This window comes from Ovis canadensis, chromosome 25 (genome assembly GCF_042477335.2).
Source record: "Ovis canadensis isolate MfBH-ARS-UI-01 breed Bighorn chromosome 25, ARS-UI_OviCan_v2, whole genome shotgun sequence".
NCBI classification, from domain to species: domain Eukaryota; kingdom Metazoa; phylum Chordata; class Mammalia; order Artiodactyla; family Bovidae; genus Ovis; species Ovis canadensis.
In genome coordinates, this window is record NC_091269.1 from 30,478,567 (window position 1) to 30,622,745 (window position 144,179).

Sequence of the window (144,179 nt, forward strand, 5' to 3'; positions counted from 1 at the left end):
TTTCTCTAATTTCTTTTAACATCTTTTTTCCATTATACAGGTCTTTCACTTCCTTGCTTAATTCTTATGTTTACTATTGATTATATTGTAAATGGGGTAGTTTTCTTTATTTTTTTTTCAGATGTTGCCTTAATAGTACATAGAAATATAGCTGATTTCTGTATATTGATTTTTATGTCTTGCAATCTTTGCTGAATTTGTTTCAGTCTCACTGTTGTTTGGTTGATTCTTTGGAATTTCTTACATATAAGATCATATTATCCGCAAATAATGACAGTTTTGATGAACCTAGATAGCATATTCAAAAGCAGAGACATTACTTTGCCGACTAAGGTCCATCTAGTCAAGGCTATGGTTTTTCCAGCAGTCATGTATGGATGTGAGAGTTGGACTGTGAAGAAGGCTGAGCACCAAAGAATTGATGCTTTTGAACTGTCGTGTTGGAGAAGACTCCTCAGAGTCCCTTGGACTGCAAGGAGATCCAACCAGTCCATTCTGAAGGAGATCAGCCCTGGGATTTCTTTGGAAGGAATGATGCTGAAGCTGAAGCTCCAGTACTTTGGCCACCTCATGGGAAGAGTTGACTCATTGGAAAAGACTCTGATGCTGGGAGGGATGGGGGGCAGGAGGAGAAGGGGATGACAGAGGATGAGATGGCTGGATGGCATCACCAACTAGATGGACGTGAGTCTGAGTGAACTCTGGGAGTTGGTGATGGACAGGGAGGCCTGGCGTGCTGCAATTCATGGGGTCGCAAAGAGTTGGACACGACTAAGCGCCTGAACTGAACTGAACTGAATGACAGTTTCTTTGTTTCCATTTTGGGTGCCTTTTATTTATTTCATTCTTTTGGTCTTGCCCAATTGCTCTAGTTAGGATTTCCATTTCTATGTTGAATAAGAGTGCTGAGCAGGCACCCGTGGCCTGTTCCTGATCATAGAAGAAAAACTTTCAGTTTTTCACCAGTGAGTGTGATGATGGCTTCCCTGGTGGCTTAAATGGTAAAAAAAAATCCATCTGCAATATGGGAGCCCTGGGTTTGATCCCTGGGTTGGGAAGATCCCCTGGAGGAGGGCATGGCAATCCACTCCAGTATTCTTGCCTGCAGAATCCCCATGGACAGAGGAGCCTGGCGGGCTACAGTCCATGGGTCAGTCGCAAAGAGTTGGACACAACTGAGTGGCTAAGCATAGCACATGGGCTTGTTATATTTGTCCCCTATGTTGCGAGACACATTCCTTCAGTATCCAATTTGTTTAGGTTTTGTTGCTGTTTTTAGATAAAAGACAGGATTTTTATTCATGTACATACAGGAATGTTCACAGAAAAATGTGATTCAAAGAAGTAGAATTTGGGGCATATATACCATATTAATACGAGGAAAGAAGAAAAGACCACTTATGAGAAAAAAATGAATTTAGGAAAGAGAAATATGGGCCTTTAGAAGATTAGATGTAAGATATGATAGTTTTCTGATGTCTTTTTAGACAGTTTCTTATGCTGGTGCCAACTTTTTTTTTTTTTTTTTTTTTTGGCTGTTCTGGATCTTTGCACACAGGCTTTAGTAGTTGTGGCACACCTGCTTAGTTGCTCTGAGGTGTGTGGAATCTTCCCAGCCTAGGGATTGAACCCATTTCCCCTGCATTGGCAGGTGGATTCTTAACCACTGGACCACCGGGGAAGTCCAGTGTGCCAACATCTTGTCTGCTGTCAGAGGAGCCAATCTTCCCTGGTAATTTCTCCCAGAGGGAAGCATTTATGATGGATGAATTTAGGCAGATCAGGGGATCTTAGAAAAAAAATAAAAACAAAAACTTTTCACAGTGATATATTCTTTATCCCTTCACTTCTAAAAAACACTGCTCTCTGGAAGAGAAGTTCTAGGCAGACCTGGGTAGACCCCTTGACATTGCAAAGTTTGTGGGTTAGAAAGGGCCTCAGGGATGTATTTCTCCAGGTTTTAGTCAAATCTGATAGTTCAACACACCCTTCTTGGCTAGTTGTGGTGGTGTATCCTCTGATAAAATTCCCAAAGCACAGAGTTGACATTTCTGATCTTTTCACACCCTCTGATTCTCTTCTCCAATACCACACAAACCTTCAGGATTAGGTAGTTCCTGATATCTTATTCAGATTTTTTTTTAATCATGAAAAGGTATCATATTTTATGAAATTTTTTTCTGCATCTATTGAGATAATCTTGTGATATTTATCTTTCATCCTATTAATATGGTATCTCACTTTGATTGACTTATGTTTGTTGAACCATTCTTGCATCTCAGGGGTGAGTACCACTTGGTCCTGGTGTATAATCTTTTTGTGTTGTGATTTGGTTTGCTAATGTTCTGTTGGGAGTTTTTTGCATCTATATTCATCAAGGATTTTATTCTACCCTTTTCCTTTTTGTGGTGTCCGTATCTAGCTTTGGTATCAGGGTATCATGGTATTTAATAACACCAGACTCATAGGATGAGTTTGGAAGTGTTCTGTCCCCTTCAATTTGGGGAGAGTTTGAGAAGGACTGGCTTTAACTCTTTAAATGTTTGGTAGAATTCACCTATGAAACCATTTGGTCCTGGGGTTATCTGTGTTGAGAGGGTTTTGATTCTGATTCACTTTACTTACTTGTTATTGATCTTCTCAGATTTTCTATTTCTTCATGATTCACCTCTTGGTAGGTTTTAGGTGTCTAGGACTTTATACATTTCTTCTAGGTTTTCCAATAAATTCACATATAACTGTTCATAGTAGTTTCTTATGATTCTGTGTATCCCTGTAGTGTCGGTTATTTCATTTTTTACTTCATTTATATGAGTCCTCTCTCTTTTCCTTAGTGAGTCTAACTAAAGATTAGTCAATTTTCTCATTTTTCTTTTTATAAAAATCTAGACTTTAGAAATCTAAGATTTGTTGATATTCTTCTATTGTTTTTTGTGGTCTCATTTGTGTCAGCTCTAATTTTTGTTATTTCTTGTGCTAACTTTGGGCTTAGTTTCTTCCTCTTCCTTTTAGTTCTTCAATATGTAAAGTTAGGTGGTTTGCTTGAGTGCTTTTTAAATTCTTAATATATGCATTTATTGCTGTAAAATTCCCTCTCAAAACTAGTTTTATGGTATCTCAGAGGTTTTGTTTATTGTGTTTCCATTTCATTTGTTTCAATATATTTTTTAATTTCCTTCCTGTTGAATGGAATGTTCTATAAATATGTTAAGTCCATTTGGCCTAACTTATGGTTCAAGTCCAACTTTTATTTTCTGTCTAGATGATCTATCCTTGTTGAAAATAGGCTATTTTCAGCAATAGCCTATATTAGAAGTCCCCTACTATTATTGCCTTGTTATATATTTTTCCCTTTAGATCTATTCAGTTCAGTTCAGTTCAGTCGCTCAGTCGTATCTGACTCTTTGTAACCCCGTGAATCGCAGCACGCCAGGCCTCCCTGTCCATCACCAACTCCCGGAGTTCACCCAGACTCATGTCCATCGAGTCAGTGATGCCATCCAGCCATCTCATCCTCTGTCGTCCCCTTCTCCTCGTGCCCCCAGCATCAGGGTCTTTTCCAATGAGTCAACTCATCGCATGAGGTGGCCAAAGTATTGGAGTTTCAGCCTCAGCATCAGTCCTTCCAATGAATACCCAGGCCTGATCTCCTTTAGGATGGACTGGTTGGATCTCCTTGCAGTCCAAGGGACTCTCAGGAGTCTTCTCCAACACCACAGTTCAAAAGCATCAATTCTTCAGCACTCTGCTTTCTTAGATCTATTAGTATTTGCTGAATATGTTTAGGTGTTCTGATATTGGGTGAATATATATTTACAATTGTATCTTCATCATGAATTGACCCCTTTATCATTATATAGTGACATTGTTTGTCTTGTTACCATTTTTGGCGTACAGTCTATTGTCTTTGATAAAGTATAGCTATCCCTGCTTTCTTCTGATGTCAGCCTGCATATGATTTGCCTTTCCATTCCTTCACTTAGAGACTGTAGGTCCTTAAAGCTGATATGAGTCTTTTGTAGACTGCATATAACTTGAGCCTTGTTTTTCTTATCAGTGTAGCCACTCAACCTTTTGATTGGTGAAATCAGTTCATATACTAGTCATCTTAATTGCTTTCTGCTTATTTTCTATCTCCACGTATTCTTTTCCCCTCTGTTCTTGCCTTCCTTTGTAAATTTGTGATTTTTTGTGGTGGTATCCTGTGTCTCATTTCTTCTTTGGTGAATTTATTCTAGGTTTTTTACATTGTGGTTAATGTGAGGTTTACATGAGACATCTCATAGCTAATAAAGTCCACTTAAAGCTGGTAGCAACTTAACTTTGATAGCCTACAAATGTTTCATACTATTACTCCGTCTTTTATATTTTTGATATCACTTTTTACCTTTGTATATTATATATTCATTAGCACATAATAACTATAATTATTTCAATACTCTTTTCCTTTAGCCATTATAGTTTAGGTAAATGGTTTAACATACCATTTTATTATAGAATTAAAGTTCTCGAAGTCTGATTGTATATTTATTTTTACCAATGTGTTGTAAACTTTATGTTTTCATGTTTCTCATTAGTATGTTTTCATTTCAGCTTGAAGAACTTCTTTCAGCATTTCTTCAAGGTGTGTTGAATGGTAATGAAACCCCTCAGCTTTTGTTTGTCTGGGAAAGTATTTTTCCTTCATATGTGAATGATAACTTCGCAGGCATATGTTTTCTTTCAGTCTTGGGAATATGACATTTCATTCTCTCCTGGTCTATAGAATTTCCACTGAGAAATTTTGTTGTTGTTCACTTGCTCAGTCGTGTCCAGCTCTTTGCGACCCCATGGACCACAGCACGCCAGACTTCCCTGTCCTTCACGATCTCCCAGACAAATAAAAAATTTTCCCTCATTATATTTTGTAGTTTCTGTAAAGATTTTCATATTTTCATGCTATAATTTGTTGTACTGAAACTGTTAGGTGGTATTTCAGAGAGCTCTAAAGAGCCTGGTCCTTTATGATTCAGCACAGAAAAGAATTCAGCAAGAGGAAAAGAGAGAGATAAGTGATGTATTAGAATAAGTCACTTGTGAGGCTTAGAAGCAGGTGGGCGAGGGGGTATTGCACCCCAAGAACTTACTAAGATACAGTTTTTTAATCAGAGAAAAAGTGGAGATGGGGAAATGACCACTTCCTTCCTCATTCTTGATTAGATGTCATGTTTCCATCATCAGCTCTTCCTCCAGATTAAGCAGGGCAGTATTTTTGTCCTTACATTGTCAAGCCAGGATCGTCATCAGTTCAGTTCAGTCACTCAGTCATGTCCAACTCTTTCTGACCCAGTGGACCGCAGCACGCAAGGCTTCCCTGTCCATCACCAACACACAGAGCTTGCTCAAACTCATGTCCGTTGAGTTGGTGATGCCATCCAACCATCTCATCCTCTGTCATCCCCTTCTCCTCCTCCTACCTTCAATCTTTCCCAGCATCAGGGTCTTTTCCAATGAGTCAGTTCTTCACATCAGATGGCCAAAGTATTGGAGCTTCAGCTTCAGCATCAGTCCTTCCAGTGAATATTCAGAACTGATTTCCTTTAGGATGGACTAGTTTGCTCTTCTTGCAGTCCAAGGGACTCTCAAGTGTCTTCTCCAACACCACAGTTCAAAAGCATCAGTTTTTTAGTGCTCAACTTTCTTTATGGTTCAACTCTCATATCCATACATGACTGCTAGAAAAACCATAGCTTTGACTAGACAGATCTTTGTTGGCAAAGTAATGTCTCTGCTTTTAAATATGCTGTCTAGGTTTGTCATAGCTTTTCTTCCAAGGAGCAAGCATCTTTTAATTTCATGGCTGCAGTCACTGTCCACAGTGATTTTGGAGCCTAAGAAAATAAAGTCTGTCACTGTTTCCATTGTTTTCCCATTTATTTGCCATGAAATGATGGGACCGGATGCCATGATCTTAGGTTTTGAATGTTGAATTTAAAGCCAGCTTTTACAGTCTCCTCTCTCACTTTCATCAAGAGGTTCTTCAGTTCCTCTTCACTTTCTGCCATAAGGGTGGTATCATCTGCATATCTGAGGTTATTGATATTTCTCTCAGCAATCTTGATTCCAGCTTGTGCTTTATCCAGTCTGGCACTTCGCATGATGTACTATGATGTACTCTGCATATAAGTTCAATAAGTAAGGTGAGAATAGACAACCTTGACCAGTTTGGAACCAGTCCATTGTTCCATGTCCAGTTCTAACTGTTGCTTCTTGACCTGTGTACAGATTTCTCAGGAGGCAGGTCAGGTGGTCTAGTCTGGTATCCCATCTCTTTAAGAATTTTCCAGTTTGTTGTCACACAGTTAAAGGCTTTAGCATAGTCAGTGAAGCAGAAGTAGATGTTTTTCTGGAACTCTCTTGCTGTTTCTGTGATCCAGTGGACATTGGCAATTTGATCTCTGGTTCCTTTGCCTTTTCTAAATCCAGCTTGAACATCTGGAAGTTCTCAGTTCATGTACTTTGGAAGCCTGGCTTGGAGAATTTTGAGCATTACTTTGCTAGCATGTGAGATGAGTGCAATTGAGCAGTAGTTTGAACATTCTTTGGAGTTGCCTTTCTTTGGGATTGGAATGAAACTGACCTTTTCCAGTCCTGTGGCCGTTGCTGAGTTTTCCAAATTTGTTGGAATATTGAGTGCAGGACTTTAACAGCATCATCTTGTAGGATTTGAAACAGCTCAACTGGAATTGCATCACCTCCACTAGCTTTGTTCGTAGTGATGCTTCTTAAGGCCCACGTGACTTCACATTCCAGGATGTCTGGCTCTAGGTGAGTGATCACACCATGGTGGTTATCTGGGTCACTAAGATCTTTTTGTATAGTTCTGTGTATTCTTGCCACCTCTTCTTAATATCTTCTGCTTCTATTAGGTTCTTACCGTTTCTGTCCTTCATTGTGCGCATCTTTGCATGAAATGTTCCCTTTGTATCTCTCATTATCTTGATGAGATCTCTAGTCTTTCACATGCTGTTGATTTCCTCTACTTTTTTGCATTGTTCACTTGGGAAGGCTTTCTTATATTTCCCTGCTACTCTTTGGAACTCTGCATTCAGATGGGTATATATTTCCTTTTCTCCTTTGCCTTTAACTTCTCTTTTTTCCTCAGCTATTTGTAAGGCCTACTCCGACAACCATTTTGCCTTTTCGCATTTCTTCTTTTGGGGATGGTTTTGATCACCACCTCCTGTACAATGTTATGAATTTCTGTCCATAGTCCTTCAAGGTCATGGCACTATGGAAAAATTATTTCAGGTCTCAGTACAATAAGGAACTTTACTTTGAAAAGTCAGTTCAGTTCAGTACAGTTGAGTCGTGTCTGACTCTCTGTGATCCCATGAATTGCAGCACGCCAGGCCTCCCTGTCCATCACCAACTCCCAGAGTTCACTCAAACTCACGTCCATTGAGTCAGTGATGCCATCCAGCCATCTCATCCTCTGTTATCCCCTTCTCCTCCTGTCACCAATCCTTCCCAGCATCAGAGTCTTTTCCACTGAGTCAACACTTTGCATGAGGTGGCCAAAGTACTGGAGATTCAGCTTTAGCGTCATTCCTTCCAAAGAACATCCAGGGCTGATCTCCTCTAGAATGGACTGGTTGGATCTCCTTGCAGTCCAAGGGACTCTGAGGAGTCTTCTCCAACACCACAGTTCAAAGGCATCAATCCTTCGGCGCTCAGCTTTCTTCACAGTCCAACTCTCACATCCATACATGACCACTGGAAAAACCATAACCTTGACTAGACGGACCTTGGGTGGCAAAGTAATGTCTCTGCTTTTGAATATGCTGTCTAGGTGGTCATAACTTTCCATCCAAGGAGTAAGCATCTTTTAGTTTCATGGCTGCAGTCACCATCTGCAGTGATTTTTGAGCCCCAAAAAATAAAGTCTGACACTGTTTCCGCTGTTTCCCCATCTATTTCCCACAAAGTGATGGGACCAGATGCCATGATCTTGGTTTTCTGAATGTTGAGCTTTAAGCCAACTTTTTCACTTTCCTCTTTCACTTTCATCAAGAGGCTTTTTAGTTCCTCTTCACTGTCTGCCATAAGGATGGTGTCATGCATATCTGAAGTTACTGATATTTCTCTGACAATCTTGATTCCAGGTGAACTTCCTCCAGCCCAGTGTTTCTCATGATGTACTCTGCATATAAGTTAAATAAGCAGGGTGACAATATACAGCCTTGATGTACTCCTTTTCCTATTTGGAACCAGTCTGTTGTTCCATGTCCAGTTCTAACTGTGGCTTCCTGACCTGCATACAGATTTCTCAAGAGGCAGGTTAGGTGGTCTGGTATTCCCATCTCTTTCAGAATTTTCCACAGTTTATTGGGATCCACACAGTCAAAGGCTTTGGCATAGTCAAGAAAGCAGAAATAGATGTTTTTCTGGAACTCTCTTGCTTTTTCTATGATCCAGCGGATGTTGGCAATTTGATCTCTGGTTCCTCTGCCTTTTCTAAAACCAGCTTGAACATCTGGAAGTTCACAGTTCACGTATTGGTGAAGCCTGGCTTGGAGAATTTTGAGCATTACTTTACTAGCATGTGAGATGAGTGCAATTGTGTGGTAGTTTGAGCATTCTTTGGCATTGCCTTTCTTTGGGATTGGAATAAAACTGACCTTTTCCAGTCCTGTGGCCACTGCTGAGTTTTCCAAATTTGCTGGCATATTGAGTGCAGCACTTTTGCAGCATCATCTTTCAGGATTTGAAATAGCTCAACTGGAATTCCATCACCTCCACTAGCTTTGTTCATAGTGATGCTTTCTAAGGCCCACGTGACTTCACATTCCAGGATGTCTGGCTCTAGGTGAGTGATCATACCATCGTGATCATCTTGGTCATGAAGATCTTTTTTGTACAGTTCTTCTGTGTATTCTTGCCACCTCTTCTTAATATCATCTGCTCTGTTAGGTCCATACCATTTCTGTCCTTTATCGAGCCCATCTTTGCATGAAATGTTCCCTTGGTATCTCTGATTTTCTTGAAGAGATCTCTAGTCTTTCCCATTCTGTTGTTTTCCTCTATTTCTTTGCATTAATCACTGAGGGAGGCTTTCTTATCTCTTCTTGCTGTTCTTTGGAACTCTGCATTCAGATGCTTATATCTTTCCTTTTCTCCTTTGCTTTTCACTTCCCTTCTTTTCACAGCTATTTGTAAGGCCTCCCCAGACAGCCATTTTGCTTTTTTGCGTTTCTTTTCCAAGGGAATGGTCTTGATCCCTGTCTCCTGTACAATGTCAGGCACCTCAGTCCATAGTTCATCAGGCACTCTATCTATCAGATCTAGTCCCTTCAATCTATTTCTCACTTCTACTGTATAATCATAAGGGATTTGATTTAGGTCATACCTGAATGGTCTAGTGGTTTTCCCTACTTTCTTTAGTTTACCTTCCCATAAATTATTGTTTTGTGTGTGTGCAGAAAAAATGTCCTGGGGGTCACTAACTTAGCGCACTGGGCAGGATGTGGGTCTCACACCACCATTGTGTTATTCTTTGAGGGCACGTCTCATGCTGTGCTGCATGGTTTATTAGCAGGCTCAGAAGCCTGCTCGGTTTTGTGGTTAAGCAAAGCTGCTTTCTAAGTGATCATTAACTTACAGAGATCTACTGTATTTTTTTTTTTCTACTTACAATCTCCTATTGGTATTAACTATTTAATCACCTACTTTGTTTCTTTATTCTGTCCCTATCAGTATCTTTAAAATTAATTTTCTGAAATTTTTTATATTGAACGTATCAAATTTATAAAACTTTTATTTTGGATACTTTCATTTGAATATTCTGTGTACATGATTATTTTGCTATTTTACTCTAAGAACTTCGGAAAAAATGCCAAATAAAGTTGCAGATAGCATGCATCCTAATCTTTGTCTAACCTTTCATTTGAACACTTTCCATATTTCACCATTAAGTATAATATTTGTTGTATGTGTTTGTAAAAATACTTTTTAGCAAACAAACATATAAGCATGAAGAATACGTAGTGGCTGCCAGAAGTTTAGAGTGGTGAGAAGTTTTTATTTCAAAAGGGTAGTAGGAAGTAATTTGAGGGGCAGCAGTTCTGTATTTTGATTGGAGTGGTGGTTACACAAATCTACGCACTTTTCAAAACTCATGAAAGTGGACAAAATGAAGTGAACTTTTGTGTGTGTGTATATGTATAGAGAGAGAGTAAAAATTTAAATCTCAGTAAATGGTATCTTGCATGTTTTTACTTAAACATTTGCATTTCTTTTGATTCTCCTAATCAACTTTTTCAGACGTGTTCATTTGAATTTTTTCTTTTTTATTACACTGCTGCTCAGTTCTGTAGCCCATTTTAAGTTTTTTCCTTTTATTGCTTTAAAGATCTTATTAATTCTTCTTTTCTTTCAAATAGTAAAAATATAATTTCCTGGTTATTTGCTTTTAACATATTTTAAAAACTAGAGCTGAGTTGTTTGCTATATTTTTATTATAAAATGTTTCATATTAAATGTGTGGGTTTCTTGATGTCACAACTTCTCATCTCTATTTTCCTGTACTAACTTAGTGGTTTACTTTATAAGCATTTCCAACCTTGAATCCATATGAACCTGTATCACATGTGATCTTTGTTGGTAATGACTTGCTGTTAAGAATATTCCTTTCCTTCCCTCATTGTTTTGAAATGCTACATTTACTATACTACATTTTAAAAATACTCTTAATCATGGTTATTGTATTACCATGAAGCAGATGCCAAACTATTTTAAATAACTGAGCAGTATTATGCATATTGAGATTTCTCTTGGACAGTTTTCTCCTTTTTGAAATGATTTCTGGCTGTTTGTTGTTCAGTTGCTCGGTCATGTCCGACTCTTTGTGACCCATGGACTAGAGCATGACAGATTCCTCTGTTCTTCACTGTATTCCAGAATTTGCTCAGATTCATGTCCATTGAGTCGGTGATGCTGTGTAACCACTTCATCCTCTGCCACTCCCTTCTCCTTTTGCTTTAGTCTTCCCAATATCAGGGTTTTTTCCCAGTGAGTTGGCTGTTTGCATCATGTGGCCAATGTATTGAAGCTTCAGCTTCAATCCTTCCAATGAATATTTAGGGTTGATCTCCTTTAGGATTAACTGGTTTGATCTTCTTGCTGTCCAAGGGACTCAAGAATCTTCTCCAGCACCAGAGTTCAAAAGCATCAATTCTTTGGTGCTCAGCCTGCTTTATGGTCCACCTCTCACATCTGTGTATGATTACTGGAAAAACCATAGCTTTGACTATATGGACCATGGTCGGCAAAGTGATGTCTCTGCGTTTTAATATGGTGTCTAGGTTTGTCATCACTCTCCTTCCAAGGAGCAAATATCTTAATTTCATGGCTGCAGTCACCATCTGCAGTGATTTTGGAGCCCAAGAAAATAAAATCTGGCACTGCTTTCACTTTTCCCCTCCTATTTGCCATGAAGTGTTGGGACCAACCACCATAATCTTAGTTTTTTTTTAAATATTGAGTTTTAAGCCAGCTTTTTCACTCTATTCTTTCACCTTTATCATGAGGCTCTTTAGTTCTGCTTCACTTTCTGGCATTAGAGTGGTATCATCTACATATCTGAGGTTGTTGATATTTCTCCTGGCAATCTTGATTCCAGCTTGTGATTCATCCTGCCTGGCATTTCACATGATGTACTCTGCATAGAAGTTAAACAAGCAGAGTGACAATATATAGCCTTGACGTACTCCTTTCCCAGTTTTGAACCAGTCTGTCATTCCATGTCAAGTTCTAACTGTTGCTTCTTGACTGGCATACAGGTTTCTCAGGAGACAGGTAAGGTGGTCTGGTATTCCCATCACTTGAAGAATTTTCCACAGTTTGTTGTGATGTTCCACATAGTCAAAGACTTTAGCATAGTCAGTGAAACAGAAGTAGATGTTTTTCTGGAATTCCCTTGCTTTCTCTTTGATTCAACAAATGTTGGCAATTTGATCTCTGGTTCTTTTGCCTTTTCTAAACCCAAGTTATACGTCTGGAAGTTCTTGGTTCACATAACTGCCGAAGTCTTGCTTGAAGGATTTTAAGCATAACCTTACTAGCATGTGAGATGAGCACAGTTATACAGTAATTTCAGCATTCTTTGGAACTGCCCTTCTTTGGAATTGGAATGAAAACTGACCTTTTCCTGTCCAGTGGTCACTGCTGAGTTTTCCAAATTTGCTGACATATTGAATGCAGCACTTTAAGAACATCTGGCTGTTTAATTTAGATTTAATTTTATTCCAGATGAAGTTGAGAATGCTTTTGTAATGTACACAATACTTTAAAAATCAAAGAGAAAAGGAGTACATGCAAAAATTAGTTGAGATTCTTATTGGAATTTTGTCAAAAATATTGAATCTATGAAAGGATTTATCTTCCTTTTTCTGAAGTAATTTCAGTGTCACAAATGAAAGAATATATATATGCATGCTATGTCTCTTCAGTCGCCTCTGACTCTTTGTGACCCTGTGGATTGTAGCCCGCCAAGTTCTTCTATCTATGGGATTCTCCAGGCAAGAACACTGGAGTGGGTTGCCAGGCCAGAACACTGGAGTGGGTTGCCAGGCCCTTCTCCAAGATGTTTATATATAGAGGAAGACTATTTTCTTTGGATTGTGTCTACTTAATTTATCTACTATTTTCATTTATTGCTTCATGATTTTAATGAACTTGCTTTCTTGTGTGCCACCCCCCTCCGATGATATAACTCTTTTATTGTATTAATGGGATCTATTTCCTAGTATTTATTTATTTATTTCATTTGACTGTGCTGGGTTGCCGCATCTTCGATCTTCCTTTTGGCAGCTGGATCTTTAGTTGTGGCATGGGAACTCAGTAGTGGCATGTGGGATCCAGCTCCCTGACCAGGGATTGAACCAGGCTCCCTGTTGGAAGTGTGTAATCTTAACCACTGAACCACCAACTAAGTCCCCATTTCCCAGTATTTAAAAAAAAAAAAAAAAGTGAAATTGACGACCAGTTTTCCTTTACTTGACTTTATGTAAATCTGCATTCTGGCTGCACAGAGAACTCGTCTGTAATCCATAACTTTGGAGAAAGTCCCTGACCGGCTCTAGCTGCTTAAATTACCTCAGGTCCAAATCTTCCACTGCCAGGTGGGCTGGACTCTCAGCCAATCCCAACCCGCTGGTCGGGGAGACTAAAGGGAAACAAAAGTTCTAGTGGTCCGCGTAGACTGTCTGGCCCTGCGTGCGGGCCATCTGCGCATGCCTAGTTCCACCTTTTCACTCTGTGCATTTCCGCCTTTGCTTCTGTTTTTCCCCAGCCGTGCTTGGGAAGCGGTTCCGGGGCTGATAAGTCTATGCACTCTTCTGGGCTCAGTGCCCCTCGGAGACGGAGAGGCGAGTGAGCTCGGGATGGCTGGTTGAGGACCGTAGAGGTTCCGTACACTTTAGGGAGTAGGAGGGAAAAGGTCAGTATCCGTGGTGGGGAGGAGCTCCGTAGACCCCTGGGATGGCGAGAAGGGGGCGTCTCCCTCCATTGGGAAGAGTGGGCCGAAGTCCCTGACAGACTAGTCCCAGCCCTGAGCTGGCGCTGCTCTGCGAGAGGCCCTGTTTCTAAGGGCTCAGGAGGAGGGACTTAATATACAGGCAAGATGCAGACAGCGATCTGACGGGGCGGGGCGGGGCTGCTGAGCGAATGCTTGCTGGGAGGGGCGAGTGGTGCGGGGCGTGTCGTCTTGGAAGAAGAGCCGCCAGTCGGGGCTCATCAGTTAGCTTAGCTTTGTACACAGGCTCCGTTCCTTTGGTTCTCCATTTATCCTTTTTGGATTCCAGACTGCCCTCCAGTCATGCCCATTACTTCATGTTTGTGTATGTTGTTTCTCTTCTGCTTGCCTTAGCATTCAGGAAAGATATTCAAGTATTATCTGGTTGGTTTTTTTTTTGTCTCTTCGGATAGTATTTCTTTCTCTTTGTTTCTGAAGATTAGTGCCTTGGTTCAGATCAGTTAGTGGCGAAGACTAAAAGATCTGACTCATAAGGCAGTATTATTTATACTTTTCCATACAACTAAAAGCAAGTGTTTTATAGAAGAGTCTTCTGTGAAATGGCAACAATGATAAAACATGGGTCTTTGCTTAAAGCACTGCTTTTTATAGCTTTCTATGGAGTCACTAAGCAAAGGTTTAGTAACGTTAGTAGGGAAGTTAAACAGCCTAGTCCTGAGTTTCTTCTTTTTCTTTCTTTAGTCCTAAGTATTTTGTTTTAACAACAGTTTTGGTGTAATTAATATTCCTTCATTGTGTGTATTTTTGTTTTAATCAATTTTATAATGTAAAAAATTTTATGAACACGAAGGGAGACTTAAACTGTTATAAAATATCCGTAGGCAGTAAATACTTAACTCTGAAAAAATGTACACCCAAGAGCTACATGGTAATATTAGAGTTGTATCAGGTAGGTGGTCATCAACAATATATATCCCTGTCTTTGAAGGTCAAAGGGACATTGACATTTTTTTCCTTATCTGGTGGTGTGTTTAGCTTTAATAGGAAAGGAGAATTCAGGAGCTGCCACGCAGGCCAGATCTTTCATGACTCCAGTCCTCTTCTTCTAACCCAGTGTATCTTCAGAGTTGTCTACATTTTTCCAAGAACAGCCAAAAATGAATAAATCCCAGGTGAGTTTGTTCGTTCATTCCTTTGTTTAACAGTGGACTTTGTGAGATTTCTAAGAGTCCATACATTAAGATGGGAAATCAGTAATAGATAAAAATTGAACTTCATAGAAACAAAGATAGCAAATCAAGAGCACAACCAAGTTGGCTTGTATATACACTGATCATTTATATAACAGTTTCTAAGTTAACCTGCAAATAGGTTCATGATGTTTCTAATAACCATGGCAGAAAGGGAGACACTGTATTTTGGATACAAAAAGATTCCTTTCAAGAGGCAACAAAGTCTTACTGGAAGATACCCTTTTTGCTCTTAACCTAGGGACGCATAGTAAGTAATTTCCAGGGACAGCCCTGAAGTGAGTGCCTCAAACCGTTCCTTACTGAGAGTAAAAAGGTTGAAGAGATGGTTCAAATAATGAATTTTATGATAGTCTTACTTATTTTTAGAGTATGTTTAGAGGAATAAATGGCCTGCATACCTGTTACAAAGCTGTTTTATCTTTGCTGAGCTGTGTGTAGAAGTCCTGAAGCAGATGGTTCAAAGTTAAATTCTCTGGTAAATGTTTCTGAGTTCTTCAGTCAGATTTCATCCCGTAGCATTCTGTCTTGGTTCTTCTCCACTTTAGAATCTATTCAGGTAAAAGTCACCAGTGACTTAATTGTAGTTGTCTTCCTTGAACAACTGCTGCCTTACTGACTGCTCTCTCCTGGAAAGTCTCCTCTGTTCACGTCTGAAACCACTCTTCTGATGGCTTTTTCTTGGGGTACTCCTCGTTGTGCCCCAGAGTTTAGTTCTGAGTTTAGTTCCAGCTTCTACTAGGCTTCTCATTTTACCCCCACATTGGAAAAATATGTAGATAGTTGAACAATACTATATATTGTTTGGGGTGCTTTTTAAAAATACATAAACTATTTTAATGTGTCTGTGATACAGTTTTCTCCTGGTTCACTGATAATTTAAAATCTATTGATATGTAGTTTTATTCCTTTTAATGCCATATTTTTCCATTCTCAGTATTCTATTGGTAGACATTTAGGTAATTTCTATTTTTAGTGATATAAACAGTGCTACTGTGAATATTCTTGTCACTCTACACAAATTACAGGTGTGTCTCAGACTCTAGAGCAGTGCTTCTCAAAGTGAGGTTCTTTGGCTGGAAGCAGCAGCATCACCCGGAAACTTGTGTGAAATTGCAGATGCTCATGGCCTATCTCAAACCTGCTGGCAGAGAAATGGAGGGGTGGGCTCAGCAGTCTGTTTTAACAGGGTATTCATGTGATGCAGATACTTTCTAAGTTTAAGAATCACTGCTCTAGAGTTCTGTGATTAATTGGTTTGAATTATAGGATATGAAAATCAAGACTATTTTCCCTCCCATCTCTCCAGATATAAAAAATACTTCCTCCATAATAGGTGAAAAACTTAACTTTAATCTTCTGACTGATCGTGGTTGTGCAGCTTTCATAAGCGTATGGCTTTTCAGGTTTTGCACTGGGTTTTTATGCATTCCCAATGTATTTTAACTGGTGATCTTTTATTATAACTGTTATTAATTATCTCTTCTCAGTACGCTTTATGTCTTTTCATTTAATAGTGTATTTCCTGAAACTTCTATATTGTGATACAATCCTTTTGTGCTTTCTGTTTTTTATTCTTGTTTTCCTTACACCAGGGGTCTAATGAAATTTTTTATTTTGTCTAAAAATGCCAAGCATTTTTTTAATAGTACCTTAAGCCATCTTGAATTAAAAAAAAATATATATATATGTATATAATGTGATTCAGTTCAGTTCAGTTCAGTCGCTCAGTCATGTCCGACTCTTTGCGACCCCATGAATCGCAGCACGCCAGGCCTCCCTGTCCATCACCAACTCCCAGAGTTCACTCAGACTCGCGTCCATTGAGTCAGTGATGCCATCCAGCCATCTCATCCTCTGTCGTCCCCTTCTCCTCCTTCCCTCAATCCCTCCCAGCATCAAAGTCTTTTTCCAATGAGTCAATTCTTCTCATGATGTGGCCAACGTACTGGAGTTTCAGCTTTAGCACCATTCCTTCCAAAGGAATCCCAGGGTTGATCTCCTTCAGAATGGACTGTTTGGATCTCCTTGCAGTCCAAGGGACTCTCAAGAGAATTCTCCAACACCACATTTCAAAAGCATCAATTCTTTAGCACTCAGCCTTCTTCACAGTCCAACTCTCAAATCCATACATGACTGCTGGAAAAACCATAGCCTTGACTAGAAGGACCTTAGTCGGCAAAATAATGATTAAAGGACCTAATTTTGTTATCCATCTGTAAAAAATAGAACAATAAAAGGATAATATTTCCTGACCAAGCACTAGCAAAACAGATCTGAGTGGGAATACCTGCCACATGTCTTCATTATACCTGCTGGCTTAGACTGGGTAGATTTTGTCATGTTCACAAAGTATCCATTGAGAGGCATGTGGGTTTTATTTACATTCCCACCAACAGTGCAAGAGGGTTCCCTTTTCTCCACCCCCTTTCCAGCATTTATTGTTCGTAGGTTTTTTGATGATGGCCATTCTGACTGACTGGTGTGAGGTGATACTTCATTGTAGTTTTGATTTGCATTTCTCTATTAGTTAGTGACGTTGAGCATCTTTTCATGTGCCTCTTCGCCATCTGTCTTCTTTAGAGAAATGTCTGTTTAGATCTTCTGCCCATTTTTTGATTGGGTTTGTTTTTTTGATATTGGAGAATGCTTAAGGTCTACTACTCTCACCAAGTTTCAGGTATATAATACTGTACAGTTAACAGTCAACATACTGTATATTAAGATCCTCCTAAATTATTCTTTTTTATCTTTTTTATTGGAGTATAATTGCATTACAGTTCATTTTACCATGAAGTGAACCAGTTTTATATATACATAATATCCCCTCCCTCTTACACCTCCTTCCCACCCCACCCCCACCCCACCCATCCAGGTCATCACAGAGCACTGAGCTGAGCTTCCTGTGCTTTATAGCAGATTCCCACTAGCTGTCTGTTACACACGTGGTGGTGTATGTATATGTCAGTCCTTATCTCCCAGTTCATCCCACCCTCCCCTTCCTCCCGTGCCCATCTGTCTGTCTCCTACATCTGCTTCTCTATTTTTGCACTGGAAATAAGGTTCATCTGTACCATTTTTCTAGATTCCATACATATGCGTTAATATGTGATGTCTATTTTTCTCTTTCTGACTTACTTCACTCTGTATGACAGACTCTGGGTCCGTCCACATTTCTACAAATGACCCGATTTCATTCCTTTTTATGGCTGAGCAAAATTATTCTTATAATGACTAAACATTTATACCTTTTGATTTACATCATTCTATTTCCCCTTTCTCTTAGCCCTTGGCAACCCCCATTTCATTCTCTTTCTGTGAAATTGGCTTTTATTAGTGGTGGTGGTGGTGGTGGTGGTGTTTTTAGATTCCATATGTAAGTGATACCAATAGTATACCTTTCATTGTGTGACTTATTTCACTTAGCATAATGCTCTCAAGGTCCATTAACATTTTCCCCAACGTCAGGATTTCCTTCTTTTTATAGCCAAATAGTATTTGATTGTATATATCCATTACATTTTCATTATTCATTTTTCTTGAACATTCATTCATCCTTGAATGTTACTATCCCTTGGCGATTGCAGGTAATGCTACAATGAACATGAGGGTGCAGATATCTCTTTAGGATAGTGGTTTTGTTTCTTTGGGGTTTATACCCAAGAGTGGAATTGCTGGATCATAAAATAGTTCTATTTTAAATTTTTTCAGGAGCCTCCATAGTATTTCCATAATTGCTACACCAGTTTACATTCCCACCAACAGTGCACAAGGCCTCCCTTTTCTCTGAATCCTTGACAACATTTGTTATCTCCTGTCCTTTTGATAATAGCCATTTTAACAGGTGTGAGATAATAGCTCATTGTGATTTTGTTTACATTTGATTAGTGATTTTGAGCACCTTTGGCCATTTGTATGTCTTTGGAAAAATGTTTATTGACACTCTTTGACCATTTTTAAATTGGATTATTTGCTTTCTTGCTTTTGAGTTATATGAGTTCTTTATGTATTTTGTATATTATCAGAAACATGTCTTGGGAATATTTTCCTGTAGGTTGTCTTTTCAAATTTGTCGATTGTTTCCTTGGCTGTGCAGAAGCTCTAATGTTTGTTTTGGCCACACCATGTGGCATTGTGGGATCCTAGTTCCCAGACCAGGGGACTGAACCTGTGTCTCCTACAGTGGTAGCTTAGAGTCTTAACCACTGGACCACCAGGGAAGTCCCCAGAAGCTCTTACATTTGATGTAGCCCTGTTTGTTTATTTTAGGTTTTTTTGCCTGTGCTTTTGGTATCTTATCCAAGAATCATTGCCAGGAATAATGTCAAGGAGCTCCTTCCCTGTGTTTTCTTTTAGGGTCTTATGTTTAAGTCTTTGATCTATTTCAAGTTAATTGTTCTGAGTGATGTAAGATTAGGGTCCAGTTTTATTCTTTTGCAGGTAGATACCCAGTTTCTTCAACTCCAGTTACTAAAGAGATTATCCTTTTCACATTGTGTGTTATTGGCACCCCCTCAAAAGTCAATTAACTGTGTTAAGTGTGGTGTGAGTTTATGTTTAGGCTCTCTTTTCCACTTTTCTGCAACTGTTTTTATCACACATGAGTCTCCCTTTCACTGTAATTAGTATTCACTTAATGTAACTGAATTGGTTCTTAATTCATCCATTCAGCAACCATTTATGAATATTTATTATGTGTCCTAGAATGAGATATATATAGTTTTTATAAATAGAAATTGTTAGAATTATGTAGGATGTTTAGTTTTTATATTTTTACAAGTCTTAGAATAGACACTTGTATCCCTATCAAGGGAGGCTTCCCAGTAGCTCAAATGGTAATGAATCTGCCTGCAATGCAGGAGACCTGGGTTCGATCCCTGAGTTGGAAAGACCTCCTGGAGAAGGGCATGGCAACCAACTCCAGTATTCTTGCCTGGAGAATTCCATGGACAGAGGGGCGAGCTACAGTCCATGAAGTCACAAAGAGTCAGACACAACTGAGTGACTAACACTTTCACTGTGATAGAGATATAAACAAATCCCTGTTTTGTTTTGCTTAGGATTGTTTTTTCTAGTCAAAAATTAAGAAGTGGACCTTTTAAGTTTAAGATTACTGTTTTTATGTTGGGTGATTTAATCTGTTTTCATTTATTGTTGTTTGGTTTTAGGCCCTCTGTCCCACAATGTATTTACTTGCTGTGCTTTCTTATTGATTGTTCACACATATTTTATTGATTTATTTTATTTTGCTTTGTTTTTCTGACACTGAGTCAGCTTACAATGCAATATTCTATTTTAACATCGGATCCCTAAGTGATGCTGTGTTTCTCCACCTTACCTTACTTCTCCACCTTACCACCTTATTTTACTTCTCAATCAGTGTACTCTCCCTCTTCAGATATTTAAGCAGTCTCAGCCTTGGTACTCATAATACATAGCTACAGCAACAGATACAAAGATTTTTATCAACATATTCTCTATTAGCAACTTAAGAAAATATCATTTTCAAACCTTTCCTTTCAGAAGCTATAAATTATCTTGTTGCAAACCCCTGTAGCTACTGGCTGTCAACTTACTGGCAGATATTTATTGCTGATTTTATAAATTCATTCACTATTTCATATATTCCACTTTCCCCTTTTTTGAATTCTGATTTTTAAATTTTGTTTTGTGCTATATCATGATACAATAAAATGTGTAAGATGCATTCAATATAAGTGTATACAGCCTTTTTTTAAGACACATATGTAAATCCTAGTAACTACCAACTAGGTCAACATATTTAATATTTCTGCCACCCCTTAAGGTTCCTTCATGACTTTTCCAGTCTTTAAGAACAACTTTCCTTCCCCTTTGTGGTGCTTGTCTATCATTTTTTATTAATTTTGCCTGTTATTGAAACTTCGATATATAGAATTTATGTGTACATTTTTACATGAGGCTTTTTTCATTCAATATATGTTTGATTCATCCATGTTGCATGTACCAGTAGTTTTATTTCTTGTATTACTGCATAGTATTCCACTACATAAAAAGGCTACAATTTACTTATCCATTCTCTTTTTTTTTCCTCTTCTTGCCATTTTTATTCAACATATTATTGAAAGTCTTAGTCACAGCATCATCTGTCATCCCTTTCTCCTCCTGCCTTCAGTCTTTCCCAGCATCAGAGTCTTTTCCAGTGAGTCAGTTCTTTGCATCAGGTGGCCAGAGTATTAGAGTTTCAGCTTCAGCATCAGTCCTTCCAATGAATTAGTCAGGACTTCAGGATGGACTGGTTGGACTTCCTTGCAGTCCAAGGGACTCTCAAGAGTCTTCTCCAACACCTTGGTTCAGAAGCATCAATTCTTTGGTTCTTAGCCTTCTTTATGGTCCAGTTGTCACATCCATACATGACTACTGGAAAAACCATAGCTTTGACTAGACAGACCTTTGTCGGCAAACGAATGTCTCTGCTTTCATTTTTTTTTTTTTTTGGTCTTTTTTTCCTTTTTCAATTGAAGGATAATTGCTTTACAGAATTTTGTGGTTTTCTGTCATACGCCAACATGAGTTTGTGTTTTCAAGTCCTTGGAGTATCTTTACTATCATTATTCCGAATTCTCTTTCGGGGAGATTACTAGTTACTCTTTGTGTATTTGGTCTTGTGAGTTTCTACCTTGCTGTTTCATTTGTGCTGTATTTCTCTATCTTTTCATCTTTTTTTTTTTTTCCTTCTAACTTGCTCCACTTGAGGTCTCGTTTTCCCAGGCTTTGGGATTGTATTACTTCTTTCTTTTGATTTTTGCCCTCAGAGGGAAATGTGGGTTGGGTGGTTGGTGTTGACTTCTTGTTAGGGATGACTTGTGCTTGTGTTCTAGTAGGAGGGGATCAAGCAGATAATTATAGAAATACTGGGAACATATACACACACACTTCCACACACACAGTTATAACCAAAGTATTCTAAAGAAGAGTACAGGAGATTGACTTGGTGAGGAAGAGAACCCAGAGGTGATTTCAAGCAGTTGAAAGCAGAATTAGCTAATGCTCAATCTGGAAATCTGAGCATGAGCAGAGGGCTACCTGGGGAATATAGCATAGAGAGCTCAACAGTGTAACTTACTTGGTGAAAGACAAGAGAGTGAAGGAAAAAAGGGGAAGAATAAGAAAAACAGAGAGGAAAAAAAAGAGAAGGGAGGGAAAAGAGAAGAAAGGGGTGGAGACTATTGAAAAAGAAAAGAAAAATAGAAAGATGAATAGATGTATGTGGAAAAGATTTATATATATTCAGGAATAGTTACAGCTGGTAATGAACTATAGGAAAAGCAGTGGAATATATATAAAAAAAAACTCATCAAGAAAAAAGAAAAAAGGTAAAAGAGGAGAAAATGGAAAAAAAAATCTTAAAATGAATTTTTTTCTTTCTTTTTTTTTCTTTTTGACAAACACAAAGAGGAAAACTCCAAACCACCCAACCAACATTTATCTTTTGGAGGTAGAAATATGTAGGGGGAATAAACCGTGTGATTTATAAGAGAAAAATCTTTAAATGGAATTTTTTCTTTAACAAGGAAAACAGAGAAAAACTCCACAGCACCGCGAAAGGCTAATGTGAAGGTGGAAATACAAGGGGGAATAAACACTGTGGTTTATTAAAAGACAGAATCTTAAAATGAATTTTTTTTATTTTTATAACAAGAAAAAGAAAGGAAAACTCCACAGCACTGCTAAAGGCTAGTGTGATGGTGGAGATACGTTGGGAGAATAAACAGTGTGATTTATAAGAGGAAAAGAAAAAAGAAAAAATATTAAAAAAAAAGGTTCTCAAGGTCGTCGTTCTTGGTTGTGGAGTCTGCCCTTGTGGAGGAGGATAGGGTTGGATTAGTGTCCTGTGATGTTTCCTGGTTAGGAGAGCTTGTGCTATTGTTAACAGTTGATGGAGCTGGATCTTGCCTCTCTGAAGGGCAGTGCAGTGTCCAGTAGTAGGTTTTGGAGTGTCTGTGGGTTCAGTATGCCTTTGGGCAGTCATTCTAGCTTTCATGGTGTTAGGTGCATGTATTTCTGCAGCTGCTTCAAAGTGACCTTCTCAGCATATATACAGTGTCACCAGCCCCCTACTTGTCCCTGGGATCCTGAAATGGTGCTTCTGTTCCCCTGTCCTGCCCTGTGTTGCTCGTTGAAGCTTGCTAGGTAGGTGCTTGTGTGGACGTTTCCTTGTGCCTTCTCCATCACAGTGACTTGTGCGGGCTTCCCTGTGGCGCCTGAGCTTACCCTCTGTGTCACGGGGCTTGTGTGCACTTGTTTTGGCTCCCCAGGCCTGCCCTTTGCTTCCTTGTGTGCACTTGTCTTAGCTCCCATGCATGCACTCTGTTGCGGGGTTTATGTGCACTTGTTTCATCTCAACCCCTTGCCTTCTTTGTCATGAGTGTTATGTGTTCTTTTGGCTTGCCAGGAGGGTTGTGTGCACTGCCTGTTTGTATTCCTCCTGTCTATTGGTGCCCTGGTCCCACTCTGTGCTGGCTGTGTTTGTCTGCTGTGTCACACTAGGCCACCTGGGCCCGCCCTCTGTGCTTCAGGGGTTGTACGCACTGGCTGGGTTTGTCGGTGGCATCATACTCAGCTACCTGGGCCAGCCCTCTGTGCTGCGAGGGCTGTGTGCTGGCTGGGCTTGTATGCTGCACCACCCTTGGTTCCCCAAGCTTGCCATCTGTTTGGGGCCACAGTCAGTGAGCTGTTAACAGGCTGAGAAGAGCAGTTTTCTCTGTTTACTGCCTTTAAGTCCCTGCTTTGCCTAGTTTTCCGATAAAGTTCCCCCTTGGGTTCGCCTATGAGGGAAGTTTCCCTGTACATGGGGACTCCTGCTGTTTCAGGGCTCCCTCCCTCCCTTGGGGCATAAGCTCTTGCCCAGAAGTTCTCCATCTTTTCCCTTAGAAAAAAATTTATTATTATTATTTATTTGGCTGCTCGAGGGATATTTTAATTGCAGCATGTGGGATCTAGTTCCTGGACCAGGGATTGAACCCAGGCCCCCTGCATTGGGAGCGCAGCATCTTAGCCACTGGGCCACCATGGCGGTCCCCATCTTTTCCCTTTTTGTGTCTCCATCCTCTCTCCTGTCTCATTTCAGGGAGCTTAGCCTGTCTGCCTGGAGGCTGGGGTCTTCTGCTGTCGCCTAGAGGATGCTTTGTAGGAGTTGTTCCATATCTTGATGAGTTTTTGATGTATTTGTGGGGAGGCTGGTGATGTCCCCATCTTACTCCTCTGCCATCTTCCCCATTCTCCTTTTGTTTTTTTTGTTTGTTTGTTTTTAACTTAATTTTTTTTTAATTTTACTTTATTTTACTTTACAATACTGTATTGGTTTTGCCATACATTGACATGAATCCACCACGGGTGTACATGAGTTCCCAAACATGAACCCCCCTCCCACCCCATATCATCTCTCTGGATCATCCCCGTGCATCAGCCCCAAGCACCCTTTCTCCTTTTGATAGGCATTTTCTTTTTGTATCTAGTAGCTTTTAAGTTATATAGTTTCATATTTTTTTAGTTTTTCCTCTAGATACTACAATTTGCATTTGTGATATTGTTATTATAATAAATGTGTATGTTGATTTTCCTGCAGGGTTTCTTAACTTACCTCCCTAAAAGTAATAATATCTTAAGTGATAAAAGCTATAGGGAAATCTGTTGTTATAAAATTGAGTATTTTTTCCTAGTTCCTGAAATAGCTCCAGAACAATTAAGATGGTATTTTTTGTTTCAACCATACCTGAGTTTATGTTAATGAAGTGACTTTTGAAATGTCTCTTAAGAATGAGTTACTGAGTACCAGGAGAACCAACCGTATGATTAGAGGGTTGTAATTCTCAGCCCCACCTCCCAACCTCTGAGGAGGAGTGAGTGGCTGGAGGCTGAATTAGCCACTGTTGACCAGTGATTTGATCAGTCTTGCATATGTAATGTAATCTCCATAAAAATCTGTGAACTTACGGGATTCTGAAAACTTCCAGGTTGTTGAACATGGAGGTATTATTGGGAAGGTAGTGAGCTCTGAGAGAGCATGGACGTTTTGTACCATTTTACCCATCCTTGCTTTGTGTATCTCTTGCATCTGGATGTTTCTGAGTTGTATCCTTTTATATTAACCCGTTAATTTAGTAAGTAAATTATTTTTCAGTGTTTTGTGAGCCACTCTGTCATTATTGAACTGAACAAAGAGGGTGTGGGAGCCTTGATTTTTATCCAGTGGTTAGATACACTGGGTTTACAGTTGGTGTCTGAAGTAGGAATGGTGTCACATGGAACTGAGCCTGGAATCTGATGCTGTAATGTCAGAATTTAGTTAATTGCTTGGGATGGGAAAAGTTCCCATTAATTTGGTGACCTGAGTAGAGTAAAACAGAGGAATTTAGCTTTTCCTTTACAGAATTCTTGCTTTCATTTACCTTAAGTTAGTGCTTTACCTCTTCACAGACAGTACTAGAATCTTTAATCAGTTTAACCTTAATTATCCTATTCCTAGTGTTTTGATATATTTTACTTTCAGTGTTTTTCATGGATTCCAAAAGACATTATATTTATTGCCTTAAATTCCATTTTCAGTTTTCTTTATATCATTTTCCTTAACTGTAGTATTTCTTGACTTGTGTATATTATTGATAACTTTTTCAAACTTTATGTGGAAAATATATTCATTTTAGAAGAATATTATTTCTGGATTTAGAATTTTCTGGTGACATTTTTCCTAGCTCTTTTAAAATGACATTCCATTTTCATTTTCTCATTTGCAAGTTGCCCATTCAAATTTTTGCCCAGTGTCTTCTCACTTTCATAGTTTCTGTTGAGAGATTTGCTGTCAAGTTTGTTACCAAGATGGCCTGCATTTTTGTCCTCGTTAATTAAAAAAAAAGTCTTTCTATATTAGAGATAGGACTTCTTTGTCAGATATATGTGTTCCAAATGTCTCTTTCCACTTTGTGTTGTACTTTTATTTTCTTTCTGTCTTTTGGTAAAGATAGGATCTTAATACTGTAGAATTATTAGTGTAATTTGCATCCTATTTAAGAAGTCTTTGCTTATTCTTAGTGTCATGAAGGTATTTCTTATGGTATTTGCTAAAATTTTTACTGTTTTACTTTTAAAATTTAGATCTGTATACTGTCTAAAATGGATTTCTGTTTACAGTTAAAGTAGCAGTAAATGCTCACTATAATTAAACACACTATTTATTGAAATGGTTGTCCTTCTGTTATCCTTGTCAAAAATCAAGTGACATACATACATTTTGGATTCTTCCACTCTGTTGATGCATTTGAAAATTCTTGTGCCTGTATCACAATATTTTAATTATGATACATTGATAATATGTTATACTTGATATATGGTACTTCTTATGGCTTAATTTTTCTTTAAGATTGTTTTGTGTATTTTTACCCTTTGCATTTTCACATATTTTAGAATTAGCTTGTCTCGGATTTTTTTTGCAATTGGTATGAATTTTTATACCAGCATGGAGAGAATTGATATTTTTATAATACTGAGCCTGTCTATCCAGGAATTTCTTACATCCTTCTATTTATTTGGGTCTTCTTATTTTCCTTCATTATATTTTTTGTAAAGACTTTTATATTTTTTACACCTGCTGTTTGTTATACCTTTAAAAATTTTAATATTCTGATATTTGTTATATTGAACTTGTATCTAATTTCTAAACCTTTTGAGCTTCCCTGGTGGCTCAGATGGTAAAGAATCTGCCTGCAATTCAGGAGACACAGGAGACCTGCCTTCAGTCCCTGAGTTGGGAAGATCCCCTGGAGAAGGGAAAGGCTACTCACTCCAGTATTCTGGCCTGGAGAATTCCGTGGACTGTACAGTCCATGGGGTTGCAAAGAGTTGGACACAACTGAGAGGCTTGCACTTCACTATTTGCATCCAAGATTCAAGTTTATATAAGTGGGTTCTTTTGTCCTTTTGCTTTCCATTTCCTTTTTAAAAACAGAGAATTGGTCTGAAATAAAAACTTGGTCATGTATTTTCGGTATACTGTTGAATCTCTCGTTCAGCAGCTCTGTCTCTGCAACAGTGATGCCTGAAGTAGAGGCATGCACTCTGGTGTTGTGTTAGTTGCTCAGTCGTCTCTAACTCTTTGCAATCCCATGAACTGTAGCCTTCTAGGCTTCTCTGACAACAGGATTCTCCAGGCAAGAATGGTGGAGTAGGTTAACATGCCCTTCTTTTTTTCCCCCACTCTGGATGACATTGAAAACAGTTTAGTTGAATATCTTCTCCTGTATCATCTGCTGCACATCCTAATTATTGTCTCTGAATGGAAGAATTAGGACCTAAGATATGTACTGTAGTGAAATAGCATACTAGATTTTACCTACATTCTTAAGTCTAAATAAGAATAAAGTTTGTAATAAATTTCTTGTTAGTTTATTTCTGTGGTTTATAGACAAACTTCTGTAGTGTTCAAAAGTATTCTTTAAGATGGAAAGTGATCACATACTTTGGAGTCTACTGGTCTAAAGTTACTCTGTAGTGCATTCCTTGAGTACCTCTGTGGCTCTTTTTCTCATCTCAACTCCTGTTTACCTAGTTGCTCATTTCCTGAGGATGTTAGAGGGCGCTAGCCTTTGCTTGTGCAGTGGCCTTATGTTCACGAAGAACACAGTGTCACTCTTTGTTCAATAGCTGTTCTTCCGCAGTGAAGCGCAAAACAGAAGTTGTTTTGCTTCTTATTTACATTAATCTATTGAGTGTGTACTTTAACCACAGTGCTTGTAACATATTACTCCATGTTTTTGGCCGTGGAGTACAGAATGAAGCAGGGCAAAGGCTGATAAAGTTCTGCCAAGAGAACGCACTGGTCATAGGAAACACCCTCTTCCAACAACAAAAGAGAAGACTCTACACATGGACATCACCAGATGCTCAACACCAAAATCAGACTGATTATATTCTTTGCAGCCAAAGATGGAGAAGCTCTATACAGTCAGCAAAAACAAGACCGGGAGCTGACTGGCTCAGATCATGATCTCCTTATTGCCAAATTCAGACTTAAATTGAAGAAAGTAGGGAAAACCACTAGACAATTCAGGTATGACCTAAGTCAAATCCCTTATGACTGTACAGTGGAAGTGAGAAATAGATTGAAGGGACAAGATCTGATAGACAGCATGCCTGATGAACTATAGGTCGCGGTTTGTGACACTGTACAGGAGATAGGAATCAAGACCATCTGCAAGAAAAAGAAATGCAAAAAAGCAAAATGGCTGTCTGAGGAGGCCTTACAAATAGCTGTGAAAAGAAGGGAAGTGAAAAGCAAAGGAGAAAAGGAAAGATATACTCATTTGAATGCAGAGTTCCAAAGAATAGCAAGGAGGGATAAGAAAGCCTTCCTCAGTGATCAATGCAAAGAAATAGAGAAAAAGAACAGAATGGGGAAGACTAGAGATCTCTTCAGGAAAATTAGAGAGACCAAGGGAACGTTTCATGCAAAGATGGGCTCAGTAAAGGACAGAAATGGTATGGACCTAACAGAAGCAGAAGATATTAAGAAGAGGTGGCAAGAATACACAGAACTATACAAAAAAGATCTTCACAACCCAGATAATCATGATGGTGTGATCACTTACACTCACCTAGAGCCAAACATCCTGGAATGTGAAGTCAAGTGGGCCTCAGGAAGCATCACCATGAACAAAGCTAGTGGAGGTGATGGAATTCCAGTTGAGCTATTTCAAATCCTGAAAGATGATGCTGTGAAAGTGCTGCACTCAATATGTCAGCAAATTTGGAAAACTCAGCAATAGCTTGACTAAAAAAGGTCAGTTTTCATTCGAATCCCAAAGAAAGGCAATGCCAAAGAATGCTCAAACTACTGCACAGTTGTACTCATCTCACAAGCTAGCAAAGTAATGCTCAAAATTCTCCAAGCCAGGCTTCAGCAATATGTGAAATGTGAACTTACAGATGTCCTCAAGCTGGTTTTAGAAAAGGCAGAGGAACCAGAGATCACATTGCCAACATCTGCTGGATCATCAAAAAAGCAAGAGAGTTCCAGTAAAACATCTATTTCTGCTTTATTGACTATGCCAAAGCCTTTGACTCTGTGGATAACAGTAAACTGTGGAAAATTCTGAAACAAACGGGAATACCAGACCACCTTACCTGCCTCTTGAGAAACCTGTATGCAGGTCAGGAAGCAACAGTTAGAACTGGACATGGAACAACAGACTGGTTCCAAATAGGAAAAGGAGTATGTCAAGGCTGTATATTGTCACCCTGCTTATTTAACTTATATGCAGAGTACATCATGAGAAACGCTGGGCTGGAAGAAGCACAAGCTGGAATCAAGATTGCCAGGAGAAATATCAATAACTTCAGATATGCAGATGACACCACCATTATGGCAGAAAGTGAAGAAGAACTAAAGAGCCTCTTGATGAAAGAGGAGAGTGAACAAGTTGGCTTAAAGCTCAACATTCAGAAAACTAAGATCATGGCATCCGGTCCCATCACTTCATGGCAAACAGATGGGGAAACAGTGGAAACAGTGGCTGACTTTATTTTTCTGGGCTTCAAAATCAGATGGTGATTGCAGCCATGAAATTAAAAGACGCTTCCTCCTTGGAAGGAAAGTTATGACCAACCTAGACAGCATATTCAAAAGCAGAGACATTACTTTGTCAACAAAGGTCCGTCTAGTCAAGGCTATGGTTTTTCCAGTGGTCATGTATGGATGTGAGAGTTGGACTATAAAAAAAAGCTGAGCGCCGAAGAATTGATGCTTTTGAACTGTGGTGTTGGAGAAGACTCTTGAGAGTCCCTTGGACTGCAAGGAAATCCAACCAGTCCACCCTAAAGGAGATCAGTCCTGGGTGTTCATTGGTAGAACTGATGTTGAAGATGAAACTCCAATATTTGGCCACCTGATGTGAAGAGCTGACTCATTTGAAAAGACCCTGATGCTGGGAAAGATTGAGTGGAGTAGGAGGAGGGGACGACAGAGGATGAGATAGTTGGATAGCATCACCGACTTGATGGACATGGGTTTGGGTAGATTCTGGCAGTTGGTGATGGCCAGGGAGGCCTGGCAGGCTGTGGTCCATGGGTCACAAAGAGTCGGACACAACTGAGCGACTGATCTGAACTGAACTGCATGTTTTCTTACCAGATTATATGCTTCTTGGCTACAGGATGGTATTTGCTAAGCTTAATATTTCCAAGAACTAGAATAGTTCCAGATCCATTGTGGAGACTTGAGAATTAATAATTAATGCAAATTGGTTTACAGAATATTTCTGCTATGATTTCTCTTGTTGTCTCAGAGTATAAAGCAAAAGGAACATTCTGAAACCTAGTTTGGTAATCTGTAAACAATAATTATGGTAGGGATTTGGTTCCATACATCTTCTCCATGTCATCTTAATTCTGAATATTTCCGATTGAACAGAAATTCCAGGGATCAGTATCCTTTAAGGATGTGACTGTGGGCTTCACCCAGGAGGAGTGGCAGCACCTGGACTCAACTCAAAGGTCCTTGTATAGAGATGTGATGCTGGAGAACTACAGGAACCTTGTCTCAGTGGGTAAGGTTGGTTTATTATGCAATTCTAAATGGCATTTAAAAATTCTTTTAAACCCCAATCCTCAAATATGGTTAGATTGAATTATTAGATCCTCATGGTGGGATTAATGCATTTACAAAAATAGGAGAAGAAAAGGGATCTTTTGGTGTTCTCCACCTTGTGAGGACACAGCAAAAGGGTAATTATCTGCAAACCAGGAAGAGAGGCCACACCAGATTCTGACCATGCTGGCACCTTGATCTCCGAGTTTCCAGCCTCCAGACTGTGAGATGTAAATTTCTGTTTTTAAAGCCACCTGGTCTATGATATTCTGTTGCAACAGCCCAAACAGACTAAAGCATAAAGTAATAATACATGCATATGAGTATTAAATCAGATCCTCTTTGTAACACTCATCTTGGCCACAAAGTTGTAACAAAAAAATTCTTTTAATTAAGAATATGGACATCATGTGAAGTTTAATGATATTTAAGATTGGAATTCAAGACTCAGTGTTTATAGGTCACTTTGGGGCACCAGAAAGATACTTGTGTTTGCTTCTCCAGTGAAATGTTCAATGGCACCTTCATTGGGCAACTCTAGAAGCTTCCTCCTCTTTCAGAGGCCCTGAAAACTAGGCCACCTGGTCCATATCATAAATTATTTCACTTTAACAGGGTATTGTATTACCAAACCAGAGGTGATCTTCAGGCTGGAGCAAGGAGAGGAGCCATGGATATTGGAGGAAGAATTCCCAAGCCAAAGCTTCTCAGGTGAGTTAATGTGTATTGAACAAGTGAACATTAGGGAATTTACTATCTTCCTCTGATTAGTCCAGAGGTTGACAACTTTCAGTTTTGTTTTTTTTTTTTTTTTAAAGAATATCACTTTAAAGGTCCTAATACTTAGAAGTAACTTAGAAGTCTCCAGATACCACTCTTAGTAAAAATGTTCTCCTTTTGATTCACTTTTTGAATATTTATCATTCTTACATTTGCCAGTAATCAAATTTTTGCCCACCTCATTTTATTGTTGTTTTCCTTGGTTACTCTGTGATTCTCAAAGCAGTTTCAGTTGCTCACCTTAAAACCCCCATTGCTCTGTATTCATGCTGTTATTAGCTATTCTTTCATACACTCATTTTTTGACTCATAATTTTTGAGTACCTGCTGTACTCTTAAGAGCTGAGAGTATAGTAATGGAAAATTAATGCATCTTAATGAGTTATAGAAATAGTATTTTTAATGCCCACAGGTACCTGAAAAGATAGCATCACTAATCATCAGGGAAATGCAAATCAAAAGCACAGTGAGATATCAGGTCACACCAGTTGGCATGGCTGGCATCAAGAAAATAAGAGATAATAATGTGTTGGCAAGAATGTGGAGAAAAGGGAACCCTTGTACACCATTGGTTAAGATGTAAATTTTTCAACCACTATGGAAAACAGTATGCAGGTTCCACTAAAAAGTTAGAACTAGAACACATTATCCCCCTGCACATTGAACATGTCATCCCACCTCCTGGACTCTGTTGTTTTAGATGAGAAGTCAAGTGTCGCTTTTAAAGTTTTCTCTTTGTTTCTTAAATATTTTTGCTCTGATGCATCTCTGTGTTTATCCCACTTGGAGTTCATCTTGTTGAATTTGCAGATTAATGTTTTTCTTTACATTTGCCAAATTTTTGCCATCATTTCATGAATACTTTTTTTGCTCCTTGGTCTTTTTCCTTTCCTTCTGGTACTTCCATTGTGAATGTTAATGTACTTATAATGGTATCCTTCACTTATTTGAGGCTTTATTCTTTACTTTTTCTCTCTCTGTTCCTTAGATTGCCTTTTGTTGGTTGAGCTTTCACTAATTCTTCCTGTAAGCATCAATCTGCTATTGAATCCTTCCAGTGAATTTCTGTTGCAGTTATTATAATTTTCAAATCTAGAATTTTTATTTGTCTCTTTATTCTTACTCTCTATGTGATGATCTGCCTTCATACTAATATTTACTTCCTTAAGCTTGGTAGTTTTTGAACATATTTATAACAGCTGCTGTAAGGTCTGCTAAGTCCCATATCTGGATCCTCTCACAAACAGTTTCTATTGTTGGCTGTTTGCCCAGTATAGGTGGAATTTTCCTGTTTCTTTGTATGTCTTATAATTTCAAAACAAATACTTTAGATAATATTTTGTACCTACCATAATGAAATTGAATCAGTATTTTTTTTTTAAATCATGAAAAGCAAAAGTCCAGGACCAGATGACTTCAAAGGTAAATACTACAAAATGTTTAGAGAAGAGTTAACACTTACCCTTCTCAAACTGTTGCAAAACATTATATAGAAATGTTTATTTCATTTGGTGCAGAATGCTTTTTACAAAATTCTACATCCATTTACAATAAAACTCTTAGCAGAGTGTGTACAGAGGGTCATATATGATAAAGCAACAGCTAACATCATTATTCAGTGGTAAGAAGCTAAAAGCATTTCCTCTAATGTTAGGAACAAGACAGGGATGCTCACTCTCTCACCACTTTTATTCAACATAGTATTAGAAGTCCTAGCCATAGCAGTCAAACAAAGAAAAAGAAATACAAAGAATATAAACTGGAAAGGAAGAAGCAAAACTATCACTGTTTGCAGACGACATAATACTATACATAGAAACTTCTAAAGGTGCCACCAAAAAGCTATTAGAGCTCGTCAATGAATTTGGTAAAGTTGCAGAATACAAAATTAATATCTAGAAATCTGTTGCATTTCTGTACACTAACAACAGGCTATCAAAAAGAGAAATTATGGAAGCAATCTCGGTGGCTGCTGGTCACCGCTGCCACCATCACCTCCCACCCTGTTCTCTTTCTGGTCAGGTCAGGCCCAACTAGCACCATGTGTGCCTGGCAGATACTGAGGGGGAGAGAAAGAGGAGGGGAGGAGGAGGAAGAGGATTCAGGGAGTAGGAGCTGGGGAGCCCTCCTGTGCCACAGGTGTTTATAGCTGTAAATATTCATCTCAGCACTGCCTTCACTGTATCCTAAAATTTCCAGATACTTGGTGAAGATAGGAAAGCTTATCAAAGAGACCATAGGACTATTGTACTGTATTTGCTGTTTATCCTGAAGCTCAGGTGAGGCAGAATTCAGCTGATCTCTATTTTTTGATTGTCTACTTCCTATTCGCCAAGCAAGACTTTTATTTGGAGAATTCTGTTGTACAGAGCCTGACATCATCTGGAAGTCATAACAGGAGCATGCATTTTCAAGTGTCCATTATTTGTGGATCAGTAAAGTTTTCCTGAAAGAGATCAAGCCCTGAGCCTTTGGAGTGGGAGCTGACTCCCAAGACCCTAGACTACCAGAGAACTAACCGTAGGGAGTATCAAATAGTAAGAACTCACAGGAAGGAAACCACTTGAATACAAGACCCAGCATCACCCAACCACCAGTAGCACCCTGTGCAAGACACCTCATCTAAACAACAAACAAACAAAAAAAATACAAACCCAATCATCAGCAGACAGGATTACCACCTCACTCAGTCTTGCCCATCAGAGGAAAAACAAACAAAAACTCAGCACAAATCTCAGCCTACACAAACCACTGGACCAACCTTAGGAGGGCAGAAACCAAAAGGAAGAAAGAATTCAACCTTGAAGCCTGGGAAAAGAAGACCTCAAACACAACAAGTTAAAAAAAATAATGAAAAGGCAGAGAAATACTACACAAATGAAGTCCAAATAAATGAAGATAAAACAGGCAAACTACCTGAAAAAGAATTCAGAATAATGATAGTAAAGATGATAGAAAACCTTGAAAACAAAATAGAGAAATTACAAGAATCAATTAACAAAGACCTAGAAGAGTTAAAGAATAAACATGCAGAAACAAACAACGCAATTACTGAAATTAAAAGTACCCTAGAAGGAATCAATAGCAGAATATCTGAAGCAGAAGAATGAATCAGTGAGCTGGAAAGTAAAATGGTGGAAATAACTTCTGAAGAGCAAAATAAAAAAGAATCAAAAGAGCTGAGGACAGTCTCAGAGACCTCTGGGACCTATCAAATGCACCAATATTCGAATTATAGGGGTCAAGGGTATGAGAAATTTTTTGAAGATTATAGTTGAAAATTTCCCCAACATGGAAAAGGAAATAGTCAATCAAGTCCAAGAGGCACAAAGAGTCCCATACAGGATAAACCCAAGGAGAAACATGCCAAGACATATACTAATCAAACTAACAAAGACTAAACAGAAAGAAAGAATATTAAAAGCAGCAAGGGAGAAGCAACAAGTAACATACAAGGGCAACCCCATACACTTAATAGCTGATCTTTCAGCAGAAACTCTTCAGGCCAGAAGGGAATGGCAGGATATATTTAAAGTACTGAAAGGGAAAAATCTACAACCAAGATTACTATACTCAGCAAAGACTTCATTCACAGTTGATGCAGAAGTAAAAAGCTTTTCACAAAAGCAAAAGAGAATTCAGTACCACCAAACCAGCTTTACAACAAATGTTAAACAGACTTACATAGTTAAGAAATACAACAGAAGAAAAAAGATCTACAAAATCAACCCCAAACAATTAGAAAATGGCAATAGGAACAAGTATATCAGTAATTACTTTAAATGTAAATGGATTAAGTGCTCCCACCAAAAGACATAGACTGGCTGAATGTATACAAAAACAAGACCCATATAAATGCTGTCTAGAGGAAACCCACTTCAGACCTCAAGACACATATACACTGAAGGTGAGAGGCTGGAAAAATATATTCCATGCAAATGGGAAGCAAAAGAAAGGTGGAGTAGCAATCCTGTTATCAGACAAAATAGACCTTAAAGAAGATTACAAGAGATAAGGAAGAATACTACATAATGATCAAGGGATCAATCCAAGAGGAAGACATAACAATTGTAAATATTTATGCACCCAACATAGGAACACCTCAATACGTAAAAAAAAAAAAAAAAAAAACAGACATAAAAGGAGAAATTGACAGTAACACAGTAATAGTAGGAGACTTAACACCCCACTCAAACCAAAACATAAAATTAATAAACACAAGTCTTAAATGATACATTAGATGAGATGGACCTCATTGATCTCTTCAGGACATTCCATCCAAATGCAGAAGAATACACCTTCTCAAGTGCACATGGAACATTCTCCAGGATAGACCACATCTTGGGTCACGAATCAAACTTCAGCAAATTTAAGAAAATTGAAATTATATCAAGCGTCGTCTTTGACCACAACACTATGAGACTAGATACCAATTGTAAGAAAAAAACTGTAAGAAACACAAACACATGGAGATTAAACAACATGTTTCTAAAACAAGTTTACTGAAGAAATCAAAGGGAAATCAGAAGATTTCTAGAAACAAATGACAATGAAAGCAGAACAACTCAAAACCTATGGGATGCAGGAAAAGCAGTTCTAAGAGGGAAGTTTATAGCAATACAATCCTACCTCAAGAAACAAGAAAAACATCAAATCGACAACCTAACATTACACCTAAAGCAACTGGAAAAAGAAGAAGAAAACCCCAAAATTAGTAGAAGGAATGAAATCATAAAGATTCAAGCAGAAATAAATGAAAAAAGCAGCAGTAACAATGAATAAAACTAAAAGCTGGTTCTTTGAGAAGACAAACAAAATTGACAAACCCTTAGCCAAACTCATTAGGAAAAAGAAGAATCAAATCAACAAAATTAGAAATGAAAAAGGAGAGGTTACAACAGATAATGCAGAAATACAAAGGATTATAAAAGATTATTATGAACAATTATAGGGCAAATAAAATAGATAGTCTGGAAGAAATGGACAGATTCTTAAGAAAGTTCAGTCGAGGAAGAAATAGAAATTATGAACAACCCAATTACAAGCACTGAAATTGAAGCTGTCATCAAACATCTCCCAAAAAACAAAAGCCCAGGAGCAGATGGCTTCACAGGAGAATTCTGTCAAACATTTAGAGAAGAGCTAATGCCTGTCCTTCTAAAACTCTCAAACAATTGCAAAGGAACACTTCCAAACTCACTCTACAAGGCCACCATCACCCTGATTCCAAAACCAGACAAACACAACACAAAAAAGAAAACTACAGGCCAGTATCACTGATGAACATAGATGTAAAAATCCCCAACAAAATTTTAGCAAACAAAATTCAGCAACACATCAAAAAGCTCATACACCATGACCAAGTTGGCTTTATTTCAGGGATGCAAGGATTCTTCAGTGTACAAAAATCAATCAGTGTGATACACCATATGAACAAATTGAAAGATAAAAACCATATGATCATCTCAATAGATGCACAAAAAACCTTTGAAAAAATTCAGCACCTATTTATGATTAAAACTCTTCAAAAAATGGGCATTGAAGGAACCTGCCTCAACATAGTAAAGGCCATATATATGATAGTTAAAGTGAAACTGAAAGTCGCTCAGTCATGTCCAGCTCTTTGCGACCCCAATTCTCCAGGCCAGAATATTGGAGTGGGTAGCCTTTCCCTTCTCCAGGGGCTCTAGATACCAACCCAGGGATCAAACCCAGGTCTCCAGCATTGCAGGCAGATTCTTTACCAGCTGAGCCACATGTGAAGCCCATATATATGATAAACCTACAGCAAACATTATTCTCAGTGGTGAAAAACTGAAAGTATTCCCCCTAAGATCAGAAATAAGACAAGGGTGTCCACTTTGACCACTGTTATTCAACATAGTTCTGGAACTCCTAGCTAAAGCAATCAGAGAAGAAAAAAGGAATCCAGATCAGAAAAGAAGAAGTAAAGCTCTCACTCTTTGCAGATGGCATGATACTCAATATCGTGCATTATTCAGTCCAGTCGCTCAGTCATGTCCGACTCTTTGCAACGCCATGAATTGCAGCACGCCAGGCCACCCTGTCCATCACCAACTCCCGGAGTTCGTTCAAACTCACGTCCATCGAGTCGGTAATGCCATCCAGCCATCTCATCCTGTGTCGTCCCCTTCTCCTCCTGCCCCCAATCCCTCCCAGCATCAGACTCTTTTCCAATGAGTCAACTCTTCGCATGAGGTGGCCAAAGTACTGGAGTTTCGGCTTTAGCATCATTGCTTCCAAAGAACACCCAGGACTGATCTCCTTTAGAATGGACTGGTTGGATCTCCTTGTAGTCCAAGGGACTCTCAAGAGTCTTCTCCAGCTCCAGAGTTCAAAAGCATCATTTCTTCAGCGCTCAGCTTTCTTCACAGTCCAACTCTCACATTCATACATGACCACTGGAAAAACCATAGCCTTGACTAGATGGACCTTTCTTGGCAAAGTAATGTCTCTGCTTTTCAATATGCTATCTAGGTTGGTCATAACTTTCCTTCCAACGAGTAAGCCTCTTTTAATTTCATGGCTGCAGTCACCATCTGCAGTGATTTTGGAGCCCCCAAAAATAAAGTCTGACACTGTTTCCACTGTTTCCCCATGTATTTCCCATGAAGTGATGGGACCAGATGCCATGATCTTCGTTTTCTGAATGTTGAGCTTTAAGCCAACTTTTTCACTCTCCTCTTTCACTTTCATCAGGAAGCTTTTTAGTTCCTTTTCACTTTCTGCCATAAGGGTGGTGTCATCTGCATATCTGAGGTTATTGATATTTGTCCCTGCAATCTTGATTCCAGCTTGTGTTTCTTCCAGCCCAGCGTTTCTCATGATGTACTCTGCATAGAAGTTAAATAAGCAGGGTGACAGTATACAGCCTTGACGTGCTCTTTTTCCTATTTGGAACCAGTCTGTCGTTCCATGTCCAGTTCTGTTGCTTCCTGACCTGTATATAGGATTATTAGAGAAATGCAATCAAAACTACAGTCACATCACACCAGTCAGAATGGCCCTCATCAAAAAGTCTACAAAGAATAAATGTTGGAGAGGGTGTGGAGAAAAGGGAACCCTCTTGCACTGTTGGTGGGAATGTAAATTGATACAGCCACTATGGAAGACACTATGAAGATTACTTAAAAACCTAGGAATAAAACCACCATATGACCCAGCAATCCCAATCCTAGGCGTATACCCTGAGGAAACCAAAATTGAAAGAGACTCATGTATCCCATTGTTCACTGCAGCATTATTTACAGTAGCTAGAACATGGAAGCAACCTAGATGTCCATTGACAGATGAATGGATAAAGAAGAAGTAGTGGTATGTATACACAATGGAATGTTATTCAGCCATAAAAAGGAACATATTTGAGTCAGTTCTAATGAGGTAGATGAACCTAGAACCTATTATACATAGTGAAGTGAGTCAGAAAGAGAAACATAAATACCCTATTCTAACACATGTATACGGAATCTAGAAAAATGGTACTGAAGAATTTATTTACAGGGCAACAATGGAGAAACAGACATAGAGAATAGACTTACGGATATGGGGAGAGGGAAGGAGTAGGTGAGATGTATGGAAAGAGTAACATGGAAACTTACATTTAAAAAAATTAAAAGATTGTATGATGATTTCAGCAGATACAGGAAAAACATTTGACAAAATTCAGCTTTCATTCCAGATTAAGACTCTCAAGTGAAAATAAGACAAAAGGCCTCTTACTGAAAATCAGCTAATGTTGTGCTTAATATTTTAAAACTGAATAATTTCCTAAACAATATCAGGAGCAAGACAGGTAGTCCATTCATACTTAGTAACATAATGTAATCTGGCCAGTACAATCAGGGAAGAAAAAGGAAAGGAGGCAGTAGTAGAAAAAGAAGTAGAACTGTCTATTCACAAAAAGATAATTATGTAGAATTTTTTTTTAATGGCTAGAACTTTGAAGTGCATGTAGGTTGCAAGATAAAAGTCAGCATACAAAAATCAGTTTTATTTGCAACAGCATGAACAATATTTTTTTGCTGACCTATCTAGCAAAGATGTGAAAGAGCTCACTGAACATTATAGACCATTGCAGAGGGCAATTTAATACCTAAATAAATGGAGAGAGAGAGCTTCATGTCTTGACATATATACTTTTATATATGGTCATTATCCAAGTGCTCAATATCGTTAAGATTTTTCTCATTAAAAAAGTCTGTAAATTCAGAACAACTCCAATCCAAGTCCAAACAGGCTTTCTTAGAGTAATTGACTAGCTGATTCCTAACTTCATATAGAAGTTCAGAGGAGCTAGAATAACAGCTTTGAAAAATAAAAGCTAACTTGTAGGGTAACAACTGCCTGATTTCAAGAGTTACTATAAAGTTATGGTAAAGAAGACAGTGCGGTGTTAGCCTCAAGGACACATAGAGGAGTTGAGCAAAATACAGAACCCAGAAATAAATCTATTTGTATATATTATTGTGTCAGAACGCATCAAACCATATAGTTTGAGTGTATTCAGTTGACTCTTCATGTCTGCCTCACTAAAACTCTTTTTGAGATTGATGTGAAAGTTTCTAAATGGTTGCCTTCTATGTATTTATCTTATCACCTACTTGTTACATACATCATATTGACTGGCATTGATATACAACTCTCAACTTTTGAGTAACACTGCTTTAGAGACACTTCCAAGTAGTCACCAGATGTATAGAGGAATGTCTATATTGTTCGTAATAACAGAAAAACTAGATAGTCAACCAGACTATCCATCAAATAGGGGAATCGTGTATCTATGTGCAACAGTGTGGATGAATTTAGGAAACAGTGAAAAAACAAGTCAAAGAAACATTGGTAAATTTCAGAATGTACGGAGATTTTTTAAAGAAAGATTTTTGATTAAACCTCTTTCATTAAACACTCTACCTTTGGAGAATTTTACAGTGAAAGGAAGGGATTTATATAGGTGAGAAGCACGTAATATTTTCAGAGATGCTGCTCTTCCTGAATGGCCTGTATAACATATATTATCAGGGTATAATTTCCTTGAATGTGACCATATCCATATTTTATTCTTAGAAGATAGAATGCTGACGTATTTGGAGTAATGGATCATGATATTTGAATTTAAAATAGTTAATGTTTAAGAAGGCTTTATGTAGAGAAAGATAAAGCATGGCTGCAAAACTTCAACAATTCGTGAATCTAGATCAAAATTTTAGAGGTGCTCATTCTGCTGCTTAGACAAACTTGCTATTTTCTTTAGCTTATGTGGACATTTTTTCTGTTTATATTTTCTGTCTCTACCAGGGTATATTTTGATAAGTTATATTTTCCCAAGAAATTATTTATTCTTCTCTTCCAAATGTATTTGTAGCAAGTTGTGCAAAAATAGCCTATTAAGATAATACACCTTGTTTCAATGATTGCTTCTCCCTTATCATTTCTTATTTTGTGTAGTTGTGATTTCCCCCACTTGTTGATTAGATTAGTCAGTGATTTGCCTTTTTTGTGAATTTTTTCAAAGAACCAGCCTTTTTACTTAATTTGTTCAATTTTTGGCTTTCTGTTTCTTTAACTTCTGAGCTAAGAAAACTGCAAAAATAAAAGAAGACCTATTTCACATATTCAAAGAGACCACTAGAAACCTGGGAAAATGTACCTAGAATAGTCTTAAGACATACTTTAATAAAATTTTGTTGTTCAGTCGCTCAGTCATGTTCCACAATTTTCAACCCCATGGACTGCAGCACACCAGGCTTCCCTGTCCTTCACCATCTCCTGGAGGTTGGTCAGACTCATGTCCATTGAGTCAGTGATGCTGTCTAACCATCTCATCCTTTGTTGTCCCCTTCTCCTCCTGTCTTCCATCTTTCCCAGCATTAAGGTCTTTTCTAATGAGTTGGCTCTTCACATTCTTTGGCCAAAGTATCAGAGCTTCAGCTTTAGCATCAGTCGCTCCGATGAATATTCAGAGTTGATTTCCTTTAGAATTGACAGGTTTGATCTCCTTGCAGTCCAGGGGACTCTCAAAAGTCTTCTCCAAAACCATAGTTCAGAAGCATCAACTCTTTGGTGCCCAGCCTTCTTTATGGTCCCAACTGTCACATCCGTACATGATGACTGAAAAAACCATAGCTTTGACTATACAGACCTTTGTTGGCAAAGGTCTCTGCTTTTTAATACACTCTAGGTTGGTTGTAGTTTTTCTTCTAAGAATCAAGCATCTTTTAATTTCATGGCTGCAGGCATAATCTGCAGTGATTTTTGGATCCCAAGAAAAGAAAGTCTGTCACTGTTTCCATTGTTTCCCCATCTATTTGCCATGAAGTAATGGGACCGGATGCCATGATCTTGGTTTCTTGAATGTTGAGGTTTAAGCCAGCTTTTTCACTCTCTTTCACCTTCATCAAGAAGCTCTTTAGTTTTTCTTCGCTTTCTGCCATTATGGTGGTATATATCTGAGCTTATTGATACTTCTCCCAGCAGTCTTGTTTCCAGCTTATACTTCATCCAGCCTGGCATTTTGCATGATGTACTCTGCATATAAGTTAAATAAGCAGGGTGACAACATACGGTCTTGATGTACTCCTTTCCCAATTTGGAACCAGTCCATTGTTCCACGTCTGATTCTTGACCTGCATACAGACTTCTCAGGAAGCAGGTGAAATGGTCTGGTATTCCCTAAGAATTTTCTACGGTTGGTTGTGATCCACAGTCAAAGGCTTTAGCATAGTCAGTGAAGCAGAAGTAGATGTTTTTCTGGAATTCTCTTGCTCTTTTTTATCATCCAGCAAATGTTGGCAATTTGATCTCTGGTTCCTCTGCCTCTTCTAAATCCACCATCAGGAAGTCTTCAACATCTGGAAGTCTTCATTATGTACATGGCTATTTGTGAGTTTATTCTTATTTCCTGCTTTTTTCTCTCCTGTTTCCTGCAGTTATTAAATTACATTATTTCTGCTTCATTAGAATATATAACATTTATATATTATTCTTCTGTTCTTCTTTTCATCTTTATTTTGGTCTTAGATCTACAGTTAAATGTATTTACTGTTCTGTTTTTCTCCCAGTGTTTCCTGAAAGATCTTGGTTGCTCTAAGTTTTTGCACTTCTAGAAGGTTTTGTGATTACACTGTTACCTAACTTTGTGACTATCTAAACCTTTTTACATAGCCTTGCTACTTTAAATAAATGATAAAGCCCACTTTGTTTTCTAAAATATGATGCTCCACCGAGCTTTGCTTTGTTTATTGACGAAGTCTATGGCCAAACCTCCATGTTAGTTTTTGTTGAGACATAAGTCTTTATGTCCAGAGGATTTTTCTTCCTTTTAGTTTTATTAACGTATGTCTTAGAGAGGACTTTTCCAACTCAATCATTCCAAGTTCATGGTGGTCCTTTTGAATATGTAGATTAGGTCTTTTATCTTTGTATGGTTTTCTTAGATTGTGCTGTGTGTATGCGTAGTCACTCAGTTGTGTCCAACTCTTTGCGACCCCATGGACTGCAGCTTTCCAGGTTCCTCTGTTCATGGGGATTCTCCAGGCAAGAATACTGGAGTGGGCTGCCATGCCCTCCTCTAGGTTATCTTCCCAACTGAGGGATCGAACCCAGGTCCTCCCACATTGCAGACAGATTCTTTACTGACTGAGCCACTAGGGAAACCTTTTCTTAGATTATAGTTTTTAACTTTAGATTCATCCCATTATTTTTTATTCTTTCTCTTTAAAGACTACAATCATACATACAATCTTGTTTTTATTTATTATATTTTTGCTCCTACTACTTTTCTGGGTGGTGAAATTACAAGTTTATTTTTTTTCCATTTGCTTTTCTGTATTTTTAAATCTATTTTTACATTAAAATACAGTTGATTTACAGTGTTGTTTTGTGACTATACAGCAAAGTGATTCAGTTATGTATATAAACATTTTTTAATACTCTTTTCCATTATGGTTTTTCACAGAATATTGAATATAGTTCCCTGTGCTGTATAGTAGGACCTTGTTGTTACCCACTCTATATATAATAATTTGCACCTGCTAACCACAAACTTCATCCCTGCCCACTCTCCCTCACTCTTGGCAACCAGAAGTCTGTTCTCTATGTCTGTGAGTCTGTTTCTCTTTTGTAGTTAAGTTCATTTGCATTATATATTAGATTCCACATATAGGTGACATTGTGTGGTATTTGTCTTGCTGTGTCTGACTTACTTCACTTAGTGTGATAATCTCTAGGTGCATCCATGTTGCTGCAAATTGCACTATTTCATTCTTTTTTATGGTTGAGTAGTATCCCATCAATGGCAACCCACTCCAGTGTTCTTGCTTGGAGAATCCCAGGGACGAGGGAGCCTGGTGGGCTGCCGTCTATGGGGTTACACAGAGTTGGACATGACGGAAGTGACTTAGCGTTAGCATCATCAGTATCCCATCATACGTCTGTACCGCATCTTCTCTATCCATTCATCAACTGATGCACATTAGGTTGTTTCCATGTCTTAGCACTGCTATGAGCGTAGCAGTGCATTTATCTTTTTGAATTACGGTTTTGTCTGGATATATTCCCAGCAGTGGGATTGCTGAATCATATGGCAGCTCTATTTTTAGCTTTTTGAGAAACCTTCTTAACTGTTTTCTGTAGTGTCTGCACCAACTTATATTCCCACCAGCATTTAGACTATCTTTTTAAATCCAGAGTCTACGCATTCTTTCTTTCTTTTTCTTTTTGTTTTTGTTTAGTCTTTGGTTATTATTTTTGCTGCTTTAATGCCTTTTTTGTTGCCATTTATGACATTTTCACTCAAGTCTGTTTTCTCTTTGGTCTATTAGTATGCTTGGGCTGCTCTAACAAAATACCATAGACTGGGCGGCTTACAGAGCAAAAATGCATTTTCTCACAGTACTGGAGGCTAGTTGTTCAAGATGAAGGTGCCAGCAGCATTCGTTTCTGGTGAGGCCTCTTTCCTCAGCTTGTGGACAGCACCTTTTCACTGTCCTCACATGGCCTTTTCTCTGCAGCACATGAAGAGCAAGTGAACTCTGGTGTCCTTGCCTCATTCTAATAAGGATAACATTTCCACTGGATTTGTGCTCTACCTTTATGAACTCATTTAACCTTAACTACTTCCTATAAAGTTCTGTCTCCAAGTACAGCCATGTTGGGGATTAAGACTTCAACATATGAATTTGGGAGGAGGGAAGTAATTCAGTCTTTATCAGATTCTTTGCAATTTAACTCCTGAAGTCATTTGGTCTTTTTTACCATTTTTACCAACTCTTGCCTCCTTAGTTGCTCATTATTCCAGGTCCGTTCATTTCGGTTTCCTAGTAGTCTGACCTTTATCAGAACTGAGATATCATTCAATATTTTCCCACTGACAGTGGAACTTTTGCTTTCTAGGAGTAATTTTATTTGTGGTTCAGTTCAGTTGCTCAGTCACGTCTGACTCTTTGCAACCCCATGGACTGCAAAACGCCAGGCTTCCCTGTCCATCACCAAGCTTGCTTGCTCAAACTCATATGATCGAATCAGTGATGCCACCCAACCATCTCATCCTCTCTTGTCCCCTTCTCATCCAGCCTTCAATCTTTCCCAGCATCTGGGTCTTTTCCAGTGAGTCAGTTCTTCACATCTCGTGGCCAAAGCATTGGAGTTTCAGCTTCAGCATCAGTCCTTCCAGTGAATATTCAGGACTGATTTCCTTTAGGACTAATTAGTTTGCTCTCCTTGCAGTCCAAGGGATTCTCAAGAGTCTTCTCCAACACCACGTCTTTGGCGCTCAGGTTTCTTTACGATCCAACTCTCACATCCATACGTGACTGCTGGAAAAACCATAGCTTCTGACTAGATGGACCTTTGTTGGCAGAGTAATATCTCTTTTTTAATATGCTGTCTAGGTTTGTCATAGCTTTTCTTCCAAGAAGTGAGTGTCTTTTGATTTCATGGCTGCATTCACCATCTGCAGTGATTTTGGAGCCCAAGAAAAGAAAGGCTGTCACTGTTTCCATTGTTTCCCCATCTGTTTGCCATGAGGTGATGGGACTGGATGCCATGATCTTAGTTTTCTGAATGTTGAGTTTTAAGCTAACATTTTCACTCTCCTCTTTTACTTTCATCAAGAGGCTCTTTAGTTCTTCTTTGCTTTCTGCCATAAATGTGGTAACATCTGCATATCTGAGATTATTGATATTTCTCTTGGAAATCTTGATTCCAGCTTGTGCTTTTTCCAGTCCAGCATTTCTCATGATGTACTCTGCCTATAAGGTAAATAAGTAGGGTGGGTGACAATATACAGCCTTGACGTATTCCTTTCCTGACTTGGAATGAGTCTGTTGTTCCATGTCCAGTTCTAACTGTTGCTTCTTGACCTGCATACGTATTTCTCAGGAGGCAGGTAAGGTGGTCTGGTATTCCCATCTCTTTTAAGAATTTTGAACAGTTTGTTGTGATCCACACAGTCAAATGCGTTGGTGTGGTCAGTAAAGTAGAAGTAGATGTTTTTCTGGAACTCTCTTGCTTTTTCGATGATGTAACAGATGTTGGCAATTTAATCTCTGGCTCCTCTGCCTTTTCTAAATCCAGCTTCAACATCTGTAAGTTCACAGTTCCCATACTGTTGAAGCCTGACTTGGAGAATTTTGAGCATTATTTTGCTAGCATGTGAAGTGAGTGCAATTGTGCAGCAGTTTGAAAATTCTTTGGCACTGCCTTTCTTTGGGTTTGGAATGAAAACTGATCTCTTCCAGTCCTGTGGCCATTCCTGAGTTTTCCAAATTTGCTGGCATGTTGAGTGCAGCACTTTTCACAGCATCATGTTTTAGGATTTGAAATAGCTCATCTGGAATTCCATCACCTGCACTATCTCTGTTCGTAGTGATGCTTCCTAAGGCCCACTTGACTTTGCACTCCAGGATATCAGGCTCTCAGTGAGTGATCACACCATCATCTTTTTTGTATATAGTTCTTCTTTGTGTCCTTGCCACCTCTTATTAATATATTCTTCTTCTGTTAGGCCCATACCATTTCTGTCCTTATTGTGCTCATCTTTGCATGAAATGTTCCCTTGGTATCTCTGATTTTCTTGAAGAGATCTCTAGTCTTTCCCATTCTGTTGTTTCCTCTGTTTCTTTGCATTGATCACTGAGGAAGGCTTTCTTGTCTCTCTGTGCTGTTCTTTGGAATTCTGCATTCAAATGTGTATACCTTTCTTTTTCTCCTTTGCCTTTCAATTCTCTTATCAGCTATTTGTAAGGCCTCCTCAGACAGCCATTTTGCTTTTTTGCATTTATTTTTCTTGGGGATGGTCTTAATCCCTGCCTCCTATACAGTGAACCTCTGTCCATAGTTCTTCAGGCACTCTATCAGATCTAACCCTTTGAATCTATTTGTCACTTCTGTATAATCATAAGGGATTTGATTTAGGTCATATCTGAATGGTCACAGTAAACTGTGGAAAATTCTGAAACAAATGGGAATACCAGACCACCTGCCCTGCCTCTTGAGAAACCTGTATGCAGGTCAGGAAGCAACAGTTAGAACTGGACATGGAACAACAGACTGGTTCCAAATAGGAAAAGGAGTACGTCAAGGTTGTATATTGTCACCCTGCTTATTTAACTTATATGCAGAGTACATCATGAGAAACGCTGGGCTGGAAGAAGCACAAGCTGGAATCAAGATTGCCAGGAGAAATCTCAATAACCTCAGATATGCAGATGACTCCACTCTTATGGCAGAAAGTGAAGAAGAACTAAAGAGCCTCTTGATGAAAGTGAAAGAGGAGAGTGAAAAAGTTGGCTTAAAGGTCAACATTCAGAAAACTAAGATCATGGCATCTCTTCCTATCACTTCATGGGAAATAGATGAAGAAATAGTGGAAACAGTGTCAGACTTTATTTTTTTGGACTCCAAAATCACTGCAGATGGTGACTGCAGCCATGAAATTAAAAAACGCTTACTCTTTGGAAGGAAACTTATGACCAACCTAGACAGCATATTGAAAAGCAGAGACATTACTTGGCCAAGAAAAGTCCATCTAGTCAAGGCTATGGTTTTTCCAGTGGTCATGTATGAATGTGAGAGTTGGACTGTGAAGACAGCTGAGCGCTGAAGAAATGATGCTTTTGAACAGTGGCGTTGGAGAAGACTCTTGAGAGTCCCTTGGACTGCAAGGAGATCCAACCAGTCCATTCTAAAGGAGATCAGTCCTGGGTGTTCTTTGGAAGGAATGATGCTAAAGCTGAAACTCAAGTACTTTCGCCACCTCATGCGAAGAGTTGACTCATTGGAAAAGACTCTGATGCTGCGAGGGATTAGGGGCAGGAGGAAAAGGGGACGACAGAGGATGAGATGGCTGGATGGCATCACTGACTCAATGGACGTAAGTTTGAGCGAACTCTGGGAATTGGTAATGGACCGGGAGCCCTGGCGTGCTGCAGTTCATGGGGTTGCAAAGAGTCTGACACGCTGAGTGACTGAACTGAATGGTCTAGTGGTTTTCCCTACTGTCTTCAATTTAAGTCTAAATTTGGCAATAAAGCATTCATGATGTGATCCACAGGCACCTTCCAGTCTTGCTTTTGCTGACTGTATAGAGCTTCTCCACCTTTGACTGCAAAGAATATAGTCAGTCTTATTTGGTATTGACCATCTGGTGATGTCCATGTGTAGTCCTCTCTTGTGTCATTGGAAGAGGGTGTTTGCTGTGACCAGTGCATTCCCTTGGTAAAATTCTGTTAGTTTTTGCCCTGCTTCATTTTGTGCTCCAAGGCCAAATTTGCCTGTTACTCCAGGAATCTCTTGACTTCCTACTTTTGCATTCCAGTCCCCTATAATGAACAGGACATCTTTTTTTGGGTGTTATTTCTAGAACGTCTTGTAGGTCTTCATAGAACTGTTCAACTTCAGCTTCTTCAGCATTACTGATTGGGGCATAGTCTTGGATTACTGTGATATTTGTGTTTAATCATCTCTAAGTTCTCTGTCTCATCTTTTACATGGATTTATAACACAAGGTAATATGTGATATGCAGAGAATCAGTCTTCAACTGACTTTCTGCATACCTATGAAAATTGAAACTCTAATCTCAGATTCTTTTGTATTTGAATATTCATTTACTTACTTAATGGTGATTTGAAGTTAATAGTATTCTGTAGTTGTGCCCAAGTAATGTGTTGTTGGTAATTTTATTTTCTCTCCTTATATTTAACCATAAGTGTTCTGGAGAAATCATGGAGAGGTTCGGATTTAAACAGTTGCTCTTACTCCTCAGACATACTGAGGAATGTCTCAAAACCAAATGTATGTTTTCTAAAAACAGTTTGCTCTTCCTTTTCCACTATTCTGGGCTGTTTCTTTGTTGTTTTTGTTTTTTCACCTGAAACTCTAGAAATAGAAAAATCAACATACTTACAGTTACCTTCATCCCTGGAGACTAAATAACAAATCAAAATCAGCTACCGGCAAAGTAGGGCATTTGTAGGTAGGTCTCATTCCATAAGAAATGTGTTGATTTTCATATGGTGAGATAAATTTTTCTTGTTTCTAGAAGTCTGGAAAACTGATCACATGAAAGAAAGGAGCCAAGAAAACCAGCCTAAACATGTATGGGAAGTTGTATTGATCAATAACAAAAGGCTTACTAAAGAACGAGGTAATGTACTAGGAAAGTCACTTGAGTTGGACACAGATTCTTTTCCTTACAGAAAAATACTCTGTCAGTGTGACTCATGTGGAATGAGCTTCAACTATATTTCAGAATTGGTTATCGATAAGAAAAACTCTTTGGGGAAAACAACTGATGAATTTAATGCCTGTGGAAAATTGCTACTCAGTATTAAACATGAGAAAACTCATACTAGAGAAAAAAATGCATATTTTAAAAGTGGAAAAATTGTCAGTCATAATGAGGATTCTGTTCAGCTTGAGAAGATTCAAACTTTAGAGCAAAATTTTGAATATAACATACATCGAGAATCCTTCAATGAAAAGGTAGTACTCAGTACATACAAGACAGAGATCACTGAAGAGAATGACTGTGCCTATGATGAATATGGGAGAAGATTCTGTGATAGCTCATCCTTATTCCATCAGACAACTCCCTCAAAGGAAAATCACTATGAATTTGGTGATTGTGGGAAATCCTTATGTGTGAAATCCTCTCTTTTAAAACATCATGGGGCACATTTGAAACACTGTGAATATGGTGAAAGTGAGAATAATTTCAGGAGGAAGTTCTACCTCTCACAGCTTCAGAAAACTTGTAAAGGAGAAAAGCACTTTGAATGTAATGAATGTGGGAAAGTTTTTTGGGAGAAGTCACACCTCACTCGACATCAGAGGATTCACACAGGAGAGAAAAACTTTCAATGTAATGAGTGTGGAAAAACTTTCTGGGAGAAATCAAACCTCACTAAACATCAGAGGTCACACACAGGGGAGAAACCGTATGAATGCAGTGAATGTAGGAAAGCATTCAGCCACAAGTCAGCCCTCACATTACACCAGAGAACACATACGGGGGAGAAACCCTATCAGTGTAACGCATGTGGGAAAACTTTTTATCAGAAGTCAGACCTCACTAAACATCAGAGAACACATACAGGACTAAAACCCTATGAATGTTATGAATGTGGGAAATCTTTTTGTATGAATTCACACCTTACAGTACATCAGAGAACTCATACAGGCGAGAAACCCTTTGAATGTCCTGAGTGTGGGAAGTCTTTCTGTCAGAAGTCACATCTCACACAACATCAGAGAACTCACATAGGAGATAAACCCTATGAATGTAATGCATGTGGGAAAACTTTCTACCACAAGTCAGTACTTACCAGGCATCAGATCATTCATACAGGTTTGAAACCTTATGAATGTTACAAATGTGGGAAAACCTTCTGCTTGAAGTCTGACCTCACAGTACATCAGAGAACTCACACAGGAGAGAAACCGTTTGCATGCCCTGAGTGTGGGAAATTTTTCAGCCATAAGTCAACCCTATCTCAACACTTTAGAATCCATACAGGGGAGAAACCATATGAATGTCATGAATGTGGAAAAATCTTCTATAATAAATCTTACCTAACAAAACATAATAGAACACATACAGGGGAGAAGCCCTATGAGTGCAATGAATGTGGGAAAACCTTCTGCCAGAAATCACAGCTCACTCAGCACCAGAGAATTCACATAGGGGAGAAACCCTATGAATGCAGTGAGTGTGGAAAGGCTTTCTGCCATAAGTCAGCTCTGATTGTGCATCAGAGAACACACATAGAAGAAAAGCCCTATAAATGTAATGAATGTGGAAAATCTTTTTGTGTGAAGTCAGGACTTACTCTGCATCAGAGGAAGCACACAGGAGAAAAGCCCTATGAATGTAATGAATGTGGGAAATCCTTTAGCCACAAATCATCACTCACGGTACATCACAGGGCTCACACAGGAGAGAAGTCTTGTCAATGTAATGAATGTGGGAAAATTTTTTACCGTAAATCAGACCTCGCTAAACATCATAGATCACACACAGGGGAGAAGCCCTATGAATGTAACACATGTCAGAAAACCTTTTCTCAGAAGTCAAACCTTATTGTACATCAGCGAACACACATAGGAGAAAAACCTTATGACTGAAGTGAATATTAGAAATGTTGAGCCACAATTCAGCACCTACTCCATTTCAGAGAATTCACACTATGGAGAAAGCTCTGTTGATGTCCTGAATGTTTAATAACATTAAAATGACATAGGACCAATTTCTAGACTGCAGCAAGTATAGGGCAGTCTTGTTAAGAGATAATATTCCACTGAATGTCATGTACTGGCATAAAACCTCACAGATTTTGATTTTGTGAAGTTCTAACAAAAATACTAGGTTATATCAGAATTTATATAGGGGAGAAATCTGTCCATTTGAGACTTACGAATTGACAATTTTCTTTAGAGGTAATATAACTTCAAAAGCTAGAATTTGTGTTTTGGTTTTGATGCTATGGTTATTTTTAGGAAACACTGTAATTTATAGATACATATTGTGCAATGTAAAGCTTTACAGACTAAAAAGAATAGTAAAAATAGGCTCAAAATAAGTTGCAGTAATAATAGTGCATAGAATTCTGATGTGCCCTTTACAAAGCTGCTTCTAATAATAATTACATAACATACTCTAATTACATAAAGATATTAATAGCCCTAACAGGAAATTGATGGTACCCTACTACTAAGTCAGATATAGACTTTATTCAGATTTCACTAGTGTTTACATGTAATCTTTATGTTTGTCTGTGCATTTCTATGAAATTTTTTGGTTTATATATTTGAGTAACCTTCAACACATGTTATAAAATCAAAAAGGAATCCAGAGTTTGTATTACATGAAGATTACAAAGGAATCAGGATCTCACCACAGGAAGTTAATATTATTAATTATTAATAATCATAGCCGTTGTGCTGTCATAATCCTGGCAACCATTTAAATATGAATCTTTTTAAAAGCAGAGATAAATTGAATAATTAGGGCAGAAGCATCAAACACCAGTGAAGCATCCCTTAAGTTCACAGGACTTAGGTATGTACATTACATAAACTATATGTTTCTTACACAAAATGGAACTTAACATAATTGTGAATAGAAAATAGATACTCCTGGTTTAGCAGTTGTTACAACATTAGGCACATTTCCCTTGTGTATAAGGCCTGGAGCAACAGTTTAAAAGGAGGCACACAAAGCTCATGTCTAACCTTTTAAAACTTATAAATCAAAATAACTAAACATTCAATAAAATGTATTCTCTGCATGGGGATATCTAGGCCCTGGTCCTATTACACCTTCTCTTTCACCCATAGCTTATTGAAGACCATGATGTGCCTTGAGTATACATATGTAAATACTCTAGCCTTCAGCCTAAATTTATCCAGACCCTGAGTAAGCAACTGCTTTCCAAGACAGGATCCAGGAAGGAAGTTTCAGATTAGACAACACTCAGGGCTATAAATTAGACTGTAAATTCAAGGGTCTGATGTACCCTGAGATCTGGGCCCTTAATGACTGTTGTCTCTCTGAGGAGGAAGACTGAGGCTGCAGCATGGCCAGAATGGAACTAGAGCAGTGCTTTTATTAATAGGGTAGAGGTGATATACTAAATTATATGATCAGATTATGTAAACAATTACATTAAGCTAGTAACGTAAGATTATACGATCTAGTGATCTTAGATTATATACAGAGTCCAAGCTTCTGTGGTAGGAAACTAGAAAAAGAAGAGCAAATTAAGTCCAAATTATACAAAAACAAAATAATGAGAACTTAGGCAGATATCAGAATAATTGAAAACAGGACACCAATGGAGAAAAATCAATAAAACCAAAAGCTGGTTATTAGAGCAGGTCAATAAAATTGATAAATCTCTACTCAGGTTAGCTAGAAAAAGAGAAGATACAAATTGCTAACATCAGGAATGAAACAGAGCCATAACTGTGATCCCTTTGGCATCAAAAGGGTTATAAAGGAATGTTATGGACAGCTCTGTACCCGCGGATTTTATAACCTAAATGAAATGGGCCAATTCCTTGAAAGAAACAATCTGCCAAAACTCAGAGAAGGATAAATCTAAATAGGCATATGTCTCAAGAAATTGATCAATTTTTAATCTTCCAAAGCAGAAAGTATTGGGCCCAGATGTTTTTACTGATGAATTCTACCAAATTAAGGAAGAAATAGCATCAGTTCTCTACAGTATCTTACAGAATGTAAAAGCAGAGCTTTTACTTATTCTTTGAAGCCAGCATTACCCTAGTTGTAAAGCCACTGAAAGACATTACAAGAAAGCCAAGGTACAGACCAGGATCTCATTAATAAATATATAGAAATCCTCAACAATATGCTTGCAAATTGAATCCAACAGTGTATAAAAAGAATTACATAACATGATCAAGTGGGATTTATCCAGGTATGCAAGGCTAGTCCAACATTTAATAATTAATGTAGCCCATCATATCAGCAGGCTAAAGAAGAAATATATGATCATATCTGTAGATGCAGAAAAAATTTCAAAAAATCTTAACATCCATTCATGGTAATTAAAAAAAAAAAACAGTAAGTGAGGAATACAGGAACTTTTCAACTTGGTAAAAAAAATCTATAAAAATCCTATAGCTGACATCATACTTAATGATGAGAAACTTGATGCTTTTCCAGTAAGATAAAGAGCAAGGCAAGGAGGTGCCTATAACCATACCTTTTTTGCAACCTTCAAGAAGTCCTAGCTAATGCTGCAAGATAAGTAAGGGAAATAAAAGGTACAACAGATTTGGAAGGAAGAGATAAAACTATTGATGTTCACAGATAACATGATTGTCTACGTAGAAAATTCCAGAGAATCAGCAACAAAAAATTCTCCTGACACTAGAAAACAGTTACAGAAAGGTTACCGAGTATGATGCTCAGGCAGGTGATGAAAGGAGCTATCAAGTAACAGAGATACAGAAGAACCTTAGATGCATATGGCTAAATGAAACAAGTCAATCTGAAAAGGTTTTATACTGTATAATTCCAACCGTAATGGAGTCTGATAAAGGCAAAACTGTGGACACACTAAAAAAATAAGTGGCTTCCAAGTGTTCAGGGTGAAGGACAGAGGGATGAATAGGTGGATTACAGACAATTTTTAGGATAGTGAGACCATCCTGTAGGATATTACAATAGTGGATACATGTCATTCATTTGTCAAAACATACAAAGTGTAAAACACACCTACAGAGTGTAAAACACACCTATAAAGTGTAAAACACAACGGGTCAACCCTAATGTAAACCATGGACTTCAGTTGTAAAAATGTATCAGTATTGGTTCATCAATTATAACAAATGTACCACATTAATGCTCGGTATTAATAAGGGAAAAGTGTGGAGGGAGGTAGAGGTAAAGGGGTATATAGGAACTCTGTGCTTTCTGCTCATTTTTTCTGTAGCCCTAAAACTGCTCGAAAAAATGGAGTGTATTAAATAGACAACCCTGCCACATATTACTTTCTTATATATTTACAGAATTTGAAACTCACATGATTCAGTACCAGTTTTTCCATGGTGGGGGTAGGGTAGGGTAGGGAATGCATTCTTAGAAATCATATATTGTCAACCACTAAGGCATATTTTCAAGTACAGCTTTCTGCTTTTCTAAGCCTTATTATCTTCTTTTGAAATTACTTAATTACTTACTTCTCATTATAACATCTTGTTTCTTTTTTTTTTAATTTTTTATTTTTTTTATTTTAACTTTATTTTACTTTACATCTTGTTTCTGCACTGAACATATGTTTCTGCCCTGCAGCTATAATAATCACTAATGAACATTTGGGTTGTTTTTACAGTCTTCAGAATACTTTAAATTATAGCAACTGTGGCTTGAAATTAAGGCCCAGTGTAATAGAGTCTCTTCACATCTGAAACTAAGAAGACCTTTGATAGCCTAACTGCAGGTTTCCCTCCCTATTCTTCTCCCCCAGGTCACTGTAGTCAGACAGTCCTCCTTGTTTATCTGGTGGACCAGTTCTTGGTTTCCCCTCAGTGGCAAGTTTCACTTTCCTACCAGCCCACAAAATTATTCTGAAAAACCATTCCCATCTTCTCACAGAAACTTTGCTGCACCCTCTGCATACTACAGAGCCATTTCCCACAATCCCTGGTTTTTCCTTTGTTCCCAAGCATGATAACCTGTGTGACCCTTGGATGGTGGTGTCGTGTCTTCTCACCTGGCCTGTGAATAGACATTACTGGTAAGCTTATGTAGATCTCATCTGTCCAGTGTAAGGTGTCACATGTTCAGCTACTGCATTACCCCAGGGCATGAATCCTGCCACCAACAGAGTGACTAGGAGGCAGTTAGTACAGCTGGGCATGAACAAGATTGTCCATCTAAGACAGGTCACCTGGTCACTTAGCTAATTGCTCTTGTCTAACAGGTTCCGTGACGTGGCAGAGGCTGCTTGGGATGGAACCACCAACTGCTGGCAGGCTTGCACTTCGGCCTGCTCTGCTCTGTGTTCTTTTTTGGATGTTGCTATCTCTTCCCACTCTGAGGCTCTTGTCCCTAAGAGAATGATTCATTGGCTGTGCCCCCTGCGTGACTTGCCATGGGTTTCATTGTGTTTGGCAGGTGGTATCTGAGCTACCTGTGAGGCCGGCTGCTGGACCGTGGTACTTGCCCTTATAACTACCCAGAATGTCCACATCAGGGGTGATGTACATGGCTAGAAGTCCAGAATAACTGAGGAAATTTGTATGAGAGAAATAAGAGAAAGAAACCTGCATGGCAGAAAAAAGCCATAGCAGAGAGGATGTTAAGTCAGCCAACCTCTCTGGGTTATGGGCCCAGCATGCTTTTGCAGCACCACCTGTTGTGTCTTTTTTTTTTTTTTTTTTAAAGGTTCTGCACTCATGGTTAGAGTACAAAACTCCAATCCTGTGGTGCAGCAAAGAGGTTAATTCAAATGCAGCTTAAGCCTGGGATCGTTGCACCAGGTGAAGCAACCATTGCCATGGAGCAGGCCCCCCTAACCCTTTCCTGAAGAAAGAAATTTATAAATTTGATCAGAGTAGAGAACCCTCCTGAAGTACAGCAAGTAACCACAGAAAGAAAAGAAATGGAAAGAATGAAGGGAGGGAGGGAGGCAGAGACTTAGATACGAGGAGAGTAAATAACAAGATAACTGAAATATAGGTCCATAGTTTGTTTTTGAAATTGAGATGTGGTTTCTGTACAATATTATATAAATTATATCCACAGTTTGACTCAATTAGAAATCCAGAATATACTAAAATCATTTGTACAACAAAAGATACAAGGGTGCTGTGATTGGCTTTTGTACCTTCCAAATTAATATTAACTTTAATGCTGATGTGTACCATTGGTAAATTTTCATAGCCTTAATACAGGGCTCAAGTTACACTTATACCTGGGTACCTCCTTAAATTTAATCATGTTACCCCCTAAAATCTTAGAGGTGTTATTGAATATAAAATACAGTGCTATACTGAAATTCCCTCCAAAATTCATGTTGAAATCTTAACTGCCAGTATGATGGTATTTGGTGGTGGGGCTTTTGGAAGTGATTCAGTTAGGAGAACAGAGTCCTCATGAATGGGGTTAGTGCTCTTAAAATAGACTCCAGAAAATTCCCTTGCTTCTTCCACCATGTGGGGACTTAGAGAAAGACAGCCTTCTGTGAACAGGAAGCAGTTCTCACCAAACAAGGAATCTTCTGGTGCTATGATCTTGGACTTACCAGCCTCTTGAACTGTGTGAGAAATAAACTTTTATTGTTTATAAGCCACCTGGTCCATTGTATTTTATTATAGCAACCCAGAGAGACTGAGTCATTTAGGAACAAATAGAATGTTTCATCTTAACCAACAGAACTGTTGTCTTAAGTTTCACATGGTCATAACACCCACTGACTTAATTTTAGCATAATCCCATAGAAAGCATGGATGCTCTGATCCAAAGAATAATTAAATTTTTGGCACTTACAAATTGGATTGACAAAGGAGACCGTATTGTACCATATACCTCAATTGAAACCATTGTAAATACATACTGAAAACAAGTGATCATTGCCACTACTACTCTGTTTGATGATCCAGTATAGCTTGTTCTTAGCCTGGAAATAATGATGGTGCTTCACAGTGGATTATTAAAACCTTAATGCTATGGCCTATCTGCTAAGAACCGAGTACCCAGTGTTACTGAAATTACTGTTTCCATTCAAATAGCAAGTAGTAAATATTTTGTTATTCCAGTTTGGCTAATATGTTCTGTTCAGTGCTCTTTTTAACACCCTTTCAGCCACAGTTTACCTTCACCTCCAAGGGATGCAAGGTACCTCTACCAGGCTACCCATGGGATACCTGAACAACTGTGCCATTGCACAGTCTTTGCAGGCAATGTCTTAACTGCATCCCGTTTCTTCCAGGAGCAGGGTATGACATGACATTGATGACATCCTCCTCTGAGGAAATCATTTCACAGATTCATTGAGGGCATATAAATACTCCCAAAAAAAGCATAAGTTATTTCACCACACAGAGATCTGCCTCATCAGTTGAGTTCCTGAAAATCACTTGTAAAACAAGGGCTGTTTCATCTCTGTTGCTGTCAAGAAGCAACTACAGACTGCTTTTTGTTTTCTGTTCTTAATACACACAATGTTAATGTAAATCCATCTTTTAGTCCTTTTTGGGCTCTGCAGGCAACATATCCTCCACTTAAAATTTTTAATTTCACTGATGGTGTTACTTTCAAATGCCCAACTTGTATAGGGCCTCCTCCACAAACAGCCTTAAGAAGTGATCTGAATTGAAATCAGTAGGCATTCCCATTAGTGCTCTCAAAGACACTCTCACTGTGGAGGCTTTAGCAGCCTCTTGTCCCCCCTGGAGTCCAAGAGTACAAGGAATACCATGCTGTATATCTGTTGATGTTGGTTTTGACAGATGCATTTTAGGCAGGAAAGGCAAATGCATGTACAGGGTAAATATCTTTGATGGAAAGTACAAGATACAGTCCATTTTGTGATGAGAATGGTCTAATGCAGTCAACCTATAACATGGCTAAACTGATCCATCCAGGGAATTGTGCCAAGTTAATTGTTGGTCTCTGCTGTTGGCAGATTAATCTCTTAACAGTGACTTTAGCCAGATTGGTCTCGTTGAGTGAAAGTCCACTTTGCTGAGCCCATGCATAATTTCCTTCACTGCTGCTGTAGCCACTGTGTTCATGAGCCTATCTGGCAATGACAAGTGGCTGGGTAATGGAGCTGACTGATAAGAGATTGGCATCACAGAATGTGTCCTTCACTTAATGTTTCAGTCCTCTGATGCAGTCACCCTTTCGTGAGCATTCACATGGTACACAAAGACCTTCACTCTCCTCATCTGGAAAGGTCTAGATGGGCACCTCTCCCCCTGAACTCCCTTTCACAGGTTTTCCAAAGTACCCCTCCTTAGTCCTTGATCATTTAGCCAAACCATAGGGCTTCCCTGGTGGCTCAGAGGTTAAAGTGTCTGCCTGCAATAGGGAGGCCTGGGTTCGATCCTTGGGTTGGGAAGATCCCCTGGAGAAAAATGGCAACCCACTCCAGTATTCTTGCCTGCAGAATCCTATGGATGGAGGAACCTGGTGAGCTAACATTCCATGGAGTCGCAAAGAGTCGGACACGACTGAGGACTTCACTTTGACTTTAGGCACTGTGCATAAATAAGTGTTAACTCATAACTTTTGCCATTCCTCCTTCCAGGCAAAATAAATCAGGTGATTTCACCACCAACTTTTAAGACCTTCTCAGAGTGTGGCTATGGTGCTATGTACCATGCAGAATGATTTGATCCAAGCCTGAGGTTTTCTTTCACTTGTCAGCTCATCATAGGGAATTCCTCATGAAGCCATAGCAGTGGATTAAGGGGGTGAGGGGTTGCCTGATAGATATATTGAAAGTATTTATAGGCATTAAAGATTCATCTCCACTGAAATCTGTTACTTCCCCATCCCAGGGGTTCTTTACTAATCAGTGCCCTAATTTTAATTTTAATGAGACCATGTAAGGTGGGAAATTCAATGTACATAATAATTAAGCCACCCAACAGATTTGTAACAGGATTTCTTTTCATAAATCTCAGCCCTGCAGCTTTAGGGGATGAGGGGCTTTCAGAAATATCATTGAAGCCTTAGGGTCTTTGTGGATCTTGAGCTGGGAATTTAAATTCCTGAGTGTCTCATGTTGTTTCTCAACGTCCAACACATTTAGAATAAACAACCAGTTTCATACTCTTTTGTTCACTAAAATACCTAGGAGAGAAAATCTTTCATTCCCAACAACTTGCATTCTGTAGGCACATGATAAGAGATACCTAGAGGTAATCATCTGAGTAACTGTATTGCCACTGCACATCATGGACTATCAGTGCCTCTTTACACCTGAAACAGGATCTTCAATGGTTTTAAATCTGACTCTAATCAGATTGGTGGTGGTTTAGTCGCTAAGTCATGTTTGACTGTTGCAACCCCATGGACTGTAGCCTACCAGGCTCCTCTGTCCATGAGATTCTCCAGGCAAGAATACCAGAGTGAGTTGCCATTTCCTTTTCCAGGGGATCTTCCCAACCCAGGAATCGAACCCTGGTGAAGCAACACCCAATCTGCGATTTGTGATTCAGGAGGATTTAATTAGAGACATAGAACCATAAGATGAATGTGTATGTCTAAAGGGATTTCTTACAGGGCTTTGGCTTTCTACGACTGTGGGAACTGGTTAAGCGGTGTCTATGAGGTTGTCTCCATGCCTGTTGAAGACATTTGACTAAAGTGCTCAGGGCAGACAGTAAGGGAAAGGAGATGGATGAGACATGAAAGAGAGCAAAAATGTAAGAACTCACAACCATGAGTAGTGCCGACAAGGAGGGGCTAAACCTGGAGACAGTTCTTATTGCCTCTGGCCTTGGTGTGGTGTCCTTCAGAAACTGGGTCCCTCAGTCAGTGAGGGGATCACACATATCTGGTGCGAGCATCAGAGATGCCAAAGGACCTATGTGGAATGGTTATAGTTCTGGTGGTGTCTCATGCCAGTGAGGTGCTCAGTAGATCAGCAGCAGCATGTTACAAAGATACAAAATGGCTATTACATCACTTGCACACTCCAAGTCTTGCACAAGAATATCTTTTATGGCCCACCCCAATGGGAAACATACAGAAAAGGGAACTCGGAAATGTAGTTGAGCCTAGTCTGCTGTTGCCAAGTCACTTCAGTCATGTCTGACTCTCTGCGACCCCATAGACGGCAGCCCACCGGGCTCCCCCGTCCCGGGGATTCTCCAGGCAAGAACATGAGTGGGTTGCCATTTCCCTCTCCAATGCATGAAAGTGAAAGTGAAGTCACTCAGTCATGTCTGACCCTCAGCAACCCCATGGACTTCAGCCTTCCAGGCTTCTCCATCCATGGGATTTTCCAGGCAAGAGTACTGGAGTGGGGTGCCACTGCCTTCTCCGTAACACATTACTAAGCAACTACACTGGCCTATAAAGGAACTGTGAAATCAGTTCAGTGAATCAGAGCTAATATTTTTAAAGAAATAAAACATGTCAGAATTCATTAGAGATACTGGTAAATAGTATTTTGTGAAATATGTTTATAATCAGTTGTATGTTATCATGGACTGAATTGTTTTCCCCCCAAGTCTATCCCAATGTGACTGTTTTGGAGATAGGGCCTTTAGAGTGGTAAAGTGAAATGAGGTCATAAGGATGGGCTCCAATCCAGCATGACTGGTGTCCTTACAAGAAGAGAAACAGACACCAGAGCCAAGTATGCATGAAGAAAAGGGCATGCAAGACACAGAAGGCAGCCATCTGGAAGCCAAGGAGAGAGGGTTTGGGAAAACAAACCGGCCAACGCCTTGACCTTGGACTTCCAGTTTCCAAAAACGAGTCAAATAAAGTTGCATTAAGTCACCTCATCTGTGGTGGTACTTTGTTTTGGCAGCTGAATGTTTGTGTCCCCTCCTCTCACCCCTAAATTCATATGTTGACGTCATCTCCAGTGAGATGGTGTTAGAAGGTGGGGTCATTGGGAGGTGATTATGTCTGCAGAGTGGAATGCTCATGAATGGGACCCTGCAGAGCTCCCCAGCCTTTCCAGCACATGAGATCACAATGAGAAGGTGCCATCTGTTAACCAGGAAGACTGCTCTCACCAGAATGCAGCCATGCTCCTGCATTGGTCTTGGACTTCCCGACCTCCAGAACTGTGCAAAATAAAGTTCCATTGTTTATAAGCTATCCGGTCTGTTAGTAGTTTGTTATAGCAGCCCCAGTGGACTAAGGCAGCAGCCTTGGCAGACTAGTACATATGTGTACTAAAGATTGAATCAGTCTTCTGGCAGCTTTTAAAAAAGAAATTGAGATAATATTTTTAGAGCAGTTTTAGATTCACAGAAAAATTGAGGGGAAAGTGCAGGGATTTCCCATTTCCTCCCCCCACACACGTACACCCTCCCATTATCAGCATCCCCCAGCAGTGGCATATATGTTACAACTGATGAACCTACATTGACATGTCATAAAAGTCTATCAATTACATTACATGTCACTCGATATTATGTATCATATGGGTTTAGACATGTTGATGACATTTATCCATCATTATGGTACCATAGTGAGTGTTTTCACTGCTGTAAAAGCCCTCTGTGCTGTCTTTTCATCCTTCCATCTCCACCCCAACCCCTGATCTTTTTATTGTCTCCATAGTTTTTCCTTTTGTGTTAACTTTATCCCACTTTAATGCTGCAATTTTTTGTCAAGGTATCATTTAGCATACAAAATATTTTAATGTGGTCTCATTATTTTGTATTCCTCAATAGAATATAAACTACATTCAGAGCTTGGAGTTTTATCTACTTTACACACTACTATGAATCCAGGGCCTAAAATTAGCATGTTGTTTTTCAACTCAGTGAGTGTTGAATGAATATTTGTATTGGATCATGAGTTTAATGTATTTGTTAAGTAAATTAAAGTTGAAGATTCTTGCAAGCTTTGGCAATGTCTTACAAAGAAACATAGTCTTATACAGTCTAGCCATTGCTTTCCTAGGTGATTACTCAACTTATTTAAAAGCTTACATTAACACAAAAATATAAAAATATAGCAGGTTTATTATTTCCAAAATTAGAATTAACCAAGATACTTTTCAGTAGGTAAATGGGTAAGCAAAATGTGGTACATCTATACAATGGAATATTGTTCAGCGATAAATGGTTAAGTCACTGAAAGTTTTGACGTTAACTTAATAAATGATAGAGGTATAACTGCCTGTAAATGTAGAAAATTGTTACCCCATCCCATTTAAAACACGCATAAACTCCAAAGATTAACTGATTGATTTTTAAAGAAATTGGCTCACAAGTAAGACTGCCAAAGGCTCCAAGTGAAAAGTGAAAGTGTTAGTCACTCTGTTGTGTCTGACTCTTTGCGACAGCATCCATATCCATCATTGTCACTTCAAGCATATAGAAGGGATATCTTGACATGCTGCACACCACTGAATGCCTAGAAATTTCGCTAAGGTAATGAATTTTTTCAGATTTATTTTCCACCGTTTGACATCCAAATGTATTTCTGCCCTTTTCTCTTTCTCTCTTCCAGTGACTTCCATAATGCAAAGCACATATTGGTTTTTCATCCATGGATTGTTGTTAAAAATGGTGTTTCTGTAGGGAGAGGGGGCTGAAATTTTATTTTTGCTATCTTGCTAACTTTCCATTTATCTAGATCTTCAAAAATCTTTCAATGACATTTTCATTGGGCAAGTCTTGTACAAATCTTTCACTTTTCGTTGTAGAAGTATTACACTTCTTTTGTTAAATTCACTCTTAAGAATTTTTTCTTTTGATGCTATTGTAAATGAGTGTGTTGTCTTAACTTTGGATTGCTCATTGCTAATGTATACAAGTCCCATTGATATTTATATTATTGATCCTGTATCCTTAACTTTCAGTTCAGTTCAGTTCAGTCACTCAGTCGTGTCCAACTCTTTGCGACCCCATGAATCACAGCACACCAGGCCTCCCTGTCCCATCATCAACTCCCGGAGTTCACTCAGACTCACGTCCATTGAGTCAGTGATGCCATCCAGCCATCTCATCCTCTGTCGTCCCCTTCTCCTCCTGCCCTCAATCCCTCCTAGCATCAGAGTCTTCCAATGAGTCAACTCTTGGCATGAGGTGGCCAAAGTACTGGAGTTTCAGCTTTACCATCATTCCTTCCAAAGAAATCCCAGGGCTGATCTTCTTCAGAATGGACTGGTTGGATCTCCTTGCAGTCCAAGGGACTCTCAAGAGTCTTCTCCAACACCACAGTTCCTTAACTTTACTGAGCTCATTTATTGGTTCTAATATTTTTCAGTGAGTCCCTGAGCATTTTCTACATACAAGGTCAAGCCATCTGCTTATAGTGATAGCATTACCTCTTTATTTCCCATCTTATGCCACTTCCTCCATTTTCTTTCTTAGTTGCCGTAAGACCTGCAGTACAATATTACCTAGAAGTGGTGATAGTAAGAGCAAATAGAAATGAAAAGAGGATTAGTACAGTCTTAAAAAAAATGATAGAAGAGATATCCCCACTTCTTTTTCTTAGAACATTTTCTTTTGTAAACGTGTAACTGTAAATGCTTTATCCATCCCTTTGGGATGAATATGAACCTTTTAAAAAGCCTTTTGGCAGTTTTACACCCCTATAATATCTTTCTCAAGGAGCCTTGGAGTTATCTCTTTGAAGTGTACCCTTCCAAGGTGTTTGCACTCCCAATTTCTCAGTTTCTGTAGGAGGGTAGGAGCCTAACTTCTTCTATAGGTGCCTTGCTCCAAGTTGCAAAACTACCTCCTTTCAAATAGATATGAGAAGCTTCAGTTAAGACAGATGCTCATCCCAATTACCAGATGAATTTAAGGTAAACTATGATAAATGATGGTGTCAAGTCCTCTTACTTAAGGTTTAGCTATTGTATATCTTGAGAACATGTATGTAACGAGTTGTATCCAATTAGCTTTATAAAAGGGTGCCGTTTCTTTCTGGCTTTGTAATCTCTTAGCAGACTTCCTATAGTGCACAACACATTCTTTTATGATTATTCAGTAATAAAGTTCTTTTGTCTTCTACCTTTGTGAATAGATTTTCTTGTTGGGAGAAATTTTTAATTTTAATTTTAATTATAAATTTTTAATTTATAATTATTTCTTCAGCAATTTTGATAAGAATGGGATGAGTCTGGTAGTTCCTGGTTTGAGCAGATCAGCTGAAAGTCTTGGTCACACAACAATCAGACCCTAAATAATGAATACTCTTACTCCTAGCCCTCTGTTCTTTTGGAATACTATCTAAACAAACCACCCAAATTCAAGATTTTACTTTTGAATAATTATGGATAATAATAGGCTCCAAAATCTCATCATGATCACTGGATGATTGGAAAATATGGGAAGCCAGTAACGTTGCCTGCTGTTCTCTTTTAAAAACAGTTAATATCTGTCTGTCGCATTTGGAATTGGCATACATATGAGATTCTAGTCCTGCAGTAGCCAGAGGACAATTCTTTTGTTTTGCAGAGGTTCTTAGAAGGGAGTCTATCCCAGTAAATGAGTTGCTGATATTTATGGGATGCATATAATTCTAACCATTCCAAGAGGAAATTTAAAAATTATTTGGATAACCAGAAGAAGCTGTTGAAAAAATTAAAGAGAAAATGCAAGACAAATACATTTTTTCTCTCATAGAACCCTGCTTCTCCCTCTGCTTGCCCTGCTCCTCCTGCTTTTCCTGGATGTCTTTGCCCCTCCATGCCTCAGACTGACTCGGGGAGAGGGAGGTGATAATCTTTCAGACGGGTGGTTCCCATCTAGGCAGTTTCTTTAACTGGTAATAAATTACCTGCTCAATTTGAAGACGCAGTTAATGTACTTTAATGGCCTAGACTGAGTCCACCTAATGTCTTAGACGAGGTGACTCCTTCAGGAGTCCCTTATGCTCCACACACTGCATGCTACTACTACTAAGTCACTTCAGTCGCGTCCGACTCTATGCGACCCCTTAGATGGCAACCCACCAGGCTCCCCCATCCCTGGGATTCTCAAGGCAAGAACACTGGAGTGGGTTGCCATTTATACTGCATAGCTATTAATAAAAAGCCAGAAATGATAGAGCATCATGGGAAGATTAAGAGATCTGCATGGAAGGCATCAGGGAGAGTAGCTATACTAGTCACTTGGAAAAAAGCAAAGAAACAAGGTGTTGAAATAATGTAAACACAGGAAGGGAAACCAAAGTGCCCTGGTTACAATTTTTTGTGTATTTTATTTATTTATTTTTTTGGTCTCAATGTGAAGGAAGCCAGCTGGTCTATTTGGGTCACCAGCAGCACCAATGCCATTGAGAAGCTACTCAGGATGCCCATGTAATTCAAATGCCTTTCTTACCAGCTGATGTTTCTTATTTAAAGGCTTCTTTCCTCTATGCCCCAGAAATTTGCAAAAGTACACCTCAGTGTGTATTCAGTTTACAGCCCACACATAGGAATATATACAGACTTATTAGATGAAATTGAGCAACCAGCAAATGCATGGAATTCTGCAATTAGGAGATTTTGTTCCTCTGGTAGAGCAATCACATTGGGGTCTGGAAGATCACTACCTCAGGGGAAGCTATCTGGCACCCCACCCCTCATAACTATGGAGTAACCAAGGCAGTTACGAACTCAGAGAAGGGTTGCTGACAGCTATACCTGAAGCCTTTCCACAAATGCTGAGCTGGGTGATGTTGCAGCAATGCACCTAGAAGACATGGGGGTCCCCCATCGATTTCCATCAGTGGTTTGCTGATGCTTTCTCAGAACCCCCTGGTTGGAACCTGGGGTCAGATCAAAATATGCTCTAGTTTTAGCAAACTTTGACTCTCTTGCCAACTATCCGAATCCAAATTTAGGGAAAGTGGTAGGATGACAAGAATGGACAGTCAAATCTGAGCAGCAGGTACTCAATGTAGGGATAATCTAGAGAAAGACATCCAAGAAAAGAAATTGAAGACTTCTGTGTTGGCTGATCAGAACTCTTTACTAAAGGGAGAAATCCCTACTCTGGTCAACCCATGAAGGGATCAGAGGAGGCAGGGTCTGGAGGAGGCAGGGACTGACTACAGGGACAAGAGAATCAGGAGGATGGAGAAGAACAAAACCTCCAGCTAGGAAATCTTGGCAAACAGCTCAAAATGGATAGATTGAGAGACTCTCAGAGGTGGGAAATGGTGAGCCATATGTGTCAGTAACTTTTCCTCAGGCTAATCTCTTTGCCTGTTCTGATAAAGTTCTGCTTATCCTGCAGTTTCCTCAGGAATTACTTGTTTTCCATATGGTGACAGCAGATGTTACAAACTATTAGTATTTTGCATCAGTCTACTTATTCCTTTTCCTCTACAATTCACATGCAGTTAGGTCCTCTAACTAAGGAACGTGTGTTCTTGGTCTCTCCCAATCCTTCTATAAACCTGTTGAGGAGAGACCTGTTGTGCAACTAAAAGGCTACCATATTCTCTACTCTGGATGGAGTATCCATGGAGCTTCTTGAAGAAAAGACACCTGATTTGAAAGGTATGCCCTTTGAAAGAAAAAGAGGTATGGCAGAGAGGGGCATTTTCACACCATGCAGGACAAGCACATCAATGCATCATGCTGGGTCTAGGAAATGATGTTTTGTTTTCCTTCTGTGCAATACAGAGAGGTTTTCTGAATTGGAAGATTTTATTTTTATCTCCCCAGTAGTGGACATCTTTGTCTTGTTCCTATTCTTAGGAGGAAAACATTCAGTCCTCTATCCTCAAATAGGATATTGTTGCTTAGTCAATAAGTCATGTCTGACTCTTTGCGACCCCATGGACTGTAGCCCACCAGGCTCCTCTGTCCATGGGATTTCCCAGTCAAGAATACTGGAGTGGGTTGCCATTTCCTTCTCCAGGGGAACTAATACTAGAGATAGAGATAATAGAAAGAGATAAAATAATTTTTTTTATTAACGAATTCAGATTGAGATATAGTAATTGAAGCAGAAGCTGTAAATACCCTCCACACCATCATCATTCTTTCAGCTCAAATGACCTAACATAGTACTGGCAAAGTATTTTCTGATTCCAAAGTTGCAATCACAATTTCAAGTGCCAAGATAAAGTCCACTGCAACAACAAAAATAATAGCTTCACTTATGATACAGAGATTATCAGTGTTATAATAGCCTCTTTTTTTTCAACATATCCATGGGTGCAAGCAATTACAATGTAGAAAATACATATTTCCCCTTGCTTCTACACTGCTTTTTTTTTTCCTGTTACCATCTCTTTAGTTTTTTTTTTTTTATTTTTACTTTATTTTACTTTACAATACTGTATTGGTTTTGCCATACATTGACATGAATCCACCACAGGTGTACATATGTTCCCAAACATGAACCCCTCTCCCACCTCCCTCCTCATAACATCTCTCTGGGTCATCCCCGTCTACACTGCTTTTGATGGAGGTAATACAAATACAAATTTTGGTGGATATTTACATAAAGGTGAAGACAAGATATCCTTTGTTTATCTTTTATCTTTTGTTTCCAGGGATAAACAAAGCATGAAAGATTATGTGGAAGGTGTTGACTGTCCCGCCACATTCTTTATAATACTTGCTATTCAGATAGAGATACTTTTTATATTGATGTTGAAGTAATTGACATGAAGTTGTTCTCTTACTTCAGCATTTATATTATTAACATTTGAATTGCGTTATTAAAGGACTTTCGTGATTTTTGTTGGTAGGCAGTATTGTTCATTTCTCTTGCATTCAGAAACTCAACACTCTTTAACAAATACAGCTGGAAGAGTTCTCAGTTAATATTTAAAGCACTGAAATATTTTAATCCTCCAGAAAAAGCCCCAAATTCTTATTTAACCTTTTAAATATTCCATTAAATGAAGCTAATTTGCTTATTTCTTGTTTGTAGTTTTCAATATCTCTAACAATAGAATTATGGAAGTTGAGAGAACAGTTTTTCCTCTTTCAGTAACGATTATAAGATGATTATGTGGATGATCATTATTGTGCGTGCTGTGGCTGTATTTTGAAATGAGTTTCATCTCTTAATTTGATATTTTTACACGGATGTTACTAACTGCTTTTCTAACATAAGGACAAGTGAAAGTATCATTTATAGTGTTAAAAGGGAATGGAAAAAACTGACAAAAAGTTTTTTTGTTAGTGGACATGTTAAAAAATTATTAATCAAAGAGATCCAATGTGATCCTGAAGAGTGGGAAAGGCAAGTTGTGCCATGAATGATGGTCTTATGTGTTTTACAAATCAAATTTGAAGAGCAGTTCCCAGAGTTGTTAACTTTATGCCATTATATCCGTTCATAAAGCTAGATGTGTTTTCTCATTAATGAATGTCCAAAGGATGAAATAAGTGAGATACAACTACGAAATAAGTAACATATAATGAAAATGGAACCATGTAAATGGACAGTCTCTGGAATAAATAATGTAACAATTCTTAAAAACAAGGAATTGTTAAGGAGAGCCAATATTATCAGAGAAATTTAATTGATGAGAGATACATAATTTAGATACTTAAAATTTATTTCAGATGAACAACGAATAAAAAAGTGTCTCATGACTTGTACTTTATTTGCTAAATCTGGCAATTCTACCCAATGTACAAAATTTCAGAGCCTTTTTTTTTCAACTGAAGTATAGTTGATTTACAGTGTTACTTTCAAGTGTATAGCAAATTGATCCAGTTACACATGTAAGTATATATACATGGGCTACCCTGGTGGCTCAGTCGGTAATAAATTTGACTGCAATGTGTTTGATCCCTGGGTTGGGAAGATCTCCTGGAGGAGGGCATAGCAACCCACTCCAGTACTCTTGCCTGGAGAATCCCCATGCACAGAGGAGCCTGGCCTGCAGTCCATAGGGTCGCAAAGAGTTGGACACGATTGAGTGACTAAGCTCACCCATATATATACTTTTTTCTGATTTTTTCCATTTTAGGTTATTACAAGATACTAAATATAGTTCCCTGTGCTATACAGTAGGTCATTGTTTATCAGTTTTATATGCAGTTTATTTATTTTATATAAAGTAATCCAAAATTCCTAATTTATCCCTTCCCCCCCTTCCTCTTGAGTAACCATAAGTTTGTTTCTATCACAGACCCTATCCTAATTGAGATGGGAGAAATATCAACAACCTCAGATATGCAGAAAGTGAAGAGGAACTACAGAGCCTTTTGATGAGGGTGAAAGAGGAAAGTGACAAAGCTGGTTTGAAGATCAATATTCAAAAAACAAAGATCGTGGCATCCAATCCCATCACGGCAAATAGAACTAGAAAAAGTGGAAGCAGTGACAGATTTTATTTTCTTTTTTCTTGAGCTCCAAAATCCCTGGGCACAGTGGCTGCAGTTAAAAGACATGTGTTCCTTGGAAGGAAAGCTATGACAAACCTAGACAGCTATTAAAAAGCAGAGACAACACTTTACCAACAAAGGTCCATACAGTCAAACACTGGTTTTTCCAGCAGTCCTGTACAGATGTGAGAGCTGGACCATAAAGAAGGCTAAACTCCGAAGAATTGATGCTTTCGAATTGTGGTGCTGGAAAAGACTCCTGAGATTCCTTTGGACTGCAAGGAGATCAAACCAGTCAATCCTAAAGGAAATCAACCTGAATATTCATTGGAAAGACTGTTGCTGAAGCTTCAATACTTTGGCCACCTGATTGGAAGAGCCTGCTCATTGGAAAAGACCCTAGTGCTGGGAAAGACTGAAGGCAAAACGGAGAAGGGGGCGGAAGAGGATGAGATGGTTAGATAGTATCACGACTCAACGGGACATGCATTTGAGCGAACTATAGGAGATAGTGAAGGACAGGGAAGCCTGGAGTGCGGCAGTTCATGGAGTCGCAGAGTCAGACATGACTTACCGACTGAACAATAACAGGTTTTCAAGAAATGTACTGTGCCTTTGCTGGGACAGGACGTGGCGGTCGCTATGGCCTTCCGCGCATGTGCGCTCCCTCCTCTCCCTCCTCTCCCTCCTCTCCCTGCTAGACTGCAGATACCGGGCTGCAGCTGCAGTCCAGTCTCAAGGAGATGATTCTGGAGCTTCAGGCTTGTGGACCCGACCGCTGAGGAGCAGGGAGGTTCGGTGGAGCCCCGCAGAGTTGAGACAGGCAACCGGGGGGTAGGTGAAGGAAGAAATGGCTTTGTCTCCAGACTCGGTGTGGCTCTGACTCCGTTTTATGCTGCCGGTGAGGACCAGCACGTCCCTGCGCTGGTTACTAGGTGAAGCTTGTTTTTCTGATTTCCAAGGTGCGGGGTGGTCTGAGACCTTGGAAGACCAAGCAGAAACTGGCTTTCGGGCTCCCAGTACATGTGCACTTTTCTTCTCAGCGGAGAAACTTGGTTTTTTTTTTCCCCCCACTCAGGGCCTCGCTGAGGGTCTCGCCTAACCGCCTATGCCTGTGCCCTCAGAAGCCCTAGTTGGCTTTTACAGGAGGTCCCGCTTAAATTCCAGGAGCTTTAGATCTTGGAAAAATATTCTGACCCTTTTAGGTACACCCTTCTTGCAACAAAACAGCTTTTTGTGGAGTAGAAAGGGTGATTCTGGGAGCAGGAGTCTCTAGCAGGACAGTCGGTTCACTTGGGACCTCAGAGGAGCAGACTCTGGTCCTCCTGCTGGTGGTAGTGATGATGGAAACCTTGGGCCAACTTTCTGGACAAAGGAACAGAAGGTACTGCTTCCTGGGAGGTTGTGAAGGCATCCTGCAGAAGGAAGAGCTGACCAGCCACAGGGGAGGGAGTTTACCTTCTTGCGCCCCTCACTCTTTACTCCACTTGTATTCTGAGCTGCTCCTGCACTCAGCACAGCTAGAGAACACCTGATGTCCCCTCTGTCCTGACCTTGCAGAATCAGAGATGGTGCTGCAAGACAGGTCGTTAAGACTTGGACTTAAGACAGGTCTATTTATGTGTTATTTAAAGCATGGAGTTGGGTTGGGGTGGGCAGGAAGTGGGTAAAAAAGTGATTAGTTTACAATCGTACATTTTGTTATGGCAGAATCAAAGACAGCCATGGAGTCTCTTGATGGTCCAGGGAGGTCTTTTCTGCCTTAACAACACAGAAATCAAAACCAGTTTATTGTTTTTAATTAAAAAAGACTGTTGAGACGCGAAACCAAATTAAGAGTAAACTCTTTTTTCCCCTTCCAAAAATACCCCATCCTTTTTTTCAGAACATTGTTGAGATTTTCTGGTTTGTAATGAACATTATAAATTTTTGTGCTGAATATTTTCGCTCAGCATCAGTTTTAATGTTCTATTCTTTGGCTTTTCCTAATTGGCTTATAGTTTAATGTGTTGTTCACATTTTCTGTGTGTTAGAGCACACACTGTTAACAAATGAGCAGGAAACAAATGCTTTTACATTTGAAAACTAGATTGTCTAAGTGTTACATAATCATACCAGAGTCATGCATGGACAAGGAATGCTCCCTCCCTTACTGTTATCCTTTCTGCCCCTTCTCAAGGCATCTCCCATTCTAAGATATTATGCCAGCTACTAGGGTGGAGCTTTTTAGGCAGGTGATATCACTCATGACCTTCCTTCTTTCTCAGGTGTACTCTCTCAGCTCTCTACATTTCTCCAGAAGCAACAGAAAATGATCACATCACAGGTGAGTTGTTTAATTTATGCAGTTTTAATTATTTGAAGTTAATACCATGTCTATACATTTATTTGAAATAGTAGAAATAAATGTTAACATCAGGGAAAATACAGAGCACAAGTCAGCAAATTACAGCCCATGGGCCAAATGAGGCATGTTACCTGGTTTTTTATTGCCCACAAAGAATTTTTAGAAGATTGAGAAACAAATCAAGAGTAATAGTCTGTGATGTGAAAACTGTGTGAGGTCTGTAAAACTTTTACTGAGACACAACTATGCTCTTTTATTTATGGCTGTGACTGCCTTCAGATTACAAGGGCAGAGCTGAGTGATTGTGACAGAGACAGCTCACAGACCTGAAATACTTACTATGAACATTTACTGAAAATGTTTGCTGACCTCTGATCTAGAAGAGCAGATCAGTAGTAGGACAAAGATGCCATGTAGCTAAATGCAGATCCTGTGATCTTAATGAGCTGTGAAACTGAGCCATAAAAAAAATTTTTTGATAGACTTCATTATGTGATGTTGTGAACCTTCTTGTGACAGTCTTTCAGTTGCATCAAGAAGTGGTTGAAATCAAGGGAATGATTCTTGTCTATTCCACAGGAAAAGTTAAGTGATGTCAAAAGAAAATACATGATAAATAATTCAAGTGAATTAGAGCCAGCATTAGGACTCATGGTTTTTCAAAGAAGAGACAATCTGGATAGACCAGGTGACCTAGGTTATTTAATAGGAGGAGGCAGGCTTTGTGACAATCCTGAGGGCTGGGAAAAATCTAAATCTTTGTAGAGTCTGCCAAGGGATTCTCCTTTTTTAATTTTGGTAAAATATACATAGCATAAAATTCACATTTCATCCATTTTAAAATGTAGAATTTAGTGACATTTTGTATATTAATGATGTTGTGCAACCATGACCACCACCTACTTCAAGAATATTTTTCTCATACCAAAAGGAGACCCCCATACTGTTGTTTAGTCTCTAAGTCCTGTCCAGCTCTCTGCAACCCCATGTACTGCAGACCACCAGGCTCTGTGGGATTTTCCAGGCAAGAATACTGGAGTGGGTTGCTATTTCCTACTCCAGGGGATATTCCCAACCCAGAGATTGAACCTGAGTCTCCTTCATTGGCAGATGGATTCTTTACCACTGAGCTACCAGCGAATCCTAATAAGCAGTACCATCACTTAATAAACAGCTACTCCCATTCCCCCCAGCCCCTAGCTACTGTTAATCTATTTTCTTCTTATGGGTTTGCCTATTCTGGATAGCTCATATACATGGAATCATGTAGCCTTCTCTGTGTGACTTCTTTCACTTAAGTGTTTTCAGGACCCTTCCATGTTGTACTTTGTATCATTACTTCGTCATTTCTATGACCAAATAAATATTCCATTGTCTGTACTACCTTCTGTTTATCTATCATTTCATGGGCATTTGGGGGTGACTCCATGTTTGGTATTGAGAACAGTGCTGTGAGCATTCATGTACAAGTTTTTGTTTGAAGACCTATTTTCAGTTCTTTCCTAGGAGTGAAATTGATGGATCATGTGATAGTTCTATGTTTAACTTATTTTGAAACTGGCAAACTGTGTTCCACAGCAAGGTCCCTTGCCAAGTCCATATGAATTTCATGTTAGCTTGTCTATTTCCACACAAAAAGGCTGTTGCGATTTTGGTAAGGACTGCATTGAATCTATAGACTGCTTTGGGAAGTATTGCCACTTTAAGAATATTAAGTCATAGTATCTATGAACGTGAGATGTTTTTCCAATAAGTTAGATTTTCTATTTTGTAGTTTGCAGAGTACAGATCTTACATGTTTGCTTAAATTTACTATTAAGCGGTCTTTTAGATGATATTGTAAATGGAAATCTTTTCTTAGTTCCCTTTTTGATTGCTTATTGATGGCATGTAGAAATACAACTGATTTTTTGAGTGTTGAGCTTATACCCTGTTTTGCTGAATTTGTTCACAAGTTCTAATAGTTGCTTTGTAGATTCTTTAGAATTGTCTATATATGCAGTCATATCATCTGCAAATAGAGATAGTTTCATTCTTCCATCCAATTTGAATACCTTTTATTTATCTATTTTTTTGCCTAATTGCTCTGGCTAGAATTTCTAGTGCAGAGTTGAATATAAGTGGCCAAAGCAGGCATCCTTGTTCTTGTTTTGTTTTACCATCTTAATGTTCTTAAGTGTATAGTTCAGTAGTGTTAAGTTTATTCAAATTATGTGACAGTCAACCTCCAAAATATTTTCATCTTATAAAACAGAAACACTGCACCCATTAAACAGAAACTCCCCATTCCTCTCTGCTCCCTGACCAGTGAAAGCCTCCATTCTACTTTATGTTTCTATGAGTTTGACTACTCTTTCATACTTCATGGAAGTGAAAGCATAAAGGACTTGTCTTTTTGTGACTGGCTTCTTTCACTTAGCATAATCCTCAAGGTTCATCCATGTTGTATGTGTGTGTACATGTATCACATTTTTGTTTATTCATTCATCTGTTGATGGACATTTGCTTCTGCCTTTTGGCTGCTGTGCATAATGCTTTTATGAACATGGGTGTACAAACGTCTTGAGATTCTGCTTTCAGTTCTTTTCAATAAACACCAAGAAGTGGTATTGCTGGGTCATAGGGTAATTCAGTGTTTTGTTTTTTTTAAGAACACCGTACTGTTCCTCACAGCAGCTGTACCCTTTTATATTCCCACCAGCACTTATTATTTTCAGGTTTTTTAAATAGCAGCTCTCATAATAGGTGTAAGTAATATTTGATAGTGGTTTTGATTAGCATTTCCCTAATGATTAGTGATTTTGAGCATATTTTCATAAGCTAGCTACTTGTATATATTCATTGGAGAAATGTCTGTTCAAGTCCACTGTCTATTTAAAAATTTTGTTGTTGTTATTGAGTTGTAGGAATTCTCCTCAAACAGCCCCCAAACAGATCAAAACACAGTTCTTTGAAAATAAGGTACATATAGGTATATCTTATTGTGCTTTGCAGATTTTTTTTAAATAAATTGAAATTTTGTGGCAGTTCTGCAGTAAGAAATTCTATTGTGATATTTTTGCAGGACCATTTGCTTACTTCTTAATAACATTCAACATTTCAAACTTTCTCATTATTATTGGGTTCACCAAAAAGTTCATTCAAGTTTTTCCATTACCTTTTATGGAAAAACCCAAATGAACTTCTTGGTTAAGCCAATAGTAAAATGGCTGTCTGAGGAGATCTTCCAAATAGCTGTGAAAAGAACGGAAGCAAAAAGCAAAGGAGAAAAGGAGAGAATACCCATTTGAATTAAGAGTTCCAAAGAATAGCAGGGAGAGATAAGAAAGCCTTCCTCAGTGATCAACGCAAAGAAATAGAGGAAAACAATAGAAATACTAGAGATCTCTTCAAGAAAATTAGAGGTACCAAGGGAACATTTCAAGCACAGATGGGCTCAATAAAGGACAGAAATGGTAGGGACCTAATGGGAGCAGAAGGTATTAAGAAGAGGTGGCAAGAATACACAGAAGAACTGGACCAAAGAGATCTTCACAACCCAGATAATCACGATGGTGTGATCACTCACCTAGAGCCAGACATCCTGGAATGTGAGGTCAAGTGGGCCTTAGGAAGCATCACTACAAACAAAGCTAGTGGAGGTGATGGAAGTCCAGTTGAACTATTTCAAATCCTGGAAGATGATGATGTGAAGGTGCTGCACTCAATATGCCAGCAAGTTTGGAAAACTCAGCAGTGGCCACAGGACTGGAAAAGGTCAGTTTTCATTCCAATCCCAAAGAAAGGCAATGCCAAAGAATGCTCAAACTACTGCACAATTGCACTCATCTCACACGCTAGTAAAGTAATGCTCAAAATTCTCCAAGCCAGGCTTCAGCAATACGTGAACCATGAAATTCCAGATGTTCAAGCTGGCTTTAGAAAAGGCAGGGGAAACAGAGATCAAATTGCCAAAATCTGCTGGATCACGGAAAAAACAAGAGAGTTCCAGAAAAACATCTATTTCTGCTTTATTGACTATGCCAAAGCCTTTGACTGTGTGGATCACAATAAACTGTGGAAAATTCTGAAAGAGATGGGAATACCAGACCACCTGCCCTGCCTCTTGAGAAACCTGTATGCAGGTCAGGAAGCAACAGTCAGAACTGGACATGGAACAACAGACTGGTTCCAAATAGGAAAAGGAGTACGTCAAGGCTGTATATTGTCACCCTGCTTCTTTAACTTCTATGCAGAGTACATCATGAGAAACACTGGACTGGAAGAAACACAAGCTGGAATCAAGATTGCTGGGAGAAATATCAATAACCTCAGATATGCAGATGACACCACCCTATGGTAGAAAGTGAAGAACTAAAGAGCCTCTTGATGAAAGTGAAAGTGGAGAGTGAAAAAGTTGACTTAAAGCTCAACATTCAGAAAACTAAGATCATGGCATCTGGTTCCATCACTTCATGGCAAATAGATGGGAAAACAGTGGAAACAGTGGCTGACTTTATTTTTCTGGGCTCCAAAATCACTGCAGATGGTGACTGCAGCCATAAAATTAAAAGACGCTTACTCCTTGGAAGGAAAGTTATGACCAACCTAGATAGCATATTAAAAAACAGAGACATTACTTTGTCCACAAGGGTCCGTCTAGCCAAGGCTATGGTTTTTCCAGTGGTCATGTATGGATGTGAGAGTTGGACTATAAAAAAAGCTGAGCCCTGAAAAACTGATGCTTTTGAACTGTGCTGTTGGAGAAGACTCTTGAGAGGCCCTTAGACTACAACTAGATCAAACCAGTCAATCCTAAAGGAAATCAGTCCTGAATATTCATTGGAAGGACTGAAGCGGAAGCTCCAATACTTTTGCCACCTGATGCAGAGCTGACTCAGTAGAAAAGACCCTGATCCTGGGAAAGACTGATGACAGGAGAAGGGGCAAATCACAGCAGGATCCTCAATGACCCACCTCCCAGAATAAAGGAAATAAAAGCAAAAATAAACAAATGGGACTTAATTAAACTTAAAAGCTTTTGCACAAAGAAGGAAACTATAAAGGTGAAAAGACAGCCTTCAGAATGGGAGAAAATAACAGGAAACAAAGCAACTGACAAAGAATTAATCTTAAAAACATACAAGCAGCTCATGCAGCTCAATTCCAAAAAAATAAATGACCCAATCAAAAAACTGGCCAAAGAACTAAACAGACATTTTTCCAAAGAAGACATACAGATGGCTAACAAACACATGAAAAGATGCTCAACATCACTCATTGTCAGAGAAATGCAAATCAAAACCACAATAAGGTACCACCTCACGCCAGTTAGAATGGCTGCTATCAAAAAGTCTACAAACAATAAATCCTGGAGAGGGTGTGGAGAAAAGGGAACCCTCTGACACTGTTGGTGGGAATGCAAACTAGTATAGCCATTATGGAGAACAGTGTGGAGATTCCTTAAAAAACTGGAAATAGAACTGCCATATAACCCAGCAATCCCACTGCTGGGCATACACACCGAGGAAACCAGAAGTGAAAGAGACGTGTACCCCAATGTTCATCGCAGCACTGTTTATAATAGCCAGGACATGGAAGCAACCTAGATGTCCATCAGCAGACTAATGGATAAGAAAGCTGTGGACATATACACAGTGGAATATTAAAAAGAATGCATTTGAATCAGTTCTAATGAGGTAGATGAAACTGGAGCCTATTATACAAAGTGAAGTAAGTCAGAAAGAAAAACACCAATACAGTATACTAACACAAATATATGGAATCTAGAAAGATGGTAATGATGACCCTATATGCGAGACAGAAAGAGACACAGATGTAAAGAACAGTTTTTTGGACTTTATGGGAGAAGGCAAGGGTGGGATGATTTTAGAGAATAGCACTGAAACATGTATATTATCATATGTGAAACAGATCGCCAGTCCAGGTTCAATGCATGGGACAGGGTGCTCAGGGCTGGTGCACTGGGATGACCCTGAGGGATGGGATGGGGAGGGAGGTGAAGGGGGTGGTTCAGGATGGGGAACACATGTACACCCATGGTTGATTCATGTCAATGTACAGCAAAAACCACTAGAATATTGTAATCAGCCTCCAATTAAAATTAATTAATTAATTAATTAATTAAAAACAAAAAGAAGGGGCAACAGAGGATGAGATGGTTGGATGACATCACCAATTCAATGGACATGAGTTTGAGCAAACACTAGGAGATGGTGAAGGACAGGGAAGCCTGGAGTGCTGCTGTCTGGGTCGCAAAGAGTCGCACACTGAGCAACTGAACAACAAATCCCTTTAAGAGGGCAGGCTCTGCACAAGTTCAGTGACCTTGAAAACCCAAAACACAATGCAGACAACATGCTGCCACACACAGTTCAGTGCTCCCACTTGTATACCAAGACACTTCTCAGGCAATATAACAGCACTGTTGAGCTCCAACAGCATTTAAGGTATTTACTACAGAGAGCAACGCTTCCTCCTCCCGCTTCTGTCCTGCCATTCTGTACATGTGTATGCACTGCTGCCAATACGATTTGGGAATTCTTACCTTGGAAGGACTCTCACTTGCAATGCCAGGACTCTAAAACCCACAGCTTTGCCTTCAATCAGCAGGATAACCCCCTTAAAGCCTACATGTATCCAGTATTACCCCAGGGTTTAATAACCCTTCACATGGGACAAATCATGTTGCTCCCACTGAGAACTTACCTAGACTTGAGATTCTGAAATTCCTGTTTGACAAGCCAATTCTTCCCTAATTGCAATGCCAGGAAACTGGTTCTTCTTGAAAACTTGCACAAGGATACTTGTTTGAGACAGAAAGATGAACTGTCTGCTTTCTCCTAGTCCCTTTGGGAAGCATTCTGAAGGAGAATAAATTTAAAAAGAGAAGAAATTTAGCCAAGTGCACATACAGTTCATAGGATGCATGAAGTATAGTATCATTTACATGTAGTATATGTTACATTTATATACAGCATGTATTACATAAAGTATATAGTATATGTACATGTAATACAGCATCATTTACATATAATATATAGTATCATTTATATAATTTATCTTATACACATATATGTATATACATACATAAGTATTTTTTCCTCATCACCCTTCTCCCCACTGAGTGCTCAAAAGTACCCACTCAACAACCCCAGCTCAGGAGCCCTAGGATAAAACTGCCAAGGTGGTGGAGGAGAGGAATTCTGACTTCTTGGCAGCTTCAGGACAAGAGTAAAAAACTTCCTGGCCATGCATCATTGCACCCTACAACCAGGGGCATGATGCTCACATCTGGAGCTCTAACAGGGCAAGAATTAAATTATCATTGGTTTCTCTCCTAAGCATTCTTTGCCACACATTTATCATTCATATTCAGAGGTGATTCTGTCTCCAGGAGATCCTCTAAGGCAATGCATTTGGAAATGCTGGGTACTTTCTTGGAGTCCAAATCTGAGGCTATTGATGATGATGCAACTGCCCTTCTCTTATTGGGGTTTTCATGGACACCAATGGGCTCTGCCTTAAGATTTCTTCTTTACTGGTTTTGAAACCAATCCTAAGCACAAACGGGGAACCCATCAACGCTTATGAACATATTTTCGAAGATCTTTTGCAATGATTCACAATTGGTCAAACAAGGGAACACACTAGTGAAAACCCAAAATGGCCCATCTATCCCCAGTTGAAAAGATAGTAGTGTATGTAGGTAAAGAATAATAATGCTTTTATCTATTAATAAGAGTACAGAATTTCAGAAAATACATAATCTGCTATCAAAGAAAATAGTCATTTCTCCTTTAGCCATCTTGATGGTATACAAATACCCATGACTTAGGAGAAATGCTTGCTTTCTGAAAGTCAGAGTGAGCTTGTGGCCAAACCCTCTATCTTCTTCCCATCAGTTTTGCCACTTTCTCTGTTTGGCTTTTGTCTCTGATTGTCTCAGCCTACCAGTTTTTGTCTGTCTGTTTTTCTACCTCATTATCTGTCTGTCTCCGCCTCTCCCCTTTCTTTCATTTGCTCTCTTTTGCTCTTTTTGCCTTATCTTTCCTGTGGTCAATGCCTGAGGAATGTTTCTCAGTCTCTCTTATGTCCTCAGAAGCAGTACTGTTTCATAACACACAATACATTGGTAAGTGCCCCTATAAAAAATTCACTAAACCCAGATAACAGTAATTAAAATCTTATGCTGCCTGGGAAATACTCACTTGCTTCTGCTGCTGCTAAGTCACGTCAGTCGTGTCCAGTTCTGTGCAACCCCATAGATGGCGGCCCACCAGGCTCCCGCCCCTGGGATTCTCCAGGCAAGCATACTGGAGGAGGTTGCCATTTCCTTCTCCAGTGTATGAAAGTGAAAAGTGAAAGGGAAGTCACTCAGTCATGTCTGACTCTTTGCGACCCCGTGAACTGTAGCCTACCAGGCTCCTCTGTCCATAGGATTTCACAGGCAAGAGTACTGGAGTGGGCTGCCATTGCCTTCTACAAATACTCATTTACAGTTACCTTTTAGTGGATACATACTACAGTCACTTCTAGGTCAGGAGATTATTATGTACCCGATTCCCATCTTGATAGACTTCCATTTCCTATATGAGAGACTTGCTTCCCTATTACCAGACACTGAACTGCAGTGTGTTTTTAGTCATATCTGAATTTTTGTGTGGGAATTTTGATAAATCTAGGAAAACCTTCAATAGAGAAGGCAAGCAGTTTCTGTGGACCTGTGGTAATGTCTCAGGCATTGAGGTCAAGTGCTAGCTCCCTTTCTTTAATTACTCCTTTTGTATCTGACTGGAGATGAACTGTTCAGGGCAGGTAGTCTCCTGAAGAAAAGCAATAAAGGAAAAAATCCATGGTACAGCCAGCCTCATACTTCACTGTTTCATAAACTTTCCTTTCTGATCATCCAGTACAACAGGCCTACAGACATACAGATAACTCTGGCCATGTTGTCCCAAGGGATGCACAATCATTGCCAGGACTTGAATCAATCCTGTCTTGAGCACGAAAGTAACTGATTGTCATTTAATCCTTATCAACATATTTGCAAAGGTTAACTGTAGTGATTCACAACCGAACTGTTACCAAACACTCACTCACTACCCTGTGAGCAGAGAATTCAATACTATGGCATTAGCTTTAAAGAAGGAGTTTTAGGAAATCAAGATGGTGGAGTAGAAGGATGTGGTGCTTACCTCACCCCACAATTCATCAAAAATACCTTTACAGGGACTTCCCTTGCAGTCCAGCAGTTAAGACTGTGCTTCCACCATAGGGGGTGTGGAACTAAGATCCTGCAAGCTGAGCAGAATGAGGGGAAATGCATCTACAACAGTTCTCACAGAATACCAACTGAAAAGCTGGCAGAAGATCTTGAACAACCAAAGCTGCAAGAAAGAGCCCCACAAGACCAGACAGGACTAAAGGAAAAAAGAAAAAAAAAAGGAAATAAAAATAGAACCTACACACTGGGAAAGGGCTGTGAAAGAGGAAAGGTTCACCCTGGGAGCCTCCTCTGGTAGCTGGGATGGAGCTGCAGGGGTCTGGAATCCGCCAGAGAGGAGTGTGCATGGGCTGGTTTGCTGCCAAGCAGGAGAGAGAGGTACCAGCACTAACGGCTGCCACTTTGCTGCACTTGCCAGCCCAAGATGCACATATACTGGTGCAAAGCAGCTTGGTGATGAAACTTAGTCCAGTGCACAGACAACAGGAGAGAACTTGGTTTGGCTGTGCAGAGACAGTTCAGAGGGCCTGGAGTGTGGACCAGGCTGCAACTGGGGTGAACATGGGATGCAGCCCTGGTCCACCACAGAAGCCCCAATATCAATGTGAAGGGTGGGTCAGAGGTCAGTCATAGAAGACACACTGTCATGCTCACAGCTCTGGCCGTGCCAGATCTTAGGAGCATGCACACACTGACATCTGAGAAGACTGTTGGTGCTCCCAAAACGGGGGACAGCTTCAGTGAGATTTGAGAGTTCATAACCTTGGCAGACTTTAGCCTGGGCTTTGAAAGCATGCACATGCTGAAATCAGGAGAGGCTGGTGCATGAGCCAATTGTCGGTGCTCCCACAGCAGAGACAAGTCTGATTCTGTGGGTGTGCACTCTGGTTATGGGTAGTGTCACAGAACTGCATGTTTCAGCTCCTGGGGAGGAACTCCTCACCTAGAGGGAGGATTCCAGCCCCACCTACTTCACACTGCAGTTTGGAATCAAACCTGGGAGTCTCTAAGCCAACGAAAGGGGAGCAGACCCTGCCCCCACCAGGACTGTGACAACCACAGAGCCAAAGGGAGGCCTAAGCCCACATCCAGTGCAGGCTCTGGTCACCATGACACCAAACATACTCCCTTAATCAAGGGGGCAATTGCCAGCACACCCTGGGAAAAGATGTGGCAGGTATCCACACCAAATACAGCTCGCACACCAAAAATACTGGACTCAACACAGTCTACACAGAGACACTCCAACATATAAACAGCCTTTCAAGACCACAGTAGATAACTATTTCTCCTAAATTCACAGAGCCAAAGAAATGTAAATAAAGTTTAAAAGTACAGGAATAACTCCCATTTAAAAGAACAAGAGAGGGAATTTCCCAGTGGTCCAGTGGTTAGGACTTGGAACTTTCACTGCTGCATCCTGGATTCAATCCCTGGTCAGAGAACTAAGATCCCACAAGTCATGCAGTGCCACAAAAGAAAAAAAAAAAAAAAGAACAAGAGAAATCCTCTGAAAGAACAATTAAATAGATCTTGCCAGTTTACCAGACCCAAAGTCCAAAAAAGTGGTGAGGTAATAAAAACGCTAAAGGAGGACTTTTCTGGTTGTCCAGTATGGCTCAGTGAATAAAGAGTCCACTCGCGATGCAGGAGATATGGGTTAGATCCCTGGGTTGGAAGATCCCCTGGAGGACGGCATGGTAACACACTTCAGTATTCTTACCTGTAGAAACCCATGGACAGAGCAGCCTGGTGGGCTACAGTTCGTACAGTTACAAAGAGTCAGACATGACGTAAATGACTGAAAATACAGGCAGTTCGGTTCAGTTGCTCAGTCGTGTCCAACTCTTTGCGACCCCATGAATCGCAGCATGCCAGGCCTCCCTGTCCATCACCAACTCCTGGAGTTCACTCAGACTCATGTCCATCGAGTCGGTGATGCCATCCAGCCATCTCATCCTCTGTCGTCCCCTTCTCCTCCTGCCCCCAGTCCCTCCCAGCATCAGAGTCCTTTCCAATGAGGCAACTCTTTGCATGAGGTGGCCAAAGTACTGGAGCTTTAGCTTTAGCATCATTCCTTCCAAAGAAATCCCAGGGTTGATCTCCTTCAGAATGGACTGGTTGGATCTCCTTGCAGTCCAAGGGACTCTCAAGAGTCTTCTCCAACACCACAACTCAAAAGCATCAATTCTTCGGCGCTCAGCCTTCCTCACAGTCCAACTCTCACAATCCATACATGACCACAGGAAAAACCACAGCCTTGACTAGACGGACCTTCGTTGGCAAAGTAATGTCTCTGCTTTTGAATATGCTATCTACGTTGGTCATAACTTTCCTTCCAAGGAGGAAGCATCTTTTAATTTCATGGCTGCAGTCACCATCTGCAGTGATTTTGGAGCCCAAAAAAATAAAGTCTGCCACTGCTTCTACTGTTTCCCCATCTATTTCCCATGAAGTGATGGGACCGGATGCCATGATCTTCGTTTTCTGAATGTTAAGCTTTAAGCCAAGTTTTTCACTCTCCTCTTTCACTTTCATCAAGAGGCTTTTTAGCTCCTCTTCACTTTCTGCCATAAGGGTGGTGTCATCTGCATATCTGAGGTTATTGATATTTCTCCCGGCAATCTTGATTCCAGCTTGTGTTTCTTCCAGTCCAGCGTTTCTCATGATGTACTCTGCATAGAAGTTAAATAAGCAGGGTGACAATATACAGCCTTGACGTACTCCTTTTCCTATTTGGAACCAGGCTGTTGTTCCATGTCCAGTTCTAACTGTTGCTTCCTGACCTGAATACAGATTTCTCAAGAGGCAGGTTAGGTGGCCTGGTATTCCCATCTCTTGAAGAATTTTCCACACTTTATTGTGATCCACACAGTCAAAGGCTTTGGCATAGTCAATAAAGCAGAAATCGATGTTTTTCTGGAACTCTCTTGATTTTTCCATGATCCAGCGGATGTTGGCAATTTGATCTCTGGTTCCTCTGCCTTTTCTAAAACCAGCTTGAACATCAGGGAGTTCACGGTGCACATATTGCTAAAGCCTGGCTTGGAGAATTTTGAGCAGTGATTAAGAATCTACCTTCCAGTGCAGGGAACACAAGTTCAATCCCTGCTCCTGGATGATTTCACATGCTGAGGGGCAGCTAAGCCCATGTTCCACAACTTCTGAGCCTGTACTCTAAAGCCCGCATGCTGCAACTACTGAAACACTCATGTCCTAGAGCCCACACTCCACAACAAATGAACCACCACAGTAAGAAGCCCAGACATCCCAACTGAAGAGTAGTCCCTACTTGCCCCAACTAGAGAAAACCCGCACACAGCAATGAAGACCCAGTACAGCCAAAATTAAATTTTTTTAATGCTAAAGTAACTAAGAATGATGATTGACAGAAGTGCAGATCACTGTAACAAGGAACTAGAAACCATAAAGAAGAATCAATCAAAATTAGACAACTTAACTGCCAAGATAAAAACCCAGCCTAAGGCAATAAATAGCAAACTAAATAATGCAGAAGAATAAGTGGTTTAAAAGAGACCAAAAAAAAAAAAAAAAAAGAAAGAAAGAAATGGAAGCAATACATGAGATCTACAGGGTAATATAAAGCATGCTAACCTACACATAATAGGAATTCTTTCTTCTTCCAGAAGAAAAAGAAAAAGAAAATGGGGATAAAAATGTATTTGAAGAAATTATGGCTGAAACCTCCCAAAGCTAAAGAAGGAAACAGATATCCAGGTACAGGAAGCAAAGAGGGTCCCAAATAGACACACACCAAGATACATCACTTAAAATGGCCAAAGTTAAAAGAGGATTCTAAAGGAAGAAAGAGGCAATTACAAGGAGGCCCTATAAGGCTATCAGCTAATTTCTCTACAGAAAATTTTGCAGACCAGAAGGGAGTGGAAGATATTTTCACAGTCCTGAAAGGGAAAAACCTGCAATCTAGGATCCTCTACCCAGCAAGATCATTTAGAATATGAGAGAGAGAATTTCTCAGACAAGAAAAAACTGAAAGAATATGGCAATAATAAACGTATCTTATAAGGAAATTAAAAGGTCTTTTCTAAATAGAAAAGCAAGAATGTATAAGGAAGGGAAAAATCACAATAGGAAAGGCAAATATATAAAAGAACTCGAGTACTTAAATAACCCAGTTCATAAATTTTTAAAAAAATCAAAAAATTCTGTGAAATCAATTATAACTACAATAAACAGAAAAAAGGATATACAGTAAGATATAAAATAGGACATTAGAATCAAAATGGGGAGGGAAAAGTAAGAAAAATGGAGATCTTTTAGAATGTGTTTGAGTGTACATGACTGTTCATCTATAGCAAATAAATACAGTCATGGGATAACATACTTGAAAATCAAGGTAACCACATTTCAAAGACATACAACAGACTGACAAAAACCAGTAAGAAAAGAACTCAAGCATAATAAAGAAAACCATCAAACCATAAAGGAAAAAGAAAAAATACAGAATCAACTGGAAAATGAGGTCTAACATGGCAATAAAAACATATCAACAATTACTTTAAATGGTAACAGACTAAATGTTCCCATCAGAAGACACAGAAAGGCAGACTGGATAATTAAACAAAAACCTAGAATATACTGACTACAAGAGACCCACTTCAGGGCAAAAGACATGCACAGATTGAAAGTGAGGGGATGGAAAAAGACATCTCATACAAATGTAAACAATAAGAAAGCAGGAGCAGAAATATTCATATCAGACAAAAAGACTTTAAAACAAAGGCCAGAAAGAAAAAAAGGACCCTACACAATGATAAAATGATCAATACAGAAAGATGATATTACACTCATTTACATATATGCGCCTGAGAGAGGACTTCCCAGATGGCACAGTTGTAAAGAATCTGCCTGCTAATGCAGGGGACATGGGTTCAATCCCTGGGTTGGGAAGATCCCCTGAAGGAGGAAGTGGCAGCCCACTCCAATACTCTTGCCAGGAAAATCCCATGGACAGAGGAACCTGGTGGGCTACAGTTTCTGGGGTTGCAAAGAGTTGGCCCTGACTGAGCAGCTGAGCACACCAGAGAGAGTACCCATAATGGCAGAGCAGAAAGACCCTGAGCTCACCTCTTCTCACAAGCATACCAAAAATCACATCTACGGAGCAACCACTGATGAAAAAGACTGGAACCTACCAGAACAGATATTCTACAACTAAAAACATAAAAAATGAACCAAAGGGAGGAAGAGAACGCAGGATATAATCACTCCAATACCCACTGGGTGGGTGAACCACTAACTGGAGAGTAATTGTATTACAGAGATTCTCACACAGGAGCGAGAGTTCTGAGCCCCATGTCAGGCTGCCCAGCCAAGAGGTCCAGGACTTGGAAGACCCCCAAGACCATCTGGCTTTGAAGGCCAGCAGGGCTCAATTGCAGGAGCCCCACAGTATTAGGGGAAACAGAGACATCACTCTTATTAAAGGCACACAGAAACTCCCACGCACAGTAGGACTAAGGGTAAAAGTGTAATTTGATAGGAGCATGAGTCAGACCTACCCCCTGGTCTTGGACAGTCTCCAGGAGGAGCAGGAGGTGGCTGCAGCTCACCCTAGGGACATACACACTGGTGGCACACATACTGGGAAATATGCAAACACATGAACACTGATGCTGGTGGCTGCCATCTTGGCTCATTAATGCCAAGAGCGAGTCACACCCAACAGCTTATAGGTACCAGTGTTGGGATGCCTCAGGCCAAACAACTGAGCAGGGACCAATCCCACCCACCAGCAGACAGGCTACTTAAAGTTTTCCTGAGCCCAGAGCCACCTCTGGACACGCCCCTGGACATGGCCCTGCCCACCAGAGGGCCAAGACCCAGCTCTACCCCGCAGTGGGCAGGCACTGGCCCTTCCCACTAGGAAGCTTACACAGGCCTCTAGACCAGCCAGATCCACCAGAGGGCAAACACCAGAAGCAGAAAACTATGATCCCACAGCCTACAGACTAAGCCTGCAAACAGCAAGCTAGATCCTACCCTGAGACCAGCTGAAACCTGGCTATGCCCACTAGCAGGCCAGTACAGCCTTCGGTACACCCTGGATCCCATACCCAACTGTGTCAGAAACTGCCCCTTCCTCAAAGCCAATCATCTGAAACAAGCTCTGGGATCCCTGAACTCTGCAGCACAACTTCAGGAAGCAGCTCTTCCGGCCAACAGTCTGGCACTAATCCCAGAATTTGGCTTCACCTGCCAGTAGGTGGGCAATGGCCCCAGAGTCTTTGGGACCCTGACTTTGCCCACCATTGACCCAGCACTAGCTTCAGGATGCCTAGAGTTCTGCAGCCAGTTGCCTTCTACCAGGCCCCACTAAACAGCAGTCAGTAGCATCCACACAAGGCAGCATCTTGCCACCAACCACACTGGAGGACAACCGAGCCTACTGGACCACCCACAGAGCCTGTCCCAACAGAAGGACCCACACAGCTCTCTTAGGGGGAACCCCTAAACCATATAGTTTGGGTGACAAGAGGGGAGTGCACTTCTAGGATGTGTAGGACATCTACATAAGGCCACTTCTCCAAAGTTGAGAAATATAACCAACCTATCATAAACATAAAAACAATAGCTTAGACAAAATGAAGTGGCAGAGGAATGTTTCAGATGAAAGAACAAGACAAAATCCCAGAACAACTAAGTGAGGTGGAGACAGGCAATCTATCTGAGAAAGAGTTCACAGGAATGATCACACAAATAATCAAAGAACTCAAGGGGAGAATGGATACACAGAGCAAGAAGTTTGGTGTGATTTTTAAATTTATTTTAATGGGAGACTAATTACTTTATAATATTGTGGTGGTTTTTTAATAAAGAGATAGAAGATACAGGGACTTCCCTAGTGATCCTGCGGTTAAGAATCCACAAGCTAATGCAGCAGACATGGGTTAAATCTTTGGTCTGTGAATTAAGATCCTACAGGCCACAGGGCAACTAAGTTTGCCAAAACTACTGAGCCCATGCTATAGAGCCTGTGAACCACCAACTGAAGCCTGCGTGCCCTAGACTCCATGCTCCACAACAAGAGAGAAGCCACTGCAATGAGAAGCCTGCACACCACAACTAGAGAGTAGCCCCCACTCATCACAACTGGAGAAAGCCTGTGCAGAGCCAAGAAGAGCCTGTGCACCACAACAAAGACCTGGCACAGCCAATAAATAAATAAAGTTAACTTTTAAAAGAGTTAGAAAATATAAAAATGAAAAATTACCAAACAATAAGTGAAATGATAAATATACCAAAAGGAATAAATAGCAGACTAAATGATACAGAAGAATACATTAGTGATCTGGAAGACAGAGTAGTGGAATACATGGCCAGCGAACAGAAAAAAGGAAAAGAAATGAGGTCAGTTTAAGAGACCTCTGGAACAACATCAAGTACTCTATTATTTGCAACACAGAGGTCCCAGGAGGAGAAAAGAGAGTGAGAAGGGGCCTAAAAAATATTTGAAGTGATAATAGCTGAAAATTTCCCTAATCTGGGAAAGGAACAGTCACCCAAGTCCAGGAAGCACAAAGTCCTTGAAAGGATAAAACCAGAGAACACACCAAAACACACCATAATCAAAAATGATGAAAATTAAAAACAAAAAGAATATTAAAAGCACCAAGGGAAAGTAACAAATAACATACAAGAGAACCCTCAAAAGTCTATCAACTCATCTTTCAGTAGAAACTGAAGGAATGGCATGATATTTTTAAAGTGAGGAAAGTGAAAAATCCTATAACCAAGACCACTCTACTTAGCAAGGTTCTCATTCAGTTTTGGTGGAGAAATCAAAATCTTTACAGGGAAGCAAAAGCTAAAAGAATTCAGCACCACCAAACCAGCTTTACAACAAATATCAGAGGAAATTCTTTAGGCAAAAAAAGACCATATCTAGAAATACGAAAAATTATGAAATGAAAAAGCTCACTGGTAAAGGGAAACATACAGTAATGGTATGGAATCAACCACATACAAAGCTAACAGGGAAATTAAATGACAGAAGTAATATAATCATCTGTATCCACAATAAGCAGTTAAGGGGTACATTAAAAAATTAATGTAAAATATATTAAAATTTATAATAAGCATGTGTTAAACAGTTCAGTTCAGTCGCTCAGTCGTGTCCGACTCTTTGCGACCCCATGAATCGCAGCACGCCAGGCCTCCCTGTCCATCACCAACTCCCGGAGTTCACTCAGACTCACGTCCATCGAGTCAGTGATGCCATCCAGCCATCTCATCCTCTGTCGTCCCCTTCTCCTCCTGTCCCCAATCCCTCCCAGCATCAAAGTCTCTTCCAGTGAGTCAACTCTTCACATGAGGTGGCCAAAGTACTGGAGTTTCAACTTTAGCATCATTCCTTCCAAAGAAATCCCAGGGTTGATCTCCTTCAGAATGGACTGGTTGGATCTCCTTGCAGTCCAAGGGACTCTCAAGAGTCTTCTCCAACACCAGAGTTCAAAAGCATCAATTCTTCAGCGCTCAGCCTTCCTCACAGTCCAACTCTCACATCCATACATGACCACAGGAAAAACCATAGCCTTGACTAGACGGACCTTAGTTGGCAAAGTAATGTCCCTGCTTTTGAATATGCTATCTAAGTTGGTCAAAACTTTTCTTCCAAGGAGTAAGCGTCTTTTAATTTCATGGCTGCAATCACTATCTGCAGTGATTTTGGAGCCCCCAAAAATAAAGTCTGACACTGTTTCCACTGTTTCTCCATCTATTTGCCATGAAGTGATGGGACCGGATGCCATGATCTTCGTTTTCTGAATGTTAAGCTTTAAGCCAACTTTTTCACTCTCCTCTTTCACTTTCATCAAGAGGCTTTTTAGCTCCTCTTCACTTTCTGCCATAAGGGTGGTGTCATCTGCATATCTGAGGTTATTGATATTTCTCCCGGCAATCTTGATTCCAGCTTGTGTTTCTTCCAGTCCAGCGCTTCTCATGATGTACTCTGCATAGAAGTTAAATTTAAGCAGGGTGACAATATACAGCCTTGATGTACTCCTTTTCCTATTTGAAATCAGTCTGTTGTTCAAGCTGATTTTAGAAAAGGCAGAGGATGTTCAAGATGGTTTTAGAAAAGGCAGAGGAACCAGAGATCAAATTGCCAACATCCACTGGATCATGGAAAAAGCGAGAGAGTTCCAGAAAAACATCTATTTCTGCTTTCTTGACTATGCCAAAGCCTTTAACTGTGTGGATCACAATAAACTGTGGAAAATTCTGAGAGAGATGGGAATACCAGACCACCTGACCTGCCTCTTGAGAAATCTGTATGAAGGTTGGGAAGCAACAGTTAGAACTGGTCATGGAACAACAGACTGGTTCCAAATAGGAAAAGGAGTACATCAAGGCTGTACTTGTATACAGTACTTGGCTGTACTGTATACTGTCACCCTGCTTGTGTAGAAGAGCACAAATGCAGGGGGTTTTTTTTAATGCATTTGGAATTAAGAGATCAGCAACTTAAAAAGCACACACAGACTGCTGAACAAACACATCATGGTAACCATAAACCAAAAATCTATAATACATATACAAACAAGAAAGAAAACTGAATCTGACCACAACATTTAAGAGAGTCTCAAATCACAAGAGAACAAACGGGGAAAATACCTATAAAAACAAATCCAAAACAATTAACAAAATGGCAATATATACATACATATTGGTAATTAAATAAACGCACATAGACAAGATGCTCCAACCAAAACATAGAGTGGCTAAATGGATACAAAAACAAGACCCATAAATATGCTACCTACAAAACACTCACTTCAGATCTAGAGACACATACTAAATGAAAGTGAGGGGATGGAAAAAGGTATTCCATGCAACAAAGTCGAAAGTAAGCCAGACAGCAATATTTGGTTCAAGCAAAATAGACTTCAAGACTGTTACAAGAGACAAAGACACTACATAATGATGAAGGGATCAATCCAACAAGATATAACAGTTGTGGATAGATGCACCCAACTTCAGTTCAGTTCAGTCACTCAGTCGTGTCCAACTCTTTGTGATCTCATGGACTGCAGCACGCCAGGCATCCCTGTCCATCACCCAGAGTTTACTCAAACTCATCTCCAATGAGTCGGTGATGTCATCCAACCATCTCATCCTCTGTTGTCCCCTTCTCCTCCTGCCCTCAATCTTTCCCAGCATCAGGGTCTTATCAAATGAGTCTGCTCTTCGCATGAGGTGGCCCAAGCATTGGAGTTTCAGTGTCAACATCAGTCCTTCCAGTGAACACCCAGGACTGATCTGCTTTAGGATGGACTAGCTGGATCTCCTTGCAGTCCAAGGGACTCATGAGTCTTCTCCAACACCACACTTCAAAAGTATCAATTCTTCAGTGCTCAGCTTTCTCTATAGTCCAACTCCCACATCCATACATGACTACATGGAAAAACCATAGCTTTGTATAGATGGAACTTTGTTGGCAAAGTAATGTCTCTGCTTTTTAATACGCTGTCTAGGTTGTCATAACTTTCCTTCCAAGGAGTAAGTGTCTTTTAATTTCATGGCTGCAGTCATCATCTGCAGTGATTTTGGAGCCCCAAAAAATAAAGTCAGCTATGGTTTGCACTGTTTCCCCGTCTGTTTGCCATGAAGTGATGAGATCAGGTGCCATGATCTTAGTTTTCTGAAAGTTGAGCTTTAAGCCAATTTTTTCACTCTCCTCTTTCACTTTCATCAAGAATGAAAATGCACCTAACATAGAAGCACCTCAATACATAACGCAAATATTAACAGACATAAAAGGAGAAATTGACAGTAACACAGTAACGGTAGATAGGTCTTTAACACCCCATTTATGTCAGTGGACATATCCAAACAGAAAATTAATAAGGAAATATAGGCCTTAAATAACACATTAAACCAAATGGACTTACTGATTTTATACACAGAGAAAGAGAGAAAGAGAGAGGGGGGGGGGAGGGAGGGGGAGGGAGGGGGGGGAGGGAGGGAGGAGGGGGGGAGGGAGGGAGGAGGGAGGGGGGGAGGGAGGGAGGAGGGAGGGAGGGAGGGAGCATTCTATTCAAAAGCAGGAAACCACATTCTTTTCTAGTGCACAGGGAACAATCTCTAGGACAGATCACCTACTAAGCCACAAAACAAGCCTCAGTAAATTTTAAAAATTTTAAATCGTATCAAGCATCTTCTCTGACCACAATGCTATGAGACTAAATATCAACCACATGAGAAAAAAACTTTAAAAAACAAACACATGGGGGCTAAATATATGCTACTAAACTGGTGGCTCAGAGGTTAAAGCGTCTGCCTGGAATGCGGGAGACCCGGGTTTGATCCCTGGGTTGGGAAGATCCCCTGGAAAAGGAAATGGCAACCCACTCTAGTACTCTTGCCTGGAAAATCTCATGGAGGGAGGAGCCTAGTAGGCTACAGTCCATGGGGTCACAAAGAGTTGGGCACGATTGAGTGACTTCACTTTCAAACTACCAATGGATCAATGAGTAAATTAAAGTGGAAATAAAATATCTAGAGACAAATGAAGAAAAAAAAATGAACCAAAACCTAAGGGATACAGCAAAAGTAGTTCTAAGAGAAGTTTTGAGTGATACAAGGTCACCTCAGCAAACAAGAAAAATCTCAAGTACTGTTAACATTACATCTGAGGGAACCAGAGAAAGACGAAATAAAATGCAAAGTTAACAGAAGGAAAGAAATCAAAGATCTGAGCGGAATGTGGTGACCTAAAAGGGAAGCAAATACAAAAAGAGGAGATATCTGTATATGTACAGTTGATTCACTTTGCTGTACAGTAGATACTAATGACACAACCTTTTAAAGCACCTAGACACCAGTAAACACTACTTTAACAAAACTCATTCATTCAAAGATTTCAACCTAAGAATAATGTCTGTTTAAAATGTGCATACCTGGATACCTATTTCCATAATTCCCATGTATAGCTTATTATTAAATCACTGTATCTATTTGGAACTATACCTTTTCTTCTTGAATCAACACCAATATGCACTCATTCCTATATCACCAGCACTCACTGCTGTACCTAATGTATATAATGTATCCAAATAGTTTTGATTAACTGAATGAATGTATAACCCCAAATAATAAAATATAGCCTAGTTATAACATTTATCTTCAAAATGTAAAGGGAATGTACACATGAATATATATTTCTAAATGTAGTAACATTTTTAAAAATCAGAGCAGAAATATATGAAATAGAAACTAAAACAATATAAAAAAATGACTGAAACAAAAAGTTGGTTCTTTGAAAAGATGAACAAAATTGATAACCTTTAGCCAAACTCATCAAGAAAAAAAAGAGAGGGCCCAAATAAATAAAAAGAGAAATGAAAAAGTTATACCATAGAAATACAAAGGCTCATAAGAGATTACTATAACCAACTATAGCCAATAAAATGGACAACCTAGAAGAAATGAACAAATTCTTAGAAAGATATACTCTCCCAAGACAGAATCAGGAATAAATAGAAAATACAGGCAAACCATTTACCAGTATTGAAATTGAATCAGTAATTTTAAAACTCTCAACAAACAAAAAGTCCAGGACCAGAGGACTACACAGGTGAATTCTACCAACCACTTAGAGAAGAAACTATTCCAAATGATAGCAGAGGAAACACTTCTTAACTCATTCTAGGAAGCCACCACCACTCTGACACCAAAACCAAAGATGCCACAAAAAAAGAAAATTACAGGCCAGTATCACTGATGCACATAGATGCAAAAACCCTGAACAAGATACTAGTAAACTGAGCCAAATAATACACAATAAGGATCACACACCATGGTCAAATGGGATTTATCTCAGGGATGCAAGAATTTTCCAATATCCTCCAATCAATCAATGTGAAATACCATGTTAGCAAATTAAGGATAAAAACCATATAATTATTTCATTAGATGCAGACTTTTTTTTTTTACAAATTCCAACACCTATTGATGATAAAAATTCTCCAGAGAGTAAACACAGAGGGAACATACCTCAATATAACACATAACGTGAGAGCCCACAGCTACCATGATACTCAACAGTGAAAAGCTGAAAGCATTCTGAGATCAGGAAAACGACAAAGATGTCCAGTCTTGCCACATTTATTCAACACAGTTTTGGAAGTCCTAGCCACAGCAATCAGAAGAAACAGAAATAAAAAGATTTCAAATTGGAAAGGAAAAAGTAAATTTGTCACCATCTGCAGACAACATGACACTATACATAGAAAATCCTAAAACATCAATAAACTAGTAGAGCTCAATGAAGTCAGTAAAGCTGCAGGATACAAAACACCTTATTGACCAGTGTGTATGTTAATTGCTCAGTTGTGTCAGACTCTTTGTGACCCCATGGACTATAACCTGCCAGGCTCCTCTATCCATGGAATTCTCCAGGCGAGAATAATAGAGTGGGTTGCCCATTCCCTTCTCCAGGGCATCTTCCCAACCCATGGCTTGAACCTGGGTCTCCTGCACTGCAGTGAGGGCAGATTCTTGACCGTCTGAGCCACCAGGGAAGCCCAGAGATGTATTAAAATGTCTTTGGTAACCCTAACATTATTCACCAGAGACATTTCAATATTCACTTACATAACAAATTGCCAGTCACAGGTATTAGTTTCTGCAAAAATCCCCTCGTCAACAATGTGTTAATACACAGAAATCTGTTTCATTTCTATACACTAGCAATGAAATATCACAAAAAAAATTAAAGAAACAATCCTATTTACCATCACATCAAAAAGAATGATAAACCTAGCAATAAACCTACCTAAGGAGGCAAAAGATGAACTCTGGGAACTCTTAAAGATTCTGATGTATGTAACTGAGTATGCAACAACATACTGGAATGGAAGAATCAATACTGTCAAAATGACCATGCTACCCAAGGCAATCTACAGATTCAATGCAATCCTTATCAAAATACCAAGGGTGTTTTTCAATGGACTAGGAAAAAAATTCAATTGTTAACAAGATCATAATAGACAAAATAATCTTGAGAAAAAAGATCAGAGCTGGAGGGATTACACTACCTAAATTTATACTACAAAGCTACAATAATCAAAACAGTATTGTTGATTATTGATCTTCTTTAGGATGGACTGGGATCTCCTTGTAGTCCAAGGGACTCTCAAGAGTCTTCTCCAACACCACAGTTCAAAAGCACAAATTCTCTAGCACTCAGCTTTCTTAATGGTCCAACTCTCATATCCATACATGACTACTGAAAGAACAATTGCTTTGACTAAATGGACCTTTATTGGCAAAGTAATGTCTCTGCTTTTTAATATGTTGTCTAGGTTGGTCATAGCTTTTCTTCTAAGGAGTAAACATCTTTAATTTCTTGGTTTTCCCTCTTTTCTTCAATTTTAGTCTGAATTTTGCAATAAGGAGTTCCTGATATGAGCCACAGGCAGTTCCTGCTATTGTTTCTGCTGACTGTATAGAGCTTCTCCATCTTCGGCTGCAAATAATATATTCAATCTGATTTCGGTATTGACCGTTTGACGATGCCCATGTGTAGAGTCATGTCTTGTGTTGTTGGAAGAGTGTTTTCAATGACCAGTGCATTCTCTTGGCAAAATTCTGTTAGCCTTTGCCCTGCTTCATTTTGTACTCCAAGGCCAAACTTGCCTGCTGCTCCAGGTACCTCTTGACTTCTTACTTTAGCATTCCAGTCCCCTATAATGAAAAGGATATCTTTTTGTGGTGTTTTCTAGAAGGTCTTGTAGGTCTTCATAGAACCATTCAACTTCAGCTTCTTCAGCATTACTGGTTGGGGCACAGACTTGGATTACTGTGATACTTAATGGTTTGCCTTGGAAATGAACAGAGATCATTTTGTTATTTTTGAAATTGCACCCAAATACTGCATTTCAGACTCTCTTGTTGACTATGATGGCTACTCCATTTCTATGGGATCCTTGCCCACAGTAGTAGATATAATGATCATCTGAGTTAAATTCACCCATTCCAGTCCATTTTAGTTCACTGATTCCTAAAATGTTGATGTTCACTTTTGTCATCTCCTGTGGCATCTCTGGCGGGTCTATGGTGGGATTAATAGTGACCTCCTCCAAGAGGGCTTATGCTATACCCAGGTCTGCTGCACCCAGAACCCTGCCCCTGCAGCAGGCCACTGCTGACCGTACCTCCACAGGAGACACTCAAACACTCAAAGGCAGATCTGGCTCAGTCTCTGTGGGGTCTCCTGGTGTGCACAAGGTTTAGTTTGAGCCCTGTGAGCGTCTTTGGTGGGTGTGGGGTTTGATTCTAAATGCAATTTTGCCCCTCTTACCATCTTGCTGGGGCTTCTCTTTTGCCCGTGGACGTGAGGTACCGTTATTGGTGGGATCCAACATTCTCCTATTGATGGTTGTTCAGCAGTGAGTAGTAATTTTGGAGTTCTCACAGGAGAAGATGAGCACACATCCTTCTAGTCTGCCATCTTTTAAAACTCTCAGCCAAAATGGGTTAAAGACCTAAATTTAAGACTGATACCTAAAACTCCTGAGGAACACAGGGAGAACACTCTGACATAAGTAACAGCAACATTTTCTGGATCCATTTCCTAGAGAAATGGAAATAAAAATAAACAAATGGAACCTAATCACGCTTGAAAGTTTTTGCACAACAAAGGAAACCATAAACCAAAGAATCTACAGAATGGGAGAAAATACTTTTAAATGATGCGACCAATAAGGGATTAATTTCCAAAATACAGAAAGCTCATACAGTTCAATAATCAAAAAACAAACAACCCAGTAAAAAAAACAGGCAAAGACCTAGACGTTTCTCCAAAGAAAGCATCCAATGGCCAACAGAAACATGAAAAGATGCTCCACAGGGCTAATTATTAAAGAAATGCAAATCCATACCACAGTGAATATCTCAAAACAACAGAATGATCATGTTTCATTTCCAAGGGAAAACACTCAACATCACAGTAATCCAAGTCTATGCCCCAAACACTAATGCCAAAGAAGTTGAAGTTGACTCGTTCTATGAAGACCTGTACCACCTAGATGTTACACCAAAAAGATGTCCTCTCATCATAGCAGATTGGGATGCAAAGGAAGGAAGTCAAGAGATACTTGGAATAACAGGACAAGTTTGGCCCTAGAGTACAAAATGAAACAGTGCAAAAGCTAACAGAGTTTAGTCAAGAGAACACACTGGTCATAGCAAACATCTTTTCCCAACAACCCAAGAGACAACTCTACACACAGATATTACCAGATGGTCAATACTGAAATCAGATTGATTATGTTCTTTGCACCGAGAGATAGAGAAGCCTTATACAGAGCAAAAAAAAAAAAAAAAAGAGCTGGAGCTGACTATGGCCAGATCATGAACACCTTCTTGCAAAATTGAGACTGAAATTGAAGAAAGTAGGGAAAACCACTAGGCCATTCAGGTATGACCTAAATAAAATTTATGATTATACAGTAGAAATGGTGAATAGATTCAAGGGATTAGATCTCATAGACGGAATGCCTAAAGAACTATGGATGGAGGTTCATAACACTGTACAGGAGGCAGTGACCAAAATCACCCAAAGAAAAAGAAAGGCAAGACAGCAAAGTGGTTGTCTGAGGAGGCCTTACAAATAGCTGAGGAAAGAAGAGAGGTGAAAGACAAGAGGGAAAGGGAAAGATATACCCAACTGAATGCAGAGTTTCAGCGAATAGCAAGAAGAGATAAGAAAGCCTTCTTAAAAGAACAATGCGAAGAAATAGAAGAAAACAAGAGACTTAACAGAAGTATAAGAGATTAAGAAGAAGTGGCAAGAATACACAGAACTAACAAAAAAGGTCTTAATGACCCAAATAACGACAATGATGTGATCACTCACTTGGAACTGGATATCCTGAAGTATGAAGTCAAGTGGGCCTTAGGAAGCATTACTGTGAACAAAGGAGGAGGTGACAGAATTCCAGTTGAGCTATTTAAAATCCTAAACGATGATGCTGTTAAAGTGCTACACTCACTACGCCAGGAAATTTGGAAAACTCAACAGTGGATACAGAACTTGAAAAGGTCAGTTTTCATTCCAATCCCAAAGAAGGGCAATGCCAAAGAATGCTCAAGCTACCATACAACTGTGCTCATTTCACATGCTAATAAGGCTACACTCAAAATCCTTCACATCAGGCTTCAGCAGTATGTGAACCAAGAACTCCCAGATGTACAAGCTGGGTTTTGAAAAGGAAGAGGAACCAGGGATCAAACTGCTAAGATTCACTAGATCATGGAGAAAGCAAGGGAGTTCAGAAAAACACCTATTTATGCTCCATGGACTACTCAAAAGCCTTTGAGTGCATGGGTCACAACAAACTGTGGAAAATTCCAAGAGTTGGGGTGCCAAACCACCTTACCTGTCTCCTAAGAGATGTATATGAGGGTCAAGAAGTAACAGAACCAAATGGGGAACAACTAACTGGTTCCAAACTGGGAAAGGAGTACTACAAGGCTGCATTGTTATGCTGCTTATTTAAGTTATATGCAGAGTACATAATAGGAAATAATAGGCTGGATGAATCACAAGCTGGAATCAAGACTGCCAGGAGAAATATCAACAACTTCAGATATGTAGATGATACCACTATAAGGGCAGAAAGTGAAGAACTAAAGAGCCTCTTAATAAGGGGGATAGAGGAGTGAAAAAGTTGGCTTGAAACTCAACATTCAGAAAGCAAAGATCATGGCATCCAGTCCCATCACTTTATGTCAAATAGAAGGGGAAAAGTGGAAGCAATGACAGATTTTATTTTCTTGGGCTCCAAAATCACTGCAGATTGTGACTGCAGTCATGAAATTTAAAAAACGCTTGCCCCCTGGAAAGAAAGCCATGACAAACCTAGACATCATTTTGCCAACAAAGATTTGTATAGACAAAGCTACAGCTTTTCCAGTAGTCATGTACAGATATGAGAGCTGAGTGCCAAAGAACTGTTGCTTTTGAACTGTGGTGCTCAAGGAGACTCTTGACAGCCCCCTGAACCGCATGACCATCAAACCAGCCAATCCTAAAGGAAATCAACCCTGAATGTTCATTGGAAGGAGTGTTGCTGAAGCTCCAAAACCTGACCACCTGATTCAAAGAGCTGACTCACTGAAAAAGACCCTGATGCTGGGAAGACTGAAGGCAAAAGAAAGGGGTGGAAGAGGATGAGATGGTTAGATAGCATCACTGACTCAATGAACATGAATTTGAGCAAACTCCAAGAGATAGTGGAGGACAGAGGAGCCTGGTGTGCTACCATCCACGGGGTCACAAAGAGTCGGACATGACTTAGCAACTGAACAACTAGTACCATGAAGTATCACCTCACACTGGTCAGAATGACCCTCATCAAAAAGTCTACAAACAATAATTGCTAGATAGAGTATGGAGAAAATGGGACCCTTCTATACTCTTGCTAGGAATGTAAATTGGGGTAGCCATTACAGAGAAGAGTCTGGATGTTCCTTAAAAAACTAGAGTTAGTTACCATATGATCCAGCAATCCCACTACTGGGAATATATCTGGAAAAGATGAAAACTCTTAACTTGAAAAGATACATGCACCCTAATGTTCACGAAGCTGTATTCACAATAACAAAGACATGGAAGCAACCTAAATGTCCATCATCAACAGATGACTAAAGATGCGATTGTTATTTAGTCACTAAGTCATGTCCAATTCTTTTGCAATCCCATGCTCTCTGGCAGGCTCCCCTGTCCATGGGATTTCTCAGGCAAGAATACTGAAGTGGACTGCCATTTCCTTCTCTAGGGATCAAACCCACATCTTCTGCATTGGCAGGTGCATTCTTTACCACAGAGCCACCAGGGAAACCCACAATGGAATACCACTCAGCTGTAAAAAGAATGAAATATTGCCATCTGCACCAACATGGATGCACCCAGAGATGATCATATGAAGTGAACTAAGTCACACAGAAAGACCAGGACTTACCACTTACATTTGGAATCTAAAAAATAATACAAATGAAAGTGAAGTGAAAGCAGTTCAGTCGTGTCTGATTCTTTGTGACCCTATAGACTATACATCCATGGAATTTTCCAGGCCAGAATGCTGGAGTGGGTAGCCATTCCCTTCTCTAGGGTATCTTCCCAACCCAGGGATTGAACCCAGGTCTCCCACATTGCAGGAAAATTCTTTACTAGCTGAGCCACCAGGAAAGCCCAAGAATACTGGAATGAGTAGTCTATCCCTTCTAGAGCACATCTTCCAGACCCAGGAATTAAACCCAGGTCTCCTGCATTGCGGGTGGATTCTTTACCAGCTGAGTTACCAGGGAAACCTAACTTATTTACAAAACAGAAACAGACTTGCAGACATAGAAAACATATGGTTAAAAGGAGAAATGGGGGAGGCGGGGAGGAAGGGGTAAATTAGGAGTATGGGATCAAAGACACACACTATTACATATAAAATATTTAGGTAAACAACACAATTTACTGCATCGCACAGGAAACTATATTCAGTATCTTGTACTTTTGCTTCCAGGACTTGCTGATGAGTTGCTCTTGTATATCCAGCCTTTTAAAGTCTGTGATTCATGAAACTGCACCCATCCATAAACATGTCCATATCTGGATATCCTAAAGGTTGATCAATCTACAAGAATAGTCTTCTTCAATGGAATACCTAATGGCAAGCTGCAGCCTAGCTTAATGGGTCAATGTCATTTCCTTTAGGAGCCTCACATAGATGTCTGGCTATGAGTCTAAAGTTAGGGAGCAAAATAAGACAAAACCCAGTCATGCCTTACAGTCCTCTCAGTTGCCTTCTGGTGATGGGTACAGTAACCCAAACTAATAACTCCCTTCAATCCAGCAATATGCTTCTTTGTCCTTTTGCTAACTCAAGCCCTAGATACTTTACAGTTAATTGAGAAATTTACTTTTTCCTTGGAGATTTTATATCCCTGGTCTGCCAGAAAGCTTAAGGAGAGGAGTGTATTTTTTACTTGTGTAGTTTTACAAGCAATTAGTATATCATAGTAAGACTTTCTCACTTAATTGGAAATTCCTTAAGTCCTTAGCTAAGGATTCCCCAAAGACAGTGGGGACATTCTTAAATTCTTGTGGAAGTACCATCCAACAATATTCTTATGTTTATACTGGTACCTGGGTAAGCCCATTCAAAGGCAAACAATTCCTGCGACTCAGAACCTAGGAATATGTAGCAAGAAACATCTTAAGTCCAGAACTGTAAACTAGCAAAAGTCTCTAGATAAAGTTGTAAGCAGAGTGCAAGTACACACCACTGGTTGTACTACAATTTGGTCACTGGCTCTCAAATCCCATACAGAACAATAATCTCTGGCCTCCAGTATTTGTACCACCAAGACTGGAGTGTTATATGGGAACTGGCAATGTCTGACTAGTTGGTATTTGAGAAAAGTGGTTATCAGTGGCTTTATACCTTTCTCAACATGCCTCTTTATAAAGAAGCATTTAGCTCCTCTAAACTGGGAGCCTTGGCACATGAACAGAGTTTTACTATCGGGTCAGCTGTCTTGGTTCTTCCTGGCCTTCTTCAGTACAAATATTCACTCTTAACTTTTACAGAATTTTTTCAGGGACTCTTGTTGAGGCTGACCTACCAACTGTAATAGTGTAACTTGGAGGGAATAGGCTTGATCTGTGAATAGTTTAATATCTACTTTTTCTAGTAAAATTCATCTAATTTTGTCAGTAGATCCTGCCCCAGCAAGAGAATAGGACATTCAGGCACATACAAAAAGCTGTACCTTAAATTTTTTCCCAGTTATATAGGTCAGGGATAGAAAATGGGGAGTTCACACATATAAATCCCCTCGGTTGACCTTGGCCATCCAGACCTGCAGGAACCTATCTCAGAGGATATTGCCCTGACTATAGCAGAGGACCCCCGGGCTGAACTGAGTAACCTGGCAGGTACATGGAGAAGAGACCAATCCCTTTTGACTACCTGGTAGGGAAGGGGCTAAGGTTAGACCCATGGCTCTAGGAGCACTGTTGGAGAAAGTCTCCACAAGGTTGGCAGAGATTCCCCCTTCAAACAGTGAGGGAACTGCAGGAGACACCAGAGTAAAGTGAAGTGAAGTCACTCAGTAGTGACCGACTCTTTGCAACCCCATGGACTGTAGCCCACCACGCTCCTCCGTCCATGGGATTTTCCAGGCAAGAGTGTCAGAGAAAGTTTAACAGGAGGATTGCTACGTGCTGTTTCTCATAAATTCTGTTCCTTATCAGTTCTTATTCCGAGGACGAGTAGTGCTGCACACAGCTCTCAGGACTGAGATCATGAGAAATGGTATCTGCTTGGATTCCTTTCAGTAACTCCCTTCAGTGACTCTTTTCAGTGTCAGTGACCTTGTATGTATTAGACTATCCATATTGTGACTATTGATAAAATTTCATCCTGTGTAATAGCTGAGTAATCATCTTACTAAAGATATATAAGCCTGCATTTCTGCTTATAAAATACCTTTGCTCCATCAGAGCTTGGGTCTCCATGTCTTTCTTTCTTCCCCTCTCTCTCTCCCCCTCCCTCCAGCTCTCTTTCACTTTCTTATCATCAACTCCGGACCACCAGGTTCTGGTCCATTAAAGGACCCCAACAAGTGGCACCCAAATAGGGACTCTGGTATACGTGGCATTTCAGACAGTGACTCAAGAGGACCATTGAGGTCGGTAAGTACTAAGACACAGGTCAAATGGCTGGAAAGCCCCATCATTTCTCTGCTTTACCTCACCATTTGTTTAAAGCTCAGGGACTTTTGGGTTTTTTGCCAATGAATAGAGGCTTGCATCCAAACAGTAGTTAAATGTAATCCTTGGTTCCCTGTTAAAGGCAGTTTTGATTTAGAAATTTGGCATCAGGTCAAAGAAAATGTTGAATGAGCTGCCAGGCAGGGAAAAAATATTCCAATTGATTTCTGGCCTTTATGGGCTCTCACTAAAGCTGTAATGCTGCCATTTCAAGGTAATTCTAGCCCTCACGGTATTTGGCAACAAAGAGTACACTTATTACATGAATATAAATTAAAGGATAAAACTTTACAAAAGGCCCAATTAAAACAACATAAAATTTTGCAAAATTTTTCTACAAATCCTACTCCAAATGCTCCTCCTCTGCCAACAGGTACAACTCCAAAAGTCTCTCCTTTGTTAGAACCTAATAATTCTGATAACGACTCTCCTGAGACGTTTTTTGACACCAAAACTGGCAATGCTCTTCTGAACAATAATGATAAGTCCTTGGCATAGACTCACACTTGCAAAAAATCAGCACTTAATCGCTCTCCTCCACAACAGAGGCTCTCTGAATTACTGGCTTTGCAATCACAAGTTTCTGACACTGATGGTTTCTCCATCTTTCCAGTTTTAAGACTATTAATGATTATTTGAAGGCTTGTCGCAATCTAAGATCAGAAACTCAAAAGATGCAAATGCTAGCTGAGACAATGGCTGCTACCTTTAGAAAGGAAAATGAAAGATGCTTTACATGTGGAGATAAAAACCATTTAGGGACTGCCCTAAGAAGCCTAATTAAAAAACCTACAAAAATTTGCCCTCACTGCCATAGAGAAATACATTGGGCCAAAAATTGTAAATCTAAATTTGATATTGAAAGAAAAACTATTCCAGGAAACTCCAAGCAGGAACGCCCAGGTACCCTTCAACAAAAATCAGGGGCATATTCTATCTTTTCCCTCAAACCCTCAACATCCAGCGGTACTGCCGTCGATATACCAGCCTTAAATGATTTGTTCCTTTACCCTCAAGAAGTCCCTTCTAAAATACCTACTGGCTTTTTTGGACCCCTGCCCCCACAAACCTTTGGTCTTTTACTTGGCCAGTCTAGTTTGACTTCTAAAGAAATTACTATTCACCCTGGAATAATTGATTCAGATTATAAAGGAGAGATTCAAATTATGATGTCATCTCAGATTCTATGACAATTCAAAAAGGGAGACAAAATTGCTCAATTACTTCTTTTACCTTACATTTCTATTAATTCCTCTAATAATGTATGGACAGGCAGATTCGGCAGTGCAGGTCAAAAACAATCCTTACGGACATCATTGGTATCTGAATATGCCCAACCAAATATAAATATCAAAACTAATGGGAAAAGATTTTCTGGTCTTCTCAACACTGGATCTAATATTAATATTACTATTACTTCCAAACACTTATGGCCCAAATTCTGGCCTATACAAAAAATCTCTTGCCAAACTGCAAGAATTTCTCAAACCAAAGTACAAGAAATTTATCAAAATGTTCAGATCTACCCTTATGAAGGACCAAAAGGCCAGCCTGCAACATTAAGACCTTATGTGATAGATATACCCCTTAATCTAACAGAAAGAGACTTCCTTATGCAATGACAAACTCAGATAAACATTCCACATTTTTCCTAAGGGTCACTGCTCATTTAACAAATAAAGCAATTATTAAAATAACTTGGAAGAATGACGAGCCTATTTGGACACAGCAATAGCCCCTTACGAAAGAAAAATTACAGGCTACTAAAGAACTTATAGACACACAATTAGAATTAAAACATATTGAGGAATCTTGCTCTCCTTGGAACACTCCTATTTTTGTTATAAAAAAGAAATCTAACAAATGGCATCTCTTAACAGACCTTAGAAAAGTTATGAAACCTATATGGGTACATTACAACCAGGGATCCCATCACCTACTACTATTCCTCAAAATTGGCACATTATTATTACTGATTTACAAGATTGCTTTTTTAATATACCTTTACACCCTTTAGACCGGGAGAGATTCACTTTCTCTCTCTCTTATCCTAATCATATCGGGCCTCATGAAAGATTTCAATAGACTGTGTTACCTCAAGATATGCTTAACAGTCCTACTATTTGTCAAAATTTTGTAGCCAAGACTTTATATCCAATGTGACAGCAATTCCCTCATGCGTATATCATTAATAATATACTGTAACTACAAAAAGGAGAAATTATATTTTTGACACTGAATGGCCATGATATTCTTTAGACTCCAGAAAAAAAAAACTGATTAAAATAAAATCTTTTTTGAAATTGCAAAACCGGTTCTTCTTACACGTGCAATTAGGAAAAGGTTAACTTGTTAAAATACTCTTTTGGAGCTCCAATTCTGCCCGGAAAACAAAAATAAGCCTAAGAAAAAACCTAAAGTTAACTCTTATCATCTCCTTGGGATACACAGCCCACTCTTATCGGGGACTCCAGCCATTAAAAAAACTGGTGGAACTAAAAAAAAAAAAAAAAAAGAGAGAGAGAGACAAAAAGATATTTTAAATTTCTAGCAGAAAACTATGTCTGTCTGTCTATCTATAATTATCTATCTCAATGTGCGTCTTTATTCTGGGGTAATATGAAGTTAGTGAGCTCTATTTAAATTCAACTTCACATGAACTGAAAAATATTCAATATTAAATATAATGTTTAAATATATAATTTAAATATAATTGCTAATCTAATTAAGACATGTCTTAAGTCATCAACATTGTATAATAATTTTATTATGCCTAGGTTTAAGGTAAAACTAAATGTCAACAAAAAAGTAACTCTTTAAATATTTAAATAAGATGAAAACTTTTAAATAAACTCTATTTAAATAATTTTATCTAAGTAATGATAAACTTGGAGAAGGCAATGGCAACCCACTCCAGTACTTTTGCCTGGAGAATCCCATGGATGGAGGAGCCTGGTGGGTCCATGGGGTCACTAAGAGTCAGACACGACTAAGCGACTTCACTTTCACTTTTCACTTTCATGCATTGGAGAAGGCAATGGCAACCCACTCCAGTGTTCTTGCCTGGAAAATCCCAGGGACAGAGGAGCCTGGTGGGCTGCCATCTATGGGGTCGCACAGAGTCGGACACGACTGATACGACTTAGCAGCAGCAATGATAAACTAAATGACAAAAGTTTGTTAAATAGCTAGGTCATTTCCAAATAAAGTAAGATTTTAAAACATTAATTACCGAACACTAACTTCCTCTTGCAAAAAGTTTTTCTTAGAGAAAAAACTAAAGAGATTTTAGACTATTAATAAATATATATAATAAATATATTCATCAATCTATAAAATGCTAATATACAAGACACTTCATAGTTGCTAAAGAAAAGTAAAATACATGCTTTTAATAAAAAGATATAAGAAATGGCAAATAAAATGATAAATAAAAAAATATAAAAAAGGCTTATGACAAATGAAAGAGAATTTTATGGCAAATGGATGCCCTGAACTTTCTTCCTCTTCCTTCTTATATGTCTTGATTGATTTCATCCTGTGTAATAGCTGAGTAATCATCTTACTAAAGATATATAAGCCTGCATTTCTGCTAATAAAATACCTTTGCTTCATCAGAGCTTGGGTTTCCGTGTCTTTCTTTCTTCCTCCCTCCCTCCCTCCCTCCGGCTCTCTCTTTCACTTTCTTATTGTCAACTCTGGACTACCAAGTTCCGTCCGGTCCATTAAAGAATCCCAACACAAGAGTACTGGAGTGGGTTTCCATTTCCTTCTCCAGGGAATCTTCCCGACCCAGGGATCAAACCCGGGTCTCTCACATTGTAGGCAGATGCTTTACCATCTGAGCCAACACCAGAGGAGGAGCCAAATATAGTGGAGAGCATTAGACTCTGACTCAGGTAAGACAGGTTTTGTCTGAGGGTTTCTCCTTGTCGCTGCTGAACAGTGTACCAAATAACTAGAGAAGTCAAGTTGAGATCAAATGTTGTGAGCCCATGCCTTGTAGCTAACTACTCTTTACTGAGGAAAGTTGATAACCACAGTGCAAGGCAGAGCTGATGGGAGGACAGCTAAGAGTTTGCCATCTAGGAGTCCCTCCTCTGAGGAAAAACAAGTTCTTGGTGAAGTCAGTGCTCTGCAGTTGGCTGTCCAGACCTCCTCCATAGTTGTGCTCTCAACAATTTATTTCTCAGCCAACAAGAACATGGATGAGCCTAGAACAAGCACCTTTAGCAAAGGCCAGCCACCTCTTTCAAGCCTTCATGGTTTGGGCCCAAAGTCAACTAGCAGTCTTACCAGAAACTTAAGGGCTATGTGATGTAGCAATGTTGGCTGCACCTGGAAAATCCTTGAGCTCATGAAACATGAAGAAAAGCACCATGGTTTGCCAATCGGTGGTTCAGAACACACTCTGCTTTATAGAAAGCACCAGGACACACTAGAAGCTTGCCCCCCTCAACTATTCTTGACCTTGTTGCTGGTTCTGATGGGTTAGCTGGCTTCTCTGAGAATGGAGAGAAAGCAGGGGAGAGAAATGGGGGAAGAAAACACACAAGCAAGTAACTTCTGAGTCAAAAGCTTAATTAGGATCCCAGGTTTAAAACTCAAGAGCTCAGAACAGTCTATGGATTGCAAAACTCTAGAAAATATCCCAGCCCCCGCCCCCCCGCCAAAAAAAGTTATGGAACTCAAACAACCTCAAGAGGCACAAGAGAGCAAAAGCCTTAGGATTTAGGAAACCAATTCTGTCTCCTACTTTGATTTCTGGAAAAGAGCAAGCAAATGTACAGCAACTCTATACAACCTAGCTGTAAGAATTTCCTGGAGAAGCCACTTCAGAAGATGGCCAGTTTCAACAATGAACAGTTCGGATGTGAAGGTTTACTTAGGGAACACTGAGAAGCTTTCTATCAGAGATGATTGTCAAGCACTGTACCCTGAAAGTCACACATGCTACCTAGTTACCAAGGAATCTGTCCAAACAGTTCCAAGGCTGTAACAATTTTTCTCAGAGGTTCCTATTAATTTCCCCCACCCTCAAGCTTGCCTATTACAGGGAAACCTATGAAGCCCAGGCTCTGTGTCCCTCATCACCCTGAAAAACATACTGGGTGAGGAGGGTGATGGAAGCGGTGACGGTATCACCTTGAAGAAATCCAAGGCTCTCTTAGACATATCTGAGCTGAATTTGACGAGGAATTCAAAAGTATACAAGATGAAATACTGAAGCCCTCACTTTCTTTCTGAGCATGTACAGGTATAATCTTCCTGGTGATGACCAAAACATTTTACCTCCCCAGCAGAGATCATATACCAGATATGCTATGATCTAGATGTCTGGGCCACTTCCACGTAGCCATATGAGGCTTCCATATGGCCCATGGCCTTTAGGGTCATCATTTTTTTTTTTCCTCCTGGTAAATTTATGTTACACACACACACACACTTAGAAGCATTTTAATGCTAACTCCCTGCAAGTTGGACTCATACAAAAGGAGGTTAAAATTCTCAGTGAGGAAAAACCAAAATGTATAAAATTCCTTTAATCCAGGCACCAGGTATGTTCTTCTGGGGTAGAGACTTGTCCTGCTTCACACTCCTTCATTTCTCCTTTCACTTCTTCCACCACCCTCTGCACCCAGTATGTTTTTTGGGGTGGTGATTGACACAGAGCCTGGGCTTCATAAGCTTCTCTGTAATGGGCAATTTTCCAGCTTCACACTCCTTCATTTCTCCTGGAGAAAATATCTCCAGATATTTTCCAGAGATTTGCAATCCATACACCATTCTCAGCTCTTGGGTTTTAAACCTAGAATATTGATTAAGCCTTTTACTTAGGAGTTACTTGCTCACGAGTTACCTCTCAACCCAACAAGATAACCAGGGCTGATTCCATGAAGAATCTACACCTGTTATCAATACTTCCAGGAAGTAATACTTGGCACAGGTGAAAACCCCTGACACTTCCTTTAGGTAGTGTTCCTAGTCGGGGAGTAATGTGATCTCCTGAGGTAGAGAACTTTTTCATTAATATCAGGTTCAATAGAATTTTGACACAGTCACCTAAGAACCAACTCCTATGAGCCAATTCTAACAAAACAGTCGCACAGGAAAAACACAGACAAAGAAATCCAAAACAATAGGACTTCAACCCAGGGTTCAGGAGTCTAACCCAATCTTTTGAGAACTTCACTGGTTGTAACCTTTCATCTTGTCTCCATAGAGTGAGACTCTAACCCTAGTCTCAGAACTATAACCTGACAAAAATCTTCCCCGTGGAAGACTCTAACCCACAGTCCTGGCAAGGTTATTAGACAATCTAGGCACAGAAGCACTGTAACCTCATAACTCACTCCAAAGGCCTCTGGTCCAGAAGCCGTGTCCTTTCTAAAAAGTGAAAGCAGCACTCAGGACCTGAATAGGCATGCTGGGAAGCAAGAACCCCACAGTGGACACTTTAGACAAACGTGGTTTAGGTGGCCACTCAGGGCAGTGGCAAGAGTGCATGCACACTCTGCCAGGAACTGCAGTGACTCAAACAAGTGGTCACAAGACCTACAAAACTTCGTGTTCCCCGAACTGTTATCTAGCAAGGGCTCCCTACTAGACATACACAGAAGCCAACACTATGGCACTGGCTTTTGAGAAAAAAGAGAGGTTTACGGCAAGGTTAACTGGCAAGGCTGTTAAATTTGTCTCCCCAATACCACGTCAGGGCAAAAGGTAAAGGGTTAGGGGAATTTCAAAGTTGGAAATCCTCTGGCTAGTTTATTTTTTTTTTGTTTTTTTGTTTTTTTGTTTTTTTTTTTCTTTTAGTAGAATTTTACTTTAATATAGAATAAAAAAAAAAAATCCCCAAACCCTAACAGGTTAAAACAAGTCAAACAACCATTCTACACAGATAAAACCTTCACAAAGGTCAACTGAAGAAATCCAGAGCTAAAACTGAATTGTGCAGATTTTCAGTGAAGTCACCAGTCACGTAACACAAACAAATTATTTACACACTTGCAAGCCCTCTAAGAAACGTGCCCCAAGAAGCATTAACCTTTGTTTTTCTCGTGTGCCATCCTCAAGACTTGCATTGTTATTTTTCAGATAATCTAACATTTTTAATAGAGAATGTTCTCTACCAAGTGGTAATGCTTTGGTACTATTCATATAGGATTGCTGATCCCAAAGACTTGACATTTCCCCAAGAGGAACTTTAATTCTGCTTTAAGTTTTGATTCTGCTTTTTAAGTTTCATATAAATTAAAATCTGTATCAAATATCAATATGGAGGGAGGTGACACAGGATGCAACATATACAGTCAAGTTACCTCTGCATATTTAGAAATTACTCCTTCAAGATATTCGCACCAGAGAGCTGCCTGTCCTGCTTAATATTCAGTAGTACAGGTTTGAATCACCAGAACCTCGGCAAGACCTTAATATTTCAGTTATTAACAACTACCTCTAGGGGCAAGTCCATGTTTACTGAGTTATGACAAATTTATTATAATGAAGGAAAACAAGTGTAGCCAGCCATCTTAAAAAATGCCCCAACCACTGCTTCTCAAAATAGAAAGACTAAAACTACATACGTTTATCATACAACAAATCCCATCTCTGTCCCCTGAAAATTCCCCTAATTTCATTCATTAGAAGGGGATTTTTAAAAAAGACTTAAAGAGCACTTTACAGCAGCATTCAGCTTTCCTATGAAATACTCAGCATCTTAAATATTATGTACACTTCTTTTTTATCTCTTAGTAAGCTTCACTGGCTTCAGAGTTTGTGGAACTGGAGGAAAAATAACCCATTCAAAACTATTCTACAAATCCATCTTTTGGCAGAATAGCAGGTATCCAAATTAAAAACAGGAGGGTCATTTTGTTGCTTTGTTTTCCAAAATTTAAATCGTTTTTGCTCCCCTTCTACATAAAGCTTAGTCACCACTCCTGAGTGGAGATAGGCAGAGGCTCTGGCCCCTGCTCCTCCGGCTTCTCAGCAGCTGCTTTCTTATTGCTGCAGCAAGGCTTGAATAGATGTGTGTCGATGAGGACTTCCCCAAAACGGCCCTTATAGATAATGCCACAGCATATTTTCTGTCTTTTCCAGTATGTGAGATCTAAAAAGGAAAACACTGGCGTTCTGTTGGAGCCAGAAGCCATCTCTGTATCTGAGCCATCATCTGACTGGTTACTGTAACAGGGAGACTGAGCTGGAGAGGCACTTGAGGTTGTACTGTGAGCATCAGAATTGTGGCGTTTAATTTCCTTCTGCAGTTTACTGATCTGGTTACTTTTTATCCTGTTTCCAGATAGAGTTTTCACTTTCTTTGGTTTCAGTGTAGTCTTTAGACTGGGTCCTGCCCTTGCATCTACCACATGATTCCAGTTTTTTTTTGATCCTGCTGGCAATTTCTTCCATCTTTTCACAAGCAGGACACAGGCATTACAGATATCTCCTGAACGAGTCTCATGTAACCCAAAACAGCTCTGGAAATCCTTTTCATAGCGTTTACTGTCAGTGAATCGAGAACTGGAGGATTTAGCTCTGCAAATACAGCAGCCCTCTATACTTCGGTACATCTTTGGCTTGTGAAAACCAAACATCTTTTCTTCTGGGCAATAGCCTTCCAAAAGCAGCCGTTCCACGCGCAATAACGTTCCCGAGGGGCGAAGTGCACGCCAAGTCAACCCCCCCTCCAAATCGCTCCCTCCTCCTCAACTGCCTTGTCTAGAAAGATTCTCTGGCTAGTTTAAATCAGTCTATATAAGCTACTCCTGGTGCTAGAAGCCAGAGTTTCCTTTTGAAGGGCTTCACACGTAAAGGAGTTCAGGTGGCCATACTTCTATTCCTTGAGTTCCTGGCTCTAGGGTAACACTAGAGATATGGGATTCCCAATTTACACATGCACAGCATTGTTGTTTCTACAAAATGACAGCAAGGTTTGAATAATCAACAATCTATTTAAGGAGACAAAATCAGTTTAAGCTGGTACTGTTTCAGTTTGATCAAAAATCTCAAAAGACAAAACCAGTTTAAATCTACCCAAGTTTTTACTTGCTGTTTCAGAACAATTGAAAACCCAGAATTGACTGATGGCCCTCTGTGGAATTATTTAAGAAATCCTTGATGCTTATGTGTTTTATGTATAGTAGTTTGTATGTTAATCCCAAACTCCCAATTCAATCCTCTTTCCATCTTCCCTTCAGTAAACATATGTTTTCTATGTGTGTGAACAATAAATTTATATTATTTTTGGATTCCACATAAAAGTGATATCACATAGTATTTGTCATTCTCTGACTTACTTCACAAAGTACAATTTTCTCTAGGTCCATGCACGTTGAGGCAAATGACAATATTTCAATCTTGTTAATGGCTGAATAATATTCCATTATTTATATACATATATCTATATTTTATATATACATACCTCTTTATGTGAGTGTGTGTAGAGACACATATCTCACATCTTAAGCCAGTCATCTGTTTATGGGCACTTGGGTTGTTTCCTGTCTTGGCTATTGTAAAGTGTGCTGCAATGAACTCTGGAGTGCATGTATCTTTTCATATTAGAGATTTCTTTTTTTTTTTTCCCAGATAAATACCCTGCAGAGGGATTGCTGGGTCATAAAGTAACTCTAACTTTTCAAGGAACCTCCATATGGTTTTCCATAATAGATTCACCAATTTACATTCCAACCAACAGAGTAGGAGGGTTCATTTTTCTCCACATCCTGTCTGGCATTTATCATTCATAGACTTTTTGATGATGACCCACTTTGACCACTGTGAGGTGATACTTCATGGTGGTGTTGATTTGCAATTAACAACTAGCCATGTAGAGCATCTTTCCATGTGCCTGTTGGACATCTGGATGTCTTCTTTGGAAAAAATGTCTATTTAGGACTTCACATTTTTCCATTTGGTTGTTTGCTTTTTCGAAATTAAGTTGTATGAGCTGTTTTCATATTTTGGATGTTAACCTGTCAGTCACATGGTTCGCAAATATTTTCTCCTATTCTGTAACTTCAAGCTATATTACCAACCTAGAGTAACCAAAACAGCATAGTACTCGCATAAAAAAAACACAGGACAGAAAGCCCAGAAAGATCAGTACATGTACGGTCAATTAATTTATGACAAACCAGCCAACAATATACAATGGGGAAAGGACAGTATGTTCAATAGCTGGAGTTCGGAAAACTAGGAAGCAACGCACCAAAGAAGCAATGAGGACCACAATCTTACACCACCTGTAAATTCAATCATACAGAAATGAACTCATGCCCCTGACCCCACCAGGCTTGCAAGGCAGCACAACGGCGGTGCCTGAGCCCTGGCCCGTCCCCCACCTGCTCTTTGACACGGACGGCCTCCTCCTGGGTGGGTAGCTTGCGGCCTCCCCTGCCAAAGGCTGTTGAGGAGTGTGAGGCACAGTTAAGGCCGGGAGGTGTGCGGGAGCTCCCGGCGAGCGACGACGGGGAAACTGGAGCCACATCAGGCTAACTAGAAGGGGATAGGAGCTGCAGCATCGACTGGCCTACAAGTACCTACTTCCGGCGGTGCGCGCGGGGACGCGGTGCGCGCGGGGACGCGGTGCGCGCGGGGACGCGGTGCGCGCGGGGACGCGGTGCGCGCGGGGACGCGGTGCGCGCGGGGACGCGGTGCGCGCGGGGACGCGGTGCGCGCGGGGACGCGGTGCGCGCGGGGACGCGGTGCGCGCGGGGACGCGGTGCGCGCGGGGACGCGGTGCGCGCGGGGACGCGGTGCGCGCGGGGGCTCGATGCTCCGAGAGGAGCCGAAAGTTTCCGTCCAGCCTCTGCGACCGCGGGCGCTGCACGCGCAGCCCAGCCTCTGTTTCCCAATCTGCACCAACGTCCAGGATCCCTACTGGCTTGCCCCGAGGTGCACCACCGGCATGGCATCCTATAGGGCATGGTTCTCCACCCACCCATTTAGGGTATCTGCCAATGTCTGGAGGCGTTTCAGGTGACCTAGCTGCAGGCTGGGAGTCACTGGCATCCGGAGGAAACTACCAGGGATGCTGCTGGATCTCCTACAATGCACAGGACTGCCCCATGTCACTGCAAATGCGCCAGATCCAAGTATCTGTAGTACCAGCGGAGGTGGTGGTGGCGTACTAGCAATCTGGCTCGGACATCACCTGGGAGATGCTTTGCAGTGCAGAGCCTGGTCCCAACTCCAAAGCTGCCCAATCAGAATCTGCATTTTCTCCCCAGTGCCGGATAGAGATGCACGCCGCGCTATGGATTTGAGAAGTTAACAATCCTTAAGTGTGTGCTAAACAGTCCCATAGTCTATGGTGGTAGGCGTGAAATTCACCAAACAAGACGAATTCAAGTAGAAGTCATAGAAAACGCTCAGTTTATAACTCAAGAGAGAACTGCCCTGAGCACTACCTAAAACTGAGACAGATGGTTCATGACACTAGGAACTGTTATAAAACATGTAACCTACTGACCCTCAGAGAGGTAGTTACTTGCTCAAGGTTGCACAGCTAATAAGCAACAAAGCTGAGAAATTATTCCAGCTTGATCTGATTCTATATATGTGTGATGTTGTTCTCATCTTACAGTGTGTGACCTTGCCCTCGATGATATTATGGCTTACTGGTTTAGCACAAAAGACAGTCTCTTCTTTTTATGGACCCAGAAATATAAACTAATACACTCCTAAGGGGAAAAATAGTTCCCTGAGAGGTCCATAATTAATGACTCCATTTCAAAAATCTTATGGTATTCATAAGTATAGTTTGCAGACAGTCAAATAAGTTCTTACTCTCTTTAAAAAGTGAACTCAAAACACTTTAAAGATTTGAATGTAAGACCTGAAACCATAAACTCCTAGAAGAAAAAAATAATACATATGTATTTATATATAGGCAGTAAGCTCTTAGAAACCAGTCTTGGTGGTGGTTTTTTGGAACTGATTTCAAAAGCAAAGGAAAGTAAAAGCAAACAACAGGGGAATACATCAACTAAAAAGCTTTTGCACAGCAAAGAAAACCACCAACAAAATGAAAAGGCAGCCTGCTCAGAGGGAGAAAATATTTGCAAATCCTATGTATGATGAGAGACTAAAATCCAAAATATACAAAAAATCTCATACAATGCAAAAACAAAACAAAAAACTCCAAACAATCTGATTTTAAAATAGGTAGAAGGTCTTAACAGACATTTTCACAAAGAACACATAAAGACGGTCAAAAGACCCATGAAAAGATGCTCAACATCACTAAGCATCAGGGAAATACAAATAAAAATCACATGGGATATCACCTCACACCTGTTACAATGACTTAAGTAAAGAAATAACAAATTTGGTGAGAATGTGGAGAAAAGGGTTCCTTTGTCCACCTTTGGTGGAAATGAAAATTGTTTACAGTATCCACTGAAAACAGTGTGGAGTTTCCTCAAAACAGTAAAAATAGAACTACCATATGACTCAGAAATTCTGCTTCAGGGTCAGTCAGTCAGTTCAGTCAGTTCGGTCGCTCAGTCATGTCCAGCTCTTTGCAACCCCATGAATTGCAGCGCACCAGACCTCCCTGTCCATCACCAACTCCTGGAGTTCACACAAACTCATGTCCATCGAGTCGGTGATGCCATCCAACCATCTCATCCTCTGTTGCCCCCTTCTCCTTCTGCCCCCAATCCCTCCCAGTATCAGAGTCTTTTCCAATGAGTCAGCTCTTCACATGAGGTGGCCAAAGTATTGCAGTTTCAGCTTTAGCATCAGTCCTTCCAATGAACACTCAGGACTAGTCTCCTTTAGAATGGACTAGTTGGATCTCCTTGCAGTCCAAGGGACTCTCAAGAGTCTTCTCCAGCACCATGTACAAAAGCATCAATTCTTCGATGCTCAGCTTTCTTCACAGTCCAACTCTCACATCCATACATGACCACTGGAAAAACCATAGCCTTGACTAGACGGTCATTTGTGGGCAAAGTAATATCTCTGTTTTTTAATATGCTATCTAGGTTGGTCATAACTTTCCTTCCAAGGAGTAAGCGTCTTTTAATTTCATGGCTGCAATCACCATCTGCAGTGATTTTGGAGCCCAAAAAAATAAAGTCTGACACTGTTTCCACTGTTTCCCCATGTATTTCCCATGAAGTGATGGGACCAGATGCCTAGATCTTAGTTTTCTGAATGTTGAGCTTTAAGCCAACTTTTTCACTCTCCTTTTTCACTTTCAAGAGGCTTTTAAGCATATAAGCATGAAATTTTTCATTCTTTTTTATAATTCTTTTCTGTACTGTATTGATCTTATTCATAATAAATCATTTTTATTGGCTTGAAAGTGACCCATCTAATTTCCAGATAGAAAGACTACAATTTCATGTTCTAAAACCAAAATTTACTTGATTCCATCAAACATAGCGTTCGTACTCTGATTGTTTCATCATTATTTAGTATTTCCTTGTTAGTGTTTCCTTCCTTCTCCATCTCCATTGTTTAAAATTTTGTCTTCAAATCCCAGGTACAAAATGCAGTTTGTAATCAAAATTTTGAAATGTAAGGGGGAAAGATCATGTTTTTACTAAAGAAAAAAAGTGCAGCTGCCACAAATGAAAAAAAAAAAAACCCACCAAAAATGACGTGATAGTAAATGATGGATAGAGTTTTGTCTTTTTAAATGTGTGAGACAAGGAGTTAAAAGGAACAACACACAAGGACTATAAAATTTTTTTTAATAAAATAGAAAAACAGACAAAAAGTGTTACAAAAATTGAAATCTGAGGAACTGCCATGCTCAGTAAATCTCAGAACACACCCCTGACCTTACTGTGTCAGAAGACAAAGAGCGTTTTGAATGACTTTCAACCACTGATATTATGGAAAGGTTTATAAATGGTCATATGCCTTACCATATATGAAACGCTCCCCTTTCCCAATAGAAACCAGCAACTACCTTTAAGTGGAAGTGTTAAGAACAGCTCTTTTCTTTTTTTTTTCTGCTTTCAACTACATGCTAGGGACTTGATTGGATAATTGCAGGAACATGGATTGTATGGAGGAGCCATCTTACCCATCCCCTTAGATTTCTCCCAATTAATCCAATGATCTAAGATGCTGGGGGCTGAGAAGGCACCTTCACAGAGAGACTGGTGACAAATCCATGTTATGTAGTACTTACCCACAATGGACCTGTATGAAAATCAGGTCCACTTGAAAATCAAAGACTTCACCTGATGATGGTTTGGTCAAGAGAAGGGAAGGCTCCTTCTCAGCTATCACCCATGTCATACCAAGGTTTCCCACTTCCAGAGCCTGAGAATTCCTAGCACCTTTGCTGGAAGCACAACTCCCCTGGTGCATCACGGACACCCTACATGGGAGACCAGGGGTATGGACTTTCCATGGCACCAGGGGCTTCAACTGTCAGCACCGACCGGGGGATCCTATGCTTCATACCCTTCACTCTGTGCTGCTTTAATCACAGCTTCATGGATGTACAGATGAGGTTTAAAAAAATAAAATAAAACCCACATGTCTAAAGTGTACAGTTCAGTAAGTTTCGACACATGTGTATATATACCCAGAAAAGCATTAGCCGAATTAAGATAAAGACACACAGACTGCTCCCCAAGCTGGCTTCATACCCCTGGTCACCCACGCTTCCCACCCATCCCCAGGCAACCACTGATTTGCTTTCTTCAGAAATGACATAGTTCTGTATCTGGCTGCTTTTCCTCAGCACGTATGTTTTGAGCTTTATAAGTAACCTATGAGGGGAGCTCTGCTGAGTTCTTCCATCTAGGCCAGTGGCTTGAAAGAGTCCATCTGATATCCAGATAGAAAGACTACACTTTCATGTTCCAAAACCAAAATTTAATTGACTCCATCAAATATACTGTTTCTATTCCAATTGTTTGATTAATGTTTAGTATTTCCATATTAAATCCCTCCTCCATTTCCACTGTTTAAAATTCTGTCTTCAATTCTCAGGTACAATAAATGTGTGTAATTTCAATTTTGAAACTTAAGGAAAAAGTTAAGTTTTACTAAAGAAAAAAGCACTCATGTCATTAATGAAGAAAACAGAAATGAAGTGATAGTAATTGATGGACAGAAGCATGTGTTTTCCACTCTATAAGACAAGGAGTTAAAAGCAACCACATACAAAGAATATGAAAACCTTTTAAAATAAAATAGAAAATCAGACAGAGTGTGTTACAAAAACTCACATCGGAGGAACTGCCATGCTCAGTAAATCTCAAAACACACCCCTGACCTTAGTGAAACCTAAGACAAAGAGCGTTTTAAATGACTATCAACTGTCGCTATTATAGAAAGGTTAGTCAATGATAGCATGCCTTATGTGGTATGAAAGGCACCTTTTTAACTAGGAGCTCAAGCCTTGATTGCATAATTGCAGTAACATGAAACCCATGGAGGAGCCACCATACCCATCCAATCTTACCCAAGATGGAGGTAAGCTTTCTTGAATTAATCCAATGAATTCAGGTGCTGGAGGCTGAGAAAGCTCCTTCAGGGAGAGACAAGTGACAAACCCATGTTATATGGCACTTACCCACTATGTACTTGTATGAAACACTTGAAAATCAAAGATTTCACCTGATGATGGTTTGGTTAAGAGGCAGGAAGGCTTCTTCTCAGCTATCACACATTTAGTTAAATGGTTTCCCAATTCCAAAGCCTGAGAATTCCTGGCAACCTTGCAGGAAGCACAAATGCCCTGGTGCATTACAGACACCCTGCAAGGGGGACCAGGGGTATGGACTTTCCAAGGCATCAGGGGCTTCAACTGTCATCACTGACTGGGGAAGTCTATGCTTCATATCCTTCACTCTGTGCTGTTAAAAAACAGCTTCATAGATGTACAGATGAGGTTTAAATAAAACCCACATGTCTAAAATGTGCATTGCAGTAAGGTCTCACACATGTATAAATACAGAAATGCATCAGCAGAATTAGGATTAACACATACAGACTGCTCTCCATGTTTGCTTCATGCCCCTGGTCACCCACGCCTCTCACCCATCCCCAGGCAACCATGAATCTGCTTTCTTCAGAAATGACATTCTTCTGTATCTGGATGCTTTTCCTCAGCATGGATATTCTGAGATTTATAAGAAACCTATGAGTTGAGCACGGCAGAGTTCCTCCAACTAGGCAGGTGGCAGCCCATCACCCAGCAGGGGGACCTCGGGGAGGGATTGCCTATGGGGATGAATGGCTTGGTAAGGAATCAGCAGAAGAGGAAGAGGGCGAGATAGCCACCTTCCCTACTAGGAATCAGATTGCCCCCACAACAGAATCACACTGGGATTCGAACATGGCTAAAGGAAGATGGGATCAGAGTCACTTTGTCGGAACTCAAGCGAGTGGGCACTAAGACATTAAACGATGCCAAGTTGGCAAACATAGAACAGGGAGAGAGGGAAGCTCCAGGTAAATCCCAGGATGGACTACAGAAGCCTTTTACAGATTCCCTGAGACTGATCCTGAAAGTGCAGAGGGAGGAATGATCTCAAAGAGAGATTTCTCACTCAGTCGGATCCAGATATCCACAGTAAGTTACTAAAAGAGGGGTATGCACCAAATCATCTTAGATAACCTTTTGCAACTGGCTTAGACATTTTATTATGGCAGGGAGGAAGAGGAGAAGAGGCAGAAAAAGACGAAGGAAGACTGAAGTCCCAGGAGTAGCTCTGAGATCAACTCTGAAACAGCCAGAAAAAAATGCCGACAGGGACCTAAGCAGAAAGGAACAGCCTTGCTGTTACTGAAGAAAGTGGCGACACTTGGGAGGGTTGCTCTCAGGCATCAAAGCTGCCACTGTCTCCATGCCCAGTCTGCAGACATCCACACTGGAGAACCCTGCTCTCTGAGGCCTGAGCCCCAAGGATCGGACTCTCAAGGCAATAGGGCTGAAGGTGCCTGGGGCTCCCCACACAGGCTCCTGTGATAATTCCACCCGAGGAACGCTCGGTCATGAAAACTGTGGGGGCCAATCAGTCGATTTCCTCTCAGACCACTGAGCAACTTACTCTGTATTTACTGAACACCTGGACCACTCTCTCCCTGATCCGCTTCCATAACAGGACTGTCTGCATGACCCAAACTTTATTATTTTAGTTGTGCTCCAAACTCAGTACAATATCTGCTATCAAGGAAAATATTACTTCTGCATTAAAACACAGTGTGAACTTGAAAGTGACAATTCCTGTTTCAGAGAGATCTCCCCCCGTAGGCAGCATGGGGAAAGATCGCCCGTCTAGTCTGCAGATCACATTCGAGCACGTGGTCCATGTCCAAGTCATCTTGTATCGCTCACACTGCCTCAACCGTTCTGGAGAAATGTTCCTTATCCTTCAGGGCATGAAATTCAGTGAGTTGAACCCTCTTCGTCACCACAGCAAAGAGAGGCCCACAGAGCCTTGGGGGGTGCCTTCCAACCATGAGGGAGGCCTGGGGTTGCTCGTGTCACCCAGCCGTAAACCACCCAGAGACGTGGAAGGCTGGGCAGACTGTGTGCAGGCTTTGAAAGCTCCTCGCTTAATCGGTCACTGTCCATTTGGAAAATTGAGGCCCTGATAGGAGGGGGAAACACCAGGGCCCGGGGCAGGGACAGAGTCTCAGGCCATCCTAGGCTAGGGCTGCACCACACACACAGGCTTGGCTTTGGGAATTAGAGAGCCAAAATCCCAGAACCTCTCCACCTACCAGGATTTGATGTCTTGAGGTGTCCACACGAATATACACGACACTCACACTAATATCAGAAGTGACAGCAGGGCATGGGGTCAAAGAGGAGCAGATCTGGGGTGGCAACTAATGAAAAAGCAGCAAGGCGATGACCACAGACGGGGCCTCACACTGTCTTTGGAGCAGGAACGGACCATGACTCCGCCAGAGGCCTCGGCCAGTCTCTCCCAGGGGTTTGAGGCTGTGGACTCACCTAGGACACGAGCTGCTTCATTCAGGGGCGGGCCACAAGGGCCTCCTCAGAGGCTTCTTCCCCAGAGTGAGGGACCAGGAGGGGGGATGCGTGGCAGAGAGGACACCGCAACACAGACGAAGAAGGGGAAACGGAAACACTAAAGGTACACTTCTGCCACAGGTCCTCAAAAAGGCGACTACACAGAATTCAGCCACCGCCCACATTCCGCTCCTACATCAACACCGGAAAGAAGAAAATGCAGAAAGTCCCAAGCCTGTAGACAAGTGTTCAGAGCAGCACTATACACAAGAGCCCAAGGTGAGAGTCCTAATGTCCATCAACAGATGAGGGAGAGTCGAGTGCAGTGCCTTCCCAGACTGCAGGGTTCAGTTCAGTTCAGTCACTCAGTCGTGTCCGACTCTGCGACCCCATGAATTGCAGCACGTGAGGTCTCCCTGTCCATCACCAACTCCAGGAGTTCAACCAAACTCATATGCATCGATTCGGTGATGCCACCCAGCCATCTCATCCTCTGTCATCCCCTTCCCTCCTGTCCTCTATCCCTCCCTGTCTCAGCGTCTTTTCCAATGAGTCAACTCTTCGCATGAGGTGGCCAAAGTACTGGAGTTTCAGCCTCAGCACCAGTCCTTCCAATGAACAGCCAGGACTGGTCTCTTTCAGGATGGACTGGTTGGATCTCCTGGCAGTCCAAGGGACTCGCAAGAGTCTTCTCCAACACCACACTTCAAAAGCATCAGTTCTTCAGTGCTGAGCTTTCTTCACAGTCCAACTCTCGCATCCATACATGACCACTGGAAAACCATAGCCTTGACTAGACGGACCATTGTGGGAAAAGTAATATCTCTGCTTTGTAATATGCTATCTAGGCTGGTCATAACTCCGCCCAAGGAGTAAGCGTCTTTTAATTTCATGGCTGCAATCACCATCTGCAGTGATTTTGGAGCCCAAATTAATAGTTGGCGTCAAATAGGATGCAGATGCTCTGCAACAGACAGTCGACGGGGTCATGGAACGCAGTGAATGTTCTCCGTGCGGCTCACACGTACAATTGAAAAAGTCATAGAATTCCATTTCTATCAAAGTTTACTTTATTTCATAGAAAAAATAAGTTTGTACATGTAATTTTAAAAAAACCCACATATTAAGAGAGGGAATTATCAGGGTGGAGAGACAGGCTCCAGGCCTGGTGGAGTCATGGGGGCAGTACACCATCTGCCGGGCAAGGCAAGGCTCGCTGATGATCTGAGACCGACTCCAGGGATATTGGGGGAGGAACTGGCTCCAGTGCCTGAGCTACTAGAAAAGCTTGATAGCTGGGGTCTCAAGAACCAAAGCTGGATAACACCGGAGGTACAGCTGATTGCAAAACACCAAGAGGCTCCAGAGCCCTGGCCGAGGTTGGCTTAAGCCTGGGGACTGAGGCTGTAGAAGCTGTGCTGGCGCAGGATTTCTGGGTGATTCAGGCTCTGAAGAAGGAAGAGAGCTGTTTCTTGCATGTTCTCTGAATCTACAACTGGAGCCTGGAGGTACTTTTCTTCGCCTTTCAGCTTAAGTGAGAGCCAGGGCGTGAGCATGCTGTGGCTCTGGGTTTGGAGCTGGCATGCTTACTTGATGCAGATCTTGAACTTGAATGGGAGCTGGGCTTTGAGCTTGCTGTGACTGTGGAGCTGTGGCAGGGATTAAGGGTGCTGTTGGCGTGAGATCTGGTGATGTCTCCAGAGCTTCTTCTCCAGCAGGTGCTGTATTTCCCAGAAGAGAAAACACTGTCAATAAGACTGCTTGTCCATGGATCCCAAAGATAGGAACATACTCGCTACTTGGCCCTGAAATCTCAATCCAAGATGCCCCCTACCCCCAGGAAGTCCTCCTAGGCTGCAGTCCAGGAGAATAGTGATCTGAGCCTCCTCAATGCTCCTGGCCTTGTTCCAGCCTCAGGAGGCTCTGCTCTGTATGGCCCAGCCCCTCACTTCCTTATTCGTCCCCGTCCTCTTCACCCAGCCTGAGTCCTCCTCACCATGCCCTTCTGCCTCCATGGGCTCCAGGGTCTCCAGCTGTGCCAGGAGATGGCGGACTTGCTGCTCCAGTTCCGAGTGGGGCATGTTGAGCTCTACGTAAGCAAGGAGCATCTTCAGACAAGGAAATTCTGGGGACTGCTGGAAATCTTCAGGGTAAAGGTGCAGCCAGGTGCCCAGGATGGAGGCCATGGCCCTGGGGAGAGTCACAGGGGCAGCAGAGTCAGAGACCTGGCCTTCCCGCCACACTGCACTCCAGGGCTGCCCTGTGGGGACCTGGGCCTCTGCGCCTTCTGCCCCTGCCCATCCGGAGGTCACTTCTCCTCCACGGTCCGTCTCACCTGGCAGACCAGGCAGAGGAGGCCTGGACACAGGGGAGGGGCTGCCAATGAGCCTGCCAAGTGACAGCCCTGATTCATGGTGTGACCATTTGTCTGCTTCCTGAGGGCAGCCTGGCATGGCGCACTGTCCCTCCCCCTGCCCCTCGCCCTGGTGTCACCACTGCGAGGGCAGGCAGGGTGTCTACTCTGGTCACTGCATCTCTGGAACACGTAGGGGTCCCAGGAACATCTGTCCAAGGAGGGCACACACAGACACTGTCATCAGCCCAGGCTCTCTACGGGCCTCGTATCCCTGCACATGTACCTACTACATCTATAGGCTGCCTCGTCCGCTAGGGACACTCCTGCATCTCCTCCGGCCACTGACACTCATTCTTCCCCAGCAAGGGCTCAGCTGTCCCCTGAGTGTCACTGGGTCCACTGAGCACCAGCTGATCACCCCGCCGAGGATCCACCAGACAGTGAGCTGGATGATCTCCACACTCTGTGCTCTGGGTCCCAGGATCGGGGGTAGAGGCAGGACTGGGATGGACATGGTACTGGTGTGGACTTGCATGGGCGGACTCTGACCTCTGACCTCCCAGATGCTCCTCACAGCACCCCAGACCCCTCCACAGCTCTCTTGGCCTCCTTTCCTCTCTTCCAGGAGAAGCTCCCAGACCTTTACGCCCAGCTATGTGGGATCCAGGATTCTGCCAGCCTGCCCAACCAGCAATCCCATTACTCCAGGCAGTTCTCTGGGATAGGGAGTCACTCCCTCTTGAGTCACAATCCACTCACATTTTCAGCTGGTGCAGGGGTCCACCATCCTCATCGCAGTAAGGGAGGATGCATCCGTACCTACAGGAGGCGTCACATGGACAGTACTGCAGACACGCCTGGATGTGACGGCTAGCGTGACAGGGTTCACCCCATTCCCACAACACCCACCCCATAAAACTGAAGCCCTGGGGGTAGGATTGCTGTCTGCTGCATGCATTACATGATGCTTCTTCCTAGAAAAGTGCCTGCACCTCGTGTGCCTTACTCTATATTTCAGGAACAAATGAGCCCTACCAGCCCTAGCCGAGTACCTGGGGCACCACTGATCTCTCCCAGGGACCTTGCTCTCACTCACTGAGGACAGGGCACCACTTACGCCTCACCTTGCAATTGGGCAAATGCTTTGGGCCCAAGTCAAAGGCACAGAGACAACGGAGACAGAGGCTTCCTCGAGGGGAGGAGGAACGTGATGTCTCAGCACAATCACAGCCATTCCAGGGGCCCAGGTTCCCAGAAACCACTTTCCAGGATGTACCTACGTAGTCCTCCCAGGGGGCTGCTCCTCCCTGTCCCCTCAAGTGCAGAGGGGCCTCAACTGGGACTCACAGAGTTAGAGAGATGTTCCCACGACTCACAGCTGGACGGTGGCCAGGTCTCCCAGAGTATCCAGTGGGGGAGGGGAAGTGCTCACCTAGTGAAGAGAAGGTCCAGCACCTGCTGGGGGGTGCCAAAAGCCCTGTAGGTGCCCAGGAATGTGGGGAGGTAGGCAGAGTCACCGCCCAGGAAGGCAGGCACCAGCTTGCCCACCAACATTTCCAGTCTGCGTCTCTGGATGCTCCACACCCTGCAGGTCTCATTCCTGTCCTCTGTGGACACACTTTCCCCCTAGAGTGGAACACAGCAGAGACACGAGTCAGAGGCGGCACCAAAGACTCCAGGAAGGCACGTGCTGGAGCTCAGACTCAGTCCCCAAGCCTCCAGGACTCATGACAGGAGGAGGGGCAGCAGTGCCGTCCGTAGAATAATCGTCCTGGCATCACGAGTGAACTGGTGCTGGGCCATGGTTAGGTGTGTTAGCGTTTCTCGGCAGTTTGTATGGACAGCTCCCGTGTGTTAACTGCATCATCCCTGTGGTGGTGACCACAACATCCCATTCTGGGGATGAGAACTGGGGTGAGAGGGGCTGAACCTGGGCTGAGAGGCATTAGGATTCTCAGGCCCACATGGATACCTGGGATGGAGTTAATACAGGATACACCATAGAAACATGTGGAGAGGCTCCTTGGGGAACAGGAAGTGGAATCCTACCACAATCTCCTGAGATTCCCACATGGAGGTGAACAGTGATTGTGGATCTGGACAAGTAGCACCTGGCCCGTGAGGGCGCCTTGCAGAGATGACAGTCCCAGGTTCCTTTTGGAGCAAGTCTCTAGGACTTGCTAGGGAAGGGCCAGGGTGGCTCTGGGACCCGAAACCTCCTGGGTGTAGGATTGCCTCCCATCTGCCACTCACCCTGTGCCCTCCCTGGGCTCTGTTGCTGGTGTGGGGCTCCAGCCCTTCGTGCAGGGAGATGGAGCAGAGTGCTCCGTGGGCCGGCTCCTGTCTGCAGTCCTGTGAGGAGCCCTGTGAACAAGTGCCCGGCAGCCAGGCAGAAAGTCTCAGGGCATCAGCCAGTTGCCTGTGATGCTTCTCAAACCCCTAGACATCTCCCCTCTAGACACACAGCCATCACTCTCCCCACCGACCTCCACCGAGGATGCAGACACTCAACCACCTGAGGGCCTTATCCACACTGGCAAGGAGAAGAGCACCTCAGGGATCCTGTTTCCCCACTGCCAGCCTGTCCTCAGGTGTGACCGTGACAGGACCACCAGGTACCCACGGGCCCAACAACCTGTTCCTGCCCAGAGGGAGAACCTCCCCTCAAGTTCCACCTCCACCCATATGGAGATGAGGGCAGCTGCCCAGGGAGGGCTCCCAGTGGTGGCCAGGCCTGGTGTGGCCAGCTCTAGGTTGCTTGTGGTTACCTTAGGTGCCCTCCTGGTAAAGGACCAGAGGCATCCGGGTTGAGCACTGAACCGCCTGAAACATCTCAAGAACCTCTCCCTCCAAGGTTTCCTGCAGCAGAAGCCCTGGTCAGTTGAGACACAATTGGAGAACATCCTTCTGGATGAAGTCTTTCCAGCCGAGTGAGCCCAACTGGCCGTGGCGCTGTTGCTAGGAGGTGGCTGCCTGGTGACAGGGTTCCAAGTTCTGTTATGGTCTGCGGTCAAGGAAGTGACTTCGCCTGCGGGTGCCCCTTCCTTGAACAGACATTGACATCTGTGCACATAGCCTTCGGGATACTGACTGCTCATCCCTCATCCCCGCAGCGCCGGGTCTCACACAGTTGCTCCACACAGCCCTCCACACAGCTCCCAGGCAGGGTCTAGGTGCAGATCTGAGACAGACCTGGGTCCAGTCTCACCTCCCGTTTCCTACCTGTTCTCCATCCTGGATGAATCCTTGTGTCTCCCAAAGCCTGGCCTGGTAGTGTGTGTGTACCTGCACTCACTATATAGATTCTTGAGGAACCCTGTCCTCAAATAGGGAGGGATGGTAAGAGTTTTTTAGGATCTAAGGCTTTCTAATTTCTAATGGATTAAAACCTGAATAAAAGAACTGAAACCATAAACCTCCTAGACATAAGCTGGCACTATGTTCCTGTACATCAGGCTTGGCAATGAAGTTAGGATGCAATTCCCAAAGCTAAAGAAGTGAAAGGAAAACAGAACAAGTGAGACTACATCAAACTCAAAAGCCATCAAGAAAATGAGGGAACCATCGATGAAATGAGAAGGAAGGATGAAATGGAGAACGTTTTGGCAATTCTCATCTCTCTTAAGGGTTCTTATCCAACATATGTAAGAAACGCACACAATTCTAAAGCAAAGAAGCACACACAAGTAATCTCATTGAGAAATGGGTGTAAGTTCTGAGTTGTCTGAGAAGGTCTTGCAAATACCTCAGAAATGAAGAGAAACAAAACACAAATAAGAAAAGGAAAGATATACCCATGTTAATTCAGAGTTCCAAAAAATAGCAGAGAGATAAGAAACCTGAAGGGAAAAATACAAAGAAATAGAGGAAAGCAATAGCATGGGATAGACCTGAGATCCATTCAAGATCATTAGAGACACTAAGGGAACTTTGGTGGAAAAATAGGCACAATAAAGGACAGATATGGTATGGTCCTCAAGCAGAATATATTAAGAAGAGGCAAAAAAAAAAACAGTGAAGAATTATACCAAAAAAGGCATTAATGACCTGGACAGCTACGATGGGATGGTCACTCACCTAGAGCCAGACATCCTTGAGTATGAAGTCAAGTGCGTCTTAGGAAGCATTACTCCAAATAAAGCTTGTGGAGAGGATACTTCCTTCCACTGAATTATTTAAGATGTTGCTGTCAAAGTGCTGCACTCCATATGCCAGCAAATTTGGAAAACTCAGCAGTAGTCACAGGGCTGGAAATGTTCAGTTTTTATTCCAGTCCTGCATTAGAATCTTCAAACTTCCCCATAACTGTGCTCATTTTACAGGCTAGCAAGTTAAGGCTCAAAAGTCTTCAAGCTAGGTCAACACTAAATGAACCAAGAAATTCCAGACAAACAAGCTGGATTTCGAAAAGGCAGAGGAACAAGACATCCAATTGCCAACATCCACTGGATCATAGAAAAGCAGGCAATTCCAGAGAAACATCTACTTTTGCTTCATTGACTACATAGAATAAAGCCTTTCACTCTGTGCATCATAACAAACTGTTGAAAATTCTGCATGAGATGGGAGTAGAAGAAAATCTTACCTGCCTCCTGCAAAAACTGTATACAGCTCAAGAAACACCAGTTAGAGCCAGGCATGGAACAACAAACTGGGTCAAAATTGGGAAAGGAGAACATCAAGGCTGTATATTGTCACCTGCTTATTTAATTTCTAGCCACAGTACATCATGCGAAATACTGGGCTGGATGAAGCACAAGCTGGGATCAAGATTGCCTGGAGAAGTATCAGTAAACTCAGATATGCAGATAACACCGCCATTTGCACATTGTATGATCACTCACCTAGAGCCAGACATCTTGGGATGCGAAATCAAGTGGGCCTTGACTAGGAAACACCGCCATGAACAAAGCTCACGGAGGTGATGGAATTCCAGGGAAACTATTTCAAATCCTAAAAGACGAGGCTGTGAACATGCTGCACTAAATATGCCAGCAAGTTTGGAAAGCTCAGCAGTGGGCTCACGCGTGGAAAAGGTCAATTTTGATTCCGGTCCCAAAGAAAGGCAATGCCAAAGAATGCTGAAATTACTTCACAATTGCACTCATCTCACACAGTAGCAAAGTAACGTTCCAAATTCTCTAAACCAGGCTTCACAGTACATGAACTGTGAGCTTCCAGATGTTCAAGCTGGATTTAGAAAAGCCAGAGGAATCAAAGATCAGATTGCCAACATCCGTTGGATCATCAAAAAAGCAAGAGAGTTCCAGAGAAACATCTACTTCTGCGTTACTGACTACGCCAATGCCTTTGACTGTGTGGATCATGAGAAACTGTGGGAAATCAGGAGACTGGGATACCAGCCCACCTGACGTGTCTCCTGAGAAATCTGTATGCAGGTCGAGTAGCAATAGTTAGAACTGGACATGGACCAACAGACTGGTTCCAAATCGGGAAAGGAGTATTTCAAGGATGCAGATTGTCACACTAGTTCTTTAACTTATATGCAGAGGACATCATGAGAAACGATGGACTGGATGAACCACAAACTGGACTTGGACTCAAGAATATCCAGTTTGTGGGAGGCAGAAATATCAATCACCTCAGATATGCAGATGACACCATTCTTATGGCAAAAAGTGAAGGGGAAATAAAGAGCCTCCAAAATGCCTGCAGGTGATGACTGCAGCCATGAAAGTAAAAGATGCTTGCTCCTTGGAAGAAAAGCTATAACCAACCTAGACAGCACATCAAAACGCAAAGACATTACTTTGCCAACAAATGTCCATCTACTCAAAGCTATGGTTTCTCCAGTGGTCATGTATGGATGAGAGAGTTGGACTAGAAAGAAAGCTGAGTGCCAGAGAAATGATGCTTTTGACCTGTGGTGTTAGAGAAGATGCTTAAGAGTCCCTTGGACTGCAAGGAGATCACACCAGTCCATCCTAAAGGGAATCAGTCCGAATATCCACTGGATGGACTCATGCTGAAACTGAAATGCCAATACTTCGGCCACCTGATGCAAAGAACTGACTCACTGGAAAAGACCCTGACGCTGGGAAAGAATGAAGGCGGGTGGAGAAGCGGATCACAGAGGACGAGATGGGTGAATGGCATCACCGTCTTGATGGACACAAGTTAGAGCAAACTCTGGGAGTTGGTGATGGAGAGGGAGGCCTGGCATGCTGTAGTCCATGGGGGTCACAAAAAACTGGGCACGACTGAGCAACTGAACTGAACTGAATGGCGGAAAGAGAAGAGTAACAAAAGAGCCTCTTGATGAAGCTAAAAGAGGGAGTGAAAAAGCTGGCTTAAACCTCAACGTTGAAAACACTAAGTTCATGGCATCCTGTTCATCACTTCCAGTCAAATATATAGGGAAAAAATGGAAACAGTGACCGACTTTATTTTCTTGGGCTCCAAAATCACTGTGGATGGTGACTGCAGCCATGAAATTAAAAGACACTTGCTCCTTGGAAGAAAAGCTAGGACAAACCTACACAGCATCTTAAAAAACATGTACATCACTTTGCTGACAAGGGTCGCCATAGTCCAAGCTATGGTTTCACCAGTAGATCTGTCTGGATGTGAGAGATGGACCATAAAGAAGGTTGAGCACCAAAGAACTGTTGCTTTTTGAACTGTGGTCTTGGCGAAGACTATTGCGAGTCCATCGTGCTACAAGGAGATCAAACCAGTCAATCCTAAAGGAAATCGACCCTGAATAGTCACTGGAAGGACCGATGCTGAACCAGAAGCTCCAATACTTTGGCGTCGTGATGCCAGTAACAACTCACTGGAAAAGACCCTGATTGGGAAATGCTGAGGGCAGGAGGAGAAGAGGAGAGACAGAGGGTGAGATGGTTGGACAGCATCATCGGCTCATTGGACAGTGGTTTCAGTAAACTCTGGCAGATAGTGAAGGACAAGGAAGCCCGGGATCCTGCAGTCCATGGGGTCATAAAGGGTCGAAAACTTCTGAGCGAATGAACAACAGGACATTGCCCCAAAGAAGACACGTGGATGTTCAGCAGGCATTTGAAGAGATGTTCAACAGCGTTAATCATCACACTCATGCAAATAAAAACCACAATGAGATACAGAATGGCTGTCATCAGAAAGAACACAGTTATGAAGTCTTGACCAGGATGCAGAGTACAGGGACCTTTCACAAACTGTGGTCGGAACGAAAATTGGTGTAGCCGATATGGAAGGCAGTATGGAGATTCCTCAAAACACTAAAAATAAAACTACTGTGTTATTCAGCAGTTCCATTACTGAATATATATGTTCACAGAAAACAGATAAACCAGTATGAAAAGACATGCGCATCTGAATATTCATAGCAGCATGACTTTCAATAGCTAAGGCATAAAAACAGTCTACGTGTCCAGCAGTAGATGAATGGAAATATGGGCGTACAGTACATACGTGTATAATCTTTCTCGATTGAATTTGGATGACGATTCCTTTCCAGAGATTTACTCACATAGCCTAACCTGTTAAGCATATAGAGATGACATTTTTCTTTTTTTTTTATTATTTTAGTTTTTTATTTTTTAAATTTTAAAATCTTTAATTCTTGCATGCGTTCCCAAACATGAACCCCCCTCCTACCTCCCTCCCCATAACATCTCTCTGGGTCATCCCCATGCACCAGCCCCAAGCATGCTGCATCCTGCGTCAGACATAGACTGGCGATTCAATTCTTACATGATAGTATACATGTTAGAATGTCATTCTCCCAAATCATCCCACCCTCTCCCTCTCCCTCTGAGTCCAAAAGTCCATTGTACACATCTGTGTCTCTTTCCCTGTCTTGCATACAGGGTCGTCATTGCCATCTTCCTAAATTCCATATATATGTGTTAGTATACTGTATTGGTGTTTTTCTTTCTGGCTTACTTCACTCTGTATAATCGGCTCCAGTTTCATCCATCTCATCAGAACTGATTCAAATGAATTCTTTTTAATGGCTGAGTAATACTCCATTGTGTATATGTACCACAGCTTTCTTATCCATTCATCTGCTGATGGACATCTAGGTTGTTTCCATGTCCTGGCTATTATAAACAGTGCTGCGATGAACATTGGGGTACATGTGTCTCTTTCAATTCTGGTTTCCTCGGTGTGTATGCCCAGAAGTGGGATTGCTGGGTCATAAGGTAGTTCTATTTGCAATTTTTTAAGGAATCTCCACACTGTTCTCCATTGTGGCTGTACTAGTTTGCATTCCCACCAACAGTGTAGGAGGGTTCCCTTTTCTCCACACCCTCTCCAGCATTTATTGCTTGCAGATTTTTGGATCGCAGCGATTCTGACTGGTGTGAAGTGGTACCTCATTGTGGTTTTGATTTGCATTTCTCTAATAATGAGTGATGTTGAGCATCTTTTCATGTGTTTGTTAGCCATCCGTATGTCTTCTTTGGAGAAATGTCTATTTAGTTCTTTGGCCCATTTTTTGATTGGGTCGTTTATTTTTCTGGAATTGAGCTGCATAAGTTGCTTGTAAATTTTTGAGATTAGTTGTTTGTCAGTTGCTTCATTTGCTATTATTTTCTCCCATTCAGAAGGCTGTCTTTTCACCTTGCTTATATTTTCCTTTGTTGTGCAAAAGCTTTTAATTTTAATTAGATCCCATTTGTTTATTTTTGCTTTTATTTCCAGAATTCTGGGAGGTGGATCATAGAGGATCCTGCTGTGATTTATGTCTGAGAGTGTTTTGCCTATGTTCTCCTCTAGGAGTTTTATAGTTTCTGATCTTACATTTAGATCTTTAATCCATTTTGAGTTTATTTTTGTGTGCGGTGTTAGAAAGTGATCTAGTTTCATTCTTTTACAAGTGGTTGACCAGTTTTCCCAGCACCACTTGTTAAAGAGATTGTCTTTACTCCATTGTATATTCTTGCCTCCTTTGTCAAAGATAAGGTGTCCATATGTGTGTGGATTTATCTCTGGGCTTTCTATTTTGTTCCATTGATCTATATGTCTGTCTTTGTGCCAGTACCATACTGTCTTGATGACTGTGGCTTTGTAGTAGAGCCTGAAGTCAGGCAAGTTGATTCCTCCAGTTCCATTCTTCTTTCTCAAGATTGCTTTAGCTATTCGAGGTTTTTTATATTTCCATACAAATCTTGAAATTATTTGTTCTAGTTCTGTGAAAAATGTGGCTGGTAGCTTGATAGGGATTGCATTGAATTTGTAAATTGCTTTGGGTAGTATACTCATTTTCACTATATTGATTCTTCCGATCCATGAACATGGTATATTTCTCCATCTATTAGTGTCCTCTTTGATTTCTTTCATCAGTGTTTTATAGTTTTCTATATATAGGTCTTTAGTTTCTTTAGGTAGATATATTCCTAAGTATTTTATTCTTTTCGTTGCACTGGTGAATGGAATTGTTTCCTTAATTTCTTTTTCTACTTTCTCATTATTCGTGTATAGGAATGCAAGGGATTTCTGTGTGTTGATTTTATATCCTGCAACTTTACTATATTCATTGATTAGCTCTAGTAATTTTCTGGTGGAGTCTTTAGGGTTTTCCATGTAGAGGATCATGTCATCTGCAAACAGTGAGAGTTTTACTTCTTCTTTTCCAATTTGGATTCCTTTTATTTCTTTTTCTGCTCTGATTGCTGTGGCCAAAACTTCCAGAACTATGTTGAATAGTAGCGGTGAAAGTGGACACCCTTGTCTTGTTCCTGACTTTAGGGGAAATGCTTTCAATTTTTCACCATTGAGGATAATGTTTGCTGTGGGTTTGTCATAGATAGCTTTTATTATGTTGAGGTATGTTCCTTCTATTCCTGCTTTCTGGAGAGTTTTTATCATAAATGGATGTTGAATTTTGTCAAAGGCCTTCTCTGCATCTATTGAGATAATCATATGGTTTTTATTTTTCAATTTGTTAATGTGGTGAATTACATTGATTGATTTGCGGATATTGAAGAATCCTTGCATCCCTGGGATAAAGCCCACTTGGTCATGGTGTATGATCTTTTTAATGTGTTGTTGGATTCTGATTGCTAGAATTTTGTTGAGGATTTTTGCATCTATGTTCATCAGTGATATTGGCCTGTAGTTTTCTTTTTTTTGTGACATCTTTGTCAGGTTTTGGTATTAGGGTGATGGTGGCCTCATAGAATGAGTTTGGAAGTTTACCTTCCTCTGCAATTTTCTGGAAGAGTTTGAGGAGGATAGGTGTTAGCTCTTCTCGAAATTTTTGGTAGAATTCAGCTGTGAAGCCGTCTGGACCTGGGCTTTTGTTTGATAGAAGATTTCTGATTACAGTTTTAATTTCCGTGCTTGTGATGGGTCTGTTAAGATTTTCTATTTCTTCCTGGTTCAGTTTTGGAAAATTGTACTTTTCTAAGAATGTGTCCATTTCTTCCACGTTGTCCATTTTATTGGCATACAACTGCTGATAGTAGTCTCTTATGATCCTTTGTATTTCTGTGTTGTCTGTTGTGATCTCTCCATTTTCATTTCTAATTTTATTGATTTGATTTTTCTCTCTTTGCTTCTTGATGAGTCTGGCTAATGGTTTGTCAATTTTATTTATCCTTTCAAAGAACCAGCTTTTGGCTTTGTTGATTTTTGCTATGGTCTCTTTTGTTTCTTTTGCATTTATTTCTGCCTTAATTTTTAAGATTTCTTTCCTTCTACTAACTCTGGGGTTCTCCAACTCTTCCTTTTCTAGTTGCTTTAGTTGTAGAGTTAGGTTATTTATTTGACTTTTTTCTTGTTTCTTGAGGTATGCCTGTATTGCTATGAACTTTCCTCTTAGCACTGCTTTTATAGTGTCCCACAGGTTTTGGGTTGTTGTGTTTTCATTTTCATTCGTTTCTATGCATATTTTGATTTCTTTTTTGATTTCTTCTGTGATTTGTTGGTTATTCAGAAGTGTGTTGTTCATCCTCCATATGTTGGAATTTTTAATAGTTTTTCTCCTGTAATTGAGATCTAATCTTAATGCATTATGGTCAGAAAAGATGCTTGGAATGATTTCGATTTTTTTGAATTTATCAAGTTTAGATTTATGGCCCAGGATGTGATCTATCCTGGAGACGGTTCCATGAGCACTTGAAAAAAAGGTGAAATTCATTGTTTTGGGGTGAAATGTCCTATAGATATCAATTAGGTCTAACTGATCTAATGTATCATTTAAAGTTTGCGTTTCTTTGTTAATTTTCTGTTTAGTTGATCTGTCCATAGGTGTGAGTGGGGTATTAAAGTCTCCCACTATTATTGTGTTATTGTTGATTTCCCCTTTCATACTTGTTAGCATTTGTCTTACATATTGCGGTGCTCCTATATTGGGTGCATATATATTTATAATTGTTATATCTTCTTCTTGGATTGTTCCTTTGATCATTATGTAGTGGCCTTCTTTGTCTCTTTTCACAGCCTTTGTTTTAAAGTCTATTTTATCGGATATGAGTATTGCCACTCCTGCTTTCTTTTGGTCTCTATTTGCGTGGTATATCTTTTTCCAGCCCTTCACTTTCAGTTTGTATGTGTCCCTTGTTTTGAGGTGGGTCTCTTGTAAGCAGCATATAGAGGGGTCTTGTTTTTGTATCCATTCGGCCAGTCTTTGTCTTTTGGTTGGGGCGTTCAACCCATTTACGTTTAAGGTAATTATTGATAAGTATGATCCCATTACCATTTACTTTTTTGTTTTGGGTTCGGGTTTATACACCCTTTTCGTGTTTCCTGTCTAGAGGATATCCTTTAGAATTTGTTGGAGAGCTGGTTTGGTGGTGCTGAATTCTCTCAGCTTTTGCTTGTCTGTAAAGCTTTTGATTTCTCCTTCGTATTTGAATGAGATCCTTGCTGGGTACAGTAATCTGGGCTGTAGGGTATTGTCTTTCATCACTTTAAGTATGTCTTGCCGTTCCCTCCTGGCCTGAAGAGTTTCTATTGAAAGATCAGCTGTTATCCTTATGGGAATCCCCTTGTGTGTTATTTGTTGTTTTTCCCTTGCTGCTTTTAATATTTGTTCTTTGTGTTTGATCTTTGTTAATTTGATTAATATGTGTCTTGGGGTGTTTCGCCTTGGGTTTATCCTATTTGGAACTCTCTGTGTTTCTTGGACTTGGGTGATTATTTCCTTCCCCATTTTAGGGAAGTTTTCAACTATTATCTCCTCAAGGATTTTCTCATGATCTTTCTTTCTGTCTTCTTCTTCTGGGACTCCTATAATTCGAATGTTGGAGCGTTTCATATTGTCCTGGAGGTCTCTGAGATTGTCCTCATTTCTTTTAATTCGTTTTTCTTGTTTCCTCTCTGATTCATTTATTTCTACCATTCTATCTTCTATTTCACTAATCCTATCTTCTGCCTCCGTTATTCTACTATTTGTTGCCTCCAGAGTGTTTCTGATCTCATTTATTGCATTATTCATTATATTTTGACTCTTTTTTATTTCTTCTAGGTCCTTGTTAAACCTTTCTTGCATCTTCTCAATCCTTGTCTCTAGGCTATTTATCTGTGTTTCCATTTTGATTTCAAGATTTTGGATCATTTTCACTATCAATATTCGGAATTCCTTCTCCGGTAGATTCCCTACTTCTTCCTCTTTTGTTTGGTTTGGTGGGCAACTCTCCTGTTCCTTTGCCTGCTGAGTATTCCTCTGTCTCTTCATCTTGGTTATATTGCTGCGTTTGGGGTGGCCTTTTTATATTCTGGTAATTTGTGGAGTTCTCTTTATTATGGAGCTTCCTCACTTTAGGTGGGGTTCTATCAGTGGCTTGTCAAGGTTTCCTGGTTAGGGAGGCTTGTGTTGGAGTTTTGGTGGGTGGACCTGGGTTTCTTCTCTCTGCAGTGCAGTGGAGTGACCCGTAATGGGTTATGAGACATCAAAGGTTTTGGGATAATTTTGAGCTGCCTGTATATTGAGGCTCAGGGGAGTGTTCCTGTGTTGCTGGAGAATTTGTGTGGTATGTCTTGTTTTGGAACTTGTTGGCCCTTGGGTGGAGCTTGGTTTCGGTGTAGGTATGAAGGCATTTGATGAGCTCCTATTGCTTAATGTTCCCTGAATTCAAGAGTTCTCTAATGTTTTCAGGCTTTGGATTTAAGCTTCCTGCTTCTGGTTTTCAGTTTTATTTTTACAGTAGCCTCTAGACTTCTCCATCTATACAGCACCGATGATAAAACATCTAGGTTAAAGATGAAAAGTTTCTCCACATTGAGGGACACTCAGAGAGGTTCACTGGGTTACAAGGAGAAGAGAAGATGGAGGGGGTAGTTAGAGGTAACTGGAATGAGATGCAGTGAGATCAAGAGAGGAGAGAGCAAGCTAGCCAGTAGTCACTTCCTTATGTGCGCTCTATAGTCTGGACCGCTCAGAGGTATTTACAGAGTTATACAGGGAAGAGGAGAGGGAGGAAGTAGACAGAGGTGACCAGGAGGATAAGAGAGAGGAATGAGTAGGAGAGAGACAAATCCTGCCAGTAACCAGTTCCTTAGGTGTTCTCTACCGTCTGGAACACCCAGAGATTCACAGAGTTGGATAGAGAAGAGATGGGGGAGAAAAGAGACAGAGGCCACCTGGTGGAGAAAAAGGAGAGTCCAGAGGAGGAGAGAGTGGTCAAGCCAGTAATCTCGCTCTCAGGTAAACTTGGGTAGTGAAGTTTGGGTTTTTAAATGTACAAAATTGACAACAAAAACCTAAGAGCAAAGATTAAAAATCTGGAGTAGAGGTTGGATTTTCAAAGATACAATATTAAAGAAAACAGAAGGAAAAAGGAAGGAATTAAAAAAAAAAGAATTATTAAAAAACAAACAAAAAAACAAAACAAAACACCAACAACCATCCAAAGAGTATATATGGTGTTTGCCTTAAAAAAAAATCTTTTTTTTTAAATAGTAATACTAGGTTATAGAAATTAAAATTAGAGGAGAAATAGAAGACTTAACAATTTTTAAAAAGCTAGGAAAAAAAGAGAAAAAAAGCAAAAAAAAAAAAGGAATGATTTTTAAAATATTAAAAATATATCTGGCTCTTCTCTGATGTTATGGGCCGTGTGGGCTCACTTCCAAGGTGGTTCCCTCTGTTTAACTTCTTCTGTTTGCTGGTTTTTTAGGCTCACTAGTTCAGTCGCGCTGTGGGGAGGGGGGATGCTGCAAACAAATAGCACTGTCGTGTGTGCACAGTATCTCTGCCCCGCTTGACCTGTCCTTTCTCGCGGCGCACAAACCGCTCCGGCTCTAGGATGCTCAGCCGGGAACTGTCTGGGGCCAGCCCTAGGCTGCGTGCACTTCCCCGGTCCAAGCCGCTCAGGTTCGGCGCTCAGGCAGCCCTCAGAGGCACAAATGCGGCTGGGACTGCGCTTTGTGCCCTTCCCAGGTCCGAGTAGCTCAGGAGTTTGGCGAGCGCGATCGCCGCGGCTTGTCACCTTTTCCGCCGCTGCCGCTCAGCTCTCTGGGTGGACCGCTGGCGCACCCCGTGAGGCAGACTGTGACTGTCCAGCACCCCCAGAAGTCTTAGCAAAGGAGCCTGCTTGCAGTTAGGTACGTAAAGTCTCTCCGGGTCTGCAATTGCCCCTTTCCAGTCCTTACGGCTCTGGCTGCCTGTCCCCGGCGGGGAATGGTCTGCAGCCAGCTTTTTCCGTTCCGTCCTTTGTTCTGTGCACGGTCCTGGCGGTGTCTTATGTTCGAGCTTTTCGCGTGGTAGCGATCCCACAGTCTGGTTTGCTAGCCCAAGTTAGATCGTTCTGGTTGCGGGTGGGGCGTTCCTGCCCGATTCTTGCAAAGCTCTGCAGCCCGCGCCTCCCGCACGTCCCTGCCCTGCCCCCACTTCCCAATGGCGGATGCAGGCGTCTGTGCTGCTTTTCCGCTGGGGGAGTTACTGGTGGGCTTGTAATCTGTTGGTTTTAATTATTTATCTATTTTTCCTTCCTGTTATGTTGCCCTCTGTGTTTCCAAGGCTCGCCACAGACTCGGCAGGGAGAGTGTTTCCTGGTGTTTGGAAACCTCTCTTCTTCAAATTCCCTTCCCGGGACGGGCTTCCCTTCCCGGGACGGAGCTCCCTCCCCACCTCCTTTGTCTCCTTTTTCGTCTTTTATATTTTTTCCTACCTGTTTTTGAAGACAATGGTCTGCTTTTCTGGTTGCCTGATGTCCTCTGCCAGCCTACAGAAGTTGTTTTGTGGAGTTTGCTCGGCGTTGAAATGTTCTTTTGAGGAATTTGTGAGGGAGAAAGTGATCTTACCGTCCTATTCCTCCGCCATCTTTTTCCTGTATGTCGAGATGATATTTTTCATTCTCTTTTCTATAATCCTTTCTGGGAAAGCATTTATCTTTTTCATAATAGGCTCATTTTAATTGGCTTAAAAGAGTACACCTGATTTCCAGATAGAAAGACCACACTTTCATGTTCCAGAACCAGAATTTACTTGACTCCATCAAACATACTGTGTCTATTACGATTGATTAATGTTAAAATTTCCACATTAAATCCCTCCTCCATTTCCACTGTTTAAAATTTTGTCTTCAACTGTCAGGTACAATAACTGTGGTGTGTAATTTCAATCTTGAGATCTAAGGAAAAACGTTCAACTTTTCCTAAAGGATAATGAAAAAGCACAGCTGCCAAAAGTGAAGAAAAAAAAAAAAACACAGCAGAGATGAAGTGATAGTAAGTGATGGATAGGTAGGGGAACTGGGGAAATGAACACATTTTCAGAACGTTTCCCATATTTGTCTACATTTGCTTCTTTTTGTCCCCCTTCTCTACAACGATGGTTTTTTAAAAATTAATGCACATTTAATTTTTAAAAGTATGTGTTTCCTACTCTATAAGACAAGGAGTTAAAAGCAGCCACATACAAAGAATATGAGAACCTTTTAAAATAAAATAGAAAAAACGAGTCTGTGACAAAAACTCAATTTGTACGAACTGCCATGCTTGGTAACTCTCAAAACATACCCCCAAACCTTGCCGAAACCAAAGACAAAGAGCGTTTTCAATGACTTTCAACCGTTGCTATTATGGAAAGGTTTTTCAATGGTAGCATGCCTTACGTGGTATGAAAGTCACCTTTATAACTAAGAGCCCGTTCCTTGATTGCATAATTGCAGTAACGTGAATCCGATGGAGGAGCCATTTACCAATGTTACCCATTTAACCAAGATGGAAGTAAGGTTTCTCCCAATTAATCCAATGATCTAAGATGCTGGGTGCTGAGAAGACACCTTCACGGATAGCCTCGTGACAAACCTGTGTTATATGGTAGTTACCCACCATGGACTTGTATGAAACACTTGAAATTCAAAGACTTGGCCTGATGATGGTTTGGTCAAGGTGAGGAAAGGCTCGTTCTCAGCTATCACCTATTTGATATGAGGGTTTCCCATCTCCAGAGCCTGAGAATTCCTGGCAGCCTTGCAGGAAGCACAATTGCCCTGGTGCATCACGGACACCCGGCATGGGGGACCAGGGGTATGGACTTTCCATGGCACCAGGGGCTTCAGTGTCAGCACCGACCGGGGAAATCTATGCTTCATACCCTTCACTCTGTGCTGCTTTTATCACAGCTTTATGAATGTGGTTTAAGAAAGAACAAACCCATGTCTAAAACGTGCAGTTCAGTAAGGTCTGACACCTGTATATATCCAGAAAAGCATCAGCAGAATTAGGATTAAGACATGCAGACTGCTCCCCACATTTGCTTCATGCCCCTGGTCACCCACGCTTTCTTCATAGTCCAACTCTCGCATCCATACATGACCACTGGAAAATCATAGCCTTGACTAGACGGACCATTGTGGGAAAAGTAATATCTCTGCTTTGTAATATGCTATCTAGGTTGGTCATAACTCCGCCCAAGGAGTAAGTGTCTTTTAATTTCATGGCTGCAATCACCATCTGCAGTGATTTTGGAGCCCAAATTAATAGTTGGCGTCAAATAGGATGCAGATGCTCTGCAACAGACAGTCGACAGGGTCATGGAACGCAGTGAATGTTCTCCGTGCGGCTCACACGTACAATTGAAAAAGTCATAGAATTCCTTTTCTATCAAAGTTTACTTTATTTCATAGAAAAAATAAGTTTGTACATGTAATTTTTTAAAAACCCACATATTAAGAGGGGGAATTATCAGGGTGGAGAGACAGGCTCCAGGCCTGGTGGAGTCATGGGGGCAGCATACCATCTGCCGGGCAAGGCAAGGCTCGCTGATGATCTGAGACCGGCTCCAGGGATATTGGGGGAGGAACTGGCTCCAGTGCCTGAGCTACTGGAAAAGCTGGGTAGCTGGGATCTCTAGACCAAAGCTGGATAACACCGGAGGTACAGCTGATTGCAAAACACCAAGAGGCTCCAGAGCCCAGGCAGTGCCCTGGCCGAGGTTGGCTTAAGCCAGGGTCTGAGGCTGTAGAAACTGTGCTGGCACAGGATTTCTGGGTGATTCAGGCTCTGAAGGAGGAAGAGAGCTGTTTCTTGCATGTTCTCTGAATCTACAACTGGAGCCTGGAGGTACTTTTCCTTGCCTTTCAGCTTAAGTGAGAGCCAGGGCGTGAGCATGCTGTGGCTCTGGGTTTGGAGCTGGCATGCTTACTTGATGCAGATCTTGAACTTGAATGGGAGCTGGGCTTTGAGCTTGCTGTGACTGTGGAGCTGTGGCAGGGATTAAGGGTGCTGTTGGCGTGAGATCTGGTGATGTCTCCAGAGCTTCTTCTCCAGCAGGTGCTGTATTTCCCAGAAGAGAAAACAGTGTCAATAGGACTGCTTGTCCATGGATCCCAAAGACAGGAACATACTCGCTACTTGGCCCTGAAATCTCAATCCAAGTTGTCCCCTACCTCCAGGAAGTCCTCCTAGGCTGCAGTACAGTGGAATAGTGATCTGAGCCTCCTCAATGCTCCTGGCCTGGTTCCAGCCTCAGGAGGCTCTGCTCTGTGTGGCCCAGCCCCAATTCCTTATTCGTCCCCGTCCTCTTCACCCAACCTGAGTCCTCCTTACCATGCCCTTCTGCCTCCATGGGCTCCAGGGTCTCCAGCTGCACCAGGAGATGGCGGACTTGCTGCTCAAGGTCCGAGCGGGGCATGTTGAGCTCTATGTAAGCGAGGAGCATCTTCAGGCAGGGATATTCTGGGGACTGCTGGAAATCCTCAGGGTAAAGGTGCAGCCAGGTGCCCAGGATGGAGGCCATGGCCCTGGGGAGAATCACGTGGGCAGCAGAGTCTGAGACCTGGCCTTCCCACCACACTGCACTCCAGGGCCGCCTTGTGGGGACCTGGGCCTCTGTGCCTTCTGCCCCAGCCCATCCAGAGGTCACATCTCTTCCACGGTCCATCTCACCTGGCAGACCAGGCAGAGGAGGCCTGGACACAGGGGAGGGGCTGCCAATGAGCCTGCTCAAGTGACAGCCCTTGATCCATGGTGTGACCATGTCTCCGCTTCCTGAGGGCAGCCTGGCACTGCACACTGTCCCTCCTCCTGCCCCTCCCCCTGGTGTCACCACTGCGAGGGCAGCCAGGGCGTCTACTCTGGTCACTGCATCTCTGTAACATGTAGGGGTCCCAGAAACATCTGTCCAAGGAGGGCACACACAGACTCTGTCATCAGCCCAGGCTCTCCACGGGCCTCATATCCCTGCACATGTACCTCCTACATCTACAGGCTGCCTCGTCCGCTAGGGACACACCTGCATCTCCTCCGGCCACTGACACTCATCCTTCCCCAGCGAGGGCTCAGCTGTCCCCTGAGTGTCACTGGGTCCACTGAGCACCAGCTGATCACCCCGCCGAGGTTCCACCAGAAAGTGAGCTGGATGATCTCCACACTCTGTGCTCTGGGTCCCAGGATCGGGGGTAGATGCAGGGCTCGGATGGATACGGACTGGTGTGGACTCGCATGGGCAGACTCTGACCTCTGACCTCCCAGATGCTCCTCACAGCACCCCAGACCCCTCCACAGCTCTCTTGGCCTCCTTTCCTCTCTTCCAGGAGAAGCTCCCAGACCTTTACGCCCAGCTATGTGGGATCCAGGATTCTGCCAGCCTGCCCAACCAGCAATCCCATTACTCCAGGCAGTTCTCTGGGATAGGGAGTCACTCCCTCTTGAGTCACAATCCACTCACATTTTCAGCTGGTGCAGGGGTCCACCATCCTCATCGCAGTAAGGGAGGATGCATCCGTACCTACAGGAGGCGTCACATGGACAGTACTGCAGACACGCCTGGATGTGACGGCTAGTGTGACAGGGTTCACCCCATTCCCACAACACCCACCCCATAAAACTGAAGCCCTGGGGGTAGGATTGCTGTCTGCTGCATGCATTACATGATGCTTCTTCCTAGAAAAGTGCCTGCACCTCGTGTGCCTTACTCTATATTTCAGGAACAAGTGAGCCCTACCAGCCCCAGCCAAGTACCTGGGGCACCACTGATCTCTCCCAGGGACCTTGCTCTCACTCACCGAGGACAGGGCACCACTTACGGCTCACCTTGCAATTGTGCAAATGCTTTGGGCCCAAGTCAAAGGCACAGAGACCACGGAGACAGAGGCTTCCTCGAGGGGAGGAGGAACGTGATGTCTTAGCACAATCACAGCCATTCCAGGGGCCCAGGTTCCCAGAAAGCACTTTCCAGGATGTACCTACGTAGTTCTCCCAGAGGACTGCTCCTCCCTTTCCCCTCAAGTGCAGAGGGGGGCCAACTGGGACTCAAAGAGTTAGAGAGACATTCTCACGACTCACAGCCGGACAGTCGCCAGGTCTCCCAGAGTATCCAGTGGGGGAGGGGAAGTGCTCACCTCGTGAAGAGAAGGTCCAGCACCTGCTGGGGGGTGCCAAAAGCCCTGTAGGTGCCCAGGAATGTGGGGAGGTAGGCAGGGTCACCGCCCAGGAAAGCAGGCACCAGCTTGCCCACCAACGTCTCCAGTCTGCGTCTCTGGATGCTCCACACCCTGCAGGTCTCACTCCTGTCCCCTGTGGACACACTTTTCCCCTAGAGTGGAACACAGCAGAGACACGAGTCAGAGGCGGCACCAAAGACTCCAGGAAGGCACGTGCTGGAGCTCAGACTCAGTCCCCAAGCCTCCAGGACTCATGACAGGAGGAGGGGCAGCAGTGCCGTCCGTAGAATAATCGTCCTGGCATCACGAGTGAACTGGTGCTGGGCCATGGTTAGGTGTGTTAGCGTTTCTCGGCAGTTTGTATTGGACAGCTCCCGTGTGTTAACTGCATCATCCCTGTGGTGGTGACCACAACATCCCATTCTGGGGATGAGAACTGGGGTGAGAGGGGCTGAACCTGGGCTGAGAGGCATTAGGATTCTCAGGCCCACATGGATACCTGGGATGGAGTTAATACAGGATACACCATAGAAACATGTGGAGAGGCTCCTTGGGGAACAGGAAGTGGAATCCTACCACAATCTCCTGAGATTTCCACATGGAGGTGAACAGTGATTGTGGATCTGGACAAGTAGCACCTGGCCCGTGAGGGCGCCTTGCAGAGATGACAGTCCCAGGTTCCTTTCGGAGCAAGTCTCTAGGACTTGCTAGGGAAGGGCCAGGGTGGCTCTGGGACCCGAAATCTCCTGGGTGTAGGATCACCTCCCAGCTGCCACTCACCCTGTGCCCTCCCTGGGTCTGTTGCTGGTGTGGGGCTCCAGCCCTTCATGCAGGGAGATGGAGCAGAGTGCTCCGTGGGCCGGCTCATGTCTGCCGTCCCCTGAGAAGCCCTGTGAACAAGTGCCCAGCAGCCAGGCAGAAAAGTCTCAGGGCATCAGCCAGTTGCCTGTGATGCTTCTCAAACCCCTAGACATCTCCCCTCTAGACACACAGCCATCACTCTCCCCACCGACCTCCACCGAGGATGCAGACACTCAACCACCTGAGGGCCTTATCCACACTGGCATAGAGAAGAGCACCTCAGGGATCCTGTTTCCCCACTGCCAGCCTGTCCTCAGGTGTGACCGTGACAGGACCACCAGGTACCCACGGGCCCAACAACCTGTTCCTGCCCAGAGGGAGAACCTCCCCTCAAGTTCCACTTCCCCCATATGGAGATGAGGGCAGCTGGCACTGCCCAGGGAAGGCTCCCAGTGGTGGCCAGGCCTGGTGTGGCCAGCTCTAGGTTGCTTGCGGTTACCTTAGGTGCCCTCCTGGTAAAGGACCAGAGGCATCCGGGTTGAGCACTGAACCGCCTGAAACATCTCAAGAACCTCTCCCTCCAAGGTTTCCTGCAGCAGAAGCCCTGGTCAGTTGAGACACAATTGGAGAACATCCTTCTGGATGAAGTCTTTCCAGCCGAGTGAGCCCAACTGGCTGTGGCGCTGTTGCTAGGAGGTGGCTGCCTGGTGACAG

The 144,179-nt window shown here is 41.1% G+C and overlaps 1 protein-coding gene, 1 long non-coding RNA gene and 1 pseudogene across 3 annotated transcripts; 2 read left to right on the forward strand and 1 right to left on the reverse strand.

Annotated features, from left to right (window-relative positions):
* The first annotated feature begins 13,290 nt into the window (after window positions 1–13,290).
* Window positions 13,291–54,045, forward strand: LOC138430005 (zinc finger protein 33B-like). 2 transcript variants are annotated; one of them, XM_069571621.1, is made up of 5 exons: window positions 13,291–13,477; window positions 14,549–14,685; window positions 30,206–30,341; window positions 30,998–31,093; window positions 48,721–54,045. In XM_069571621.1, exons 2-5 carry the CDS (start codon window positions 14,671–14,673, stop codon window positions 50,802–50,804), a joined length of 2,331 nt encoding a protein of 776 aa, XP_069427722.1. In that variant the 5' UTR covers window positions 13,291–13,477; window positions 14,549–14,670; the 3' UTR covers window positions 50,805–54,045. The 2 variants fall into 2 exon arrangements, with proteins under 2 accessions (XP_069427722.1, XP_069427723.1); XM_069571622.1 differs by having other exon boundaries at window positions 13,307–13,477; window positions 48,724–54,045.
* Window positions 54,046–68,948: 14,903 nt separating this feature from the next.
* On the forward strand, window positions 68,949–72,878 carry LOC138430010 (uncharacterized). Its single transcript, XR_011252950.1, has 2 exons — window positions 68,949–70,086; window positions 71,419–72,878. It is a non-coding gene; the product is annotated as an uncharacterized lncRNA (long non-coding RNA).
* Window positions 72,879–110,377: 37,499 nt separating this feature from the next.
* On the reverse strand, window positions 110,378–111,234 carry LOC138430008 (SIN3-HDAC complex-associated factor pseudogene; annotated as a pseudogene).
* Between the last annotated feature and the right edge of the window lie 32,945 nt (window positions 111,235–144,179).

What these genes read in the sequence shown, in the direction of transcription:
- LOC138430005 (XM_069571621.1), top strand. An exon ending in CAGGAACCTTGTCTCAGTGG is followed by an intron (nt 30,342 to 30,997) that starts GTAAGGTTGGTT and finishes TCACTTTAACAG; the next exon opens with GGTATTGTATTACCAAACCA. An exon ending in CCCAAGCCAAAGCTTCTCAG is followed by an intron (nt 31,094 to 48,720) that starts GTGAGTTAATGT and finishes TCTTGTTTCTAG; the next exon opens with AAGTCTGGAAAACTGATCAC.